Source organism: Astyanax mexicanus, chromosome 11 (assembly GCF_023375975.1).
Source record: "Astyanax mexicanus isolate ESR-SI-001 chromosome 11, AstMex3_surface, whole genome shotgun sequence".
NCBI classification, from domain to species: Eukaryota; Metazoa; Chordata; class Actinopteri; order Characiformes; family Acestrorhamphidae; genus Astyanax; species Astyanax mexicanus.
The window spans coordinates 37,569,059-37,713,237 of NC_064418.1; the positions used below are offsets into that span (position 1 = coordinate 37,569,059).

Genomic DNA, 144,179 nt, shown 5'->3' on the forward strand with positions numbered 1-144,179 from the left:
TCAATAAATGCAGTGGTAATTTGAGTAATTTGTAATTTGACTATTTTATGTTGCTGTAAATATTTTTTGTTTACTGAAATTTGCTCTGTAATCTGAATGTAATCAAAGAAGGGCAAATATATTTTTTACTGACAAAAAAAGCATCGTTGCTACTATTTTTAAGGTAAAAAAAAGAGTTCTTCTTACATGACATCACTTCAATGAACCTTGTTTTGAACTTTACTTTTAAGAGTCAGCATAGAACTCCATCACTCGAATGGTGCTTTCTGTGTTATTAACATATCTATATGTGACAGCTCCTTGGATACATGCTTGTTAAGGGTCATTCACTCCTCACGGACTGCACAGTGATGACCTTTGGATATGCATGGAGAGAATGCGGGTGCGTGTGTGCCCTGTGACCTGAGCGCAGTTATGGTGCAAGTGGTTGCATGTCCTGGTCCAACGATGGTTGAAGCAGACCACTGCGCTCAAGCTGTGCTGCAGGGGGGCTGATCTCCAAGCGCCAAAACCCCTGCAGGCTACAGAAACCCACAGCAGAGATGACACTGTGGAATGCTTGTTTCTGAATCACGTAGAGAAACAAAATCCCCAGTGTCCAAAACCTGCTTTACATACCAGAGACACAGCAGTGGAGTCTAATGATGATGATAGTTTGTGAATCTAAGGACAATTACCGCTGGCCACAGGTCTGTATAAAAACTCTAAGGAAATTAAGTGTATAATTTATTACAATTTTAAATTAGGTCTGGGCAAAATGAGAAAAAACTGAAATGCCTCAAGCAAAGTATTAAAAATATTAAATAAAGTGCAAATATATGGATATTAATGTACAGCTCTGGAAAAAAAGGACTGAAAGCTCTGCATCTTTTTGTTATTTCAGCCATTTCTCATTTTCTATAAATAAATGTTCTAAATGACTATTTTATTTGGAATTTGGGAGAAATGTTGTCTGCAGTTTATAGAATAAAACAACAATGTTCATTTTACTCAAACATAAACCTATAAATAGCAAAATCAGAGAAAATGATTCAGAAACTGAAGTGGTCTCTTAATGTTTTCCAGAGTTGTTTGTATATGAATGAGCCTGCATACAACCATGTTCACATGACCTCTTGACCAATCTTCATTTATCATTTGTAATTAGACAAGTTGTTTTCTAGTTGGCTGCCCAGCTCTTTGCTTCTGTTCAAAATGCAGTTCAGGATGAACCAGAACTTAAAATTTAAGTAATGGCACAGTAATGGTGAACAACCTTTTTAAATTACTGTAAGTAATCTAACATGTAGGCAAATGTGGTTCTTCTTTAGCATTCTATTACCTAGTGATCATACATCACAGAGTGCCATTGATACAAAGGGATATCACTTACAAAGGGCATGTTTTAATTCCCTTAATTATTCATGGGTGTGTTTTGGGTGTAACGTGAAATAAACCAATCAGTGTGTCTGTATCCATCCCCATTTAAGAGGTAGCTGCGCTACCTGTTCATTTCTTTAAGAGCGCATAAACTGACTGCGCGTCACGATGTTCAAATATGGGAAGCAGCTGAAATAAGGGAAGTGTAATGTTATTTTAATCTTTATTCTGTTTATTGTTTATGTGAAAACTGGGTTTGCAACATTGAATATTAAACAAGCAATCCACCATCATCTACACTGGAGGGGGACCCTCATTTACAATACCAATGAGCATTTACAGTTTAAAGGGGATTAAAAATATATATAAAAAAAAAATTGAAATAAAAACTGACATTTACTATAGACAATTAAAATACAGGGGCGGCACGGTGACGCAGTGGGTAGCGGGTTTGATTTTGGGGGGGGGGGGGGGGATATGCTTATATGAATCAAAGCCCACCTTATAGTCTCTTAGAACAACATTTGTGGAATTACCTTTAATCTCAAATAAACCATTTTGTTCTGTACTTCTGTTTTATTAGTTACATCAAAGTAAAAGTCACTTTACAACCTAAACATGTTACTGCACTTTACATTTACTGTTGTTAGAAAAAAAATATGTGTGCATATTTGAAAATTATATTATATGTTTAAAATAATATAATAGATGTTATTATTATTATTATTATTACATTTACGCCACCTTTTTTCGACTAAAAGTACGTCTTATGATGGTGGTCTTTTACGTAAAATAATGAAGCCTTATGTTTCATAGATATTTTTGGCAGATGTTAATATAAACGTTACGTAGCCCAAACCCTCCTAGTCTGTTAGTTTCAAGAGTTTTTACTAAAGTACCAGATATATTCCATCAGTAAATCTAAGGCGCTAAGGGATTTTAACAGGTAAACTCAATAAAGGATTGTTTATTAGCTGAGGAGCTGGATCCGGTGAAAACACACAATTTTAGTGCAGTGAACAGGGATAAGAAACTGTTTTAAACTACCAACATAAAGTTTTGTACTGAAATCTGGCTATCCACTACATCCAGCTTCTAGCTATCTAGGTAAGCTAGCTAAAAGATTTTTCCTTCATTATAATTTACAGTAATCCTGCAATCCTAGTCTACAAGTCACAATGACTATCACAAGCTCACAGAGGGTTTGATCTGTGGGTTTTGATTCGTTTATTTTTAACCAGCTATCAGAAATAATCTCAACACAGTTTACATGGTAAGCTCCGTTAGCTTTCTTTTAGCTTTCAAAACTATAAATCCTCCACAGCCAGGGAGGGCTTCCCCACTCTCCTCCGCGCTCTGCAAAACCAGCGAGCTGATTGGCTGTTTCTATTACGAGCATACCTGTCAAGTTTTAGATTTAAAAATAAGGGATATTTTCCTCTGTCCGCTTAAAGCCGTCCCACCAGCCCAGCGAAGGTTCAGTATCCCTTACATTTTAAGACACATGTAAACCACCTACACACTACAATTAGATTATCAGAATCTGAAATGTTGTGGACATTCCTACATATGTCATTCTTTTAATACAGCCAAATTAAAAACCCTTTTCTAGATATTAAAAAAAAGTTAAGATTTCATGTCTTTTTTGGCATAAATGTACTCTTTTATATGATATATTTTTTATTTATTTAATGGATTTAAAATTGAACAAAGGGTGCGCAAATTCTGCAAAATGACTGTTGGTGACCTAAAAATAGTATCATGAGCTTTTACTAAAAGGACATGGACCAGATATATTCCATCAGTAAAAATTAGTCCTAAGGAGCCTACACAATTAATAACTTTTAATGAATACTTCTTTCTTTTGATCACTCCACCCCTGATCAGTTCAGATAATTTCGGTCCTCTCACAAGCTGTATTTTTTTTTTTTTTTTTTTAAAGGTTTAATCTGTGTGTTTTATTTCGGAGACGAGTATTTTTAAGCAGCTATCAGAAAAATCTCATCACAGTTTCCATGATTAGCCTATACCGTTACCTTTCTTTAAGAAAAATCGCTGAATATCCAGATATGTTTTAACATCAGCTGCTCCGACTAGCTGCTTGAACTCACAGCGACGGGGGGCTTCCCCACACTGACCCTCCTTTGCAAGCTGATTGGCTGTTTCTCCTGAAAGGCGGGACTTTCTCCTTGAACCGGCTCCACGATTGGTTAAGAGACACAGAGCGGTCAGTGCCCTGTCTCCTCAATAATATATATTTTATTATTTTAATAAAATACTAATACAGGAGGACGGCGGGAAAGAGGAGTAAAATACGGTAGTTTCCCGGCCAAAACGGGAGACTTGACAGGTATGATTACGAGGCGGGAATTTCTTCCTGAACCGGCTCCGTGTTTGGCGGCAAGAGATTTCCCATTTACACAGCATTCTGAAAACTCATTAAAAATACAGCTGTGCTGAGAAAAACGATTCGCTCCTGGCGACGCCCCTGTTCTGCCGTATCATTTTGGGGGGGGACAAATCCACCTGTTTCTGATATTGATACATGTCCATGTCCATGTACCTGAACACACGTCATTTCCAGACCACCACGTCCATCAGTGTTAATATATTCCAGAAGTTCATTGCTATTTTAAGGATGCGTGCGCAAGGCGTAAAAATAGACTGTTGACGGGGTATACCATGGCAACGCGCCACTCTACACGCCTTGCGCGGGGTGTACGATAGGGCCCTAAATCTGCTTAGGATATTTTAGATTTGATACTCAAATCTTGGATATACAAGTGTATTATTAATTTCATGTCACGTTGTATCAATTACTTCTGGTAAAATTGGGTAAAATATTTAAATATATATATATATATATATATATATATATAGTTAAATATTTTAGCTGGAGAGTGCTGCAAAATAAACCCATAGAATGCTTAAAGACCCAGCCCAGCACTTGTCATGCATTTCCCTCCATAGTCAAGTACAGACATGAATGCGCTCCACGTTCCAGTGCTCACAAATTACAATGATCCTCACATTGTCTGGGGTTCCAGCTTAAACCATCCCAGAATTTTCTCACATAATTTGTTCAGCAATATTCTTCCTACCATAGCAAAAAGACACAGATTAAAACCACAAAATTCGTATGATTCGTATGAAAAGATAAGGTCATGCTTTACTGACCTCTGTAATACTGTACACCCAGAGACAGACAGTCTGACGTAAACTGTCTGGCTACAGACTGATAAATCAACTATGATAGATGGAGAGGAGTGGCACAAAATGTGTCACAAAAGAAGCTCAGATATCAAATGCTCTTCTTAGCTATTTTGGAACAAAGAGAAAAAAAAGGAAAAAAAACACTTCTGTTTAAACTTTAATATTCAGCTTTTAAAATTTTACATTGAAACACATAATAACAGTCTGGGCCTTCTGAACTGAGTGTAAGGGCAAAGGTGCATACATACATAAGGGCATGGTGAATACAACTCATTCTCAACATTTCTGTGGAACAGATGGTCGCAGAGGTCAGGCGGAGTCGATGGCAATGAAATTTAGAGGCTTTAGACTAAAGGAGTAAAGGGCAAGTGCAAATGTCAAACACGCAACAGAGACAAACCTGCCTCAACTTGATACAACAAACGAAAGTTTGTCTAATACACACTTAAAACAGCACAGAATTCCACATCTCACCCGTGACCCTGCAACACACTGCTGAACTGCTGAACAGTGCTTATAGAATGTACAACCCCAATTCCAAAAAAGATGCAGTGTAAATTTTAAATAAAAACAGATTGCAATGATTTGAACGTATCAGATATAGAGACATTTTATCATTTCATGTATAAATGTAGAACAAAAGAAGGAGGAACAAAAAGCTGGAAACGTTATTACTAATGAATCTTGAACAATCCAGGGCCTATGGTCAGTATAGAATGCTGGTGATCACTGCATTAAAAACCTTTTTAAAGGCATTGCTGCCATCAATTTTAAATTAGTAATAGTAAAAAAACTGTAAAATGTCTCACTTTAACATCTGATGTGTTTCATGTTTTATTGTGAATAAGATCTAGATCTATAAGATTTGCAAATCATTGCATTCTGTTCTTATTTACATTTAACACAACTTTTGGAATTGGGGTTGTCGAAAGAGTAAAAACACAGAACATTAAAGTGCTAATATACACTGTCTGATTAAAACTGACATGTTTTCTAGCTTCTAAAAAAACACCAGATATACACTATATGGCTCCGGGAAAAATCTCATTAGTAAATTCCGCTACTTTAAGGTGCACCCGTTGCTTACACAGGTGTTCAGTTGAGTACAAACAACTTGTATGGTATATGGTATGGAATGGTGTACTATGAAATGATGGAGCTCCATTTAATACTTATGGGATGAGTTGGGGTGACGTTTGTGATTCTGAACTGTTTGTCCAAGACCAATATTTTACTAATCCTCCTTTATCTGAATGCAATTTAACCCTCACAGTAATGTGACTGCAAATGTGATACGTTTTTTGTCAATAAGTGCTCTGAAAAAAACAAAATGCATACTGTAGTACTTGTATGGTTGTAGGAGTAGGAAGTATAGGGTAGGAAAGGTGAAAAAGAAAATTGTCAGCTTTAACAGGGGTACACAGATACAGGGACTGACACAATCCAAAACTTGCTAAAATACGCTGCTTAATGGCTAACGGCTCTATCATTTGTACTTGTTCTTCTCATGTAAATACCGTAATAAACTTAATTTGAATTACATAACTGTTTTAACTCTAACCTAAATTATAACCTAAAATAAAAAATGACAATTCAAATAAATATATTGCCATTAGTATAAAATGTATATGAATGCAAAAAGTAAAACTGTCCAGAAGCGACTGTCCAGTTTAACCATATGGCTCTAAGAAAACAGGTTGTGTTTAGAAGACTTCCTGGCAGGATTGAGTGAGTGTGAGCATCCAGATGTTCCATAAAACCAAACATAAAACAAACAGACAAAATGACCACTGTACAGTACACTGCTTTCTCTGTCATTTCAGCTATCCTGATGACCCTGAAATTACTGAGCTCAACAGCAGTATTTTAACAACTCAATTTCCCCAATGTCAGACAAGTACTATGATCTGCTTTTAAACACGTTCATTAGGTTCTGCTAAACACTGCTCAAATCAGACTGACACTGTATAAGAATTAATGCCTTCCAGAATTAAATAGTTTGCTGTGGAGCAATATTTATTTATTCATAATAACAAATAAATGCTAAATATAGAACCACTGATTAACCATGCTAGGCTACTTGTTACTTCATAAGCATGATGAGTATGATACATGAAAATCCCAATAAAAGACAACTCATTAAATGTCACTTAAAGGTTTTATCAGCAGAAGTTGGATGTTTGATCACTGCATTAGGAATACTGTCTTTATATTGCTGTTATTTAATGAAAAACACGTCCCCATGTTGGTCTGTTTTTAATTTTCTCCATTGTTTGAGCCCTGTAGTTGCTCTGAAGTGTGTGAATAATTCTGGATGGATAGAAATGCTTTAAAATGACTTTGAATAAATTATAATTTTACAGCAACTTGCTTTTAAAAGGAAGAACCTTTTGCAGGTTGCACAATCTTTTTCTTTAGACATTTATGCTTTTCTTTTCTTTTAACTTAGTGTTTTGAAAATCTTCTAGTTTTTCAGTATGCCACTGTATGTGGTCTAGGTGTAGTGGTTGTAAAATATTTATAATTATTCATGATATTTATTATTATTGAGTGGATCAATCGGGGTATATACATTTTTACCATTATGTGTTTTGCTGACATGTTTATTTGTAATTTGTCTGACCTGATGCCAATACTTTTACTTCTACTACTAAGTACAACTGTCTCACAATCAACTGTGTTGCCCTCTAGTGGTTAATAACAGACTGTACTCCTAAATTAAGTCCTGTTACTACAACACTCTTTTTTAATCTCTTTCTTTCAACAATTCATATATTTTAGTAGTTCGATGTAGTTGATTAAAATGTGAGGTTTTGTTTCTGCCATCCTTGACATATAACCAGTGCACATACTACTATTAATATATATATATATATATATATATATATATATATATATATATATATATATATATGATTGACATACTGCCTTTTATTGACTAATTTAAAACTTGGTCTCCAAACAACTGTAGCTGCTGAAGTTATAATGTAGCTGAGGTTAATAGCTTTCATGATTATGATTTATATCATTTTAAAGTAAAAACAAAAAAAACATGTGATAAATAACCTCTTAAGAACATGGGTTAGTTGAATGGGTGGTATGGATTGATGGAGAGCTCAGCTGTGCATGTGTCGAAGTCTGGCATTTAACTCCTTCTCGTTTCTCAGCAAGTCGCTGCTGTGCTTTTTAAATGCCTCAAAGACCTAAAGGAATAACATGACACACATTTACAACATATAACACATAATAATAACACATAAACACACTGACAGAACATATTCAGGTCTGCTCTTTTCTCATTGCCAAATTAAAAGTTTAGGAATTCACAGGTTTTGTTTTCCTCTTGTAAGTTTAATAGACCTTCTCAAGACTGCTATATTTCTCCTCGGCTTGGTCGAGAGCATGCTGGAGTTCTTTCACTCTCAACTCTCCATCCACTGCAGCGGCTTCTCTCTCAAACCTAAAATGACAAGAAGTCATGAGAAGTGATCAGTTATCTCTACACTGTAAACCTGGATAAGTTAAATTTACCTAAAAAAATTGAGGAAACCGGTTGCCTTAAAAAAGTTAAGTAATGGGTAATGAAAACTAGCATAACTTAGAACATCAAGTTATTACAACTAAAGAGGAAGTTGATTTAACTTTTTTATTTTTGTTATACTATAAGATCGAGTTTACTTAACTTTTTTAAGGCAGACAGTTTGCTAAATTTTTTAAGTAAGGTGGAATGAAAACATCAAGTTATTACAACTAAAAGGGAAGTTGATTTATTTCTAAGGTATCCCAGGGGGAATCACACTACACACTGATGGTGAGTGTTAGTCAGACACTGTTGGCCACACCCAGTATGCAAATAGATTGTGACAGAAGCCAATGGAAAGAAGCTGTTAATAGCAACAGACTAAACTCAGTTATTATAAGTTGATTCAACTCAAAGATCTCAGTTTAAATGTATATATGCGCCCACAAATGTTCAACTAACTTAAAATTGTTGAGTATTGTTTAGAAATATCCAATTTTATGTAAAACAGACTTAAATCATTTAAGTTCAAACAACTTCTGGGTTTACAGTGTACAAAGACTTTATCATTTAGACAAAAACACTTCTGGACATAACACTGCACTGAAACACATTTTACTTTTATTTTTTATGATTTAAAAGCTGATTTAATATGCTTTAACAACTGCTCCACTTCCAACAAAACAAACAAAAAAAACATAAGGGGTATACAATGTTCGGTCAATACTTTAAAACCACCTTTCTAATATTATGTAGGCCCTTTTAACGACCAAATCTATTCTGACCATAAAGATCTCTGAAGGTGTCCTGTGCTATCTGGCACCAACACTAACAATAGCAGTAGATCCTCTGTGAGTTAAACCTTGGGTGCCCATGACCCTGTTGCAGGTTTACCAGCTGTCCTTCCTTGAAGTACTTTTAGTAGGTACTGACTACTGCATACCAGGAACACCCCACAAGACCTGCCTGATGTTTCTGAGATGTTCTACGCTGTCGTATAGGCGTCACAGACTCTTAAATTTTGTTCCTGCCAACTGTTCATTTCCTGCCTATTATGTAGATCTCATCTCTCGTTTATGTAATTCAGTTTACATGGTTTTAATATTAAGGTTGGTTGGTGTTTGCTGTATGCGTAAAAGCTATGTTGGTACTGTTGTTTTTAAGATGTGTACCTGCTTTCTGCATCCTGTCTGGCATTTTCGGCCTTTTGCTTCATCTTTTCCAACTCTTGGATTTCCTCCTGCTTATCCTGTAAAAAAAGAAGAGCCACTTTCTCTACTGCAACATTCATGCATGTTATACATATAATATTACACTACGAATCTATAAATCTCACTTTGCCATTACTATAGTTATAAATCAGTTTTTGCCTCAGCTGGCATCAGTTTTTGGAGGTGAATTGTGGTTTCCTAAGCTGCTTTGATATTATATTTTACGGTTTGATGTAGAATCCACCTGTATGATTTTCCCCCTCTGCATGGACAGTTTTAGTAGATCATTCTTCTCCCTCATAAGTGCTTCAAGCTTCTCCTGGTTCTCTGATTCTTTCGTCATGCCTCTTTCATGACTTAGCCTGAGCTTCAGATCCATCTCTATCAGAGAGAAAGATATATAGCAACTGACAGTTCAGATGAAGAAAGTGAGTCTTACATAGCTGACCCAAAGTTCATCATACCTGCGCACATTTCTACTGCATTCTTCAGCTGTTTCTGAGTGTTGTGCAACTCATCTTGTAGCGAGGCTTCTTTAATCTGATGGAGGTTCATCAGCTCCTTTATCTTCATCTGGAATCCTGTTGTTTTATCCCTGTTGAGAAATGAAAAAGATATTTTTTTTCATTTACTTTATATATACTAACTTAATGCTGTCTTTACTTTTGAACTTTTTTAATTTCTTAGTTCCAGATAAATGGAATAAAGCATAAGTTTTCAATTGTGGCTGATTGATGCTTACTGATACTCCTTTTCTAAATGTCTGTGTTGCTCTGCGAGTTCTCTCAGCTCTTGGGTCAGTTTCAGAATGGTCTCCTCTTTCTCCTCTAGCTCTTTACTGAACAGCTTTTCGTTCTCTTCTCTGAGCCTCTGGTTCTCCCTCAGCAGCTCAGCGTTCTGCCGTTTGTACTCGTCTTTGAAGTTGATCAGCTCTCTGTGGTTGGCTGCGAGGTCCATGAACCTCTGCTCCAGCTGTTCAGACCTCTGGTGCTCGTTCTCCAGCTCCGTCTGCACATCAGCTTGCAGCTTCTCCAGTTCTGCGTTGATCCGCTCCAGAGCCTGACATCGAAGTAGCATCTCATCTGCCCGCTGCTTAAGAATACAAATGAGACCGGACTGCTCATCAATTCTGGAACGCAACATTTCATCCTCACTCCTCTCTTCCTGGGAAAGCCCTCTCAGTTTCTCCAGAGCTTGGTGGACGTCATCCATGTCCTTAAAGTAAAAATAACAACAGAAACGGTCATGTTTCATGTAGGTTGTGGAGCAGTTTGAAAGTTCCCCACAAGGGGAAACAAATGTAAGGAAATATGTAGGATATAGTCTTATGACATTGTATTTTAAATTCTAGGCCAAACAGCTAAGTAGACAGTTTAGTAACTGACAAGATATTCAATAAACTGTACTAAGGAACACACAAGTTGAAAGGATATGTCATATATTAATTTTTTTCCAATGAATTATTTTAGCATGATTGTATATGCATGGTTATTCAATGCTTATTAGGCCACAAAATGAGATATTTCACTTTTTTGTATTCAGAGTACATTAGTAAAACCTCTCTCCACCTCTTTTATCTCAATATAAAGATGAGTACAATATCAGATGAGCAATAAATATTTTAATAAGATTTTTTTTATTCCTATTTATTCCTATTCCTATTACAGAGTTGGGCCAATGTAGTGTTAGGAATCTAGCCCAAGATCAAGGACTCTTATTGATGTAGCACAGCATAGTTACCCAGATATGGAATTGAACCCCAGCCTCCCACATTATGTAGTGGTTAGCTCACTGGCAGATAGTAGTGTTATCCACTGTGCCACACCACACACAAATGTATTTTTTTTTCACAAGCTATCTGCGACCCGCCCAGAACATGTCTGCCACCCACTTTCAGTTCCCAACCAACCAGTTGAGAATCGCTGTTCTAATCCATATCATAGCAAGATCTACTCAACTAACGGAGTGACTTCAGAATTAATTTACAATTAATTCATGCTGGTATACACAGTGCTTTACACAGAGTATACACAGCTAACAGAGAACGTTATAAGAACATTTAGCAAGATTTTGAATAGGTTCCACGAAGGTTAGCCCATAACATTACAGAGTAAAGTTTCAAGAACTTGGTTTGCATCAAAATCATTATTAGAATGTTCCTCACATAACGTTCACAGAGACTAATACTAACATTGTGGAAACTTAAAAAATAAAATTCCCAAAACTAAAAATTAAAACATTAACACCAGTGATTTTACCAGAACATAAAAAAAGTATAAAGAATGTTCCAACAACATTGAGAAACCTTGACAGATTGACGTTCTAAGAAATATATATCTGCAATATAATAATATATAATAATTTATCTGCAAATCAAAATTTGTTAACTGGGTATAAACATACCTTTACAATTTTGCTGCTTTATATAATAGATATAGTTACATAGTTACAGTAGTGAATATACAGCTTCAGTTTCTGAATCAGTTTCTCTGATTTTGCTATTTATAGGTATATGTTTGAGTAAAATGAACATTGTTGTTTTATTCTATAAACTACGGACAAAATTTCTCATAAATTCCAAATATTAGATTATTTTGATTATTATTTTGATTATATTCCAGAGGTTTTCAATTTGGTAATATCAAAGAAACTCATAAGTTTTAAGTGATCTCCTATTTCTAAATGATCTGACACCAGAATCGAACTGGCTATAAGGTGAAAATATGAGTATCGTCACACCCCTGGCAGACACCTCTTTGTCACTGCAAGGAAAACAACAAAAAGCCATCTGCTGCGTTTTTAAGCGATTATTGGTGTAACAGTGTGAAAGAAAGATTTAGAATGCTCTGAATGCAGGAATACTGGCGCAGGAAGGTGACAGGGAATTAAATAAAAGTGGAAATGTTCAGATTGGAGCTGTAATCGCTCTGAAAAGAGAAGCTACGCAGGTGATGTTAGACAGCTGAATAAAGCTGCAGCGAGCCTTACAGTAGTTTAGTAGCTGTTATTTTTCAGCATGTCTCTATTCTACCCTGCTCCCGATCTGTTCAGCAGGATTATGGTAAATACAGTCAGAACCGTGTATATATTTATATTCTGATTTATGAATCAGACAGAATGTGTGCAGGTTAAGCCCAGTAACGCCACTGTACCTGTTTAGTGTCTATGATCATCGTCTTGAGGTCTGTGTGATTTCTCTGAGGAGATGTCATGCTTTCGTTTTCCGATTTCCCTGCAGATAAAAGGAGGAAAGCAGCTGAAACGTGGGCTCTTTGTTTAAAAGCACAGATCCATTGTGTTGCTCCCAGTCTCTCTCTCTCTCTCTCTCTCTCTCTCAGTGCTAGTCTGTGCTGAGCTGGAAAGTTTCTCCGGTTGCTATGGGTTACAGAGATTCGCACAGATTTCCGTACTGGCTTGTAAATAACTGTTACGACGGTTTGCCGTAAAATATGGTGGTTTAATCAAATCATTTGTTAAAATATATTATATATAAAATATATAAAAAATACTGATCTGTGTGTAAATGTTGACGTTGCAAATGCTGATCATGTGAAATCAGCCTTTTCTCCACTGGCTGCAGCTCTGCATCAGAACCTTATACCCATAATAAATGCAGACCAGGAACACTAGATGGCGCCATTGCTAAAGTTTGGTTGTTGTTTTTTTCTTTTTAATTGTGGTTATTGTATATTCCATTATGGTACATTTAAAATCCGTAAAATCGCACAAATAATAAAGACCAGAAACATCCAGCACAAACATTTGAAAATACACAAAAAAATGGTGTCATGACAAAATATAGATCAAGGTAGGTAATACTTTAGGTTAAATAAAAAGAACACAGCTAGTGTAAGCTAAGGCACATTTTAAAAAACAGAAAACTTTGGAGTTTTATTTTTCAAGTCAACATTCTTAATAGAGAGACAATTTTGGAGATCGTTCCAGAAAGTATAAGACAAGAAAAAAGAGATCAGAATGAGTAAATTATTCATTATAAATTATACAATTTTTGGGGAAATCACTATGCTCACAGTCCTCATGCTATTAGCATATCGACCATTGAGCAATTTTTCATGTTTTCTGCTAATTGTATGCTAAAAACTAATTCCTGTTACTTTTACTAAGTCCTGTTGCTAACAACATGAAAAGTAACAGGAATGAGTGCTAGTAACAGGAGTGAGTGCCAGTAACAAGAGTAATGAGTAATAACAGGAATGAGTATGGTCCCCTAGTTTATTGATGTATTAATATGAATGTAAGTTAGTGTAATACACTTTTTCCAATTCTGTTTGGTTCGTCATTTATCTATTTGTTTAATAAAATCAAATGATAATAAATTTGAAAATCAATTTCAGGTGTGGGTCTTCTTGATAAGATAAAAATGGCCTTGCATGCATAGTGATTTTTTTTGTCATAAATATCAATTATTTGAACATGGAAAACAACCCTTCTTTCAAATAAACACTTTCTTGAGAGAAAATCAAAGGAATTAGTGGACTTGCTTTTAAACATGCTTTTCAATGTCACATGAGTTTTTGTAACAGGGCTGAGAAAAAGTTAACCATCCTTCAGCTTAGAAACCTTAAAGTTAAAATAAACCGAGGACTCCCTCTAGCGGTTGCAGTAATTTTCTGATATAACGGTGGATGTAGGAAGTGGGTAAGCTCTTAATAAACCAGCTCTGATTCAGCTGCTCTATGAGCGGGAAAATAAACGCACGAGCCACCGGGTGGGTTAGGAACATACCTGTCAAGTCTCCCGTTTTGGCCGGGAAACTACCGTATTTTACTCCTCTTTCCCGCCGTCCTCCTGTATTAGTATTTTCCCGTAAATTTCACGTATTTTATTAAAATAATAAAATATATATTATTGAGGAGACAGGGCACTGACCGCTCTGTGTCTCTTAACCAATCGTGGAGCCGGTTCAAGGAGAAAGTCCCGCCTTTCAGGAGAAACAGCCATTCAGCTTGCAAAGGAGGGTCAGTGTGGGGAAGCCCCCCGTCGCTGTGAGTTCAAGCAGCTAGTCGGAGCAGCTGATGTTAAAACATATCTGGATATTCAGCGATTTTTCTTAAAGAAAGGTAACGGTATAGGCTAATCATGGAAACTGTGATGAGATTTTTCTGATAGCTGCTTAAAAATACTCGTCTCCGAAATAAAACACACAGATTAAACCTTTAAAAAAAAAAAAAATACAGCTTGTGAGAGGACCGAAATTATCTGAACTGATCAGGGGTGGAGTGATCAAAAGAAAGAAGTATTCATTAAAAGTTATTAATTGTGTAGGCCCCTTAGGACTAATTTTTACTGATGGAATATATCTGGTCCATGTCCTTTTAGTAAAAGCTCATGATACTATTTTTAGGTCACCAACAGTCATTTTGCAGAATTTGCGCACCCTTTGTTCAATTTTAAATCCATTAAATAAATAAAAATATATCATATAAAAGAGTGCATTTATGCCAAAAAATACATGAAATCTTAACTTTTTTTTAATATCTAGAAAAGGGTTTTTAATTTGGCTGTATTAAAAGAATGACATATGTAGGAATTTCCACAACATTTCAGATTCTGATAATCTAATTGTAGTGTGTAGGTGGTTTACATGTGTCTTAAAATGTAAGGGATACTGAACCTTCGTTGGGCTGGTGGGACGGCTTTAAGCGGACAGAGGAAAATATCCCTTATTTTTAAATCTAAAACTTGACAGGTATGGTTAGGAATAGTCTTAGCCAGTTAACTGTAACTAACATTCTGACAGAAGCTGTATTTTTTCTCAGTTCGCTGGTTTGTAGTTAATTTAGCTAGTTTGTTTATCACAGTATTTAGCTTACCAGTATAGTTACATACTAATTTTATATTACACTACACCACAACCTGATTGAGGAGGCGTAGGTGTTCCTAATAAAGTGCTTGATGAGTTTATATTAGATTGCTATTTGTAATGCTGTATCATTTGTGGCCTTGTAAATGTAGATGGTCCCACATTGTCAGGTTTAACTGCATTTCCTGTGGTTTGTGTCTTTCTGACTTGTATTCTAGGTTCTTGTAAACTTGTCCCATGAAAGCTAAAGAACTGCTGCACTAACCTGCAGGATATTCAGATGGGAAGTCCTTGTCTGTTTGCACAAAAAAATGGTTATACTTTAAGTCTTATACAGTTGCTATTAGAAATTATAAAACAGAACACACACATTTAAATAAGCAATAAAAAAATATACTGTAAAACAAACAATATTGTGTAATTGTGAAATCCTTAACTCATTTGAAAAAAGCTGTTGTAAGCTGTTTATATTGCTTGCAATTTAGGTGAAGCAAGCATGTGTAAAGCATTTTAATGTAAAATTGCTTAATTTTGCTGAATTAAATACAAGTAACAAAGTAAACGAGTAACAAAAATATGAACACCACACAAGGTTTAACCACTACCTCAAATCAGAAAAATTTGTACAGTATGAAAAATTCTATATATTATTTACATTGTAAATCATTACTGAAGTCATCCAGACTATGACGTAAAAAATAAGGGTTCATGTAGTGAACTTAAAATGCTAAACAAACCAAAGTACTCTGTGAAGCATTTAGGTAGGCTTTTACCTGGGGTGCTGTTAACTTGCGGTTTCTGATAAATTTATTGTCGTGAAATTGTTCAGATTGAATGATCTTCATTTCTTAAAGTAATTTTATTACTTTGAATAGGTCTTGGCATAATATGAAAAGAAAATTGCTCAAATAGGGCTATTCACTGTATACCAACTCTACCTCTTCACAACTTCACAAATGATGCTCACATTAACAGGGCAAGAGAGGACAAGAAATTCAAGTAATTAACTCTCAAAAAGTTCAGCACAGCTGTTAACTGAAAGCCATTCCAGGTGACTATACCTCATAAAGAGAAAATGATACTGTATGTTAACAAATTAATAGAACTTGACTAGATACAATATGAAATATCATAATATTGCTTATTTATTTGCATTTTTTATATTATTTGTTAAACGTATTTAAATGTATGCATTTTAAATACAAATATTAAATGTAAATTAATAAATCTATGTGTAGGTATGGTGAACGAAAGAGAGAGAGAGAGAGAGAGAGAGAGAGAGAGAGAGAGAGAGAGAGAAAGAAAGAGAGAGAGAGAGAGCAGTCATTAGGCAGTGATCTGTGGGTGCCAGCTCAGGATTTGATCCTAGGAGCCGGAGGTGGGGGGAGTGTGAGTGTGTGCCTAAGCTTTTAGTAAACGCCCTTTTCCATGAGGCCGGACACAGAGAGGGTGAGGCGAGCGGTGAGAGCATCTCAGTCCCAGCAGCTCCATCTGGCCGCTACTGCAGGGGCTGCACACCGCACCAACATGCAGCCAGCACTGCTCGGCACGCTCGTGCTTCTGCTAACTTTTTGCACTCTGCGCTGCAACTGCCAAGGTGAGTTTATTTCATTTCATTTAGCTAACTCTCTCCATGTCATTTATATCTACAAGTCTTATACCCTAAATCACCGAGAGACAGTGTTTTAATGTTGTGCTGGAGCCTGAGATAACAATAGATGTTCATGGTAAGGATGCTCTTATCTAAGGAAACTTAATTATGTCTTAATTGCATTAGATTAAGTGGAAGATGACCTCTTATGGCGTAGCCCAGTTAACTGCTAGTTAGCTAGCTAAAAGATCTAACTAAAAATAATAAGCTGAGTGCTTTATCAGTCTGTGTAGATACTGGACTGTTAGCTAGTTAATTAAATACACTCGTCACTAGCTAGCTAACTAATAAGGTTGTCCAGCACGAGACACCGTTAGACAGTTAGATAGTTTAGCTAGCCACTGATACAAAAGTTTGATAATGGAAAAACTATTTTAAGAACTAAGCATCAATGTTTGCTTAAGTAACGTTATTCAATAAATTGCTGTTGGCAACAGTTGTTGGAGGTAACTTACCCCTTACTATTTGTCACTTTTTTCTTACTATTTCTCAAAATACAGGTTTCTTAAGCTTACGTACTCAACAGACAGATGTGTAAAAATCTATTTCTCGATGTTTTAAGGCGTTAAACTAATCCATTCTATAGTCTTTTGACATTATACATAAGAATTGTTCGTTAACCTGCTGCTGGTGCACAAAAGCCTGCCTGCCTGCCTCTCTCTCAGACGGACCCGAAGTTCTCCCGGGCTGCTGTCCAATCAGCCGCACGTGTCGTTTTGCGCACTAGGTAGTGTGGGTTTAGCGACTGTGTGGTGACATAGCTTTCTACACTAGACACCGCAGTGGCTGTCGGACACACAACGCTCAACAGCGCTCAGCGACTGTATGAATCGCTGTGGAAAGTAACGGAGCGCCCCGCTTCGAGCACTACCGCGCACGCCAGAAGTGTGCTACCTAGACCGCAAGCACGCTTATTGGAGCGCGGCCCTCGGCAACTTTTTGCCTAAGCTTTACCGTTGCTAGGCAACCGAGGCGAGCATGTGACTAGCAGACAATCTCTAGACCCAAAGCCAGGAGTACAAAGCTAATTCAAAGCAATTTGAACGCTCTGCTTAGTTTTCAGGGAGACCAAACCGCTTAAAGCCTCTCTCGGACTGTTTATGGATACTCCCCAGCACGACTGGGTGACCCGCAGGTGCCCGAGGTCTGACAACCTTGAAGGTTCCCGTGTCTTCTGGTGTAAAATGTTGCTGGAGCTGGCGAGGCTCTCGGATTGTAATCTGCTTTCTTTTTTGCCAACCCTTAGTATGTAAGCTCCTTACTGTGAATCAAGCCACTAATTACACTGCAGCTGCCGTTCAGGGCGACCATTACTGCCCCGTGGAACTGAGGGACTGGGAAAGGGGGTGCACTGTCGTGACTACCTGATTGAAAACATGTTGTTTCTTTAAAACCCTTATTTTAAGTCCCTTAAAAATTGATGATCAAGTTGTTAACCCTAAAGCAAAGACTATTACTGTATATCTCTTTAATTGATTAACTTTCATGGAGTTCCACACGTGTCTATTTTAAGGCCTATAAATATAGCTGGGTAAGAGGACAAAAAACTCATATAACTTATTAAGTACCCTAAAAGTTAAGGATCACGTTGTTAACCCAAAACCAAAGACTATTACTGTATAGCCCTTTAATTTATCAACATGCTGGGTCTATTTTAAGGCCTATAAAATAAAGCTATGTGATATGACTAAAAAACTCATATTACTTATTAAGTCCCTTAAATTATAAGTCGCAGATCAAGTTTTTAACCCTAAAGCAAAGACTATTACTGTATAGCTCTTTAATTTATCAACATGCTGCGTCTATTTTAAGGCCTATAAAATATAGCTATATGATATGACTAAAAAATCATATTACCTTTATAAGTCCCTTAAATTAAAAGTTGCTGATCAAGTTGTTAACCCTAAAGCAAAGACTATTACTGTATAGATCTTTGCCAGCTTATGTGCAGAGCCACAGGCTTCTATTTTAGAGCCTATGAAATAGGGATGTGTGATATGTATGAAAAAAATCCCTCATATAACTCATTAAGTACTTTAAAGGTTGATGAGCATGTTTTAAATCCTAAAGCAAAGACTATCCATTTAAAGCTCTTTTTCTATCAGGGCCTAAGAAGTAGGGCTTGGGAGATATGACTAAAAAACTCATATCTAGATGTATAAGAGAAATGGCGATATTTTACAACATAAAACATAAAAAACATATGTAAATGTTGTATATGTAACAAGCAAATATTTACATATTAAATTTATGTGCATAAAATTACTGCACTCCCTTGTGATATTTCACTGACTTAGCACACTGCACTGGACTATGTTTTTAGCATTATTGAAGTGAAATAAAGTCATCAATATTTCTCCCTTTGATTGCATTATTAGCATGAAATAATTTGCACAAGTGTCATGTGTCATGTCTCCAGGAACCAAGCAACCACAAATGTATGTTCTTTTTAGGAATATAATCATACACAGATGGTAACCTCCCTTAATCTTCATTTATCTTTCAGAAAATAGTTGCAAGTATTTTGATATTTACAATATACTGCCCAGTCATAATATAAAAGTGATTTATTGTACAGGATTTAGAGGCTTTTAAAGGGTTAAAGAAGTAAAACTATTCTGCTATGCTACCTATTCAAAAATTGTGTACAGCGCTAAGATTATTGTTTTGAAATTGTTACTGCTGGGCATTAAGCTTAATTTTTCTTGGCCCTTGGACGTGTTTATTCTAGTGATCTGTTATAATCTTTCAGAAATACTATTGCAATCATTGTAGTCATGGATGTATTATATGGCTGGTTGGTGGCAGATCTACACAGTACTGTGCAAAAGCCGTTGGCTTGTGTGCCATTACTTTTGCCTATTTTATTTGCATAGTTATTTTTTTTTATTTGCAGTATACTAAAATGTTTTAATTTAATTGAGCTTATTTTCACATACAATGTATTCATAGATGCTCACAATTTTGCGTAATACTGTATAACCAATATTAACAATATTTACTGTAGTAAACATGGACAAATACAAAGCTATCCTCATGGAAGCCCAGTGTTTACTTGTCCATGCAGCTCCTAATTATATAACCTCTAAAATTTTAAAGAAGTTAAATTACACCCCAACATTATTATTCTGTAACTACAGTGACTACAGTTTTAACAACCTGGTTCATTCTTACGGTAAATAAGTGTGCAATCAATGGTTTGAAGCACCGGTGGTTCCTGGGATTGTTAATGTGTTAAATCAATAATTTATTAAAGTAAATCAGGTGAGCTTTTAGATTTTAACACATCCATACACTGGCTAGAGCTCAAAGAGTAGTTAGCTACCAGTCTAAATAACATATCACTCACTTTACTGACAAACAACATGTTTGTTATCATCATATATTATGTTTGTTTATTAAGTTTATTAACCTGCTAAAGTTTTTATATCTGCTTTATTATTATCACTTAGTGCTGACATAATCTCTGGGACTATCTAGGCCTCAACACTTCTACCCCTAGAACATTCTGCTGGCAGTTACGTCCTTGAAAAGCAGTCAAAATGTAGCCCCCACACATACTCTTTTGGATTACGGCTGTCTCATTCATGCCTGGATCTGCAGGGGGTTGCTTCAGGAACAAACCACAATCCATATTGCTCTGTTTGCCTCAAACTTTAAATTTGTGGCTGTGGACGTGGTTGATCTCCTCAGAAATGTAAGCCAGGAATGGGTTCTTTAATCCAGCTTTATTCAGCATGTGTTTGAGAGGAAATTACCAAAAGGAGGAGGACAGGTTACTTTCCCTAATCCACTGAGTCCTGCTTCCGCCAGGTCCCTCAGGGTTTCAGCTTCAGACCTGCTTTTTGCCAGAGGCCAAAGTTCTTGGGAGATGCAGTGCAGTGCAGTGCATGCTTGATCATTGCTATTAATAAGTTATCTGTCACCATTTCAAAATGGATTGTGCATGCTTTCGAGAATAGTTAGGTGCTTAAAGATGCTCTTGTCAGCATAAATAGAGAGGTGGCATGTTATTTAGTGTTGATAATTGACTTTGTTTGTGTTAATGCTTGATAATGCTTAATGATCATGGTCAAGGTTAGTTGAGCATTTGTGGCAAATTTGATGATGAAGGCTTGTTTCTATTAAGTTAGTGTTTATATGTCAAAACAAGTGTTGAATGCGTAAGCTGTTAAACATTGCATGCATTGACCTCTGTTCCTGATTGACCATGATGTGTTGCTTGATTTCCAAGGGCCTCAGAACTTTGCAATGTCTTGATGATGATGCTTTCTGATTATTTGTAAGCCTTTCACAGCACATACACTTGTAAATACTGTTGATACTGTTTAGTTTTTTGTATCAGAATTAAGAATGACTAGACCTTCATACATTTTAGATCTTTCAAATGATTCTAAACATGACGCATGATGTTGCAGAAAGGCAAAGCCAACCAATTGCAAATTACGTCCATGTTTCTAACTCTGGGGAACAAAACCTTCAAATCCCTTGTTCCTTTCCTACACGTGCTCTTAAAACCTCACACATGGAGCAGACCTTTTCCGGTGTAAATCCTTGAGCAACAGTGCTGCTGTATTACAAATGCGAACAGAAGTTAACACACTTGGCACTAATGGTTTCTAATCCTCCTGACTGTAAACAGCACCCTTAGTGGCACCATTAGCAACAACTCCCATGCAGACTGATTTCTACAGAGGTTTCTGTAGTATGTTAGGCCATATTGTTTGTTCGTGGAAAGTTATTGACATTCATTCAAGATGTATTTTTTGTGATAAGATTTGTGTGATAAGTAGATTTTATACATTATTTTTCTTTAAATATGGAAATAAAAAATATATTAAAAAAAATCAATCCAGAAAAAAGTAACAAAACAAAAAAAATCCAACAAACTGAACTGGTCAGTGTGTATTAATAGGCAGCCCTACTCCAGGTTTACATCCTCTCTACTTTCTGCCCATGGCAGACCCCTTCAGTGTACCACTGGCTCTTTTTCTCTGCTTTAAGTGTAGCTGCGAGAGCCAAAGTCAGTTGTTAAGCAATTGACTGCATTCTGCTGCGTCCATTTCCATATGAAACAGGCAGCAGCCCTCTGCTCTGACAGCGAGACTGGCCCTGACACTCTGCGCTGCCAGTCTCCCCCCAACACATTCAGCCAGACTGCCGGGACGCACCAAAACAAGGCAGCATTGATGAAAGAGGCAGAACCTCTCCCATGGCCCCCACAAAGCTAGAATGAGATGTTGTGGGGGATTGTGGCTGGCAAGTGCTGTTTTGAGTTGTTTTTTTTTGGAAAGGAGGTGATAGAAGGATGGAGGAGGATGGGCCAAGAGGGCCTCTGTTAGGCTTTCTTTTTTGCGCAGGAAGCTCTACTGTATTCCTCCATTCTGTTATCCATCTCCATAGGCTCTATTGGCGTGCTGACACTTTCAGTTATAGGGCTGCAGCCCAGCCAGCCGTCCCATTGTGCCATTGTGATTTCACAGTGGGGTCTAAGCCTTTGGGAGGCTTCATTCTAATGAAAATTCCTCCACTACTGCCCTTTGTGGGCTGGTGGTGGGGCGTCCCCCTTATCTTTCCCCTCAGATAGTTTTGGGGATTCTCGCCTGCTGTGGGTTTAAGTTGGCTAATTAGAAAAGACATGGTCTGAAAAAAAGGAAGAGGGGGCTGCAAAAAAAAAAAAACTAAACCAAACAAAACAGCCCGAGCAAAGGCATTATGAGGACAAAAATTCGTTTGCATAATAGATACCACTCTTTACACAATAGCCAATGAGACAATCATCTCTGTGTCTTCTGTTGTTGTTGCCATTCATGCAGCCTTTAGTTCCATTTTTATTCCTAAATTAAGACGTCCAAATCCAGTCTTTCTCACTCCTCAGGAAACGACTAGAGTGTCTGTCAGCGAAGGGTTAATTCTTGTAAGGAAGTAACAGCTCGACACAGGATAGTGCTGTTCAAAATGCCCAATTCACTTTGCCTGTCACCTTTCCCAGAACCGATACTGTCAGGAAACACTGGCTTTATTTTGAAAGCCCCAGCAGATAGGGTTCTCTCTTGGCAAAGGTTGGTTGAAGCTGTTAACCTAATGTATAGCATACAGAGGTTACACATAAGCTTGCTGTTGCTAATGGAGTTCAGCAGAACCTGTTCTTTCAGCTTGAGATTTTGACAGCATTCATGAAAAACTTACACTGTTATACAACCATGAAACAGATTTTGTCCCACACAGCAAACTTACACATGCTGAATTAACCCGTGAAGTGTTAAACTGCAGCACCCTGACAAAAGCAAATGAACAATTACAGTGTTAAAATTTAACATTGGCAGATTTGCTCTGCATATCTTGATGCACCATCTATCACTTCTAGCATCTAGCAACATGAAATGTCTTACAAAAGTCTCTCACTCTGACTTCCGTCTCATGAGGCTCGTATTCCTGACTTGCTGGCAAGACGGTTAAATCCAGTTGTGCGACTTGTGTCGGTGAGTGTGTCCTGCTCACTGCAATACTGTATGTGCCAATTGTCTACCTGCGTGTTACAGACGCTGCCGAAACCTCCGGGATCATGTCCTCCCAACAAAGACTGCCTTTGAGCGAGCGGAGGAGCAATTTTATCATTAGTAAACTGAGCAGGAAAAAGGCTGGCTTCCCAATTGGCTGCTGAAGGAGTTAAATTGGAAGTCCATTTGGCTGGCACGCTTTAAAAGTGCCGGGTTTGGTGTGGCCTTGTTAATGTGAGTCGGGACCTCTAGATATGAGAAGGCCATTGCCATGCTTTTAGTGCAGTAGCCCAGGCACTGACCCTTCAGCCTGCTGCTGTAGGAAGGCAGAAATAAGAAGATAGATCATGTTTGTAAGCGATGGTTCTAGAAAATTCCAAACCTTATGGCAATGCCAGCGAGAACAAATGCTTCTCCTGTTACTTCTTTATATTATGTTATAATTTGTATCAAGGAGACAGTAAACTGTGCCAATTGACTGAGGATAATCTTGCCAGAGATTTTTAGTGATGGTTACTGGAGGCTAAATGACAAATGCTGACCTCACCTGTAGTCTAATTCTGAGTTTTTTTTTTTTTTTTTTTTACAATTTTTTGTGTGTTCAGTGTTTTCATGTTCATGTAAGACCTTTACAAACCTCTTTTAGGCTTAACCATTATAAAGGCATAGGAACAAGACATTAAATGCTTTAAATATTGCAATAAGCCCTGTATGTTGTTTTTTTACATTGTTTTAAATATTCATACTGAATGGAAAAATTGTTTTCCCTTTTTTCTTGTAAAGTGACACCTCAGAGATAAGAAATAGGACAGTTTGCATAACATCAGTGTTTTTACACATCATACAGTGCTAATACATTAATATTTATAGATTGAACAAATTGAGACAACATCAATCTGGATGAGCACCACACAAAAAATTAATGGAACAAAATATCTTTTCAGAACTTTAAATACAGGAAAGTGAATAAAATACAATTATTTTTTATTTAAATGTTCTGTTTTCTAGAGTCCAAAACACATCAAAACACATATCACATCACATCATGAAATATCTCTTTTGGATACCTGTCAGATTTTAACATCTGCCTGATGCAAACCATCTGCTGATACCGAGATGATTCTGATACCATTGTGTATTCCTTTAACTATTAAATTTGTAAATTCATTAATTCAGCATCCTGTTCATCTGTTGTTAGGGAAGGTATAAGTGCTTGTAAGAAATTGTGATTGTGGGAGCGCTTCTTTACGTGTTTTAACCGCTCTATATTTAGAGCTAATTTGTTTGTTTAGTCTGTTTCTTTCTTTTTCTCACAATATCTGTCATTTGTTTGATCAGAGACAGAGAGAGTGTGTTTAAAGGTAGCCAGTGATAAGACACACTCACTCACTCACCCACCAACCCCAGCCTTTTAGCCACCTCCCTCCACCTTGCATCTCCCTCCGGCTTTTGGAATTTGGGTGTAAGGGCTGCGGTACCACCCGGTACCACTATTTATCCCAATTACATTTCTGACAAGGAACAGCATGCACCATTAATCAGAGTGTCAGTGAGAGACAATCAGAATCACACATTCCCTTTTTTTTGCGGCGGCCCTGTCGGAGGGCTCTCTGGCTGAACTGTGCTGCCCCGGTCGATATCTCCCCGAGCACGGCGGGGAAGGTACAGGGGTGGTACCTTATCTCCTGGGATGCCACTCACAGGCAGAGATCAAAAGGAGAGATTGGGAAGAGAGCAGCGAGGGTTGTGTAAGTGTCTGCCGGTCGGCTGGCACGCTCTGCTCCGCTGCCTGTCAATGCTCTTAACTATGTGCTTCATCAATAGCAGCCTTCTCCTCCACGTACACTTAAAGAGCGTTTCTGTGTTTTCATAAGAGGAGCGATGAGTGCTATCCATTTTCTGAATGTATGATAATGGGGAGGGGAAGATGGTTGAGGATCTGCTGACGTGGGTTTGCTTGTGTGCAGGAGCAACTTTCAGATTCTGGATTGTCTTATTTGCTGGTCAGCTTTTGTAAGTGAGTAGCCTATTGCCTGAAGGTAATACCTTGAGACCGATGTAGCTCTGCTTGTGTGCAAACGCACCCTGCAGGGCTCTTTTCAAATTTAACACCAACTCACCATTAGCATTTTGCATCCTAGTGTTTACAGCTGTTGAGCTTTTGTAGACTGTAGTGAAAGTTTCAGCTTATCCTCCTCTGACACAAAGCCTTAAATACTTAAATGTCCCCAGTGGTCCCACTGTTGATTCACATGAGCAGAAACTATCAAACTGAAGTGCTGTTGCTTCTGTCTGCGCAGGTTCAGGGTGTGAGACGGGCCAGTTCCGCTGTGGGACAGGCAGGTGTATCCCAGCAGGTTGGCACTGTGACGGTACTGCAGATTGCACAGATGACTCAGATGAGAGCGGCTGTCGTAAGTAACGCATTCACTCTTTCACACACTCTTTCACAACCCTGCTACCACACACACACTGACTCATCAACAAACACTAATGTAATGAATATGTCCGGGTCTTTGTTAAATCTGATAAGATCTGATAACAGTGCGAAAAGTTTTTTTTTAAATCGACATCTGAATTTTTCAGTACACAAATAGGTTGGTTGGTTTGTGTGAATTTTTAAACTTCAAAATTGCCATGCACTGTAAACAAAATCTAGATCTCATTTTGGTCAACCCCAGCAAATAGTGCATGTTAGTTTGATATCAGAAATACAGTTCTGAAAAAAATCTAGAGAGCACTTCAGTTTCTGAATCAGTCTCTCTACAGATAACATTTTTCCCAAATTCCAAACAAAATATTGTAATTTCAATCATTTATTTGCAGACAAGCAAACAAGTTTTAGAAGATCATAAATCAATATTTGGTGAGGTAACCCTGATTTTTAATTAGTTTTCATACATCTTGGCATTTTCTCCTCCACAAGTTTTACACACTGCTTTTGGATAACCTTATGCCACTCCTGGTGCAAAAATTCAATCAGTTCAGCTTGGTGTGATGGCTTGTGATCATCCATCGTTCATTTGAATATATTCAGAGGTTTTCAATTTGGTAAAATCAAAGAAACTCATAATTTTTAAGTGGTCTCTTATTTTTTCCAGAGCTGTATACATGATTTTAACATTGGACAGATTTTATATATTATCTGAAAATTAGGTTCACATCAAAACTCAACGTTATACAGATGCAGAAGCAAAGTCACATATCTGTCCAAACCGCACACTTGATTGTCATCAAGCTCCAAAACTTTGGTTACTTAAGATTATGCCTAAAACCCAACAACAAAAGTGACTGTCAGGATTGTTAGGATTTAATGTTACACTGGTTTTAAAGATAAAGAAAAGTAATTAAGCAGATATAAATAAAAAAACTGCATGTTCTTATTTTGTATGAATTTGATGTTATGTGATGTCACTATTCTGCATTAGATTAATGTTGGCATTATTCCTTATCCTGATTCTGAATCCTTGCTGGATTGGTCACCCGATGTCTCAACTAACATTTAACCAGATAACAACATCAGTCAACATTAGTGGCTAGCTGTGACAATGCAGGTTGAGTTGATCTAACTCAAATACAATAGTAAATGAGCTGATTAGAACTTCCCCTATCACACGATGAGACTTTTGACAGTGGAGCACTGATCTCTTGCTGGGATTTGAACTCCTAACACTAGATAAGCAGGCAGTTAGAATGTTTTTCCACTCTAGAGCTGAGGAATTACACTACAAAAAACAAAGTTATAAAATCTTTCTTGCTTAGACAAAGAATTGTACATAGTCTTACTGCTTTAGAGTGGTGGATGCAACTTTCTAACTGTCTGCTTGCCAGTAGTTCAAGTGAAAGTTCTATTAACACCACATGGCCACATCTTCAAGAGTATGAGAATAGAATGTATTATTGACCAAATTAAGATATTTTAATATTACCCAACAGCTCAGAAAAGTCATACAAATTATAGTATAATGCCAATCTGATGGGAGTAAGTTTTTCTTTCTAAATTATTATTATGATTAGCTACATAAAACAAGTGCAAAACTAAGGAAACAAACTTTAAACAAACAAAATCTATATAAAAAGTTATTTTGAAGGAGAATCTGTGTGTTTAGTTTAAACCCACTCTAATGAGTAAATTCATTGAACCGGCTCTCTTTGTTCTCTCAGCCCAATCGACCTGCGAGGCGGGTCAGTTCCAGTGTCTGAGTGACGGCGAGTGCATTCCAGAACTCTGGCTGTGCGATGATGAAGAGGACTGTGAAGATGGCTCCGATGAGAGACAGCACTGCCGTACGTCCACTCTCTCTCTCCTGTTCATTCATCTCCCCCCATATCTTGCATATATCGACCCTGTCTTTTTTTTTTTACATCCTTTTATACAACCTGTCAAGTCCAGAATGTTCTCTTGACCGTCTGTAATGTAAAAGCATGTAATTTCCCTCACGTAGTTGAAACCTGATAGGCCCACTGTGTGGGCTGGAGAGTGAGGGTCTAAGATGAGGACCACCCAGCATATATATATTAAAAAACCTCTCTCCTGATCTCTTCCCTGCAGCTGGAAGAACTTGCTCCAGCTCACAGTTCACCTGCACTAATGGGGCCTGCATCCCAGGGGAGTACAGGTGTGACCATCTACCTGACTGCTCGGATGGGGCGGATGAGAGAAACTGCCGTAAGTCAACCATCAGCGTGCGTGCGTGTGTGTGTGTGTGTGTGTGTGTGTGTGTGTGTGTGTGCATTGTTGGGGACGCACCCCGTCCACCCCCACTGCAGGCTCCTGTGGCATTTTAATCAATTTGTTAGATTAAGGGGCTCGTTGACAGACAGAAATGTCCACAATATGCTTCTTGTTGTCAGAAACTGATTGCAGATTCCTTGCTGGATTAGCGTGAAACGATGCTCATCTACTATTCCACCATTGAGCCAAACATCTAGGCCCACACCACTGCATACAATATATTTATACACTCACTCTATTTATTAAATATTCATTTAAATGTTTTTTTCTTTGAAAAAAATATAAATACTCCACCTATTCCCGTATTCTATATGCAGCCATATCATATTACAAAGTAATTATATTTAATTGAATGAATGAGTGATGACTGAGCTCTCTCCCTCACTCCCTCTCCCTCTCTCCCTCTCTCTCTCTCTCTCTCTCTCTCTCTCTCTCTCCCTCCCCTTTCTCTTTCTCTCTCCCTCCCTCAGACTACCCCGAGTGCTCTGAGCTGAGGTGTGCTAACGGGGCATGCTACAACAGGAGCCAGCACTGTGACCAGGTGCTCAACTGCCGAGACGGCTCTGATGAAGCCAACTGCAGTGAGTGTCCATCTCTGGCAGAGAATGCACACCACCCCTACACAGCACAATAGACTGGAGCAGAGTTTTAATTCACTCCTCAGTATAATAATAATAATTTACAAAAGAACTGAATAATCTAATCTAAAGACTCAAAGATGTACATTACTACTGCATTACTACATTACTACTACTTATACATAATGTTACATTAGCATACTTGTTCTCCAAAGTATGTAAAAGGATTTATATAATGTGTAACACTGAAATATATATCATTACTGTCAATAAAAACAACATTGTGTCTCCAAAGTGGAAGCTTTACAGTAGAATAAAAACACTGCCAGTGTAATTGATGACACCAAGTAAAATAAATTTAGATTTTAGTTTATTTAGACAGAGGGGGAGAGGCAGCAGAAAAAGAGGGGGAGAGGAAGCTGATAGATTTACTTTTACAGCTTTCTAGCTGTTTAGATAGATAGATAGATAGATAGATAGATAGATAGATAGATAGATAGATAGATAGATAGATAGATAGATACTTTATTGATCCCAGAGGGGAAATTCTAGGAATATAATTTTTAATATTTAATTATAATCTTTTTTCAACATTATTGAATTATTGCAAATTTTTCCCCTTAATTATCATTATTATTTTTCAGTATAAAAAGTGGACAAACAAGATATTACAGCAGAATTTGATGTATGAAGGAGAGGTTACAAAGTTATAGGTCTAACACACTATAAAAAATTGTTGAATAAATGTATTTATTTTAATACAATTGCTGAGCAAACAAACTTTACACTTATTTCAGAAATCAATACATAGAGGTATGCTAATGTATCTAGAGGGTACAGTACGGTTGTAACATTAGTATCTATCTGCATGTTACAGCAGTACTGTACACAGAAGTTCCGCTAGTTATATACAGCCCTGTGGATTAGCAAAAAAATAAATGCACAAATTTCTCAGGTGACAAAAATCAAAGAGAGCATGCATTTTCCAGTCAAGATAGTAAGTAACTCAGAGTGTGTGTGCTTTTCGTTTTGCTTATTTAGCTCAGCGATGCAGTAGTGGCCAGTTCCAGTGCAGTAATGGGGAATGTGTCCCGCGTGGGTACGTCTGTGACCATGATGATGACTGTGGAGACAGAAGTGATGAACAGAACTGCAGTATGTATATTATTTGACAGTGTTCTGTGGCACTAGTAAACAAACTATGATTTTTTTTTCTAGTAAACAGTATGACATATATCTCCTACTTAACTCTTATAAGCCTGTAGGTGGACAAGTAAGTTAGTGCTGCTCTTTTATGGCTAGTTAAAAAAAAGTTATTTGTTTTTTTTTTATATTTACACTATATGAAGGAAAGCATTGGGATACTTGGTCATTTGTTGTTCTTCTGAAATCAAAGGTTTTTTATCTTTTTATCTTTTGTTGGAGTAAATGTGTCTCTTTTCTCCAGCTATAGTTTTTTTTTCTAAATTTTAGTTCACTGCAATAAAAAAAATGCTTCCAAATGTTTGGATTAAAGTGTTTTTTAGGGATATATATATATATCGATAATGTTGGAATTCTGAGCTGATGACGGTATTGTTATACAATGTAACAGGTTAAATTATTGTAGGCCTCTTTATTTTCTATGCTCAAGCTCTTACACAAAGCTGTCTCACTCCCCAGCTTATCCTACATGTAGAGGGACATACTTCACCTGTCCCAGTGGTCGCTGTATACACCAGGTCTGGTTGTGTGACGGAGAAGATGACTGTGGAGACAATGCTGATGAGAGAGGCTGTGGTGAGTTTTATTATTTTATTACGCATTTTTACTTGTTGAGATGATTATAAAAGATGAGCTGTTAGTTGCTATCTATTATATTAAGGACACAAACATACATTTTGACTGTGTGAGAAATCCTATTATGTTAACCTGCAGCCCCTCAGCTGTGCAGCGGGCTGTCTGTTGTGCACAGCGAGGGCTCTCACCAACCATTCATCTCCACTCTGTGGCTGCTGATCATTCAGGCCCTCCAAAGCTCTTTAGAATTTCTCCAGGTTGCTTTGAAGCACTTGTTCTTTGAGAGGCTGTGGCTGGAGCACCCACAGCTCCCATGTGACCCTCTCAGAGTGGTTCCTTCCCATGATTTAAAACGACACGGTTTTGCCAGACAATAAGGCCATGCCAGATAAGGCTGCTGTCCTTCTCGTAAACCTCATACATTGTTTCTGTTGTTATCTGCCAAAGGGTGCTGTCATCAGCTCAGCTTCTGCTCAGCTTGTCCTTCTGCTTCTCCTTAGTGTATTTACTGGAATGTGACAAATGAACATGTAAAAGAGACCACAGAATCTGGAGGGGGACATGTCTCACATACCTCTGTGTTTTCAATGTTTTTAATTGTTTCTTGGTGTTTCATTTTAGCATGAGTCACTTTTGGAATGAAAGTCATGATATGATATTTATATTTATATATCTGTAGATAATGTCCAGCGCGAGTGTTTCCCGGGTGAATGGCCGTGTCCCTCATCGGGTGTTTGCATCCCCATGGAGCATCTCTGTGATGGGACGCCTCACTGTCCTGATGGGGAAGACGAGAACAACTCGACTGCTGGACGCAACTGCAGTTCGTATTTGTTCACAGCTTGTAGACATTTTACCTTCTGCAGTAGTTTTCAATGTTTTTGGTCTCTTATTTAAAGAATGTAGTAGTATATTATCATTATATGGTGTTATATTATTTACTGAATTCCATGCTATACCTTTATTTGGCCTTATTGGCAGGCCCACACAACAGTTCCTCATACGTATAACTATTTAATTCCTTACATATTGTATCAATAATATTTATATATTGTGTTAAAGTATTTACTGAATAATTAACTGGGATTAATATATAATAGCACTTAACATTCAGAACTATGTACACGACAGTATTGACATATTGACTTATTTTGCAATTCTCTATATTTAAAAAAAACACAATATATAGTAAACTGAAAAATTGAAAAGTAAATGAAAAACATGAGAAGTAAACTTTTCCTTTACTCAGATTGTATGCATATAATATTATCACGGTTTTCCTCAAATTAAAAAAATAATAATGAATAAATAAATTACTGTGTCTTGATACATATCGTATCACCAGGGTCTTACCAATACAATGCCCAGCAGAAAAATAAGCTTACTGTTAAATCTGAGAGGAATCCGTCATGTTCATTTTCCTTGTAAAAGAAAAGTGCATTTAAGTATATTTTTAAAAGTATACTTAACATGGATAAGTACATACATTTAACATTAAAATACATTCTTAAATCCATACTAAATTCACTATTTTGGCACAACTTATGGCTTAAGTATGTCGTGCTTTTTTCATATAACTTCTGCAAACTAATTGGATTTAAGTATGTGTTTTTTAAACAGAATTTTTAATACACTTGAAGCATATTGTAAATGTGCTACTTTGCATATTTGTTGAATATATTGTGTACACATTAATGCTACTGGAAAACAAAACTACACTTAAGTGCACTTTATTGAATTTAGTATTGAATGCCAATATATATATTTTCTATCAACACAACATATAATTTAAAGCACATTGTTTAAAAATACATTTTATGGAAATACAGAGAAAGCATATTTTATGTTTTTTTTTTATGAAGTATATTAAATAGAAAATGTACTTTTAGTATCCTGTAAGTAATTTGAACATACTGTTAATACTCTTAAGTACACTTCCTTTTCACAAGAGTTGTTATTGAGCTGAATTTAAGTGTCACTTTTCAGGTATCTGGCGCTGTGCGTCTTTGAGCTGTGAGCATCGTTGTCAGATGTCTCCTGAAGGCGGAACCTGCTCATGTCCGTCTGGCTACGTGGTCAGCAGCAACAACAGCCGCTCGTGTATTGGTAAGACCACATTGCTGAATATCACAATTAGCTGAAATGAGGAAAATTGTAATACTTCCATCATTAATGTACTGCAGATGGTCTTGCAACTTGTGTCTGATAGAAAGCTGGTTTGTTTAATTTCTTCTCAGTTAAAAAAAAATATTCCATCAGTTGTGAATCTTGATGTTAACTGTCTTTTTCATGCTGTTTGATGGTGCAGACTATGATGAATGCCAGTTGTGGGGTGTGTGTGATCAGCTCTGTGAGGATCGGATAGGTACTCATCGATGCAGCTGTCAGGAGGGATACGTGTTGGAGCAGCACAGATACTGCAGAGCCAATACATCCTGTGAGTTTATCTGAAATACATATATGACTTAGAAAGTGATGGGAAGAAACAGCATGTATTTGGTGGCTTAGAAACGGTAGATATGCTTATAAAATGTTATTATTTTTACTTTTTACCAGTCATATGTGAAATATATGCATATTTTGTAGTGTTTATATTCCTATTCCTATTGAACAGTTATTAAAAATCATTAGAGAAGTATTATTCTTCTAAAACAAGATTTGTATACATGTTTGGTAGGACATATGTAGGGTTATGAAGACAGTCTGGGTTTACTGATATAGTGACCACCCATCCCCCTATATAAAAAAATGTTTGTTGTGTTTTTATGTTTAAATGATTTTTTTAAATGGCTTAGTTTGCTCATATTTATTTAGTTCACAACGGTTTATATACTGGAACAGCCTTGTGCCATGACTCAAAACTGTTTTGGACCCAAATTTGGCAACACATTTAGCTCAATCTTACTTATGTTAACAGATCTCATAAACATTCATTTGTTAAGCTTTTTCAAGCTCCCCGTGATTCTCTGTGAAAGAGTCTCAGTTTGATTTATATGCCATAATTTATTTCGTATCTCAAATGTCTTCGACCCAGCAATTACTTTGCTTTGGCACATGCTCTGAAATTTAGATCTAGCTTCATTTTCCATTCATTTTCAAAATAGTCTCTGTAAGATTTAATTGGATTTGACGGATTGGTCCTAAATTTTTAGAACCAACAGATCAGTTCTAAAATTTCCCCTGTTTGAGGACATTCTCTTAACTCCATTTACGCAAGAGCACGGCTGTTTGCCATGTTAATAGTTCTGAGAAATGGAATGTTAATTTCTTATATTACTTAATCATTCATCATTAAGAATTATATTACACAACATCCAGTAGCAATTCATGTTTGTATGGTTGAACGCCAAATACATACAATATATACCAAATACATACAATATATATAATATCGAATTAAAAGTATTAATTTCAAATAGTAAAGATTTTAAGTCATTTTTGACCCCAGAGTCATTTTTCTATCTGTAATTATGTGTTAAAAATAGAGATAACATAAAATTGTCTCCATGCAGCTGGAGTGGCGTCGTTGCTCTTCTCAAATGGAAGAGACTTGCTGATCGGAAATATCCATGGCCAAAACTCCCGCATCCTGGTTCACTCTGAGAACAGGGGCGTGGCGGTGGGAGTGGACTTCCACTACCAGTTACAGAGGGTCTTCTGGACTGACACAATTCAAAACAAGGTAATTAATGCAATACTTGTAATATTTTAATCACTCTTAAACCCATTTAATCATCTATTGTAGATTTTTTCTAATTGCCTTGGAAACAATTAGCAACACTTTAGCAACCACCTATAATACCTTAGCATTTACCTAGCAACACCTTTGCAACTAAGTTGTTAGCAACTGTCTAGCTACACATTAGCAACCATAACATATGTGATAGCAGCCACCTTAGCAACCACGTAGCAACACCTTAGCAACCACTTTAGATATGAGAGCAACCGCATAGCAACCAATTATCAACACCCTAGCAACCACTAGGAACACATTTTTGGACTTTAGCATTTAACCAAACATTTTTGGACTCTAGAATTAAACTAAAGTAATAAAGTACTAAATTAAACTAGAACTAAAGTTTTAGGATTTTAGCTTTTAGCCAAAGTTTTTTGCGCAGTGCTATATCAAGCAAAACTATCAGTATTCCACCGTTTTAACCAATCAACTCTCCACACATTAGCGCACTTTATCAAGCCCACTTAAAGTCCGTTCGCAAACTTTCCCTTTCTAGTTATCCCTGATCTTTCCTGGGCATGCACTAATGTTCCCGCCTCTCCACACGTGCACATGCTCTCTCTCACACACACACACACACACACACACACAAAACACAAACACCCACACACACTGAGGCAGTCAGATCCTGCTCTGCTCTCACCTTCACACAGCCTGGCTCCAGTGTTTGGCTGAACTCCCATGCAAGACCAGTCCATCAAAATGTGTCTGTGCCAGTGTGACTTCTGCCTCTCCTTACGCCTCCCTGCTGGAACAAAGCCCTTTTAGAAAAAGCACCCCAGTAACACTCCCTCCCCGAGGATCAACAGGCCCGATGTTGGTCGACGAGCTCAAGTTGTGAAGGAAGTTGGCCACCTGACAGCGGAAAGGGAATTCTTTGACTGATGCCTGTAGATACTGCTAATACTGTAATGATGGGAGAGCTGCCTGGCTCCTGTATGGCTAGGGTCCCGGTGGCTGGATCTGATCTGAGGCGGAGTCCGCGTTTTCCTAATCTCTGCGAAGTTTCTGATATGCTGGAAAATGCAGGCATATTTCTGTGCAATTTTATGTAACCCGAGAGCGTCCAAAGTGACCGGGCAGTATTTGTTTTCTCTGCGTCCAGCCTTTTTTATGCATTCCTTGCCCAACTCAAAGGGCTTTGTTTGAGCTCTTGGCTGCTCTCTGGTTTTAACCCCAGCCATGGAGCTGAAAAGCTGGGACATACCAAGAGCTCGGGGTCTGCGATTAGTACCCCAACTCAGTGGAATGCCAGCAGCCTCCAAGCGGGGGGTCTGTGAGCGAGCCAAAAAGCAGCAGACTTCTTCCACAGCTTATGTTTCCATTAAACGAGTCAGCTGAGAATCCTACTCGCTAGGACGTCTGGGTTCGGTTTCCAAAGAGCAAGGCCTGCAAAGAGCAGTGGTGCCTTAGCTTCTGTTACAATGCCAAGTGGTCCACCCTGAGAAACTGGTGCCGTCTTGAAATCAGTAGGGCAGTGGTTTCACAGTACTGTTCCCGTGGCACCACTTAAATGCTACTGGACAGATAAGCTAGCTGGATGATACACGTGGAACAGGAAACCCAGCACAACCATACATGAATTTTAAACGAGAGGATATCCTGTACATCTTATCATAGACGTTGGTTGAAATGATACATATTTTCTTTCTCGCTGAATGTATATTAAGATTAAGATACACTTCACCCTGGAGACATAAGAATCGAATGGCTAATCTGCTTTTAACAAGGAATCATTCTGTTTGTTGGCCAGGTGTTTTCGGTAGACATGGATGGGTCGCATTTACAGGTGATCCTCAACGTATCAGTGGACTATCCTGAGAACCTGGCTGTGGACTGGGTGAACAATAAACTTTATGTGGTGGAGGCCAGTGTCAACCGAATTGACATGGTGGACTTTGATGGGAACAATCGTGTCACGCTCATCGCAGAGAACTTGGGAAACCCAAGAGGGCTGGCCCTAGACCCAACAGTTGGGTGAGTAATAAAAAAACAACAACAATAAATACCACAGCCTGAGTACACTGTTTAAAAATAAAGATATGAAGATGTTGCAAAGGAAATAGAAGAGCCTTGGCAGACCTTTTATAGCAGGGGTGTCCAAACTACGGCCCGCGGGCCATTTGTAGGTATTTTAGAAATAGAATGAAAGTTGGCCTGCTGTTAAGCAGGTTTTTATAATGTGAGATTCAAAGTTGGACACTAGGTGTCAGAAACGGGCCAAAGAGTCTGAAAGCGGAGAGAGTGCGCATTTCTAGTGCAAAAAAACGGGCCAAAGAGTCTGAAAGCGGAGAGAGTGCGCATTCCTAGTGCAAAAAATGGGCCAAAGAGTCTAAAAGTGGAAAGAGTGCACAGTTCTTGCACAGAAAAATGGGCCAAAGAGTCTAAAAGCGGAGAGAGTGCGCATTTTTTGCGCAAATAAAACGGGCCAAAGAGTCTAAAAGGGGCGAGAGTGCTCAGTTGTACCGCAGAAAAACGGCAAAAGAGTCTAAAAGTTGCCGTGATTAAGGAGTTTAATATTAAGTGACATCATGAAATGAAACATCAATTTGAAAAATCTTAGTTTACACAACACTGTCAAAGATAAAGATAGTAAGTCATGTAAAATGGTGTGTAAATAAAATTAATCAGGAAAATGTATTAGTTAAAGTGGTATATTTCATTATTTGTTTTATTACAGAGTGTGGCCCGTGACTTCAAATATATTTCTCCTTCTGGCCCCCAACAAAAAAAGTTTGGACACCCCTGTTCTATAGTGTCAGGCAGGTGGCTGTGTGAGTGTGCCAATGGAGAGGCGACAGCACCAACATTTCAGTTTACTACAATCTCCTATATCTGATAACCCCTTTATCTAGAGCCTTTATATAAAGGGAAACAAGAATTACAAAAAGCTAATCTAAACAAGTGAGTTTCCATCCTAGACTAGGCTACAGTTGAAGAACTTTATAAGAGAAGGCTCTTTTCCCTGTTGAATAATTCTGAAATCTTTGTAGGGCTTTATTTGTCAGTAGAAGAATTGTAAAGGTTCTCCAAACAAAAATGGTTCTTTTTGAAAAATACTCTATTATAGCACTACTTAAAGGAGAACTCCAGAATGAAATGGACATGGGGTCTAGTGAAACATGATAACAAGTACAATAAGTGGAATAGCCCACCTCCTTTTGCCCTCAGCATTCTGAAATACAGTGCTTTAAGACAACAGGCTCCCAACAGGCTTACAATGTTAGCAATAGGGGCATAATTTTACCCCTTAAAGAAATGTCTATTTTTATGCCATTAACAAGCTCAAAGTAGCTCCACACTTACTTGGTAGAATTCTGAGGGCTCTTTAGGGACATTTAAAACGAGGCACTGAGAATTTGAAAGTGCACAGGTAGTTTATTAAAAAAGACTGTTTATAAAGCAGTACCTTCAGGTAGTTCTCTGGGTGCCGCCATCATGAAATTAAGTCACGGTACGTTGACTGATGAGCACAAACGAATAAGTAGGAAAAAATGATTCTGTGGAAATGCATGAATTTCAGCTGTTACCAAAAGTATCTCTATAATATTCAAAGAATCGTTTGTGCTTGTCAGTCAACTTATTGCCAATTTCACACTAGATTTCTCCTTTAAAGAAACTTGTAGCAGCTTAAATTTTAAGAGGGTGATGTTATTCTGATGCTTTTTTTTGTATCATGTGTACTGGTAGTCTTTAAAGCCCCACATTGTGATGAAACCCAGGACAGTAGGAATCAGAATGTAAAAAAAAAGTATAATAAAACAGCATTCAGTCTTCCCTTTATCTTCACGGTTCTTTCTACTTATTTCAGGCTAGAATCTCCAACATTCTAATCTTGTAAAAGAAACCACAAACCAGGTCTGAGATCAGCTTATAAGGGCATCTCTATTGGCACCTCTTCTGTCGCCCTCTTTTTTCCTAAAGCAGGACAAAGTAATTAAATTTGGACAGCCATATACTATACTACTGTACAGGATTAGCAGGAAGTAATAAGAAAAGAGGAGATGCATTGAAACCCAATATGGAATCAGAGGTAGACAGATCTTGCTATATTAGGAAGTGACAATTAATGTACACAACTTCAGTGCTTTTGATGAAAGTCCTCAGGTGTTCATTTTAAAAGCACTTTTTTACGTAGGGTTTATTAGTAAAGTGACTCCTCTAAAAATGAAAGGTAAAATAAAGCTAGTGTCTATTAACTTGGACCAGTTCTATGAGAATGAGAATGAATGAGATTGAATGAGGAAAGATATATCCATGCCCGATGCCCGAAGCTCTGGCCAGACTGTGTCTATTTGTACTGTAATGTAATTGAATAATTTAGACTGAACTAGTTTTCTCTACATTATTTTTTTAATATATTTTGGTTTAGGTATCTTTTCTTCTCCGACTGGGACACGCTAAATGGGGAGCCTGGTCTGGAGAGGGCCTACATGGATGGAACCAACCGTTACGGTATTATTAGGTCCAAACTGGGCTGGCCTGCTGGGATTACTCTTGACATCGACGCCAAGAGGGTGTACTGGGTGGACAGTCGCTATGATTATATAGAAACCGCCACATATGATGGTCTACACAGGTATGAAAACAAATTTTCATACATCTTTTTCTGGCTTTTAATTAATAATAATCACTGGTTTGGTGTGTCAGCTGTTGTTTGTGGATCCACTGTATGTCCAAATGTTTGTAAAAATCTGCTTCATTCAACATTTTGTCTAAAGTTAAGACTGTTATTTGGGAATATTTCCTCATTTTGCTGCTCTGATAACCTCTGCTGTTCTGGGAACCTTGTTCTAATACTGCTTTGAATTAATTTATTTAGTCACAAAAGTTTTAACAAGTCTAGTTGCTGATGTTTAGAGATTATGAATGTATTATAAGCACCACACAGGCTCAAAAGCACAAGTTTTTTTTATATTCAATGGTGCAATGTCACTCAAGTTCTTCTGCTCTACTGTATATGTCATACATGGCCTTTTGAATGTCGGAATCCAACTGGAACACCACCATAGGTTGGATTTTTTTCTACATGGAACCAACCCTAAGCTTAGAATCCAAGATGGCTGCTCCGTACATCTGCAAAAGAAAAAATCAGTAGTATTATACAGTTTATTTTTATTTGTGTTTTATTAAATCATTTGAACACACAGTACTGTGCAACTTCTATCTGTAGACATGTTTTCATGGTGTTTGGATGTGCAAAACACTGTATATTGCCATGTTATCAACTCATATTGGGACAAAGCTATGAATGATATCCTGGGACATAAAAAAGGGACGAATTTTGAGGTAAATGGAACATAGCTTTAGACTCAAGGGACCCTATTTTACACCCTACTTAAGGCACATCACGATGCTCATTGCTATCTTACAGTGACAGAGCATGCAAATATATTCATGCCAATGGGCATGGTGGTCTAAAAGTGTGTGAAGGTGTGTTCAGGAAAATTCCTGCTGTATTGCTATCTTGGCAATGAAAAAAACAGGTGCGCCACTGACTGAAAACAACAGCTATAAATAAAAATAAGAAAAAATGGTTGATTGACTTGATTGACAAATAAAAATACATACATACATTTTAATTGTTTATTATGTATTAATATGGACATATAGTAAATGTGTTGTTGAATCTTCTTTAACAAATGTTTATATCTTTTCTAAAGCAAGATCAACAGCACATAATAAATCATAATAGTTGGCACGCTCAGTGACCTGCTACTGACTGCTTAATAACTCAGGCTATTGTCTAATTCCTTTAAAGGAAAACAGTTGTGCATGGGGGCTCAGTGATCCCTCACCCCTTTGGCATCAGTTTGTTTGAGCACTCTGTGTACTACACTGACTGGACCAAGATGGCCGTCATGAAAGCCAACAAGTTCAGTGACAGCAGCCCGCAAGTGCTCTATTCAACAAGTCAGACTCCTCATGGTGTGGCTGTAGTTCATGCCTTCAGGCAGCCCTATGGTAAGCCAATTAGTATTGTCTCTCTCAGATCTAATTAGCATGCACTGTATTCAATAAAAGCAGGAATAGACATATGAATAACATGTATGATGTGTTTTTTTTGTTTGTCAGAGATTTAAATATGAATATATATTCGTACTGTGTGCTGTAATTGTTGATTTGAGAAGTATGTGTTATTAATCAGCTATAGATATGTGACAGAATCTGTTAGTGTTAATGTGTGTGGTCCTTGTTGTGTGTTTGTTTGACAGTAAGTAATCCATGCGGGATGGACAAAGGAGGCTGTGAGCAAATCTGTGTATTAAGCCATAGGACTGATAATGGTGGGCTGGGATATCGCTGCAGATGTCGCATGGGTTATGATCTACACCCTGATGGCAAAAGATGTGTGGGTAAGACAGTAAACAAGTTTCAGCTACCTTTTTTCCTGTTTTCAACTGGATTTATCTAGAAAACTGGTTTTCAAGAATAATAAATATAGTGGCTTGAAAAAGTATTTGCCCTCTTCAGTTTTTTTTGTTGCTTTTTTTGCTTTTTTGTAATACTGAAATTTTACTATCAGAAGATTATGACAAAATTCCCCCACTGAGATGTGAAAGACTTGTCATTGTCAGTTATTGATAAAGCTTGAAAGCAGTTGTTGCCGTCAAGGGTGGCACAACCAAATTTGTAGGTTTAGGGGGCTTGATTGGTTTGGATATTTTTTTTTCACTTTTTTTAAATTATCATTTAAAAAGTGTTTTTATATTTACTCAGGTTATATTTGTCTGATATTAAAGTTTGTTTAATAATCTGAAAAATGAAAGTATGACAAAAATGCAAAAGCAAAAGAAATATGTAAGGGTGCAAATACTTTTTCACACAAGTGTATATATATATATATATATATATATATATATATATATATATATATATATATATATATGCATTAAATCATTGACATGTGTCCTGTCTTATAGCTGTGAGGCAGTTCCTGCTCTTCTCCAGTCAGCTGGCAGTGAGAGGAATCCCCTTTAACCTCTCCTCTCAGGAGGACATTATTCTACCTGTCACTGGCACCCCCTCATACTTTGTTGGAGTGGACTTCAGTGCAGAGGACAATTCTATCTTTTTCTCAGACACGGCCAAGGACATTATTTACAAACAGAAAGTGGATGGAACAGGTGAGAGAGCAACCACCCTGTTTTGAGAATTTAACAATTGATGAATATTAGCAAGAAAATGAAATATTCTGCCAACTATTATATTTACATTAGAAGAATCAAAAACGTGAATTCGGCCTGTTTTTTCCTTGAGTAGGAGTTGCTTTTAGGCTTTTATACTGTTTTGAAACAGTTTTGTTTTTTTAGAATTGGCCCTTGTGCCAATTCCATTTTCTTGCTTTACTTACTGTTGCTTTTGAACAGTTTTTGATGTTCATATTTTGTCACTTCCATATTGCCGTATTCCAAACACTCATTATTCAACTAGGGCAAGATTAAGCTAGTTTAACATAGGGCCCCTTTAGCCATGGCTAATTTTAGCCCTGATCACATATAATAAGAGGTATTAGTTGTTTTTGCATGTATTTCCAGTATCATTTTGCTTATGTGAACAGAGCTGTGGCATGTGATCATGTAGAGCTAATACACGGCTTAGGTGGGGGTCCACTGTGTCTCGTTCATTGTGGGGGAGGTGAAAGTGAAGCCAAGCAAAACAGATCATTTCCTCTTCAAGTAAAACATAGCTTATTGTGCAATGTGGCGTTTTGAGGGATGACTCGTTTTAGAAGTTACTTGCTGAATTTTGCTCTTAAATACACTGCATATGCTAATTATCTAAGATTTTGCTCTCTTGACACCTGTTGTGTATTAATTTACGGCTTCGATCCTGACAGAAAGGGAGATACTTGCAGCCAATCGGGTGGAAGGTGTTGAGGACTTGGCTTATGACTGGATATCAAAGAACCTTTACTGGACAGACCCCCGCTACAGGAGTATATCAGTCATGAAGGTGGCAGACAAGTCCAGGAGAGCCATTGTACGCAATCTGAACAACCCTAGATCTATAGTTGTGCATCCAGTGGTGGGGTGAGTAAAAATTTTTTGCAGTACGATTAGTGAATTGTCTTTCTGACATAATTATTTAACACTCTTGTTATAATCTAATTTATTTGCACTCTTTATCTTGGTTCAGCTCGACCCAGAAAATTTATATAATTAACATGTTAGCAAAATTTATGAATCAGGGTTTTATGTTTATATGTTGATTAGTGGTTTTCACATACTATTTGTATTGTTAGGTTTGGATTTTTTTTAAGATTATAAAATGATATAAATGTCATAGCGGTTTTATACAGTCAAAACTGACCTAAAAATATATTACCATGCTAATTGTAAGTTTGCTTTGTTGTTCTCATCAAATTAGGAAAAATCATTAGACAGAATTTGAAGCACACAACTAATATCAATCATTTTTTAGAGGTGTTAATCATTGAATTGGTCAAATTGACCCCAAAGGTAATAGGAGGGTAAATAGAAACTCCAAACCTTCATTTTACCTAACAAGCACCTTCGTGAATGTCCGTGAGCAAAGAAAGGTTGTGATCTTGGGTGGGAAATCACAGCCATGTTCAAATGTCAAAAGAAAACACAATTCAGTGAGCAGGTTTGAGCCAGGAACAAGGCCCAGGGGGCCTCACTTTCACCTCGGCTCTCTGTTTCCCTAAGACCCTGAAAAAGCGTTAGCAATCTGGGCACTTGTATCCAGTCACACCTACCATAATGCAGGAGGTGCCCACCCATTCATAGATTGTTCCTACTTTGAACCCAGAGCAGATAAAGGGACTCTTTATGCACTGCTAGTGGGACATTTCCAATAGCTTCAAAGTCATAAGGCCTCCAGGCCCAAGAGGCTAGATTAGTGCTGCATGAAGGCTGGTATTGTAGTGCCTGTTAAGAACTTGGCTTAAGAAAGAAAACCCAGCAGAGTTCTTGGATAAACTGTCGATACCTCTTAGTTTATAAACAAAAACCTGGACAAGTTTGAAAAGCATCCCTGCAGACAGATTATTGCTGGGGGTGGGCAACAGAGTGAAGAAATGAAAAAGCAGTGAAGTCGGATTTTGACTCTGTCTCTGTGTATGTTCATGTTTGTATGTATGTGTGTGTCTTTTTCTCAGTTTCATTTTCTGGACTGACTGGTACCGTCCAGCAAAGATTATGCGCTCTTGGTGCGATGGTTCCCATGCTCAGTCGATTGTAAACACCACTCTTGGCTGGCCGAATGGCCTCGCTATTGACTGGAGGTGAGCCGAACATCCCAACACCTCTTAAGACTGAAATACAGAATTCCACTTCATCTTTTAGACATCCAATACCAATAATATCAAATCTAAATATGTTGCTGGATAATTAAAAACTGCCAACTGCTATCTGGTTTTAATTTTTGTCATATGACCTACAGGACATGTATATTTTCATCTCAAAATCGTTCACTTGCCTTGTCTTTTCCCCAGTTCCATGCGCCTGTATTGGGTGGATGCCTTCTTTGATAAGATTGAACACAGTACATTTGATGGCCAGAACAGACTGTCATTGGACCGAATCACACAAATTTCCCATCCGTTTGGTCTTACTATTTTTGGTGGTGAGTTTTTTCTTACCAAAATAAAATGACTCACATTCAAATATTCTAAGTCTGTTCAAGTTATCATTCTTATTTAAAGAATAGAGCTGCCTTGTTTGGGTTGGGTTTGCTATCTCAGTTTGAGACAGGTAAAGAATTTTGGGTCAGAGATCATAGACTGCTATTCTGTAAGGAATATGTCTGTGTGTGTGTGTGTGTGTGTGTGTGTGTCACAGGTTATGCATATTTCACTGACTGGCGTCTTGGAGGAATCGTCCGCGTTCGGAAAACGGACGGTGGAGAGATGGTGGTTATTCGACGAGGGATTAGCCATATTATGCATGTCAAATCTTTCAACGCTGAGTTGCAGATTGGTGAGGAGTGCTTTCTTCTCTTCTCTTCGCTTTTGTTACCCCCTTTTTCCTCCTATTTCTTTCTGGCTCTCTCTTTTTCTCTCTTTTGTATTAGCCAATGAATTTTATGTGGAACAGTTTATACAATGCAAAGCTCGGTGCAACCAAGTATCTTTTAAACATTTTTTCCATAAGTGTCCTGCCTTTTTGGACTTACTTTTGGATGATTACTTTATGCTATATTTCACCTGTAAAGTAGCAGATTGATATATTATATAATAGAAAGTTATTAACCCATACCTCTATATCCTGTATTTCACTCCTGTATGTCTGTTTTTACTCCAATAGGTTCAAACTTCTGTAACAGGCCATCAAACCCCAATGGGGACTGCAGTCACTTCTGTTTCCCTGCACCGTACTCTCAGCGTGTGTGCGGCTGCCCGTACGGAATGAAATTGGCTCCGAATCAGCAGACATGCCTCGAGGATCCATCCAATGAGCCCCCAACTTTGCAGTGCGGCTCCAACTCTTTCTCCTGCTCTAATGGAAAATGCGTTCCTCAGAGCTACCGATGTGATGGTGTGGATGATTGCCATGACAACAGTGATGAAGCCAGTTGTGGAGCTAACAGTAATATGTTTACACTTAATATTTTCATGTTTTTTTTTTTTATAAAATAAGCTCTGTATAGAATTTATTTAACATTATTTTGTCCAGTGTACTCATAGTCTTTCAATTCATTAATGTCTGCAACTAGAGCATTTGGCAAAGCAAATATATAAATCATCTTTATTTTTTGATGTGTTATTATTTGCAGTATGCACACACATTCAGAACCAAATTAGGCTTCATCAGTGCAGAATGGCCTGCTATGCATTTGTTAATTCAACATTGAAAGAGTCTCCTTAATGTTAATGGCCCAATCCCATTTCATTCCTTACCCCTACCCCTCTGTTTTGCTCGTGCACGCCAAGGGGTAGGGGAGTCCTGATTCTTGTTAGGCTGGAGGGGTAGGTTAGGGGAAAGAGATAGGGCTTGTTAGCCCTTTAAACAGAGATTTTCCAGAGGCTCACTTCAAACTAAGGGGTATGAGAACCACTGGTAAGAAACCCACAAATGTAAATATTTTCCTTGTTAAAAGTGATGATCAGCATGATATTACCAGAATTTAATGTGAAGTTTCAGTGTTTTGTGGCCAAATTGTTCATTAACAAGCATAAAAAGGATTGCTAGTAGTTTGTCTCAGTAGCTAGCTAGCTAGCTAACTTTACCGTTCCACCTTAAATGGTGAAGCATTTGTCAAGGGCTGCAGCATTTAAGGCGGAACGGGAAAATAAAATAAAATAAAAGCTAATAAAAGCTAATTTCAGCTTTTTCAGGAATTAAGGAATGGACAATAATAATACATTTCTCCACCATCTCCCCCCCCCCCCTTTCTGAAGACATACAATAAAGCCCTAAACATAGCAGCTAGCTAGGCTACTGAACTTTAGCACTCCTGATGACGTATTGAGTGCTTGAAGGGTTGTCCCAATTCTTAGGGGGAGGATTTTACCCCTTTCCCATGTAACTCTGTTCCAAGGGGTAGGGGTACATGGTCGGACCAAGGGGTGAAATAGGATTGGGCCAATATTAATCATTTTGTGGATTTGTTTGTGACACAAGTAAAATATATATATATATATATATATATATATATATATATTTAGTGTCTTGCAGATTAGCATCACAGAGAAATCATATTTTAAGGGAGTAGATTAGACTTTTTTGAGTCTATTATAGCATTATTAAGTTTTGCTTATCTTGTTCCTGAGCTAACAGTGTCTCTCTCTACACTCATTGCCCTCATTGCACTCATTCAGACAGCACCTGCTCCTCTACTGCCTTCACCTGTGCCAATCAGCGCTGTGTGCCCAGAAACTGGCGCTGTGATGGCCACAATGACTGTTTTGATGGCAGTGATGAGAGAGAATGTCCTACTCAGACCCCGGGCACTTGCCAGGCTGACCAGTTCAGCTGCGCCAACCACCGCTGCATCCCGCGCACCTGGCTCTGTGACACTGATAACGACTGCGGCGACGGCTCTGATGAAACCAATTGTGGTAAGAAGCTTATGAGAGTCTCCTACAATCTGCATGTCTGATATTTATATTGGTGTCTTTCTTCCTAATCCTTGTATTTCTGTTTTAAAGATTCCATAGGGACCTGCCATCCAGGTCAGTTCCAGTGCCCTGATCACCGCTGTATTGACCCAGCCTATGTGTGTGATGGAGACAGAGACTGTGTGGACGGGGCAGATGAACAAGACTGCAGTAAGTGCCATTATGTTTCCTGCTGAAATATAAATTAATATGTTATTACTGACATTGAAGTTATCATAGCCAGTCATTTAGAATGAAAGTTTTTTTTTTAGTCAATGTTACTTACAATAGTACAGTACAAAAGAATGCCAGAAATTGCTGTAATGTTGTTATAAAGGATTAATAAGATAATGGTATGTCTTAAAACTGTGTTTAAATACATATTTATTTTATTTACAAAAAAATATAAAGCTCTGGAAAAAAATTAAGAGACCACTTCAGTTTCTGAATCAGTTTCTCTGATTTTGCTATTTATAGGTATATGTTTGAGTAAAATGAACATTGTTGTTTTATTCTATAAACTACAGACAACATTTCTCCCAAATTTCAAATACAAATATTGTCATTTAAGAGCATTTATTTGCAAAAAAATAGAAATGGTTGAAATAACAAAAAAAGTGCAGAACAGGTTAACATTCATAAAGTTTTAAAAGTTCAGAAATTAATACTTGGTGGAATAACTCATGTTATTGTTTTCATGCATCTTGGCATGTTCTCCTCCACCAGTCTTACACACTGCTTTTGGATAACTTTTTGCCACTCCTGGTGCAAAAATTCAAGCTGTTCGGCTTGGTTTGGTGACTTGTGATCATCCATCTTCCTCTTGATTATATTCTAGGGATTTTCAATTTGGGAAAATCAAAGAAACTCATCATTTTTAAGTGGTCTCTTTTTTTCAGAGCTGTATATATATTTTTTCATGATGTAGGTTATTAAAAAAAAAGTTTATAGTCCATCACTAGAATAATAGTGTTATTAAGTTTGAATTATATATTTTATCTTACCTTACTTTCTTTTCAAATTTACTGTTATGGTGTAGTTTACAACTGCACTGGCTATGAGTTCAAGTGTGCCAATGGACACCAGTGCATCAACTCCTTCTACCGCTGTGATGGAGTTTTTGACTGCAACGATCGTTCAGATGAGACTGGCTGCCGTAAGTGTGACTTTTTTCAGTTGATTTTTTAAGTTCAAAAATCCTGACATATAACATGAATATAGTTTAAAATAATATCTGCTACTACTTAACTTGCAGCCACTAGGCCTCCAGGCATGTGCCACCATGAGAGTGAGTTCCAGTGCCAGTCGGATGGCAGCTGTATACCTGCAGCGTGGGAGTGTGACGGCCACCCTGACTGTGAGGATGGTTCGGATGAGCACCATGCCTGCCCCCCGCGTACCTGCCCCACCTCGCTCTTCCGCTGCGACAATGGCAACTGTGTGTTCCGCAGTTGGCTGTGTGATGGTGACAATGACTGTCGGGACGGTAGTGATGAACGAGACTGTCCCACTCCGCCGTTCCGCTGCCCCAGCTGGCAGTGGCAGTGTCCCGGTCACAGTGTGTGCGTCAATCTCAGCAGAGTGTGTGATAATACACCAGACTGCCCAAACGGAGCGGATGAGTCGCCACTCTGCAGTAAGTCAATGCTCTTCTGTTCTCTGAGCTCTAAGGAGAGATTGTGCCAGGCGTGCAGTAAGACCTGTTTACCCAATCCTAAAGGAATTAAAATCAAGGAATTAGTAAGAGGTTAAAGTAAAACAATAGAAAAAATATTGTTAAAGGGGTCAAAGAATCAATTTATTGAGTATTTTAACTTGGCTTCTTTCATTACTTTATAATCACAGCATTGTTTGCGATTAGCTGTCTGAAAATGTTGCAGTCATGTTAGCTATTAGCCTAGCACCTATACACCCATCTATTCACGTGTCTGGATTTGGAATTTTCATGTGATGCTTTTCTCTCAAACGTGTTGTTAGCAGTTAGCTGAGTCAGACCAGTTTGTTTTTAGAGAGTGAATAATGGAGTATAAATGACAGAATCCAGTCATCTAGCATTAGCTTTTAGCCTAGCATGAATATCTCCTTTTTCCCCAGCTGTTGCTTTGTCTTATGCTGAGTTTGAGCTCCTCTTCTGTGGATACTGGCTTAAAAAAGCTACTGTCACAATGCCTGCTTCAGCAACCTGTAGTCCCATAACTAGCACTATACGGTGGTGATGAAGGTGATGAGCTGCCAGCGTTGCGTTGTGTTGCAGCATTCTAAAACACCTTTACCTGATTATGTTGTGTTGAGTTTTTTGATATTTTATTTAAGAAAATTATAAAATGTAAAAAAGTTTTTTCATCATGTTCTTTCATTGTGCATTGTATTTTGTGAATTTCTATGATGTTTTTCTTCTCTTAATTAATGAAGTAATGAATTGTTAAAATTTCATGGAAGCGTAATGGATATGGATTATGAATTAAGACAAATAATATGTGAGATTGTATGTTTCAAATCATGCATGAGTGTCTCTGATCTAGTGATTAATTGTAAAGTGATCTATGATTTCCCTTTTCCATGTTCCCCTCACTGCTCTCAGATGAGCCTTTACCAGGTAGGCCAAATCCTCAATCATCCTCAAAACCTCTGCATGTAGCACTGATTTACCCCAATGTCTATCTGACCGTGCTCACTAACCTGTCCAATTATAGAGAGAGTGTCATTAAACTTGGAATATTGAAATATGTAGTGCAGTGTTTATTATGTAGTTTTAAGTACTTTTTTGAAGTAATATTGTGATAAAAATAATAGTATTTAAATCTTTAGTACTGCAGTTACTGCAGGATAGACTCATGCTGTAGTCAATGCTTTGATGCAACAAAAAAAAACATGTTGGTTAACAGCTTTTTCATTCTTTCTTCTTTAGACCAGGAGAGCTGTTCAGACAGCAATGCAGGCTGTACTCATGGCTGTATCCAGGGTCCTTTTGGGGCTCAATGCACTTGTCCCATTGGTTATCAGCTAAGCAATGACACAAAGACATGTGAAGATATAAACGAGTGTGATCCGCATGGCCTGTGCAGTCAGCACTGTTTCAATGAGAGAGGCTCCTTCCGTTGCCACTGCCAGGATGGATACACACTCGAGACGGATGGACGTACCTGCAAAGCTTCAGGTGTGTACTTGTGTGTTTATGTACGTGTTTGGTACAAAAATGTCCTGATCTTATAGGGAAAACCGAAACATCTAGTCCTTTCCTGGGTTCGCTCATTTACTTGTCATAGAATCTCCACAAGATAGATATGCTGGTAGTTTTGTGATGATGGGCAGAGTGGAGCCATGCATGATGTGAGAGAAGCTGCCGTTCTTCTTCTCTCTGCCCTCTGATCGGATTACTGCAGATAAGGCAAATAACATATATGTCAATCACAAACGCATGGGGTAATTAGGCCTTAATAAACAGACAAAGGCTTGTTTATGACCTGCGCCACTGACATGGACCCATCTATCACAGAGATATCCTGCTGAAAAATGTTGTCATTTGATATGCCTGACTTTTTTTTCTGAACATTATTCCACCACAGTGCTCCTTTTTGTGCTTCTGTTGGGCCGTCCACAGACTGCGCTCATTGTCTTTTGTAGTTTAGAGCTATCGGGCAAACTATTGGACATGCTGAAAAGATGGAGTTGTAGCTCTTGTAACAGAGAAATGTTTCTTTTCACAATCTGACAGGATCTCGAGAAGCAGTTCTGCTGGTGGCCAGTCGTAATCAGATCATATCTGATGACATCGCCGCGCAGCCAAATGTGGTGCGCTCCCTTGTGCGTGATGGCAGGAACATTGTGGCGGTGGATTTTGACTCAGTGGCGGACCGCGTGTACTGGTCTGATACAACCCAGGACAGAATATGGAGTGCGCATAAGAATGGCAGTGACCGGACTGTGGTAATGGCACAGTAGGGCTTCAGTGAATGCTTTAATACATGATACATAAACAACTGATGTTGCTTTCTGAACTACAGGGGTTTGGACAGTGAAACTGAAACACCTGTCATTTTAGTGTGGGAGGTTTTAATGGCTAAATTGGAGCAGCCTGGTGGCCAATCTTCATTAATTGCACATTGCAGCAGTAAGAGCAGAGTGTGAAGGTTCAACTAGCAGGGTAAGAGCAAAGTTTTGCTCAAAATATTGCAATGCACACAACATTATGGGTGACATACCAGAGTTCAAAAGAGGACAAATTGTTGGTGCACGTATTGCTGGCGCATGTGTGACCAAGACAGCATGTCTTTGTGATGTATCAATGGCCACGGTATCCAGGGTAATGTCAGCATACCACATTACCACCAAGAAGGACAAACCACATCCAACAGGATTAACTGTGGATGCTGTAAGAGGAAGCTGTCTGAAAGGGATGTTCGTGTGCTAACCCGGATCGTATCCAAAAAACATAAAACCACGGCTGCCCAAATCACACCAGAATTCAATGTGCACCTTAACTCTCCTGTTTCCACCAGAACTGTCCGTCGGGACAATAAATTATTGTGGTCTGAAACCAGGTGTTTCAGTTTCATTGTCCAACCCCTGTAGTAGAAGCTGAGTATATAACTCATAACCTTTCCTTACTTGGTTGCAGATTTTTGACAGTGGTGTGACAGTCACTGAGAGTCTTGCAGTTGACTGGGTAGGTAGAAACCTGTACTGGACAGACTATGTTCTGGAAACCGTAGAGGTGGCCAAACTGGACGGTTCCCATAGAACAGTACTGGTTAGTCAGAATGTCTCCAATCCCAGAGGCCTTGTGCTGGATCCCAGAAACGGGTAAGTTCAAAGATATATGAACACACTGATCACTATACAACTGTTAGCTATTCTTTCGGTTCATGTGATAAGAATGAGTGAAACTATTTTGCAGTTTTGTGTGGGTTTCAGTGTTCACCTTATGTTTTGGACGGACTGGGGAAGAAACCCGCGCATTGAGAAAGCCAGCATGGATGGCAAGCAAAGAACCACTATCATCAGCAGCAAGCTGTACTGGCCCAACGGCCTGACGATAGACTATCCCAACAGCCTGCTCTACTTTGCTGATGCATACCTGGATTTCATAGACTACTGTGATTACAATGGAAACAATCGCAAACAGGTTCTGGCCAGCGATTTGGTGAGACAATTGTTTTTATTTATTAATGAATGTATATTCGATTCTGCTCTTAAAACATGGAAATAAAATTTGCCTCTTGTCTCTCAATAAAAAGGTACTACAACACCCCCACGCAATTACCATTTTTGAGGATTTTGTGTATTGGACCGACAGATATGTCAGTCGGGTGATCCGGGCCAACAAGTGGCACGGAGAGAACCAGACGGTGATGCTGTACAACCTGCCCCAGCCCATGGGCTTGGTGGCAATGCATCCGGCCAGACAACCAACAGGTACAAATGGAGAAGCCATAGGTTAACTGGAGAGATCAGATTTAAAGTTGATGAAGCTTTAATACCATAAGTAATAAGTACTTTTAATGCAAATATGCATTAAAAGCTAGTATAGGTTTGATTAGATCTTATGCTTTTATAAGTTTACAGTTGAATAACATAAAAAAAAAAATCAGTGGTCATCTCAGAATTGAGATTGTAATCAATATATTTTACTTGTCTTCTTATTGTGTGTTTCCTTGCCGTGCAGGTGATAACCTGTGTGCTGGGAGCCCCTGCACCCACATCTGCCTGCTCTCTGCAGTCGGCCCCAGGTTTTACTCATGTGCCTGTCCCTCGGGGTGGACACTGGCCGCAGATCAGCTTACCTGTACTAGAGGTATAACGCGCAAACCCTGATGAAATTACCTATCAGTTTTCTCTGAAATACCATTTTCTTTGCATTTTAGCCTTTCTTGGTTATATTTTTGCAGATTCTCATTTTCTGACATTATTGGAATCTACCTGTAAATTAAGCTGTGTCGTTTGAATTAACGTACAAAAATTGTTTCTTCAAAAAAAGAAATTCTTGTTATTGTATGTAATGTATTGTATTTATGTAATACATGTGTAAATATGCATGTGTAAAATAATGATTTGGTGTTTTACAAAAATAAGCACTCTCATTAGATTGTTTTAAAAAAGGTGTGCTTAGGTGCCTAAAACATTTGCACAGAATTGTTCCCATATAAATGCATTATAAAGCTCATGTGTTTTTACATTATTACAGGAAGGACATTCCAAAAACCTCATGAATATGAGTTTAATCTCTATTATTTGTTCTATACATTCTTTTTCTACATGTCTTTTTGAATGTTGCCATGTCTTTCCCTTTGGCCTCCCTCCAGTTAATCTCCTTCTTACTGACTGAATGAAGTTGTCCTCAGTGACACTGGATATGTGCTGCAGTTCAGGAGAAGACCTTGTCAACAGCATCCCATTTTAGAGTTCTTCCATAAGCTCTCCCTTTCTGAGGCCAAATATTTACGATTGTAAATGCTCTCAGCTCAGCTTATGCTTTGGGCTGTGCGTAGAGAAGATAGCTTTAATCTGAAATCCAGTGGGTCCTCTTTAAGGCAGACGTCCAAAAACTCTCAGATTTCAGCTTTTACCCTCAGTGTCAAGCATATTTTACCTTAAGAGAAGAATGCTTACCCCAGAAGGAGAGTGAGTGAGTGCCTACTGAGGCTAATCTCTGATGACACAGCAGAGCAAGCTATCCTCTGAGAAATTTCATCGGTTCCTGTAAAAAAAAGATTGGTCTTATGAAAAGATGGATTTTAGCAACCTGAAGTTAGTTGTTAGCTGTTATTTAAGCAGCATACAAAAAATTGTGGGAACAACTGGAATATTTTATGAACAGATTAATCATTCTTATTCTTATTACATTGCAATTAATATGTTGCTATAAAATGTGGAAAGGCCAATCAGTATTGCCATCTTAGAGACTTTTTTTTTTAACTACTAGCGAAAAATCTAGCGAGTTTTTGTGGTGTTATTGGAGACTTTTGGCGACTCTGAGATGAACACACGTGCTCTTCAGTTACTGCCCTCAGCGAGCAGCAGGTGCTGCCGTGAGCCCCTCCCACAACACTCACAGTGCAGTCTCTCACAGTCAGAGCCGAACCTCACCGCTCTTTGTCCACACTGTAAATCAACTGCGCATGCACATATAAATATGTCTTCAGAGCGACACGAAAAAAAAATCAATACATTTAACTAACATAGTCTCAATCAGTCACTCACCTCATTCACCACACAGCCTGTAACTCACCTCGTCCACAGTGTCTGCCTCTTTGTAAAAAGCTAAACATCTAGCTAGCTGGCTCATCATTGAACAATTTGTCTATAATAGGTTCGATACTAAAAACAAAAAACGTAGAAAAATTGTTCCGGCTAATGGCTACTGTTATAATAACATTTAACAACACGTCAAAAAGCTGATTTATGTAATTTACGCATGAATAAAGTCATTTTGAGTGACTGCCTATTTAAAAAGCAACAGAAGTTGTTTATTTGTTTGAGTTCATTTGTAACCCCGGGGGTTAGGGGCGTGACCACTGTGACCCGGAAGGAGGAAGCACACAGATAACACAGACACAGGGAGTAAATGAACTCAAAACATACCTTTGTTGACTTCAAAAAGGCCCTCCACCACACCCAAAAACAACTCAACCCAAAATCAACATAACTCGCCCAATGGGGCTCTAGAGTTTGAAGATAACTTTTAAAGTGTTAAATATGAGTCGGTGCAGCCTCAGCCCTCAGCTCCCCAGTAAAAGTCTCTCGAGTGAGGGCTGAGGCTCAGTTTATATGCCTGTACCAGCTGGCTGTTTAATCAGTCCTGATGCAGACCAGCTGAGACAGGCAGGGCTGAGCGTTGCTACGTGGGGCGGACCCCCGGTTCCCCCGCCTCCTCACACCACAAGTGTTTTTTACTTACTTTTTTCTCTCCCACAACGTTTATCCTTTACAGCTTCAAAAACATTTAATCTGCAAATTAGGCAATGACGTCATTTAGCGACTTCTAGCGACTTCTAGCGACTTCTAGCTACTTTCCTTACTGAGGAGTTGGCAGCACTAAAGCCAATGTATAACAAAGTTGTTTAAATGTTTTACAGTGGATGATCCCTTCCTGGTGGTTGTGAGAGACAGCATCATTTATGGCATTTCCCTCAACCCAGAGGATACAACCAACGATGCCATGGTACCTGTTGCTGGGCTCCAAAACGGATACGATGTGGACTTTGATGATGCCGAGCAAATGATTTACTGGGTTGAACATCCTGTAAGCATGAGCAATTTTGACGTCTTTTTTCTGAATTTGTTTTTATGGTTCATAGACGTTCCTTAATTACTGAATTACTGACTTGCTTTCCATAGAAAAACACAAAAAAATGAAGTATGATTAGTTGATTAGTCTGTTTTCTTTACAGGGTGAAATTCACAGGGTGAGATCAGATGGCACTAACAGAACTGAGTTCGCTCCAGCAGCTATTCTAGGCTCTCCAGTGGGATTGGCTCTTGATTGGATGTCTCAAAACCTGTATTACACCAACCCTTCCACACAGTCTATTGAGGTAAGATTGCCCTTGCTTCTAACACAATTATATATAAGTATATATCACAATATATAATTACCTAGTTTAGTTTTTTTTTTTAGTTAAAAACTAGTAAGTAAGTAAGCGGTACACGGAAAATCAAATCTTTTTTTTTTTTTTTTTTTTTTACAATGTAGGTATTGAGACTGAAAGGTGAAGTGCAGTACAGGAAGACTCTCCTCACTAACAATGGTACCCCAACTGGTGCAGGCTCCCCTGTTGGCATCGCAGTGGACCCAGCACGTGGGTAAGCCCCAGTTTAGCAGTGACCTGATCCCCACATTCACTGAGCTCTTATCAGCCTGACATGCAGTCCACCCAGCTTACACAGTCCTACAGGACATCAAGTTCGGTACATCAGGATAAATAATGCTTCAGTTTAGTACTATCCCAATTTAACCCCCTGTGTTTACTGTCCTCAATGTAAACTGTGTTCCCTGTTTTTAATATAGTTTGTTGTCATCAGTAAAACCTAAAAGAACAAATAATTGAGACTCTAGGTGGGTAAATAAAAAGATAAAAAGACATTAAAATAAGAGTTAAAGACATTAAATGCAGAAACATTTGTAAATGTCCATTGTTATCCTTAGTAGTAAATTAATAGTGGTATCTGACCAGAAGTTACAGCTTTGAAAAATAAATAAGAGATCACTTAAAAAAAATGATTAGTTTCTGATTTTACCAAATTGAAAACCTCTGGAATATAATAAAAAGGAAGATAGATGATCACAAGAGCCATCAAACCAAACTGAACTGCTTGAATTTTTGCACCTGGAGTGGCAAAAAGTTTCCCAAAAGCAGTGTGTAAGACCGGTGGAGCAGAACATGCCAAGATGCATGAAAACTGTGATTAATAACCAGAGTTATTACACATAATATTGATTTCTGAACTCTTAACATTTTATGAATATGAACTTTTTTGTTTTCTTTGCATTATTTGAGGTCTGAAAGCTCTGCATATATGAGAATATTTTTATTTGGAATTTGGGAGGAATGTTGTTCGTAGTTTATAGAATAAAACAACAATGTTCATTTTACTCAAACATATACCTATAAATAGCAAAATCAGAGAAACTGATTCAAAAACTGTGGTCTCTTCATTTTTTTCCAGAGGTGTATATATACGTGTATGTGTATAATTACTGATTGAATAATTTGTCAGCTACCATTTAGTTCATACATTATTATGTGCTGTGTTATAGGAAGATGTACTGGACAGATCAGGGGACAGAAAGTGGCGTTCCAGCAAAGGTGGCAAGTGCAGACATGGATGGGTCTAACTCAGTTGTCCTCTACACCAACAACCTGGATCACGTGGAGTTTATTACCATCGATATTAAAGAGAACAAACTGTACTGGGCTGTCACTGGATCTGGAGTGGTCAGTTTTATTTTTCCTGTTGTTTCTTTTTTTTTTGTTTTACTTTTATTTATTCTGTATATCTAATGTAAAATGCTTCTATTCCTGTTTAAACCTCCTTATAGATTGAGAGAGGAGATCCAAACGGTTCCAACCGCATCACTGTGGTCGCTGGCTTGTCCCACCCGTGGGGTATAGCTGTGCACGGAGACTTCCTTTACTTTACCGATCGAGACTTTGAGGTGATAGAACGTGTGGATAAAGCCACAGGAGCCAACAAAGTGGTGCTGAGGGACAACGTAGCAGGTCTCAGAGTACTCAAGGTGCACTACAGAGAGAGTAAGTACAAGTTATTAGATCTGTTATGAGTTTGTAATCTTTGTTATCTGTGGCATTCTTTGGGCCCCTGTGCTCCCAGTCCGGCCCTTGATTCTTATCATGACAGCCTTATGGCCTTTGTTGGCAGTCATCTTATCTTATCTGAAGCAGCCGCAAGGCAATAACCAGGGAAGAATGGCTTTAAATGAAGGATTGCTTTACCAATTTGTTCCTGTCTGCCTCAGAAAGATGCTAAATTTTGTGCAGGGTAGAATTAGTGTTCTTTCGTAAAACTTTAGGATTTACCTCAGTTGGAGTATTAAAGGTCTCATTTTATTGTTTTTTCATAAATTTTAAAATGTCTAGTTGTGGTCTTTAGTATGAATGAAGTCCATGTGAGCTGTTTTTTGTAAAAAAAAAAAAAAAAAAAAGTTCTTAGGTGTTTTCATTTATCCCTGTTTTAGTTCACTGAATTAGTGGTCTCTGAAGAAAGACAGGATTTCAGCTCTTGCTCATTAATATTCATACATGCAAACATATCGCCTCTGATTGGCTAACAGGACAGCAGCAGAGAATGCTACCTGCCTTCCCCCACCCAGTCAATTTGAATTACAACTGGATTACAAACATTTAATTTAGCTAAACTTACTCTACTAAACTCTTACCTTAGACTTGGTGATCCGGTGCTTATGCAGTTTCACCACATCAAAACCCCATAACACAGCTCTATATCACAAAATATCACAGCTCTTTATCACAAAATCTGATGCAAACCAGTGTAACCAGTGTTCTGTCAAGTTGTGCTGCCTTGTCAAACCATGCTCCCATAGAGTATATTTAAGGTCTCTGTAAAAAAATATAAAATCAACCGGAGATCCGGTTTAAACCTATAGTTACTAACACAAGATAGCTAATGTTAACTAGCTGCTGTAAACAGAGCTGTAAGCTCTTTAGCTGACGAGACAGTGTCTGCTCTGCTGCAGCCCGGATTCAGCTCTGTCTGTGGGCGGTCCTGAGGCAAGGTGGGCGAGGCCATTAACGCACCAGTTGATATAGATACGATGCTTTTTCTGAACATTTTCTTTAACTAGCTACTTCAGACAGTGGAGGTTGTGAAAGAGTTTCATGTGCAGCATCATATACAATATATATACAAACCTATTGTATTTTAGAAAGAACAAGAAAAATTGGATTTTAGCGGAAGGAGACCTTTAAGAAATAGTTTGATTCAATAGATTAAACTGGAGCTATACTGTATAAATCTATATATTTTTTCTCTTTCTCTGTTTTTCTCTCTTTAGCCTCAGCTGGGTCCTCTAATGGCTGTAGCAATAATGTGGGCACATGTGAGCAGCTGTGTCTTCCTCGTCCTGGAGGTTTGTTCTCCTGTGCTTGTGCTACTGGCTTCAAACTCAAACCTGATAACAGAACCTGTGCTCCATACCAGTCCTACGTGGTCATCTCTATGCTGACAGCCATCAAGGGATTCAGTCTGGAGGGAGCTGATCATTCTGAGGCCATGGTGCCTGTGGCAGGGAGAGGTAGCAATGACAATTAATATATTATAATTAATAAACGTAACAGAGCTTATGAAGTGTATTGATTAACCTACATTTTTATTTTTTATCAGTGTTGATTTGTGTTATCTTGAGTTACACTTTGGGATGTGCAAGATACAAGTTAATGCACTGCCCTTTGATTTACAACAAATATTTTATAGTTTGTAGAGATACAGCTCTGGAAAAAAATAGGAGACCACTTAAAAATGATAAGTTTCTTTGATTTTACAGAATTAAAAGCAAAAGCAGTGTGTAAGATTGGTGGGGGAGGACATGCCAAGATTTACGAAAACTATGATAAAATACAGGGTTATTCCACCAAATATTGATTTCTGGACTCTTAAATCTTTATGAATATGAACTTGTTTTCTTTGCATTGTTTGAGGTCTGAAAGCTCTCCGTCTTTTTTTGTTATTTCAGCCATTTCTCATTTTCTGCAAATAAATGCTCTAACAATCAGAGAAACTGATTCAGAAACTAAAACTATTTTTTTCCAGAGCTGTATTTAGTAACACTTTGATAACTTTTACATACTTTATTAAGCCTAGTTTATAGCCACAATCAGTTGGTAAATTTAGCCAGTCAGTAATCTATGTTTATCTGCTTTACAGGTCGTAATGTGCTACATGTTGATGTACACATGGACTCTGGCTTCCTGTACTGGTGTGACTTCAGCAGCACAATAGCCTCTCAGAACGGAATCCGTCGGATCAAGCCAGACGGATCTGGGTTCCGCAGCATCGTTTCTTCTGGGATCGGGCGTAATGGAATCCGAGGGATTGCTGTGGATTGGGCAGCAGGTGTGATGCTGTTTTAATTTCTGTGCTTTGATAGCAGAAACATGCAAATATATAATATATACTGTCCATTAACAGCATGTAACAATCCAAATCTAAAGTCTGTTAAAGTTAGATGACTTTTTGTTAGAATGCTTGTATCATTACCTAGCCTCTTGATTGGTTATCATTGCATCTTGTGGGTGTAGCTAAAGAATATAGTATGTATGATATAGTGTCATCTGATTTGTTCATTGGCATGGGGAAAATAAACAAGTGGAAAATAAATAAAAATAAGGAAAGTATCAGGAGCAGGCGATGTGATACTTTAAACGGCATCAACATAGTTCAAGAACTGCTTTTTTAAAGATAATATATTGATGATTGGTGCTTATCTTCATTAGATGCATCAGAATTTAAACAATTTTAAATAATTTGTTGATTTCAGGGAACCTCTACTTCACAAATGCCTTCTTGACCGAGACCTACATTGAAGTGATTCGAATTAACACCACGTATCGCAGGGTCCTCCTTAAGACCCAGGTGGACATGCCACGTCACATTGTGGTAGACCCCAAAAACAGATACCTCTTCTGGGCTGACTACGGGCAAAACCCCAAGATTGAGCGCTCTTTTCTGGATGGTAGCAACCGGACTGTACTGGTCTCTTCAGGAATCATCACACCTCGAGGACTTGCTCTGGACCACAGGAACGGGTACATCTACTGGGTGGATGATTCACTGGACATGATCGCCCGCGTTCGGCCTGAGGGCGGCGAGACGGAGATTGTGCGGTTTGGGAGCCGGTACCCGACCCCATATGGCATCACTGTGTTTGAGAATAACATCATCTGGGTGGATAGGAACTTGAAGAAAGTATTCCAGGCCAGTAAAGAACCTGGAGGTTCAGACCAACCAACAGTGATCCGAGATAACGTGAACATGCTGCGAGACGTTACCATCTTTGACCAGAGAATGCAGCCCAGATCAGCACAGGAGCTCAATAACAACCCTTGCATGGAGTCTAACGGAGGCTGCGCTCATTTATGCTTTGCTCTGCCAGGCACTCAAACCAGGAAGTGTGCCTGTTCCTTTGGGAACCTGGCAGTGGATGGCATGAGCTGTGTAGTGTCCCGGGATGATTACCTCATATACACCACAGAGAGTACAGTTCGTTCTCTAAGGCTGGACCCGGAGGACCACTCATTGCCCTTTTCTGTGGTCAATGTGGCCCGCACCTCTGTTGCTCTGGACTATGACAAGCTGGACAACAGGATCTATTTCACTCAGAGCTCTGGAGCGGGACAGAGTAAAATAAGCTACATTAGCCTGTCATCTCCCACATCATCTGCTACTGTTGTCGCTTCAGGTACTAAATGGCATTTCATTATTTTAATGTACATTTGTTGTGTTTCTGTGGTGCATTCTTAGTAAAACCTTTTTGATTTTATATTGTTCAGAAAAATTATATTGTAGAGTCTAGCAAAATGGGAACTATTAGGGCTATCAGATCATCTGAAGTATAATAGGAACTATTAGGGCTATCAGATCATCTAAAGTTAATCAACATTTTTTGTAATTGTTGTTTTTGATAGTCATTGAAAAAAGAGATAATTGTTTTTTGGATAAATGATATGTAGTCAATGGTTGTAATGCTCTGACTGTGGACCGATCAGTAATTTGGCATCCTGCTGAAAGTACTGAAAATTTGGGTTTAAACACACATTGAGCCTTATCTTACACCCTGTGCAAGGCATGTTTTGATGCTCATTCCTATCTTAAACCCCATGAACTATTTTTATGCCTTGAGCCCGCGCCACTAAAATAACATCGGAGTTTAGGAATGTATCTACACTGATGGGCATGGTGTGGTGGTCTAGGGGTGAGGTGTGTTTAGGTACATTTCTGTCATGTTGCTATTTTGGCAGAGGAAAAAACAGTTGCGCCACTGACTGAAATGAACCGAGACAACAGTCAGTCGTCAGAGTCTATTCGTATCTCAGCTACACAGGTGCTTCCAGTGCAAGATTACCTTTGCTCATTAAACACACACACAACGTCACGCTGCTGCGTGCAGATCCTACTTTTACATCAACAATAAACAGAATAAAGAATAAAATAACATTTTAATGAGCTGCTGGCATACCTTCACAGCGTGAACGTGCTGGCCAGTATCCTCTGCTGGGATGAGCAAGGGTCCTGCGCTGTTAAGATATCAGCGTGGCAACGTCAGAGTGCACCTGGCTCTTAGAGGGAATAAAAAGTGAAACACTGATTGGTTTATTTCACATTACACCCAAAACACACCTATGATTAATTATTGATGCCTTTTGAATGTTTCAAGACACTCAAGGCATATTCTTTGCACCCTCACAATACTATAAAGACATACAAACACAACCTAAATCTAGCTGTGTGGTTCGCAATTGTGGTTCGCTGGGCAAACTAAGAAAACTATGTCTAAACTAGGTAATTGCATTAATGGTGTTACAAAACTGGGTGTTTGTTTCTTGTAAATGTGATTAATGTGGCAATTACCAGTCAGAAATCCTTAAGAATCCATTTCATAGCTGTTTTATTGGATTAACTGTGAGTGATTGGAATTATGTGAACATATACACAATGTACAGCTTCATACATCATCATTCATTATAGTTCATTTTATGTGCCTCTTTTATGCATGCTCACATTGTATTAACTGTAGTGTATTTTTTGTTTTCATGTTGTAGATTTGGGTGCCCCGGACGGTATTGCGTATGACTGGATCAATAAAAGGATTTATTACAGTGACTATATTAATCAGACCATCAGCTCCATGGCTGTGGATGGGTCTCAGAGGACTCTTATAGCACATGTACCTAGACCACGAGCCATCATGCTGGACCCATGCAGTGGGTAAGTTTCCCCTCATTTTACTGTTCTGCATGTTGGATAGTGTCCAAGTCTTTATGGTTAAATGTGTGGTTTTAGTAAACAGTGTCTTATGAGTCACTCTGATTGATTCAGGTACATGTACTGGACTGATTGGAGCACCAGTGCTAAGATTGAGCGCGCAACTCTGGGTGGAAATTTCCGGACCGAGATTGTTAACACCAGTCTAGTCTGGCCAAATGGCCTCACCTTGGACTATGATGAACAGAGACTCTACTGGGCAGATGCTAGCCTGTAAGATATATATTTTTTTAATATATTTTTTAATCTCTGAATTAATACACACCATTTGAGACATGCATGCTGTTTAAAAAACTGAAATAATCAGTGTTGTTAGAGATATCATGCTATAAAGTTGTTTGATTTTTTGTAATCAGACAGAAGATTGAACGTTGTTCTCTAACGGGGGCTAATCGTGAGGTCATTGTGAGTACAGCCATCTACCCATTTGCAATGACTGTGTATGGACAGCACATCTTTTGGACAGACTGGAACACGCGCAGCATCTATAGAGCAAACAAGCACGATGGCTCGGACCAGCGGGTCATGCTCCAGAACCTTCCGTCTCGGCCGATGGACATCCACGTTGTGTCCAACAGTAAACAGCAGCAATGCGAGAGCCCCTGTCAACAGTTCAATGGAGGCTGTAGTCATATCTGCACACCAGGTTCCCCACAATTTTTCCATTTCCAAAATTATTTAAATTGTATAGTCAGTAATCACATTTTTGATTAATATTGATAATTTGCAGTGAACAAAATAGTTTTACATTTTTAATACTTTTCTATCATGTTTTATACATTTATAGAATAATGTGTGTGGGAACTGCTAACAAACGTTTAGATGTGCAACTATGGGATAACCTGTATTAATGTATTAATCTTTCTCAAAAAATCAAATTTTTAGTTCGGAATAAACTAAATGATAATGAGTATTGTAGTCGAATGTATTTGCTTCTTAAGCAAATAAATCAAGAGTTTACTAATCCTTGTAACATGATGCTTACCTCCTCTCTTTTAGGTCCCCAAGGTGCAGAGTGTCAGTGTCCCTCTGAGGGTCGCTGGTACCTGGCTGACAACAAATACTGCATCCCTGACAATGGAACCCGCTGCCAGCCCGGCCAGTTCACCTGTATGAATGGGCACTGCATCCGTGCACAGTGGAAGTGTGACAATGACGATGACTGTGGAGATGGCAGTGATGAGCTGGAGAGAGTGTGTGGTAAGCTGCGTTATGGATGAAACACACGCTTTTTAAAAAGGATAATCCTTAAATGACTTAAATCCTATTAGTTTTATTCAGTATTGTTTAGTCATTTTGGCTGCTGTTGATCCTTAGCATTCCAAGAGCTTCCATTCTGGGGTAGATCATAAATATTCATTTTTAAAATACAGAATGATTACATCAAAAATAATTATTTGATCCCCTGCTGATATTGTAAGTTTACTATGGCGTCACATCAATGTCAAAAGTTGAGGGCACAAAAATACCAGGTGAAAAAATTTAACCAGCGTGTTTTAACATTTTGCATGTGGAAATTAACTTCTTGTGAGCGCAAATGTGAAGCTCGCGAGCAAAAAAGGGGAATTTTATGCGCGCTGAACAGAATATCTCTCTCGAGCTTCCTTTTTTGACAGTTTGGGGGCGGGGTCAGGGTTGCCTTCCTCAGCGAATTCTATTGGCTGATATCTCCAGGGTTCGTGACGGTCCGCCTACCCCCACGAGCCGGAGGGGGCGGAGAAAAAAAGATGACAGGAGAGTTTGCTAGCTGGCTATGCTAACATCCAAACAGCCCGCTCTCCGGCGCTGTTAGCCCGGGTATAGTGCCTGGAATGACCGGCTCTCTCATTCAGCGCCTGGCGCGACCGACTTTCCAGCGCTGTCTGTCCGGGTTTAGTGCCCGGAGCGACCGGCTCTCTTGTTTACCATCTGGAGAGATCGGCGCTGAACAAGATAGCCGGTCACTCCGAACACTAAACCCGGGCAGACAGTGCTGGAGGGTCCGTCGCGCCAGGCGCTGAATGAGAGAGCCGGTCATTCCAGACACGTTACCTGGGCTAACAGCGCCAGAGAGCGGGTTGTTTGGATGTTAGCATAGCCAGCTAACTAACTCTCCTCTCGTCCTTTTTTCTCCGCCATCCTCCTGTCGTGAAGGTAGGCGATCCGTTACAAACTCTGGCGATATCTGGCGACCCTGACCCTCCCCCGAACTGTTAAAACCACCCCTTTCAAAACTCGAGCGCAGAAGCGTGGCTGGAGCAAAAACAAAAGCCGCAGGAAATTCGCACAGCGCGCGAGGAGAACTGTGAATTTGAGAGGAAATTAAAAACCAGAGAGGAGAAAAATAAAACTCGAGAGCGATATTTTGTTTAGCGCGCACACAATCCCCTTCTTTTGCACGTGAGCTTCACATTTGCGCTTGCAAGAAGTTAATGTACACACGCAAAATGTTAAAACACACTGGTTAATTTTTTCACCTGGTATTTTTGCGCCCCCCCGACTTTTGACATTGATGTGACGCCATAGCTTACCCCCTAACAAAGTCACAGAGAGTTTCTAAGTTGTATGGCAGTTTTTTTTTTTACAGATTGTAAAGGGTTTGAGGTTGTCGCTTGTCAACAAAGTATATATAGATTTTCTAATAATTTAGGTCAAGAGACTGGACTTAAGCCACTCCTTTGTTGCCTTGGCTGTGTGTTTTGAGTTATTGTCATGCTGAAAGACCCACAACCAATCCTTAGCTTTGTGGCTGAGGCGAGATTCACTACTTTCTCAAAGAGACAGGATTAATTTGTGTGCTTAATGGACACATAGCTGGTCTGTGGGGGTCAGAATTCTGTTGGCAAGGGATCAAATACTTATTTCACCTAAGCAAATACAAAATAGCTGATAGCTTTTATTGGATGTTTTCTCCAATAAACCTACCATAAAAATGATACACTGTTCATGTTTTTTAAGGGGGTAAACTTACAAAATCAGCAAGGGTGAAAAATCTGTTAGATTTAAGTAAAGATTTATCTCACTCTTTCTGTGAAACTTCATTTTACTTTTCCAATATGACTGTGTTCATCTGTTATATGACATATTTAACTAAAATTGCTGATTCAAACAATTATCTAGCTTATCTAGCTTACATGTAACTCTGCTTGCAGTGATCAAATTCATTTTTGTTGTTTCATGTAGTGTCTGGTCTGCTACAGTGATTCATTTAGCTTCAAATCTACATGCTTTACACCTGCCTTTAGACTTGCTTTTTTCTGCCTTTCTTTTTAATCAACATGCTGCCGCTTTCTGTTTTTTTATTTCTGCTATCCAATCTTTCTCTCCAGGATCCAAGAATGATTTCGCTTTTGGTGTGTATGATTATCTTTTCTCTAATCGTCTAATCGTAGATGTAGACTAGTCTTTAATAAATAGTCCTTCACTGCAGATTACTAACAATTAAGAAAATGCACTGCTCTTTTGCATGCAGTCCCACAAGTGGCGGCGTTTATTTCCTTATCAGGTAATGTCAGGTCTTTGAAAACCCATCACATTTTCTCTGATAGCAGTTTTGAGTTGAACAAGTTTCTTTTTGAAAGGATAGATAGATCTGTAGTAGTGAATAGAGTAAACTGGAGAAAAAAAACTAAACTAGAAACACTAAACAAAAAGGGTTCTTTGACTCCGAAACCATGTTGAGGCTCTGTAGAAGAAGCAGTCGAGTGATTCCTCAGCTATTTTTAAGAATTTCTCTTCATTTTCGTATCTTAAAGGAATTGGGCAAAGTAGCATAATTAGAAAAATATATGGTGTCTTTTTAATACTTGACTGCAAATCCAGAGTCCAGAGTTTCTGGAAGCGCTTCAGAGCTTCAGTAAGCTGTCCAATTTTTTTCAGCCTGTGAAAATAAAGGGATTATTATGATATTATCATATATGATATTATCATATTATGATAATGATAATGTTATTGTTCAATGTAGAACTATTGCCTTTACTAACAAGAACCCTTTTTTAAGAGTGTAGAATTCTACGTAGAAAATACTGAGCTTACTGGCACTGGTGCAACAGTGTGCAGATTCTATATTTTTCAATGTTTTTTTTGCTCTAAGCCACTTTAAGCCATTTATATTTATATTTATACTTGATCTGTTTCTTGTTATCTCATTAAAAATCCATTTCATTGGTCTGCTTGGCAGCGTTTCACACGTGTGAACCCACGGTGTTCACCTGTGGAAACGGCAGGTGTGTGCCATACCACTACCGCTGTGATCACTATAACGACTGTGGGGATAATAGTGATGAGGAAGGCTGTGTGTTCCGGCCGTGCGACCCGGACACGGAGTTCACCTGCAACAACGGCCGCTGCATTGCGCGCGAGTACGTGTGCAACGGCTTCAATAACTGTTACGACAATGGAACTTCGGATGAACAGAACTGCCGTATGTTTGATCTACTGTTGGAATATTATTTATAGTTATCACTGTTCATTATGGCTATACACGAGTCAGCCATAACATTAACACCTTTAAAACCTAGAGTCACATTTGTCAGTGATATCTCAGAATATACCTTCAGGGATCTTATGGAGGTGGTTCTAACGTTATGGCTGACCAGTGTACAGAGTGTTTTAAATAGGAAAAAAATGCCTATTAAATAGTCTCTTCCAGACAATAACAACAATATTCATACACAAAATATTTCTAAAGATTCTTCACAGTTTTTTTTTTATCTTGTCCTCTTGCTGTGTAGCTGAGAGGACGTGCCAACCAGAACACACCAAATGCCAGTCCACCAATATCTGCATCCCACGCTCTTACCTGTGTGATGGAGATAACGATTGTGGAGACATGAGTGATGAGAGCCCCACCCACTGCGGTAAGTTGCACAGTCTTAAGGTCTAGATCAACTGGATATTCACCCCAGTCCTGGTATTTGATTGTGGAAAATGGAATGTGTAGTTTTTAATGTCCATACACTCGGCAAGAGGTTTTGTGATCGATTGGCCAATTTCCAGGACACAGATTAAGACTTATCTGGGACTGAATTGCTCTTTCAGGTGTAATCCTTTATTAAATTTCCTTTTTAGTCCAGGATTACATTTAATCTGTGTCTAGGAAACTCCCTGATAAGTTTAAGGTCAGCTGGAACAAATCTGGGCTGAGTGAATTCATGTCAAATTGAGGGTGAACTGCTTTTTAGGCTTGCTTTGTGAATGAGTTTAATTAGTTTTTGACTTTGCTACACTCAATAGCTCAGTTAATCCATGCTTTGAAAAGCTTACTCCATGCTAAAACCTGCAGACTGATCTTTAACTCACTTGAAAAAAACAGTGCTTTAAGTTTACGTGATTCAAATGTCTTTGAACTTTCTTTGAAAAAGCAACATTGAATATCTTTACCATCCACATTTGATTGAATATAGACATCCCAAGTTGCAAAGGTTGGAGGTACCCCTGGACCTGGACCTGGAACACCCCCCACCCCCCAAATTCCCTGCCAAAAAAAAAAAAAAACTTGTGCACCAAAGGATATCAAAGCATAATAAAACTTTACGTTTTGTGTATTAAATATTTATATATATTATTTTAGTCACATTAACTTACATCAACATGCCTTTTGAAATTATTTAGTCTCTTGCCCACACTGAAAACTGATTGGCTGACTCAAAGACTCTTTGCACAGAACAGGCCAATCAGAACCCTCTCTTTTTTGGGGAGCTCCTTTCTCTTTGTCTCCTTCACGCACGCAATTAGGGGAAAAAAAATATGTTTACACTTGGGCCACTTGTTCTAAATTCTCATAGATTTTATCTGATTTGCGGGCATCAGGGAACTGTTATTTATATGCGGTAGACTTACGTGACTTCCGGGAGACTTGGGAAGTCTGTGAATATGTGACATTATTCTGAAAATGATCTGGTCCAGGTTAACAGTCTCACCATCTCAGAACTTATAGGTTAACTGTCCATTGTAAACCATTGTTGAGGGAAGCAAACTAAACTAAAAGCCTCAATTGACTCAATTTACGTCTCTCTCCTCAGCTTCGTCTACATGTTCCCAGAATGAATTCCGTTGCACGAGTGGGCGCTGTATTCCTGCACACTGGTACTGTGATGAGGGCACTGACTGTGCAGATGGTTCAGATGAACCCTCCACCTGCAGTGAGTTAAATACAAAAAACTTTCATCACCATTTAGAAATCAAAGATCCTGAATACTTCCTGGGCACCTAGTATGTCCTTTATGTCTCATCTTTATCAGATGCAATAATCTGCTATATAATCTCTATAAACCTTTTTTTTTGTTAACAAAAAACTTAAACACAGAAGGTTTAATTATCTGATATTCAGTAAGTGATGTTTAATTACACGCCCCAGTGATTTCTCGGGTTCTGTGTTGCGTAGAAGAAAGGCTTTACAGGAAGCTGCTCTGAGTAGACTTACCAGAACTAAGCGGTGTTAGTCATCACTGTTATAATGCAATCAAAAGTGCGATTGTAATCTGACTATGTAGTGGATTAACTATATGAGAGCTGTGTTAAGAGAACAATATTGGGAGAAGATATATTTCACTTCAAGTAAGTGTAATGATTAAATATAATAAAGTACATTTTATTTGTTTTGATCGTCGCTGTCCGATAAAAAACAAGTATCTTAATTTTTGTTGATTTTTAGTTTACTACGTAATTTGAACAGACAATATGTACCTTACACTGTTCCAAAAATTCTTGATAAATGGAGCAATTGAAATACTTCAAAATTACCTAAAATAAACTCTTTTTACATTGACTTAAATTGAGAGTTTAGATGTTTTTTTTTCTGTCCCCTGTAAAGTTGCTTGTTTTTCATTGGACAGCAATGATATGCATATTCAGGAGCAGTGTTTCCATGCTGTTTTAGCACTGATGCTGCAGCAGTATCAGTCAAGTTTTGAGACAGTGTGTGTGTGTGTGTGTGTGCGTGTGTGCATGCATGTGTGTGCAAGGCCTGTGGTCAGTCCAGCCTCCTATTGTCTGGCACATTCTTCCCCAGTGGCACTGGCTAGCCTCCCGTCACACACACCCCTCCTCCTTTGTTCACCGATAATTATAGTGGCCCTCATTGGCTTTTGTTGAAGCAGAACACTAGAGATAGGAATGCAGCACCATAATGCTTTTTTTTCTCACTGATTGCCAATATATATATATATATATGATGTGCATGTTGTCAGGATGTGAATGAAGTCTTCACTTCAGTAACTTCAGTTCAAAAAAGTTGGACATGGCCCTGTTTCAAGCTCCAGTCCTCTTTATTGAGGCATGTGTTGTTGTGATGTTTGTGAACCCTGCAGCCACCATGGTGAGGACCTGTAACTCGGACCAGTTTCGCTGTGATGATGGCAGGTGCATTGCGTCCTCCTGGATTTGCGATGGAGACAACGACTGTGGGGATATGAGTGATGAGGACCAGAGGCACAACTGCGGTGAGTGTTTGTCCCTGTCTCCTTCCATTACTCCCTTTTTCCCTTCTCTTTCACGTTATATCTCTTCTCATCTTTAAGTTTCCTCTTTTTCTCTCAGATCTTCTCTTCTCCTCCTGTATATGAGTCTAGCAGCTCAGTAACAGTGTGCAGTAGTGCCTCTCTGGCTCGTGGCGGTGGTCCGGAGCTTTAGTGTAAGGATGTTGCATTCCTGATTTCTCCTGCCTCACTCGCTGCTTTGTGGTAGTATTTCCTGGCTGAGACTCTCTGAATCACCGCTGCCATGTGGTCTCTGTGCACTGCATTTGCTCTAAACAGAGCCAAAAGAGCCTTAAGCGAAAGTTCACTCCGTTGGGACCTGGCCAATTTGATTCACTTGAACCCAAAGGGAAGCTTTAAAATGCTGAAATGTGTAAACAAGTGGAGAAAAGGAATGTTGGGAAACATCGAGCTCAAAACAGTTATTTGCTCATTGTAATGCATTATCAAGTTCTAAAAAGTTACATTATTATCTTACTTTTGAACAGTGTATTCATAGTGAAAACTACACAGCAAATTCTGATTTTTGGAATATCAACTCATTTTAAGTGTATATGCATGACCATTTAATACACTCTATGACAGAGTTAAATGAACTCTTTTCTGGGAGTTGGGCTTCTTTACAGTGTTAACAAATAATTAAACTAATATTATTTAAAAAAACATAGTAATATTTTAAAACTCTGGAACATTTAGGAGTAAAGCATCACTACTGATTGCAATAACAATTTCATATTCAACAAGTATATACCAGTGTTTAATCCTGCATTGCAGTTTTCAGTGCATTGCCAACAATGATTTCCCCTCAACTTGTAGTCTAAGCTGGAGAATGAATTTTCAAACTCCAGAAATTTGCTGTGTAGGAATTTAGATTCATATCATGGCATGGTTATTTCACAAGCTCTTCATTTGTTCTAATACCCAGCTAACCGGACTTGCTCTTCACTGGAGTTCACCTGTGTGAATAATCAGCCCCCGCAGCGGAAGTGTATCCCCCGAGACTGGGTGTGTGATGGAGATGCAGACTGCTCTGATGCGTATGATGAACACCAGAACTGCACCCGCAGATCCTGCTCGGCCAACGAGTTCACCTGTAGCAATGGACTCTGCATCCGCAGCTCCTACAGGTCAGACATGTTGTATTCTGAGGGAGGCTGTTTTTCAGCTTTATAGCTAGAACCTTCTATCCTGTTTAACAGAATAAGATGTAACATACAAAAAAACAATACAAATTTACAGTTCTGGAAAAAAAATTAAGAGTCCACTTCAGTTTCTAAATCAGTTAATCTTGTTTTGCTATTTATAGGTATAAGTAAAATTTAAAGTTTAAGTAAAATTAACAATGTTGTGTTATTATATAAACTACATATAAACATTTTTCCAAAAATTCCAAATAAAAATAGTAATTTAGAGCATTTATTTGCATAAAATGGAAAATGGCTGAAAGTAAAGTTTTAACTCTTAAAGTTTTAAGCGTTAAGAAATCAATATTTGGTGGAATAACCCTGGTATTTAATCTCAATATTTTAATGCATCTTGGCATGTTCTCCTCCACCAGTCTTACACACTGCTTTTTAATACCTTTATGGCACTCCTGGTAAAAAAAAAATCAAGCAGTTCCGCTTGGTTTGATGACTTGTGGTCATCCATCTTCCTCTTAATTATATTGCAGAGGATTTCAATTTGGTAAAATCAAAGAAACTCATAATTTTAGGTGGTCTCTTATTATTTTCCAGAGCTGTATATTTGTTATGGTAAATCTATTTTTAAATGCAATAATGTACACTATATGGATAAAAGTATTGTGACAACTACTTATTATTAGCTCTTCCAAAATCAAGAGTATCAAGTTTAAGCTTGTGTCAAACAACAATTTCTTCTGTTGGAAAACTTGTTGGGAACGCTTCTCAAGAATTTCCAATGACTGTTTATATCTGTGTAGCATTTATAATAGAAATACATTAAATTATTGCATTGATTTAGGACCAGTAAGAAACAGTATGGTGTCTCTTTTGTTAGGTGTGACCGGCGTAACGACTGTGGAGACAGCAGTGATGAGCAGGGCTGCACCTATCAGTCGTGTCAGCAGCACCAGTTCACTTGTCAGAATGGCCGCTGTATCTCGAGTGACTTTGTGTGTGATGGAGATAATGACTGCGGTGATGAGTCGGACGAACTGGACCACCTATGCCGGACCCCGGCCCCTACCTGCCCTCCTGGCAACTATAGGTGTGAGAATGGAAACTGTGTGCCAGCCAGCCAGGTCTGTGACCACAGCGATGACTGCAATGACAACAGTGATGAGAAAGGCTGCGGTGAGGACACATTACTCAACACAGTTTTACACTAAAATGGAGTTTGAGTGAAAATAAATGTAGTAGCAAATTCAACATTTAACATTATTATTATTATTATTATTATTATGTTTTGGAGTAGCTCTGCCTGCACATATTTTTCACTTCTTTAATCTCTGTGGAAAATGAAAACACCTGATCCACAGAATCAACAAATTCCTGAACTAAAGTTTATGTGTTATCTGAGACCTGCTATTGAAGCTAATATTTAGTTTGGCTAATTGTTAGTTCAGCTTATACACAATTGAGATAATTCCTAAATTATAATAAATATGGTAGCTGATACTTGCTGTTGAAGGCAATGTTTTAATTGACTAATATACATTGAGCTTTTTCCTAAATTATGATAAATATGAAACCTTTTACCTACTATTGCATACCGGTAAATGTTATTTAGTTCAGCTGTTGTTCAACAATATTTAACTGAGCTCATTTCTGAATGACATGAATGAATTAGATGTTTCTAGCTGTTAAAGCTAATATTCAGTTCAGCTAAACTTAATTTAAAAAGTCCTGGATAAAAATAAAATGGTTGGCTGATTAACCAATTAAATTGATTAGCTATTAAAACTATGTATCGATTATTACTCAACTCAAGCTAATATTTAACACGCTAACATAGTCTTATATAATCGTGATATTACGAGTATTGCCAAGTCCAATAGGCACACATGCAACATATTGTACATCATATATTTTTTTGCAAATAAATGTACACATGAATGAAAATTCGAATGAATGAATGTGCGGAATTATTCATTTGGTCGTTGCAGATAATGCATTGATACAGTGACACCTTCTTTCCTTCCTTTAGAGGATACTCAGTTGCTCACTGACAGGCCTGCTGTTTTTAAACTTGGCTTCTGTTGGATTAATGTGATTGTCTTTTTGTTCACTGTCTTCAGGAATTAATGAATGTACAGACCCCTCCATGCACCACTGTGACCACGAGTGCACAGACACGCCGACCAGCTTCATCTGCACCTGTCGCCCCGGATACCGCCTTATGTCAGACAACAGGACATGTGATGACGTGAACGAGTGCAGGGACACTCCTAGTGTCTGCAGTCAGATCTGTGAGAACACGGCGGGCTCGTATGTGTGTAAATGCTCTCCAGGATTCCTGCGGGAGCCAGATGGCCACAGTTGCCGACAGAACAGCAACATCAGCCCCTACCTGATCTTCAGCAACCGCTACTACCTGCGTAACCTGTCCACAGACGGCGAGGCCTACTCACTCATTCTGCAGGGGCTGACCAGCGTGGTAGCTCTGGACTTCGACCGCGTAGACAAGAGGCTGTATTGGATCGATGTGAGCCGCCGGGTGGTGGAGAGGATGTTCTTTAATGGAACAGGCAGGGAGGTTGTGGTGAACGGGATCCTGCATGGTGAAGGCCTGGCTGTGGACTGGGTGGGCCGGAAGCTATACTGGGTGGACAGCTTTCTGGACTGCATGAAAGTGTCTGAGTTGGATGGACGCTTTGTGAGGAAACTGGCTGATCACTGTGTGGATGCTAACAACTCCTACTGCTTTCAGAATCCAAGAGCCATAGTGGTGCATCCGAAGTTTGGGTAAGTTGCTTGTATTTCCTCTATAATATCTTTAGCCCTATCTGTTTAAGTTATAGTTTCTCAGAGGGACATCTGTGAAAAATATTTAACTCTTTTACAATAAAACTCTTGCATCCGGACTGCAATTGAAAAAACAGGAGGACCAGTGAGTTTTTTGGCTCTCTCGGTCACATGACATTGCGTTTAAATTTCCATACACAGGGAATCCAGCAGCTGGAGATAATCCAAGAGGCAGAAACGATAAACAGTTCAGGTCAAACTAGAGTCGCTTTGTAATGAGGTAGAACCAACAATACTAGGAACAGGTGTGTGCGTGGGGTGCTCTTTTATACAGCAGGTAACCAGCATTCAGGACTTCCTCAAGGAAGCAGGTGATGTGTCACATAATCGGGTGTGTGTGTGATGTCAGCGGGTGGTGTGTTCTGGGTAGTGTAGTTGTTAGACTGAAAACCTCCGTTAGAGCTGAATGTGGGAGAAACAGGAGCACTTTCAGCACCAGACGAGACATTTTATATTAAAAGTGAGGTGACGAAACTCCAGACGGGATTAAAATGACTGGAGGACCAGCGAAAAAGTTCAGCGAAAAACAATAGATAATAGCCTGAAATTTTCTTAGATGATGCCTGAGAAAAATGCATACATGGTCTTCCCAGATGGGAATAAAATCACAGAGGACCTCATAAAAGGGAAAATTACCCGCAGGACCTCCTGAGAAGCTAATCCTGTCTGGATAGGGCTTTTGGAAGAGTTTTAGCTCAAAACTGGATATTTTTGAACTGAAAGATGAAAGCTGTACAGGAATGTTAGCTGAGGTAACTTAGGTCTTATCTTAACTGAGGTCTTATCGTTTGTTTGTAACTTAAATCTGTTCTCTCAGTATGGCATGGCTTTAAGTATATGTAATATGTATGTAAAAAAAAATCATAAATGTTATTGTTATTAAATGACCTTTCAAAATCAACTCTGAAGCAGCAATAATGCTTGCAGTATTTCTCTAAATATTGTCATTTGGTTTTCATAATAATGCTGTGTTCTTTTTTTTTCAGATATGTTTACTGGACCGACTGGGGAGATCGAGCTTTCATAGGTCGTGTTGGGATGGATGGTGGCAACAAATCTGCCATCATCACCACCAAGATTGAGTGGCCCAATGGCCTGACTATAGACTACACCAATGACATGCTCTACTGGTCTGATGCACACTTAAACTACATTGAGTAAGAAAAAGATTGAACTAATTTGCAAGATATGTTGACTTTCTGCATTTAACACTACTTTGTTGTTAATCCTATTAAGAAAACGGTTTTACTATATAACCCATGTACAGTTTTATGATGCACTATATGGACAAAAGTATTGGGATGAAATCAGGGGCCTGTCCAGGAAATACTTTTTATTAGTTTTTGAAGCATTGTTTAGAGGATTTATGTCGCATTTCAATACTGGGGGTTTACATCCCTATAGTCCTTTTCTGACACTGGGCATTTCCAATAGGTTTTCAAGAGGTTCACATTTGTCTGAAAAATATAGTCCTATTAAAATGACAATACTAGACAAGCTCTCTATCTTTTTTCGAATGGGTGTAACTTTGTGTACCTTAATTCATTTATAATGGGTGTCAACAAAGATTTTATATTGTATTGTATTGTATATTCGCTGCTGTTAAATCTCCTGAGGATGTTGTGGGCTTAATTAACTAGGTGAAGACCTAGTGAGGGGTTTGGCCCTATTTGTAATCCCACTTGTCAGGTGTAGGATTGTGTTATCTTGTTCTGTATTATAAAACTTTTAATACAGCTTTATATATTTATCAGTTCAGTAGACATAAATTTAATATTTAGTGACTTACTAATTTTACATTATTTTCCAGGTGCCTAAGCACAAATGGCTTTGTAAGGACCAGTGATATTGTCAGTTAATGGTTGGAAAACGTTGGTTCCTAGGGCAGTATTTCAGAAAGTTTATTTTCTGTCCACAGGTACTCTGACTTAGACGGCCTTCACCGCCACACTGTGTATGACGGTGTGCTCCCTCACCCATTTGCATTAACTGTGTTTGAGGACAGTGTGTATTGGACGGACTGGAACACCCGCACAGTGGAGAAAGGCAATAAGTACGATGGCTCCGGGCGCCAAGCTCTTGTCAACACCACCCACAGACCCTTCGACATCCACGTGTGTCACCCCTACCGCCAGCCCATAGGTAAACCCAGGACAGAGGAACTCAAGCGGGCTACAATCACAAGCTCCCCTGTGTTCTCACATCCTCTCCGAGCTATTATACCTATTATCTTTGATCATTATCTCTTCCTTTAAACTTCTACTTAAACCGTTTTAGAGTGCCTGCCAATATTTACACAGACAGAGACAATGCAGCGAGTGTTTTCTCTTCTCCCCCTCTTCAGCAAGAGAGGAAAGACAATACCTTTTATCAATACTGTATTTTGCCAAGACAGATAGCTTCAAGTCTTTAGATATGCTCTTCTTTTTAAGAGGGGATGTATCTCTGTTGTAGGAGACAGACAAAACCCTGTATCTCTGCACTTTTATAAATACTGATGCCAAAAGGGCTCTTTGGAACAATGCCATAGGAAACATTTTGGTACCCTGAAGAGCCTTCAATTCAGAAAAAAACTAACCATTCACATAATATAAGTGTTATACGCTTAGTCATTTTAATTATTAGGGCACCATCAGTGGTTCTTTAAAGGTATTGCTGATCATTGTTTTTTTTCTGCAGTAAGATGATGATGTAGCATTAGTAGTGTAATAGCTTATATCTTTCTCTGCCTTTAGTAACCAATCCCTGTGCACTGAACAATGGTGGATGTTCACACCTGTGTCTGCTGAAAGCTGGAGGTCAGGGCTACACCTGTGAATGCCCTGATCACTTCCTGACCGTGCAGATACTGGGTGTGGCCCGCTGTCTGCCCATGTGCTCCAGCACACAGTACAGATGTGCAGATAATGAACGGTGAGGACTTCAAATCACTTCTTTTATCTTGACTATAGTTTCCTCTGTACAAATCAAGCTTGTGTGATCAGTATATTCCAAAATAAACTACCATTATGTTTTATATACAGCTCTGGAAAAAAATTAAGAAACCTTCAGTTTCTGAATCAGTTTCTTTTGATTTGGTTGTATTCTATAAACTACAGAAAACATTTTTACTAATATCCAAATAAAAATGTTGTCATTTAGAGCATCTAATTGCATAATATGAAAAAAGGCTGAAAAAACAGAGCTTTCAGACCTTAAATAATGCAAAGAAAACAAGTTCATATTCTTTAAGTTTTAAGAGTTCAGAAATCAATATTTGTTGGAATAACCCTGTTTTTTAATCACAGTTTTATGAGCCTTGGCATATTCTCCTTCACCAGTCTTACACGCTGCTTTTGGATAACATTATGCCACTACTGTTGCAAAAATTCAAGCAGTTCAGCTTCTTTCTCTTGATTATATTCCAGAGGTTTTCAATTTGGTACAATTGAGAATTAAGAAACTCATCATTTTAAGTGGTTTCTTATTTTTTTCCAGAGCTGTATTACATTGTTTGAATTGTATTTTTATGAAATCAATATTTTTGGTGCTCCTTTTACTAAGTGACTAAGTGGTGCCTGTTTTGTCCATGCTCTTGTGCAGCTGTATCCCCATCTGGTGGAAGTGTGATGGTCAGCATGATTGCAGAGATGGTTCTGATGAGCCCTCAACATGCCCTCTACGCCACTGCAGACTGGGCCAGTTCCAGTGTAATGATGGGAACTGCACCAGCCCACATTTCCTATGTAACTCTAACCAGGACTGCCCTGATGGGTCTGACGAGGACACTGTGCTGTGTGGTATGGACATTTGAAGTGCTTTTGTCTTAGTAATGTGTTGTTCACTGCACACATAGGTCCATATAGTTTCTCACTCAGCTAAATCTGGCTTTTTACTCCCTCAGCCACGCACCAGTGTGAGGCACATCAGTGGCAGTGCAATAATAAGCGCTGTATCCCAGAAGCCTGGCAGTGTGACGGGGAGAATGACTGTGGAGACAACTCAGACGAGGACCCCTCACACTGTTCCAGCAGGACCTGCCGCCCCGGCCAGTTTAAATGCAGTAATGGCCGCTGCATCCCACAGAGCTGGAAATGTGATGTGGATGATGACTGCGGAGACAACTCTGATGAACCCATTGACGAATGCAGTGAGTGAAACATCATTTTGAATTGTGTTTTAGTTGGTAATTCAGTCAAATATAATAATATCTTGTACAACACTGTGAATAAGGAACCCTTGTTGCGACTTATCTTCCTTACTTTTATTCTGTAGCTACATACCTTATTTAGTAGGTATAGAGCAAAAAGCTAAATAATTCATATGAGTACTGTACATAAGTATACCTTATAGCAGGAGTCTGCAATTAAGTTTGTCTGTGGGCCAGATATTTTCCAAGCCATTAGGTGGTGGGCCACAAAAAAAAAATGTGTTTAGGAAAATTAAGTATAATGGGAGGGAGGGCTACAGACTAGTAGCTCTCCCGCCCAGAGGGTTGTTGAACCCAACTGCAGAACTGTTGATTTAAAGCAAGTAAACCCAAGAAAAAAGGGAAAAATAAATAAAAAAAAACACACCGCTCCTCTCGCGGGATCGTACCTGTTTCATCAGGGTCTCGGGTCCATACACTAACGCCTATTGCCGACCCCTGCCATATAGTAATAACTGAATAATAAGTCCAGAGCTTGAAGCTTCATTCATGCAGCAGTGTGAAAGAAAAATTGGAAACATTCATTTTTTAAACAACAAAAATTACATTTGAAACAAAGCAAAGAAATTACATTTGAAAGAGATTTCAGTTTATTATCAGTGTATGATATATGAGCTGCTCTATATTGCTGATTGATTGTGTGGTTTGTTTTTTAGTGGGTCCAGCATATCGATGTGACAACCACACAGAGTTTGACTGCGTTACCAACTACCGCTGTGTTCCTCTATGGGCTCTGTGCAATGGACACAACGACTGTAGGGATAACAGTGATGAGCAGAACTGTGGTGAGTGGAACAGCAGCCAGCAACCACACAGGACAAGATTTGTATAAAAACTTAATAGTAGCATAAAACTCACTCATAAACTCACAAGCGCATTGATGGTATTAACTTTTTCTCCTATTTTTTTATTACCAAATTAATGTTTAATAGTATCACTCTATGATCAAAATAGAGATGGTACAATATTCATACAACTATAAAACCACAGCAGCACACATTATTTTTGTGCGCATTAATTAAAGTTAGCTTATTGCACATTTAAAGACTTTATACAAATAAAATAAAAATAAATCAATGTTTATTTGTTCAATACATAGTGGTAAAAATGCCAATTAGCAGTGGAATTTTCTGATAAGTGACCAGTCACAGGAAACAATAGGATATGATATGAAAATGAATATATACAAAATATAAAGAGAAAACAACTGATATAATATACTAATATATAGATACAGCTCCTGAAAAAATAAGAGGCCAGTTTAAAACTATGACTTTCTTTGATTTTACCAAATTAAAAACCTCTAGAATATAATCAAGAGAAAGATGGATGATCACAAGCCATCAAGCCATCATTTTTTGGAATTTGGAAGAAATGTTGTCTGTAGTTATAGAATATAGAATAAAACAACAATGTTCATTTTACTCAAACATATACCTATAGATAGCAAAAGTCAGAGAAACTTATTCAGAAACTGAAGTGGTCTCTTATTTTTTTCCACAGCTGTATATCACAATGTGTTATGTAGAAATATGTGGTTAGGTACAAAGTGCAGGTGCAAAATGTGCAATTTCACCAACCAAAAACGTGCTTCCTTGGTCTGTGAGGGTTGAAGAATAAGGGAAACCACCTACACACACACACAAAAACCCAATTAGTTCTGGTTGATTTGAGGCATTTTACTCAGTGGTCACTTCATGGAGCCTTTTATTGTCCTTTCCTGTGGGTGTGATTCTCCGAGAGATAGGTCTGCTCTCTGAACACAGCTGGGTGGTGTAAAACAGTGTAGATGGTTTATTCATAACTTGGTGTTCTATTGCAGAGATCAGACTAATAGAAATACATGGCTAAACTAAGGAAAACTGAAATTTTATGTAACGCAACAGTTGACCCAGATTATTCAAGCAATTTGTTGTGTTAGTGTTGATGAAATGATGAGAAGCTATTCATCCCATCACACTCAAGGAGTACATTAGTAGGAGAGAGGACCAGGCCAACTCTGATGAACGGGCCCTCTGTGACCCCTCTCCTTAACCCCTTTGCTAGCCTCTGACTACAGCACAGATTTATGGGCTGTGTGTTTGTGTGTTTCTATGGGTATATGCTGATGTCTGTGTCAGGCACCAGTGTAGAGCACTGTGGGCAGGTCTGTAGGATGGTGTAATTAGTATATAGATGAGTTGGTTGTTAAAATACAATGTTTGTATGCTGATGTAGTTGAATTCAAATGCTTATTATTTATATGTGTGTGCATTTATGCAAGCTGTCAGCACAGTCAGATCTCTGCATTTTGTGGTCTGAGCCTCACTCACACACACATGCACGCACACACAGACAGTCCTCCCATGTCTTATCAGCTCCCCCCACTCCATTAGTGCCATCCTGCACAGAGAGGAGAGATCTCCCTAATCTGAGTGTAAGAATGTGCCGCGTGGGGCAGGTGGGGCACCTCTAAGACTCAGGGTGTATTTGTCTGTGTGATAAAGTCCAGTTTTTTCATTGTATGTGAGCGTCTGATACAATATTGCATACCTGTACTTCTCTTCTCCTCTCCTCTTCTTTTCTATTCTCTTCTCTTCCCTCACTTTCCTCACTTCTCTCCACTTTTAGCTTCTTCTCTCTTCTTTTCTCATGTCTTTTCTTTCTCTTTTGCTATTTCTCTTCTCATTTTTTCATTAAGCTGTTTCGTTTCCTCTCCACTGCAGCATGTCTGCTATGACTCACTGTTCAGAGTCTGTGTGTGTGGGGGGGTGTATGTGCACTCCTGTTACCACTTTCATCCTAACTGCAATTAAATCTCCCTTCAGAACCCACTGCTACAGTTATCATCATGTCTTTATTAAACAGCATCCCACTAGGCACTAAAGAATGTCTCCTTTATCAGCCCTGTCTGCAGACTCAAAATGTAAAATCTGTTCTGAACAACAGAAATGAGAGATATGACTCATTTAACATCATTATTAATTGAATGCACTTAATTACATTAAGTTTTACAATATAAAAAAAGTTGTGCTTCAATTTGCAGTGCTGTGGAACAGTTTTAGACACCTGTATTTAAAAGGTAATTTGTCAGGGCAATAATTGCGTGTATGCTTGTACTTAATGCTAATATTAGAATTAATGCAAAAACATTATACAGAAGCCCAGTATTATTTTGTTGTTGATGTTCAGTACCGTAGTTTTTGCACTATAAGCGGTACAGGATTTTAGGGCACACTATTAATGAATGTCTATTTTCTGGTCTATTTTTTTTTATACATAAGGTGCACCAGATTATAAGGCACATTATGCGACACTAGTAAGGAACAGGTGTGTCGCCCTGTTTTTCTTCTAATTCAGCAGGTCTCGCCGCTGGGGGTGGTGGGGAGGTAACTAAAAGCTAAGCTATGAAAACAAAACTGTAATTCTTAAAAAGAAGATTTTCTTTTAAAGCCAAACGAGCACTGGATGTTAATCAACACAGATTTATCTTCTAAAAACAATTTATTTGGCTGTGTTTATTGTGAGTAAAGTGCTTCTGTTTATTTACAGTAAGCTTAGATTTCCTAGATTAAACACCATTAGCGAATAACCGCAAGCGCTATTAAATGTCGCCTGAGGAACACAGAGTGTTCCGATAAGCCAGGGCGATATTAGCTAGTGGTTCGTATCTTGTTTTAACACTGTAAACATGCAGGCTACAGTCCGATATACTCACCTCTGAAAAGCGAAAAAGCTACTGCTTAGGCTGGTTAGAAGCTAATGCTGATGCTGCTCTAGCAGTGCTAGACGGAGCTAGCAGCAGGCTACCGGCCGGTAATACTCACCTCTGAACGATGAAAGAGCTAGCACTTAGTGGCTAATGCTAATGCTCCTGCAGTCTCGGTGCTGGAGAACTAAACTGAAACTCCTGTATAAACACTGTACTTTAGCTGAGTGGCTTTACTGCTCTTTACAACCTGACTGGTAAAATTCATACATAAGGCGCACTGACGTTTTTTGGGAAAATGAAAGGATTTTAAATTCGCCTTATAGTGCAAAAGTGCAGCTAATAGATGCTTTTTTTTTAAAGTGGCATAAAATGTGGTGAATTTAGCCAAATCTATGCAGTGGCGCAAGGGCATCTAGGAGAAATGTGAAACTAAACCTCTGTTCTTCTAACAAGCTAAAAACAAAAGCATGCAATCTACTTAACTGAACTTCTGTACTTCTGTATTCATCATTATTTATATTAATTTTATTCTGCATTGTATTTTGCAAGCAATGACACTGACTAAGTGTCTACTTGCTTATTTATTTTCTTTGTAGATTGGTTGAAAATTACCATTAAAAACAATGTATTCTTAGTTAACCAATCTGGTTAGATAAAGTTAAGTAATGAATAACGAGGGAATGTGTGTGTGTGAGTGAGGGTTGTGTTAAACGTGACCTCTGTGTTGTGTTTAAAGAGGAGTTAACCTGTGACCCCGCTGGAGATTTCCGCTGTGATAACCACCAGTGTATCCCCCTGCGCTGGAAATGTGACGGAGACAACGACTGTGGGGACGGGTCAGATGAACGGAACTGCAGTGAGTACCTCACACAGCCTGTAGGTGCCTCCAGAACCTAAGTACAGGAGAGCACTGCTCACTCATTTCACCTGTCCATGACCCCAAATTAATCCATGTATAGCAAATGTTTTACCGTTAGACAAGCTTAACTGAATCTTATCGAAAATGTCTGCCAATTTATGAAAAGTTGAGGTAATTTAAAATAAATTTTTGTCAACATAACATTTCCAAAGTTTTTTGTATGCCTGTGAAAGGTCACACTAGTTAGTATAGATTTCTTTCCTCAAATAATCTTGCAACTATATGGGTGCTAGAAACTACTTGAAAAATGATGTACAATGTGATTTTGGAACAGAATATAAAAAACATTGATTTTTCTTTTTGTTTAAAATTTTTACTGTATGAAGTGGTTCAGCAGATTAAGGCGATGCCACTATGATCGGGAGATCGCCGGTTCGAATCCCGTTTATGTAGCTTGCCATCAGATGCCAGAGACCTGAGAGAGCTGGGTAGATGGCGCTCTCTCCCCACATCACTCCAAAAATAATTTTTGGATTTAGTTGTTCATCTTTCTGGATAGCGTTGCTGTCTTTTCAGCGTACGTTCAGTCAACTATGCAGTTGGCTAGATAGATTGTAGCCGGTTAATTGAGTTAGTATTCAGCTTAGCAGCTAATCAGAACGGAAAAAAATTGAACAGACGATGTAAAGAGAGTAACTAGCAACTCACTAACTAACAACAATAACTAGGATACTGGTTCTCTCAGTTATAAAACACATTTTAGACAGTGTGGAAAAGGAGGACACACTGTCTAAAATGTGTTTTATAACTGAGAGAACCAGTATCCTAGTGTCCACATAGGAGACCAAGAGAGTGGTAGAGAGAGATGTAGAATGAGAGAATGTAGAAGGTTTCTGCCTGCATCTGTCAAAGCTGAAGCAGGGTGTGAACTGGCCCTGTGATGAGGTTCTGGGAGTGGGGTGAAAGCATGATGGGTGCCTGCGCTAAATCACTGAATAGTAGACTGAAAGAAGCACTGATTTTTTCAGCACATGTCTCCCCCCCACATAGGAGCTGCTGTATTGCACAAATTCACTCCCCCTAATGAATTCATCTATGAACTCACCTCCAAAAAATGGCTTTCAGAACCAAGGGGCTCCTTGCAACTGTAGTGAGCTGTGAAAAACAACCTTTGGCTCATCAGATAACCTGCTAATCCTGTAACCAAGGAAAGCACAACTTATTTGTGTCTCTTATCAGTGTCAGGGTTTTGTAAGTGTATGGCTTTGGCTCTGGGTGGTGTTTATCAGTTTGTGTAAAACAGCTAAATTATTGTCCATTTCTACCTTTAATTTTACAGGGATTTACAGAGTTATGATCTGTAGTTCATTAAAATAATAAAATGATAAAAATAAGACATTCTAAATAATATAGATTATAATAGGTTTTGAGTTTACATGAAAGAGAAAGAAAGAAAGACATTCCAAATTATTGGTGAACATAGACTGACCAGAAAGAGAAGAAAGACATACCGTAATAAGACATTTCGAATTATTAGCAACCATGGACTGAAATTAGAACATTAGGAATTATTAGCAAACATGAACTGACCATAAAAAGAATGAGAATTTAGACCCCAGTCCCAAGTTATTAGTCAATATGTGCTCACCACTATTCTGAATTATTCATGCACATGGACTGAATATTGGACAACATTGGACAAACATGAGCTAAGGAGACAGAAAGAGAAATAAGACATATAAATTATTGACGAACATAGGCTGACCGTACACTTCACCAAAACAGTTACACTCCATCGGCTACTAATGAGCAGCTTTCACTTCACTTCAAGCTACACTGAGAATGAAAAGGATGCCTGTCGCAGTATTTGCATGTGTGTGTGTGTGGTGTGTGTGCGTGATTGACACTCTCTTGTGTGTCCCCAGGCCCTCGAGCATGCACAGAAAGCGAGTATCGCTGTGACAACCTGCACTGCATTCCTGACCGCTGGGTGTGTGACCATGACAACGACTGTGAGGATAACTCGGATGAAAGGGACTGTGGTGAGCAGAGCCTCTTTGTCTGAGCTCCAGTGTGTCCAGTGGGGGGCACAGCCACCTCCTTCTCAAGACGCTCCGCTGTTCCACTGATTTAGAACCGTCCTTTGTCTGGTTTTGAATGGTCCTACATGCCGTAAAATTCATTGCTGAATTATTACTGATTTATGGATCATGTTGCTCCAATGCTTGAACACCTATGAATGCTGGTATTACAACTGAATGCATTGTGTGATGCAACAAGTGTTGCTAATGCATTAACCATGAGAGAGTCACCAAGGGACAGTTTGAAGTAGACACATTTTAATCTAAACGGTTAAATATTTATTTTGAACTGTGGTAAAGTAGATTTTTTTTAAACCTATATATCTGGGTAATAAACACATTTTTAAAAAAGTTAATAAAGTTTAGAAGTTTAGAATAAATCCAAACCTGCAAAAACAGGCATTTGTTTATAATCATTTAAATTATTAAAAGTTTGGTTATCCAAACAATCATTTATCAAATTAATTCAATTTTGCACCTTGTGCAGTTTAAAATTTACTTTAATTATAATTAAATTGAATATGTTTTTGTTGCAGTATTAAAGATTATAAGAATGTATATTTTAATATTATTAGATGTATTACATATATATTGATATATTAAATGGTGGTGTTCACTTGGTGCTGTTTGAAATGTACTTTTACCTTAGGTTAATTTGGTATTTAATTTAATATTTAAGGCTATAATATTACAATGTTGAAATATGATTTTACAGTTAAATACAGTTATATACAACTAAAACTTAAAAAACTTTTAAAATCTTTTTTTTTTTTTTTTTCAAATGTTCCCAGTGGACCCCTAAAGCAGAGTTTGTCTCCAAATTGAGTCACAAAAAGTTTATAGATTATCTTGTAGGAGTCTTCAAGAATCAGTTTGAGAGAAACTGGTTTAAAACACTTTTTGTTCCTGGTGAAAAACCTTTTAACCACGAGACTCTTGACTCTAGCTAATATTGAGTCTCTGTACTCTGCACATCATCAGTTCTCGCCAAGGTGAAAGCTAAGTGCTCATCAGCACTGCTTGTAAACTTCCTGGCAGAAAAACCTGCGGCCAACCTTCCTTCCTAATGAGAACTCTGTATTACATCCTCTTGGACACGGTGCAAATGGCAGACTGTAGAGAATAGTATACTGTACTGTTATTTATCCTCTGTGTATGGGCTGGATGCCGGCTGATGGTGTGGAGTGTAATGCTTCTTTGTGGAACTACGTTGCAGAGTTACGGACCTGCCATCCAGGATATTTCCAGTGTGACAGTGGACACTGTGTTGCTGAGCGCTTCAAGTGTGACGGCAATGCGGACTGCTTGGACTTTACAGATGAAATGTCATGCCGTGAGTTTTTCTCCTGTATCCTCTTTGCCCAATTCCAAACAGCTTCCACTGGAGTGTACCTGTAATTAAGGTGTAAAAAGGCCATAAAAAAATTAACTACATAAATGGCTTAGTGGCTCGTTTCATATAAGTGCTGACCTTATGACCAGGAGGTTACAAGCCCAATTTCCTGCAGTGCTAAAATTATAGGAGATTTTGACCTTGTTCTCTCTGGGTGGGGAGGAAGGTGCCTCCCTTTCCTGTGACGATGTTCTGTACGAGATAAAAGAATATCCTTCTTTAAAGGCGTTTTTTAAAAACACTTTCTTGTGAAAATATTGCCCTTACTAATGATTTCTTTTGGCAAGGAAGTAACATTATAGTATTGTTTTCTGTCTTCTACTTTTCTCCATCAGTTTCAGTGCATAAACTAACATTGTCTGTGTTCTTTGCAGCAACCCGGTACCCCAACGGCACATACTGTCCTCCCTTCCTCTTTGAGTGTAAGAACCATGTGTGTGTCCAGCAGCACTGGAGGTGTGATGGAGACGATGACTGTGGAGATGGATCAGATGAGGAGCTGCATCTCTGCTGTAAGAGCATATTCAAGCATTTTACAGCAGGATAGCATTAACAAGGCCTTAAGCAAACACCTGTATATGAGCACAGTTATCAATAATTAACTATTGTGGCTAATTGGGTTTGCGACAATATTCATTTATTCTGTACTTGAAAATCATGATATTTTGTTTTGCAATCATTTATTGATTCTCAAAAACAAGATTTTTAATTAATAATTTATTTAATACACTGCTTGTCCCATCAGTGGATATCTCCTGTGAACCTCCATTCCGGTTCCGCTGTGACAACAACCGCTGTATCTACAGCCATGAGCTCTGCAACTCAGTGAACGACTGTGGGGACGGAACAGATGAAAAGGAGGAACACTGTGAGTGAAAGCCAAAGCAATACAGTCACTTTACAGGCCACACAGCACCAAAGGCATTACACACAAAAACACACTAACACACAGACACACACACTAGTCGATAAGGATAATGAGACTGTTTTAAAAAATAGTTAAATTTTGGTAAAACAGTAACAATATTCAGCTCTGGAAAAAAAAGGGACCATTTAATAATGATGTTTTTCCTTTTTACCAATTTTACCAATTTTTACCAATTTTTACCATCAAATCAGTCTGAACTGCTTGAATTTTTGCACCAGGAGTGGCATTAAGTTATCCAAAAGCAATGTGTAAGACTGGTGGAGGAGAACATGCCAAGATGCATGAAAACTGTGATTAAAAACCAGGGTTATTCCACCAAATATTGATTTCCGAACTTAAAACTTTATGAATATGAACTTGTTTCCTTTGTATTATTTGAGCTATACAGTTGTCTTATAATCAAATAACATAAAAAGAAAGGTTATAATGAAGACCTTTCTCAGGTCAGATGAAGCATTTTATTCCCGTAAAAGTCCTACTTACTGTATCATTCATATTTATGGACTGTTAGCACTTCATAAATTTGCCTCCTCTAACATGCTCAGATTGTAAAGCAGCTGCACATTAGAGATCTATTTGGTGAGTCCTGGATTTTCTCTTCTGCATTCAGGTGTGACCCCGACTCACGGGCCTTGCTCTCCTGACGAGTATAAGTGTGGGAACGGCCAGTGCATTCCTCTGCAGTACGCCTGTGATGATTACGATGACTGTGGAGACCAGACTGATGAATTGGGATGCAGTACGTAAACATTAACCCACTCACTCTATAAATACAGCATTATTATACAGACTCTGACCAGTTATATTGCGTTTATTTCATCAAGCAAGCATCTTAGTAAAGATTTTTACATTTTTTTTTACATTAAATATATGCATGTGTGTCTCTGTTGTCTGTGTTAGATAATGGCGGTGATCGGTCCTGCAGTGAGAATCTATGTGAACATAACTGTACTGGGCTGACTGGTGGAGGCTTTATCTGCTCCTGCAGGCCGGGCTATAAACCCAGTGATGAGAACAGGAACTCCTGTGAGGGTGAGTGAAGCAGGCCCGCTTTCCTCATGAAAGAACAACAGCACTTTAATAACATACAGTAGAACAAAGATTAACCTGCTTACACATTAAAGCATGAAAGGGAGTGCAAAACTGCAAATGCATAAAAAACAGTTCTATTAATAGTGTGTGAGAGTTTATATGGTGGCAGACATTGACAGTAACATTGAATAAGGTGTTTTTGTTTTGTTTTTTATGTGAGAACAGATATGTAAAACTGTACAGATATAATGTGAAAAGTGAATAGAGATCTGCACAACAACAATATATTATCAGGATAAAGTTTGTTACAGTGCATATTGTGTAGGTTAGTTAGTTAGTAAACACAGACCACCTATGTTTCACTACAAAGAGATAATAATTAGTTATACTTAACTTGATGCAGCGCAGACAGTTTAAATTGAAAATACTAGTGTTAAAGCTGCATTTTCTGATACCTGGTAGAATATTTTTGCCCCTTATTTTTGCCTCTCATGGACATGCTTTACACATGCATTTCTGGATAAGCTGAGAGATCAAGAACTGGCACTAAAAGTAATATTACATCATCATTTAAATCTAACCAATATATTGCATTTTGTCTAGAGTTTAAAATAATCTAATACATATCGCTTATTGAAAAATGGCTGTTAGGATTGTGATTTTGCCTTATCGCCCACCCCTGTTTACAGTGTTGATATTGGAAGAATTCAAATATCCTATTAAAAAGTGCTGACCAGGTGGTACCAAGTTCCTGTGGGTTTAATCTGAGGCATGTGTGTCTTTCTCTCTTTAGATGTGAACGAGTGTGATGTCTATGGCACTTGTCCGCAGTTGTGCAGGAACACTAAGGGCAGTTATGAGTGTTCCTGTGCTGAGGGTTTCCGCTCTGTTGGTCTGCAGCAGGGAATGGAGTGTGCTGCTGATGGTAAGAGATGGCATTGGCAAGAGCTCCCTCACTTATCAGCACTCAACAATAATCTTCCCTATCTTTGTCTTCTGAGCAGCTCTCTCTCTTTCTCGATCTCCCTGTCACCATATCTGAATTTGGGACAAAGTTGATATCATTAAACATTAATATAATAAAAAAACAGCTCAAAATAAAATTAAGAAGAACATTGTAAAATTGGAACTTTGGCAATTTTCTACTTATCAGTTGCTTTTGCACAGACTTGCAATATATTATTATTTGTTATGAAAAATGAAGAAAGAATGTAAAATAAAAATGTCAAATGTTCAAACTTTAGGCTTTTTTTTTAGACCTTTCTTTTGGTTTTCTCTTAACAGTTTCTAAGGGTTGTTGATCTTTTACAATATTTTGCCTTCCTCTCACTATGTCTCACTACGTGTCCTGGCTCTTCTTTGTCTCAGGCAATCCTCCAGTGCTGCTTTTGCCCGATAATGTTCGTATCCGTCGCTACAATCTGTCATCTGAGCAGTACTTGGACTATGTGGATGACGCAGAGCACATTCAGGCTTTGGATTATCTCTGGGACCCAGAGAACCAAGGACTAAGTAAGATCATCCCCATGTTTAATCTGGTTAATCTTCTACAAAAAAAAACAAAAAAACATTTTGATTATCATTTGAAACACTCATATTTTACATATATTATTTGAGTGTGAGAGTCAGAGTGGAGCTAATGACTAAATTCTGTTCTGTTTCTAGGTATTGTGTACTGGACAGTTTTGGGTCGAGGTGCTCAGTTTGGCTCAATAAAAAGAGCATATATGACCACTTTTGACGACCATGGCAGTAACCCAGTGAAAGAAGTAGATCTGAATCTCAGATACATCTCCAGCCCTGACGGCATTGCTGTGGACTGGGTCGGCCGGTATGTACTTTTTTATTTTATTTTCTGATTCACTATTACATTACTGTGTTTAGTTGTTTTAATGTGTAAGATTCTAAATTTGATATATTATGTTTTTAATTTTTTTTTTATTATTTTATGTTTTTAGACATATTTACTGGACAGACGCAGGCACCAATCGTATTGAAGTGGCCAAGCTGGATGGGCGGTACAGAAAGTGGCTGATCCATTCAGATCTCGATCAGCCTGCTGCAATTGTTGTCAGCCCAGCTAATGGGTAAAGAACTTTAATTCATTTCTGTGGTTAATGTAGAACACGGGTATTTAAATCCAGTCCTGGAGTGCCAGGGTGGTCGGCAAGGATTGGGGATTTTCCTGTGGGAACACACCCAATACAACCAGTAACTAACAGTGCGTTTGAGTAGAGGATTGTGAAAGTCTGCTTCATAATATGTTTCTAATGTTTGTTTTTCTGTTTTTCTATTTTTCAGTATGATGTACTGGACTGACTGGGGCAGAAGCCCTAAGATTGAGGCAGCATGGATGGATGGGCAACACAGACAGGTGCTGCTAGATGAAGATCTGGGCTGGCCCACAGGACTGGCTCTTGATTATCTTAATGAAAACAGAATTTACTGGTGTGACTCCAAAGAGAACATTATTGAGTCAATGAAGGCGGATGGAACCGACAGGAAGATCATCATGTCAGGAGGTTTGGCACCTTTAAAAAGTCCTTTAAATATAATAGGGACTTTTAATAGTTAGTGTTACATATAGGATGTTATGCATTTGTTTCCTGTGTTTGAGATATGATTGTATGTCCAAAAGAATAATTTATAATGTGAATGATGTTGGTTTCTTGACAGATATTGGGAACCCCTACAGTCTGGATTTGTTTGAGGGCCATGTCTACTGGACAACAAAGGCCAAGGGTGAGGTGTGGAAGACTAACAAGTTCGGTAAAGGGGATAAAGTGAAGGTGCTGACCATAAACCCCTGGCTGACGCAAGTTCGCATTTATCAGGAGCACAGACACAACCACTCAGGTGAGGAGCACTCACTTATTTTGTATAAAGTAAGTTCTGTTTAATCCTGTCTAACTGAACTAATAGAAATATTGCATAGGTGCTTGTATAATGTTATGGATTTTATTAGGGTTTATACTGTAGTCTGCAGTAAGACAGGGATGTAGGAGAATACTAAAAATCAAAGTTTAGTCCACACCATGTTTTAAAACTTGCAGTTAGTTGTGAGCTTGTAACAGCAGGAAATTACACATTACAAATCCCCAAATTCTTTATTCATTCTTTATTCTTTCATTAATAAGCAGTAGAGCAAGTAGAGCTTAGGTTCTCTGCCCGAACCCGACCCAACCTGAGATTTTTTCATCACTTTCATCAGGCCGGGTTGGGTCGGGCTCAAGAAAATAGTCTGTGACGTATCTGTTTTTAAATTATCTATTTATTTTATATAAAGCTATGGCGTGATCATTACAATATAGCTAAGTAACAAATCAAACTTTGTTAAAAAAAAAGGTAGAATGTTATAATCACGCAGCTCTGGGCACACGCACACATGAGCTCCTCCACTAGTCCGCATTTGATTTGCTTAAATAATAGGTCTATGCTTCTTCAGTGTTGCAATGTTAATTAACATCATTCTGAACAGATTTAGCTCATTAAAACAGCCAGAAAAAAAGTGTTTTAAAAAGCTCAGTTTTAACACTGTACTTACTAAAAAAATGCTGTGTTTAAATCGGCTTGGGCTCATAATGCTCGGCCAGAACGTGCACAGGCTCAGACTGTGTCAGGTTGTTTTTTTTGGGCCCGATCTAAGCTCTAATAAGTAGACATGATAGATATAAACTATTTCTGAACTGTGTTGTGAGCTACAGACATTCCTTCTTAGCCCAATAAGGATTAAAGGTTGTTTTTAAATAGTCAAGGGTCACATAAAGCACTCTTAATATAATTTAAAATTATATTAATAACACAGTGTGGCTGTATAACTGAGCCATGGTGAGTGTATTCTACTATCTACTACCCGTACTAATGTGGTTTATCCTATTTTATTTGATTTTATTTGATTTACAATAATTATTAAGCAGCTTTCAGCTTTGTCTAAGTTCAGTAGTCACTCTAACTCTGTCCTGTTTTGTGTTTTAGTAATAAACCCCTGCAAAGATGTATGCAGTCACTTGTGTCTGCTGCGACCTGGTGGATACACCTGTGCATGTCCACAAGGTTCCACACTGCTCAGCTTCAACCAGAATGAGTGTGATGCAGGTAAGAACACTCAGACGTTGCTACTTTCCTGGCTAGCTGGTTTGGTTCCTCACTTCATACTCCTATCATGGTATATTCCGGCAGTCAAAAATAATTGCTCAGGTGCACAAAAGTCATATGCTGATTTTCAGCAGCTATTTGGTGAATATTAAAAATTAATGATCACTTTTTTCTCTGGAGGAGATTCACTAAAAATGATTTGATATGCAAACAAGACAAAATGATAGTTTGCTAGTATTTCCCACACCCTTGACTGAAATGGAAAGGGGAGTGGGGAACAGAAAGAAAAAAGGGGGAAATGGAGAGGAGGTGGAAGTTGTTCGACTCGCAGGTAGAAAGGAAGTGATGGTTTATATAGATGGGCGAGTGGGAGGAGCAAAGGACGTGGATCAATCTCCCAAATTTACGTTATACAGCTCTGGAAAAAATTAAAAGAGCACTTCAGTTTCTGAGTCAGTTTCTCTGATTTTGCTCTTTATAGGTATATGTTTAAGTAAAACGAACATTGTTGTTTTATTCTATATTCTGCGGACAGAATTCTTTCTCCAAATAAAATATTGTAATTTAAAGCATTTATTTGCAGAAAATGAGAAATAGCTGAAATAACAAAAAAGAGTTCAGAAATCATTATTTGGTGAAATATCCCTGTTTTTTAATCATAGTTTTCATGTATCTTGGCATGTTCTCCTCCACCAGTCTTACACACTGCTTTTAGATAACTTTATGCCACTCCTGGTGCAAAAATTCAAGCAGTTCAGCTTGGTTTGATGGCTTGTAATTATCCATCAATTAGATTTTTAAGTGGTCTATTATTTTTTCCAGAGCTGTATTTTCCACTATTACTCCCTTTAAAGAAGTTAAACATTTTACTTTATTTTATGGGCTTGTATTGGGAAATGCGTTGAGAGAAAAATACACCACTTTTGACTGCCAGTGTATTTGCATGCATGATGGCTGTTGTTGCTGGTTGTGCCGAACTGTTACTGTGATTATGCTTTATTTGCTTTATATACGCTATGTTGTGTTTTATTTGATCGTGTCGTTTTGTGGCAGTGGTGTATGTCTGTAATATGAACGTCTGTGCATTGATTTTGAAATTAAGTGTTGTGGCTGCAGTGCATCTGTAACATTCTGCATGGCTCTTGCTCTTTGCAGCCATAGAGACAGAGGTAGCCATGCCACTTGCATGCAGATGCATGAATGGTGGAACGTGCTACACCGACGAAGGGGGCCTTCCCAAATGCAAGTGAGTCTAAAAAGAGGACTCGTCTCATTTTCAGCTTTAGTAAACACTACCTTTATAGGTGAAGGATTAAAAAATGATAGATACAAAGGGCAAACATCTAACAGTGTTGTTCTTTATTAAGCCTAAACAATCTTCTCCTACCTAGGTGTCCATATGGCTATTCAGGAAGCTTCTGCGAAATGGGAAAGTCTAGAGGAGCCCCTGCTGGAACCGGTAACAATAGCACTTATATGTCAATAAAAGACTAGCCAATGCAATGTCACTTTATCCTCAATTTGGTGACATCCATAAAACATTTGATTAGCCAGTCATTAACTGCTGCCTTGTTTCTTATTTATACCTCTGTCTATTGATTAGAGTTGCATGATAGATAGATACTTTATTTATCCCGAAGGAAATTTAGGAACATATAGGTTATAGGTATATATATGATATAGGTTTTAAATGCATGATACAGGCATTAAACAATTAAAGTAGTTTGTTTGTTTGATGTGAAATTAAGCAAAATTTTAACTAACTTCAATATGTTTTGTGTTTAGCAGTGGCTGTGCTGTTGGCAGTGATTATTATTCTGCTCACTGGTGCTCTAGCTGTTGGTCTTTTCCTCAACTACAAACGCACTGGCTCAGTGATTCCATCCATGCCCAAATTACCCAGGTAAACTGTCCAACTCATTCACCAGCACCTGAACTTGGCTTTTTACTTCTGATCAAAGGAGATAATAGGAATTGCCAAACTAGTTCACAGACCGAAACTCAGAACACATGTTCCCGAAAAATAAGAGACATTTATTGACAGAACGCTAGATATAAAAATGATGTCAATTACTCTTTCCTTTTCAGCCTGAGCAGTCTGGTCAAGTCAGGTGATACAGGAAATGGAGTGTCTTTCCGCTCGGGTGACAATGTCACCATGGACATGGACCCTCAGACTCTCGGAGTGTCCTTCATCGACAGAGCCATGCAGCTGGTAAACATTAACTGCACTCAGTGACAAATGCTTCAGTTAATAAATACATTATCAGTACATTCAGAAAATCAGAATGAAATGTAAAACCTCTGGTTTATCTATTAAACCCATTTTGAACATCACAAGTGCATCAATTATTAACCTGGTTCATGAGGTACATTTAGATCAGGGGTGTCCAAACTTTTTTTGTTGGGGGCCAGAAGGAGAAATATATTTGAAGTCACGGGCCACACTCTGTAATAAAACAAATAATGAAATATACCACTTTAAATAATACTTTTTTCCTGATTATTTCATTTACACAGCATTTTACTTGACTTACTATATTTATCTTTGGCACTCTCTCCGCTTTTAGACTCTTTGGTCTGTTTTTCTGCGCTAGAAATGCGCACTCTCTCCGCTTTTAGACTCTTTGGTCCGTTTTTCTGCGCTAGAAATGCGCACTCTCTCCGCTTTTAGACTCTTTGGCCCGTTTTTCTGCGCTAGAAATGCGCACTCTCTCCGCTTTTAGACTCTTTGGTCTGTTTTTCTGCGCTAGAAATGCGCACTCTCTCCGCTTTTAGACTCTTTGGTCTGTTTGTCTGCACTAGAAATGCGCACTCTCTCCGCTTTTAGACTCTTTGGTCTGTTTTTCTGCGCTAGAAATGCGCACTCTCTCCGCTTTTAGACTCTTTGGCCCGATTTTCTGCGCTAAAAATGCGAACCCTCTCCGCTTTTAGAACTCTTTTGCCCCGTTTTTCTGCGCTAGAAATGACTTTTTTTTAGACTCGTTGACTCGTTTCTGACACCCAGCGTTCAAACTTTGAATCTCATATTATAAAAACCTGCTTAACAGCGGGCCAACTTTCATTCTATTCCTAAAATACCTTGCGGGCCGCTCCAACAAAGGAAACGGGCCACAAATGGCCCGCGGGCCGTAGTTTGGACATCCCGGATTTAGATCTTAGATTTAGTCTTTAAGCAGCACAGCTGAAAATGTGCTTAATCTAATTTTCATGTTTTTAGTACATGCAGAGAAGATGAAGTGTAGATAAAGCTAATTCTACAGACTGTATGAAGTTAAAGCCATAGTAACATCATTTAAAACTGCCCATTGTGCTTTTTATTATTTTTTAATCTACTGAAAGTTGAGTTTTTTCCTTCTGATTTATTTATTTATTTATTTGTAGTTGGATGGGTTCTGATGACATTTCTTTCAGGGGGAAATATTTCCTGTTCAGAATGTTGTGTATTCCAGGACTAGGCTTAATCCCTAATAAGGAAACCGGTGTTAGTCAGTCCAGGACTCATAGATTGTAGATTTAATGTGTGAATTTTTCCTGATTTCAAATTCATCCTTGTTTTTAGGATGAGAACTTTGCAGAAGCTGGTCAGCAGCCCGTCACTTTTGAGAATCCTCTTTACTCAACTGCAACAGGAGCATCTGGTGATCCTGCAGTCATACATGCTTCACAGGTAAACCAGGACACTACTAACGGCTGTTCAACCATGCATGTTTAGTTTACCAGTGTGCCGGTATTTAACATTGGCCAATCCCCAGTCACATCTGTACGAAATGCATCATAGAAGTCATCACCACCATCTGGGTAAAATTGTCTGTGTGAAATACCTGTGAAATACACTGACTGTCATGTCAGTGTAATGTACTGGCTCCCGATCATTAATTGTGGTTCTGCTGTTTAACAGGTTACTGTGAACGTCAGTGGTGATCAGATAGAAAACAACTTTGCCAACCCCATGTACCACGCGCAGCAGCAGGCAGTGGAGGTGAAAAGTATTCCAATAGGCCCAAAGACCACACCAGTGAGTACAGATCTAAAGTAGCTTAATATTTCAAAGCTATTTTTAGCCTTATTCATATGATTCTTCTTTGTTTTAGGAGTCCAAATGGAGTTTTTTCAAAAGAAAACTAAAACCAAGCACAACATTTGAAAACCCAACATACTCAGAGGTAACACATATTTCATTAAAAAAACACATACGGGCTCTCACCTCAACCAAACGTGTTCTCTGCTGCTTGATAGATTAGACCAGGGGTGTCCAAACTACAGCCCGCGGGCCATTTGCGGCCCGTTTTCTTTTTTGGAGCGGCCCGCAAGGTATTTTAGAAATAGAATGAAAGTTGGTCCGCTGTTAAGCAGGTTTTTATAATGTGAGATTCAAAGTTTGAACACTAGGTGTCAGAAACTCAACACCAAACACTTAGTCTTCAGATAAACTGCTTCACACCAAATCTGAAATAAAGTTCCATGGAATTTACTCATAACTAACTAAGAACTATGTTTTTGCTGTTGTGGTTTCAGATGGAGGATAAGCAGACTGTTAAAAGTGCAGAGGACAGTTCATCCAGCCAGCCATCTCCCTTTGTACCGCCTCCCAAGTCCACAAAGCGGGAGAAACCCAGCATGTACTCCCCAACAGAGGACACCTTCCGAGACACAGCCAACCTAGTCAAAGAGGACAGTGACATATAAGTGTGTTCCGTTTGTCTCTCTAACTTTTATTCACACACAAGGGGAAAAACACAAAGATAAACTATCCCTTTTTGCACAGAATCTATTTTTATATGCAGCCTGTGTACAAAAAAGAAATTTAAGATTATTTTGAAAAGAGACTAGATGTTTGTATAACCCAAAAAAGAGACTATTAAAAAAAAACAAAAAAAAACTCTATTAAGACTTATGCCTTCTGCTGTTTCTAATGCCAATTCATGTTTTATGATTTTTTTACTGTGATGTACTATATGTATATCTTTGCACTGATGCTGCTGATGGTGAATGTTATGAATATGCTGTATATTTGTAAATTTTAAAGATTTTTTTTTTGGTAATTTCCTCTGGTAATAGATTATTCTTTTTTTGTTCTTAGAGATACGGTACTTAAAACATGTGAGAGACAACATGGTGAAATATGAGAAAAACACACTAAGGTGTAACTTCTTGATGCCATGCCGTGCTACTTCTTTGTGCTTAAATTTAAATCAAGAATTGCCACTGGAATTAATCATGTGCATCTCATCTTGCATATTTATATACCTCATCTGTGGACTGACCAAGGCAATAACAGAGCAGATTACTGTTTGGTCTACTGTTCACAATCAGTTCCTCAGCAGTACATTTCCTTCATATTAAATATATGTCAATATTATAGAATGTTATCATTTGTTCAGTTTATGAACTGCGAAAGACTACTGTTACCTGTATTAAGCTGCTTGCCTTATTTGCAGGTATGCTTTTAGAATAAAGCAAAATGATTGACACAGTTTCAAGAAAAATTCCAAGAAAAATCACATCTGTGGGGCCTCATAATCATAATCAAACCAGTGTTGCATTTTTCGATTGATCATTTTGTTATAGTAGATGAATGCTGAAATGTGAGGGTAGCATTCCTGTAGCATTTGGACTGGAATCCTGTCATTTAAGAGAAAGGGACTGATAGCAAAACAGTCTGATTTAGTACAAAAAACTCCTATTTGCCCAAAACACAGGGCAGAAATACAGATGTCAGATATTTTAATGAAAGTAGTGACACCACATAAAAATGGCCTATATTTAGAATTTTCATTGATACTTGAAATATTTTTATTATTATTTTTATTTGTGAATTGAAGTCAGCTGTATGATATATCTCCCTCCTGTTGTTGAGCTGAGACATTTCACTGGACTGGGTGTAGATGCAGTACAGGTAAAGTATCTATTCATATTTACTGTTGGTTCAGCCCTATTATTTTCACTGCAGGTTAACTTAATGAAGTACACAATGAGTAAAATCTATGTTCTTGAATGATTTTGTATGTTAATGAAAAACGAAAAATGACCACAATGTATTGAGAAAAAGGAAATGGAAAATAAATTGACAAAAGCTGCTGACAACAAAAATCAAAGAAATGTCTTGTTTTATAATTGTTTTGTACAAAAATGGTCTTTTGTCTAATATATTCTTTACTTTATACCACTATAGATTCTGATTAAATAGGATTTTTTATTTAATAGAAACAGCAAGACAATAAACAGTTATTTTACATTAGTTTTCTGTTCACATTAAATATATGACCACCACACAATCAATATCCATTACTGATTAAACAATCTAGGTGTCGATCTTAATCCCTCATTTTTTATTTTCATTATGATTTGTAATGGCGGTTTTCTGCAGTGCCTACTGCTCTACACGTATTAACATTTGCCCTTTTCCCAACATAGTATAGCAATAAAAGCTTATTACCAGCTCCTGCCTGAGTTAAAGTGGACGTGTTAGAGCAGAAAATACTAAATTGTGCATGACTACTTTTAATTTTTTAATAATCAATTTATTTTTTATAAAGTTTCAATATATTATTATTGCAGTAAGAGACATGCACTAAAATGCCAGATGTCATTGGATAGCATTATGTAAATGCATCCTAAAGTGTTACCTCGTGGGTGGGCTTGGGAACAACCTCATCTGTTTAAGCTGTAAGGTAATATTTTGTGAGTCAGGATGAACACCGGCCAGTGTGTTTTTATGGCAAGGCAATGTGAATTGATATTTGGAGTGAGTGAGTGTCAGATTATGTGATATTTCATTTCTTTTGTTAAGAGGGAATTTAACATACTGTAGTCATGTGCAGTGTCATGTGTACAGGGAATAAAACATAGAAGACAATCTACAGTGAACAGCACAGCTGGTGGATATGATAACTGCTAGAATAAGTGGCTTGCACAGACATTTTGAGGGGCAAGTGCTCAGTGGGGAAAAAGGGCACTTTTAAGCGCACTTTTAATTTTACTGCCCCCCCAAGCAAATCAGTCCAGAACCGGGGCTGTATGTGGTCGTCCTCATGTTATCTATCATTGATTTGGGCTAGAGAGGCTAGTTTATCTGGTGACCAGTCGGCTAAGATGCTTAGTAGTTTGGTGCTGTACGAGACATTTTACTGCACAACAAAATGATTTCACGTTGGGTTTAGAGGGCAAACGGTAGGATTTTACTTGATGTGTATGTTACCTGGCTGGTGGGACACGGAGGAGAAGAAGCCTATCTGTTGGGGGGGGGGGATGGGGGGGGTCACGTGACAGAGGAAGAGAGAGGTCGGGCTGATTTCAGGGCATTCTGTTTTCACTCGTTTTTAATCGCTCAGATTTTCAAAAGATCATTTCAAGCCAGCCTCAGTAAAATCTTAATAATAATAATAATATTTTTTTTTTAAACCCGAAGTTTCAAAAGGGCACTTTGGTTGATAAAGGGCAGAGTTGGTGGTGCTTTAGCGCCACCTGATGTCTATGTCTGCACGCCTCTGGCTAGAATGGTCCGTGTGACAGACGAGCATCTCTGTCAGAAATAACACACATCTAATGAGGGAAATACATATTTATAGCTTACAGATAAGTGCAGTGTTTTTCAGCTTCCATTGAATATTGCAAATATCATATGACATAATACTAGTTCCTTCCTCAGGACAGTGGTCACGTCAGTATAGTTTTCACATTTCCACAAGCAAGATTTCCAATACATTCTGCAGCTGAAACAATACGTATTAAAACTGTTCACTCAGCTCTTAGTAAGTGTAGGTAGGAGTGCAGAGACAACGAGGTCAGCTATACATGAAGGCATATAAGAGAGAGGTATCCAGAAGAGCTTGGCATCCCAGCCTGCTCCATAGCGTGTTCGTGGGTACTCTGCTGAGAGAGCGTGCTGCACACAGGAAGTCACTTTGGAAAGATCTTCACTGCACAAAATGTTCATGGAGAAGGCCTGGGCCTTCAAATCTAAGAAAGGTACAAAGTCAACAATGAATCAAACAATCAGTACAGGGTCAGTGTAAGAGTTTGAGATTAAATTCCAAAAATAGAAAACAGAGAAAGTCTCTGGACCAGAGAGTGTGTGTTTGTGTGTGTATTTGCACATCTTTGTCAGCAAGTAGCGAAATACATTCATTAAAAGGGGTGTCCACAAATATTTGCATATTCAGCTCTGGAAAAAATTAAGAGACCACTTCAGTTTCTAAATCAGTTTCTCTGATTTCGCTATTTATATGTAAATGTTTGAGTAAAATTAATATTTTATTTTAATTCTATAAATTACAGACAACATTTCTCCCAAATTCCAAATAAAAATATTGAAATGGCTGAAATGACAAAAAAGATGCAGAGCTTCTCTCCTCAAATAATGCAAATAAAACAAGTTCATATTCATACAATTTTTAAGAGTTCAGAAACCAATATTTTTTGGAACAACCCTGGTTTTAAATCATAGTTTTCATGCATCTTGGCATGTTCTCCTCCACCAGTCTTACACACTGCTTTTGGATAACTTTATGCCTTTACTCCTGGTGCAAAAATTCAAGCAGCTTGGTTTGATGGCTGGAATATAATCAAGAGGAGGATGGATGCTCAGAGGTTTTCAATTTGGTAAAATTATAAACATTCTTACAGTTTATACAAGTTTTGGTTGGATGAAACATAAATGTTTAAAATTGGATTTGGATCAGAACAGAATCCATTCTAACTACTTACAGTTTTGCAGGTACGAGTCTCCATAAGATCTTCTCACATCTGCCGGAAGGCCATCCCACCGATTCTTCAGATCAGACTCAATATGATTCAGGTCTGTTACTCGCGTTTTAAAGAATCCAGGCTCTATAATGCTTACTTTCATACTAAAATGCTCCATGTCTCTCCTGGATGCAAAAAGACATGAAAGAAAATGCAAAAAAGATGTAAAAACATATTTATAGGACATTTGTAAGGGATAACAATTTGCATTACTTGTATTTAGCTTAATCCCAGCCTGGGAACCAACCCTACAGGGCAGATTCCCAAACAGAGATTGAGCCTAGTCTTGAACTACACACATTTTAATTTTGAAAAAGTGCCCCATATATATATAGGCATTTCAGTCTAAATGTTACAAAACCCAAGACTACTTTAGAAAAGACCAGCTGTTTATCTGCACACAATACCTCAGTCCATCTGAAAATGCCTCCACACACCACTTGGACAGACAGTATCCTCCACCAGTCAAAGACAGTCTGCCCAGTATACTGGCCATATTCACAACCCTGCCTTTAGCCTTCTTCAGTAAGGGTAGGCACTGCAGGGTCAGATTTATCAGCCCGATAAGATTAACATCCATAACCTTCTGAAAGTCCTCCAGCTGCATCCAGTCGTTGGGGCCAATTGGGACGGACCGCCCAGCATTATTCACCAAACCCCACAGACCTACAATCAATAAAAGCATGATTTCCAGTTATTCACAAAAGAGCTTGTGTAGGAGTGTTGAGTTATACACAGACATTTCAAAAGTCATGGAACAGGAACTAGTATCATGTCCCATGAGTTTAGCCATGTGCCACAAGCAAAAATTGCTGCACCGGCCTTTGGGATGTGTGTGGTGGTGCCTACTGCATTGAATAAGTGGATTCAATGTTTGACAGTCGATTGATTGTTTGCATGGACAGTTTAACCAGATGTCACCAGCCTTGATCATTAACGCCCACTGTCCTGTCTACTCTAGGTGGTTACACCTTTTATCATGTATTACCTTTACAGGTGGGGCGCTGTGGATTGAATAATGTAAAACTCCAATAATTGACCATGCTTTACCAAGAGCATGTGTAGAATTGACTTATAGAGTTGTGCATCCCTTAAATCAACATTTTATGATAAATTCACATGGACTGCTATTCCATGACTTTTTGTTTGCCAACATGTAAAATGTAGTTCATTAATTGTGGTTCGGCAGTGGCAGTGTCCAGCACAGTTTGGTAATTTCCCTATTTAGATGCACCCACTAAATCAGGCATATAGCACAAATAATCAGCTGTTCAAAAAAATGACCAAACTGTGCTGAACAACAGCCCTCCTAGACCAGAATTAAAGAACATTTTTACAATGTGTGGCAAGAAAATAAACATTTAATTTGAAATCTTTACTGGCAGGTTTACTAAAATCATTTTTGCACAGCAACACTTTCCAAACATACCATAAAGAACCCCCTAGCAGCTCTACCAGGAGGTTACAATGGTAGTACTTAAAGCATCACAGGACTAATAAAATATGAAATACTCTAAAGGCCTGGCACGAAGAATCAACCTATCTGGAGATTTAACTAGGCTTATATGTAAACCATCTGAAGCGTTATTTAGGCCTTTAAGGCTATGGTACTCAAACAGGCCTACAAAGCTTCAGGCTGAATAATGCTGATTTATAGGACTGCTGTGAGAGAGTTTGTAAGAGTCCTAACTTTTATGAATGCAAGTGGAATGATATTTCTTTTTTGTGGCCTATTTGAGCGTTGGTGTCATTAATCAAAAGCCAATTTAACCTGCTGTCTGTCTAAACCAGAAGTTGTAAACATTTCCCCAATGGGCCAGTTTTGGTCAGTTTTTTTTTTTAAACAAGCACGAGCACCTGACTCCACTCGTTTAATTAGTCATTCAGTCTTCACACAACTGATCACACATGCTTCTGCGTGGCGGGCAGGACAGATATATGGTCTATTTCTAAAACATGGATTAAGTGTATTCTTGGCCTAAGATGTAGTGGTAATAGCTAATAAACACTGACAATATTTAAAAATTTGGGTTTAGTCTGATTAATGTCCTTTGATATCATGTTAATACAGTTTTGTGTATTTTAAATTAGATTTATCTCATAAAAATGTAGTATGTAATGAAGTTGGTCAACTAGCCAGTATATCATTGAGGCCCTGTACACACGAATCCAGATATATTTAAAAACGGAGGTTTTTGTCGGAGGTTGAACAGGGATTTCTCTAGACATTGGAAACTTTTCTCGCCACTCTTCAGCAACAGTTACTTCATTTTTATTTAATTGTCTCACCAGGTGCTTGTTGGTCCAGAATCTCCCTTCATGGTAAGGTTTGATCCTCCGGACAGGAGGCTCGGGAAAAAAAAACATGCAGCGCATTTTAATGCCTCTGCTGTGTTCGGTAATGTGAGAGTTACGTTAAATTAAGCCGTGAACATGTTAATAATTTACCAATCACAGAGAGAACAGAACCAATCAAGCCTGTTTCAGGCTTTACGGTCACTGGTTTCAAAGCCAGCTAACTAAAGAACCATTGAGTCTAAAACACTAAAAAAGGCTTAATCGGAGTTTTCTTTCCACTGAAACCTATTATAAGGACACATCTTTGCGTGGCTTAACGTGCTAAAAGTTGCAAACACCTCTCATTTATTTCACCGTATAATAAACTTAACTAAACCGAACTTAAACCTAAATACGATAACAAATCACTGTGCTGTAACCCACATTACTAACCCGCTGTAAAATCCAGAGAAGCTGGTGGTGAGTAAACAGGCTGATAAGGAGCTCCAGTAACAGTAAATTATGTATTTCGAGTTTGCTGGTGTAGCTGGTTCCGACAGTATATGGGGTGCACCAGTATAATTAAAGCTCATACTACGGTGGCCGAGAAAGCCCAGCGCAGTGCAAATTGAAAAGCGCTGCAAAAGCACAAAACACATCCATCAAAATTACAACACAGGCGCAGCAAATAGAAAAACGCGCTGCAAAAAGAAAAACGCGCTGCAAATAGAAAAACGCGCTGCAAATAGAAAAACGCGCTGCAAATAGAACCACAACACAACGGAAGTGAGTCACAACACAACGGAATTTTCCCGGGGGACCTTAAAAGATGCTGTACCAGCTGTATACAAAGGACAATAAGTGGCAAACAAGCTTCTGAAAAGTAAGTTATGTTTATTACCTGTGATTACCACGGTTGTGTGCATATTATTAAAAGTTCTGCTTCACAAAACGCCTTGTTTGCCACTTATTGTCCTTTGTACACATAGTGAAGTCCGAGACGTTACTGAAGACGCAGCTTAGCTGGTACAGTATCTTTTAAGGTCCCCCGGGAAAATTCCGTTGTGTTGTGACTCACTTCCGTTGTGTTGTGGTTCTATTTGCAGCGCGTTTTTCTAGTTGCAGCGCGTTTTTCTATTTGCTGCGCCTGTGTTGTAATTTTGATGGATGTGTTTTGTGCTTTTGCAGCGCTTTTCAATTTGCACTGCGTTGGGCTTTCTCGGCCACCGTATCATACCGATAGAGTAGCATATAGAACAGCTGAACACGCCACTATCACTCGTCTCAGCTACAGGGGTAAAACCTAGGTCTGCTAGAGCGTTTAGAGCTGGTTCTGCAGTAACACTGTCCTGTTTTGGTGATTTCCTGCTGTAATACTCTCAGCTGTAAACGTACGGCCGGAGTTCGCTGGTGTTGCGCCGAAAATAGTCCCCTCCTGATCGCTAAGCTAATGTTAAACAAAATACTCAGTTTTGTGTGGTAAAACTAAGCTTCCTGAATACGCTGACGTCACACAGCGAGTCTGCGCATGTCCGCTTTTTGTTTAGCATTAGCTTAGATATCAGGAGGGGTATTTAAAAATCTCCGCCCTGGAAGCCTTTTTTTTTCGAAAAGCTCCGTTTTCAGTGCCCGAAAACGCTTTGTGTGGACGGAAGGCCAAAACGGAGACAAAAATGATTTTTTTTTTAAATATCCGGATTCGTGTGGACGGTGCCTGAGGGTTTAACTGTTGATACTTTTGTACAGAAAGATACAATTATATCTCAATTCAATATTAGTTAAAAGTATTTACAATATTAGCCATGAGACTTTAGTAATATTGAATAATGAATAATGACATTACCATTGAACAGTGTTTATTACTGTTGACCTTTCACTGTGTTTTGACTTTTTCTTATTATGTTTGCTTAGTGCTTGCTTAATGACCTACATGGCTAATCACCATTTAAAATATTGGTTTAGACTCGGATAAAAGTCCAGATAACATACAGATATTAAAGTTAATTTCTTTACATTATTTCTCTAAGATGGGGTAAAATTCAAGGCATCTAAACAGGCATATGGAGCTTCTTTTTTTTCTGCTTCAGAGTGAAAAATGCAGATTTATGGGGTTGGTGAGAGGGGCTGCGGTCGTCAAATCGCCCATATCTCCACTTTATCTCTGGAAGTGCTTGACTCGTGCTGGCACCCTCGCCCCCCAGGCCCCATCACCTCTCTCCCCGACCTCCCGGCGGACCTCCTCCACCACGCCGGCCACACTGTCTCTGTCTGTCACATCCAGCAGCACTGTCTTCAGGCCTGGGGAGGCCAATGATCTCAGGCTGGAGGCTCCGGCCTCAGTCAGACAGGCCGCGATCACCCGAAAACCCTGCTGGTCCAGCTGCCGAGCTGCCAGGTTCCCAAACCCAGTGTCACACCCTGTGATCAGCACATGCTTCTGATGGACATCATTGACCTTCAGAGAGTCCCTCACATACCAAACGATGACCCCCAGTACCAGGACCACCAGCACAGACCAACAGACCAGATCTGAGATCACCTGAAACACAGACCTGCTGAGTTAGTTATAACATTACCTACATAGGTTATATAATGGTTATGGAGATTACAGCTATCCTCACACACCTGATCATCATCGAGCTTGAATTGGAAATAAAGCAGACCAGTTCTAATTTATTTGACGTCTTCTGCTGGACACTGCACGCAGGCAACTTGATTTTTTATGAGTTGTTCAGCAGGTCAGAGATGACCAGGATGTCCCCCTTGTTTACTTAATTTTTGGACCCCCGATGAAACAATTACCCTTTCCCCTGCAACATGCTGCATGTACAGCAGTTTGAATGGGATTTATAGGGAATAGGATCACTGTATTTTAGCTTTTTAGAGACATACAGCAAAACTAAAAGCACTCATATCTACACCAGGGCCTCTTTTAATCATGAAGCAAATTGGGAGATGGTTGGAAAAAAGTCAGAAATTCTTCAATTTCTCCATCTTCTTCAAATTCAAGTCATCTTAACAGAACCATTGTTAGTTTTGCTCCATGTCCTTCCAAATTCCACAAAAATTCCAGTCCATTAAATATATGGGTTTTTATATAGTGGATTGTTACCATGACTAAGACAGATATGGTTTTAGGGAGGTTTGATGTGCACGTAACACAGTGATATTTAACTTAAAATAATGTTTTTTTTATGTTTTCATCATATTCTGATTCTCGTACTTATCGCCTCCAAACTTGTAAGGCTCAGCCGCTCTGTGGATTAGTTTATGCCTGCCAAATTCGGGGTCTCTAGGCCTTTGTCTTCCCTACTGGGACCAAAATTTGTTATTTTAGTAGGTCTCAAAGACTTGTAGGGCTACATCTCCCTAAGCTTTGATCCTAGGTTCACCCTCTTATGAGGCCTTATACATCCTGAACACCTGTCCAACACCTCCAAGTTTCATTTGCCTGCGACCTAAACCCAGGGTTACCACACATGAGGCCTACCAAAACTCTCTAAGCCTAATTTCTAAGGTTCTAAGGCCCCGTTTCTCCTTGATTTTTTATTCTAGGGTCACCAAACCTGGATATGTTGTACATGCTGTGAGCCTATCCAACATATACAAGTTTTGTGCCCCTGTAACCTTTGACCCCCCAGGATAACCACACCTCTACCTGTAATTTCTGCCTTTTCAGAACTGAAGTGCTGTATTTGCACAAGCAAAATAAAGTAAAATAAAGTCAAAGCACATACAGTTTTTACAAACAATTACCAAAAACGTATTTTTACAACATAAAACAATGTTGAATAGGAGCACTTTAAATTAATTTTCAAAATATTGAAGGGAAAAAAAAACATTTACAACATGTTTAAATATATTTTTTACATTTTAAGTGAATGTCTCCAGAGAAAAGCTTACTTTCAAGTAGAGAAGATAATCTGTTAGCACCAGCTGGTGGCCAATGTGTGCAAGTTTATGAGACTTGTGTTTGTGTGGGTTCTAAAATTTGAATGCAGGTAAAGGCAACTGCTTTTTGTGTTCTTAGATAAATTGTAGGAAAAGTATTTGTAGTTTAAGCACAAGCAATGATTTTTTTTTGTCTTAATAAAGACTTGCTCATTCCAACAAGAAGAATTATTATTTAATTATTTTATTTATTTGTTTTGTATTTTTTGGTTATAATTTAGAAAAAGGTATCGAAAAAAGTATCGTTTGGGAATCGCTACCGAACTCAAAATATCATGTGCCGGTATAATTAAAAAAAAATTTCTTATATCTAGCCCCACTTATAATGTGCAGTATAGTCGCAGTACAAAATAAAACTTTGAAATAAAATAGTTCTGTGCTTAAAGTTTACTGCTTAAAAAATAAAGTACAAATTTATAAAGAATATTGTGCGTCAGTATAGTCTCAATAACTATTGGAAAATTGGCACACTAATAGTGGTATACTTACTACATAAAATATACTTGAGAAATATACTTGAACTTTCCTGAATTTACTTAAGAAAAAAAAAGTAGTCTACTATTTTTATAGTAGTATTTTCTTTTTTTAGAGTTTAGGCTTATCTGTAACCCAGGACCATTTAGATCCATATAGCTTTTAGAGCATGTAAGGCGATTAAGGAATGTAATTTCATTCAAATACAGGGATGCCGAAATTCTGCATAGTAGATTAACATCCAGTGTTAAATGTGTCAGACCTGTAAAGCAACATTAACAACGTTGACACGTTGCAACGCTTGGCACCAGGGTGCTAAACATGCATTTAGCAACCCACCAGATGGCATTCAACCACACAAGGTCTTTCTGCTGTAAATAGCCTAGATAATGATTTATAGATATAGTAGTTTACTGTGCCTGTTCTCCCATAAAGAACATGCAGTAAAGTCTGTAACAACAAAAACAGTACCTACAGCATTAGATCAGATTGATCTCTTTACTTTATCAAACATTTAACACCACATTACATGAGAACACAGTAAAGATATGTAACAAGTAAAGAAAGGGAACTCACCATAATTACTATAATACTTTTCAATGTGAAGTTGATCTTCTTCTTCAGTCGGGCAGCAGTGGAATGAGCTATACAGGCTGTCTGTTTTCATTCCTTGTGAGATCCCAATCTCTTCCTACGTGAGGGCACAAGTTACAGGAGCTGCACTACTAGAGTTTACTGAAGTGTCAAAGGTCTCTCAGTCACACGTAAACCCATCCCCAGTGATTGTGTAATAAACCCAAAGGACCCAGTTATTTCTATAGCTTTCATTCAGTGTCTTTCACTACTTCTGTACTGCTTACTTACACTAACAGTTGCTGCACAGGGGCTACGCATGTGATTGTAACAGGCTAAACTGATTTTATGTGAGGAGACCTGCCAGCTCTTACATACTCTAATGTGGTGTGTCATACCCTAAATAGATAACAAAGCACTGCATGTATGCCAAAGTACAGTAACAATGGATGCCTTAAAGTGCCTGTCTATGAGTTATGCAATGAGCCTAATTTATGTCATATTTTTTTGATTCAGCTTCTGGATGTGATATTATTACAGTAATTGTGGTAACAGAAAAAATATGACTGTGCCATGTGCTTGCTATTTAGGGAGATTAAATGTTTTTTCCTACCAAAGAATAAAAAAAAAAAAACACTGGACACAAACAGAAAAAAAATCTACTTTTGAAGCTGTCCTTCTGCTAAAATCCAGCAAAGTACAATTGAGATAGGTAGGTGTATGTTTAAAACAGCCCTGTTTACACTAGTTAAAAGTATAAATCCACTCTGGGTTTTGTTCCAACTCCCTGGGTGGCTCTGCTACGGCTCAGCCAACAAAACCTTCTGGACCTGGACTTCCCACCTCTTTGTGTTTACATAGGATCTCCGGTGGATTACGCATTTTACAAAGACTCTAAGACTAGGTCAGTGGCTGACATAGGACACTGTTATTAGCGTAAAATGTCTTTATTTTGAAATGTTTTAAACTGTTGTCCGTCTTGCTGGTGTCGCAGTGCTGTTAGCCAATCAGAGGCGATACGTTTGCATGTATGAATATTTATAAACAAGAGCCGAAATCCTATTGTCCCCCCCCCCACACTCCTCCAAGGGACTAAAGAGCTGTTATAACGGATCACCGGAGCCCTTTTTTTACAACAACCAGCTCACATGGCATCCATTCATACTAGAGACCACAACTAGACATTTTAAAATGAATGAAAAAAATGTTAGAATGAGACCTTTAAAATTAACAAACATTTTTTTTTATTTAGATACAGAGGTTTCATGAACCATTACTTTACCAATCATCATCAATGCTATTATCAAAAAAATATCTAATAAAATTAGAATTATATAATTAAATCCTATGATAAGGAGCACAGAACATGATGTTAACATGATTAATTAATTAATTAACTAACTAACTAACAATTAATTAACATGATGTCTCATCTTCAGTCATAGAGTGGTTACTGTAGTCCAACAATAACGCACTTTATAAACTGGCAACCTTAGGTTTCACAACATTCTTTGACAGCAGAGCATCAGCGATGCAGGTTGGCATGTAGGACAAAGGCAGCCAGAAGAATTTCGCGTCCCAGCCTGGTGAGTAGCGTGTACGGGGGTGGACGGCAGAAACGGCATGCTCCATACAACTCACCACCTTCATCAGATCTCCATCCAGCATCTTCACGAACTTCTCTTTCATCATAACTTTCACTAAAAGAGGTGAAGAGTGTTGTTTGAGTGCCTGTGGTGTTTGGCTAAATCATAGTCATGAATATACACAATAATTTTATTTATAATTTTTTTTTCCCCATTTTCTCCCCAATTTACAAGGCCAATTACTCAACCCACTCATTAGGACTCAAGGTGGGTAAAGGCCCGCACATGCCTCCTCCGATATATGTGAAGTCAGCCACCACCTCTTTTCGAACTGCTGTTGTTGCATCATTGCAGAGTAGCATCACAGCACACTCAGAGGAAAGCACAGCGACTTAGTTCCGATACATCAGCTCACAGATGCATTGTGCTAAATGACATAACCCTTTGGAGTGATGTGGGGAGAGAGCACCATCTACCCACCCAGAGAGAGCAATGCCAATTGTGCTCTCTCAGGGCTCTGGTAGCCGATGGCAAGCTACATGAACAGAACTCGAACCGGCGATCTCCTGATCATATTTATCACATTTATATCATACCTCTACCTGAGATATTAAAAAATACAGGAATTTTTTAAATTTGTAATAGCAGTCAATGACCGAGAATGTCATGATACTAATAATAATGCACTCCATATATCCCCATATATCCAGGATTAAAGTAAAATGAATGATACTGGTAGATATATAATGGAAAATGAGAACAGTGTGAATTTTTCATTTGCTAAAAACAGTAAAAAAAAAAATAGTACCCTGATGTGATAATTAGGGGTGGGTGATATGGCACGATATTTTTAGGGTATAATATTGTTCACGATATTCAAAAATGTTGGCGAAATTATCACGTACGATATGATATAGAACGCCCCTAATTATAATTATTTGTGACCATTTGCAATCTGCAATCATGTAATGACTTGTAAACACTATAGATACATAGTTTCCCTTAATAATGCAGATTTTTAAATGGATGACCAACACAAACTGTGCAGCAACAGATTGAGAGCTTCTGTGCCTGAATTTACATCTACAAATTTGACCAACTTATAAGTAGGAGTGTCTAACAGACTGTACAGTGGGTGGACACAGTGTTTAAAAGCTCCAGCAGCACTGCTGTCTGTGTCTGATCCACTTCAATCACCACTGCAACACATACTAAAACACCACCACTGTGTCAGTGTCACTGAAGTGTTGAGAATGGCCCAGCACCCAAATAATACCTGCTCTGTGATGGACCTCCTGGGCCATGATCATTAAAGTACAGGATGAAGGAAAGATAATAAAGGGGACTACAGTCGGTAACTACAGAACTACAAAGTGCCCCTATATGCCCGGTCCACAGCAAATGATAATACGGACAAAGGATTTCTATATATGGGTCACAGAAGTGGTCCTGGACTTACCTCGATCCATGTAGTCACTTCCATAGTCGTTCTTGACGTCTTGTGGCAATCTTTCCCATAATTTCTGAATACTGTTCTCAAGGAGTTTAGTGTCAGTCACACTCGTTTTGAAGAATCCAGGCTCGATACACAGTACCTTAACTCCAAAGTGCACCATGTTCATCCTGTAAACATCAGCATGATTATTATTCAAAGGTATTTTCTAATAAACATTGTTTAACCACAGAATAAATTGTTGAGTCTGAAAACTATTGAAATTCGTACATGCTAAAACAGGTCCATACATTGCTCAACAGTTTAGGACTGACATACAGCTCTGGAAAAAAATAAGAGACCTCTTCAGTTTCTGAATCAGTTTCTCTGATTTTGCTCTTTATATATATATATATATATATATTTGAGTAAAATGAACATTGCAGAGCTTTTAGACCTCAAATATTGCAAAGAAAAAAAGTTAATATTTATGAAGTTTTAAGAGTTCCGAAATCAATATTTGGTGGAATAACCCTGGGTTTTAATCAGAGTTTTCATGCATCTTGGCATGTTCTCCTCCACCAGTCTTACACACTGCTTTTGTGATACTCCTGATGCAAAAAAAATGCTTGGTTTGATGGCTGTGATCATACATCTTTCTCTATATTATATTCCAGAGGTTTTCAATTTGGTAAAATCAAAGTAACTCATCATTTTTAAATGGTGACTTTTTTTTCCACAGCTGTATTTATTTAATTTGCTGTTCAATCAAAACCAGTAAACAGAGGGTTTTAAATAAAGCCTGATACTAAACCATTTTAAATTTAATCAAAGATCCTTATTTAAATGACTTTCCATTTTAGCTATTCTTTTAAACTCACGTTAGCACTTTAGTTTACTTAACTATCCTAATTCACCTTTTTTTATATAATTTACTGTTTTTTAACCATTATTTTATTTTCTACAGCATTTACATTTTAAATTTTTGTGTCTTGTCCTCATAAATGTAAGGCAATGAAAAATGAAGACTCTGGGATGAGCTACAATAATAAACCTGCCTTGCCATGCCCTGCCTCAGGAGGAATCCCACATAGTGCATTCCATTATATATCAGAGTTTCAAAACACTGTGCTATTACGTGTGTTCTCTTGAACTTTCAAGAGATTCCAAAGCAAGCATGGCTTTCAATTGGCATTCCAGTAGTTAAGATGCTAAGAATAAGCTCCTAAGGATATTACACTCTGAGTAATCAGTTTATGAAGTATATCTAGGTACAAATACTGTTTACAAATACATACTTACAACACAGATTACAATGCCTATGGGCTACGAATGGCTCACTAGAATAGCTGAACACAGTCTTCCAGACTTTTCTCTGTTGTAGCAGCAAAGTGGAGGAACATGCTTCTACTAAGTGTTGCTTGCTGACTTCAAACGTCAACTAAAATCCCATATATTCTTAGAGTCCCTAAATTAATACTTTTGTTCTAGGTAACTAGGTATTCTGAGTGTTTTTAGCCTGTACAACCTGGCTAATGATATTTTCAATGTAAACAACAAAGCACTTTTTTGTCTCTCTAGATAATGGCGTCTGCTAAAGGCCTTAAACTTAATGTAAATGTAACCAAGTAATATCTGTAAGTGGTACACAGTAATCGTAAAACTACAAACTACACATACATAACACATAAATGATAGATTGGTCAATGAGCACAATGTAAATGTGTTATACCACAAAGGTTCTTAACATTTTCTATGTCATGGCCCAACTTTTAACAACCAGAAGACATAACAGCCAACAAAAATGTAACTGTTCCTGCAAAATTCTATTTTTCAATTGCAGTCACTGAAAACGCAATTCTGGCCTCACAGCTACATTTCCACAAACTAAAAATGTTAAATTTGCTCTTATATTTTTCACAGACATCCCCCTGAAAAACTAATCCCGTCCAGATAGGGCTTAAGACCATACTTTTAATATTTTAAAATATATTTTAAAATATTTTAAAGACTACTACTACAGAAACAGAAACATACCCATTTGTCTTAGTTTTATACAGTAGCTTACCAGGGATAAGTGCAGAATATTTATTGTTTTTTTTATTAGGACATTTATCATTAAAAAAATAATGTGGATATTATTGTCGATGATACAATATGGCACACCTGGGATTCACTCAGACTGTCAAACTTACCTTAGACTGTCATTGAATGCCTCCACTCCATATTTTGAGACACAATATGGTCCTCCAAATGGACTGACCCGTCCAAACACACTGGCAACATTGACCACACGGCCCTTGGCTTTTTTAATGAGGGGTAGCACACTGAGAGTCACAGCGATGACTCCATTTAGATTAACATTGATCATGTGCATGAAGTCATCAATTACCAACCAGTCGTTGGGGGCAGATGGAACGGAGACGCCAGCGTTGTTTACCACAGCCCACAGACCTGAAGATCACAAGCATAAACACACACAAACACATCATGTATTCCAATCTAATAATTACCACACAGGGTATACATACATATAGTGCTAAGCAATATGAATTTATTTTTTAAGGCTGTTATTGTTATTGTAAATTTCTGTATTTCTCACAGTATAGGGCGCACTTAAAATCCTTTAATTTCCCCTAAAATCGTCAGTGTGCCTTATAATCTGGGGCACCTTATGTATGAATTTTACCAGTCAGGTTGTAAAGAGCTGAAGTACCTCATTATACAGAAGTTTCAGTTTAGTTTTCCAGCACTGAGACTCGAGCAGAATTAGCATTAGCCACTAACCGCTCTAAGCGCTAGCATTTTCACCATTCACAGGTGAGTATTATTGGCCTGTAGCCTGCTGCTAACCCCGGCTAGCACTGTTGGAGCAGCATTAGCCACTGACTGCAGTTTCAGGAGAGAAATCTGAGTAGATTAACATTCAGCTTTATTTTGTTTGTTTGTTTTTTTACAGTTTTGTTTACTTAGCTTAACTTAACTTAAGCTAAGTTAACTTAACCCCGACCACCACCCACCGGTGAGATCTGCTGAATTAGAAGGGAAACATGGCGACACCCCTGTTCCTTACTAGTGTTGCATACTGCTTCTTATAATCCGGTGTGCTTTATATATAAAAATAGACCAGAAAATAGATGTCCATCGATGGTGCGCCCTATAATTCTGTGTGCCGTATAGTGCAGAAAAAAATGCTATATGCATCTCTGAGTATTGTGCATTACTGGTAATAGTGGCAGATTATTAAACTCAATTATACAGATATTACAGAAATAATTACACTTTCTATAATCAAATGTGTGGAGTGTCCCTTCCAGAGAGATTTTTTTCTTTGAAATATGAAAAATGCACATCAATGGATAATCGGTTGATGTATGGTTGATTTACATTCATTGATGCACATGATGAAATAAGACTGTACTGCAGTAAGCTCTGTTGTGTGGCAGTTTTGACATGGCCTAGTTTTACACACTTGTGAAGGCTCCGCATCACTCTGTCACAAGATGTAGTAATATTACATGCCCAGAGGAAAGAAAAAAAAAAAGGAAGAAAAAAAATCTGTAGGTATAACAAAGAGCACGCTTCACTTACAGGCAACACAGATGTGCCATAATCACATTAAAGACAAAATGCAAAAACAAATGCAAAAAAAGTTTAAGGTCTAATATCTTACCTCTCTCTCCCACCAGCTTCCTAATGATCTCTGTAGCTTTTCTGATGCTGTCATTATTAGTAACGTCTAACGGGACAGTAGAGAGTCTAGTGGAGCAGGCCTTCTTCAGCTCATCCTCTCCTTTCTCTGTATAGCAGCCGGCAATCACAGAGAAGCCCAGAGAGTCCAGGTGTCGGGCCAGGAGGTTCCCGAATCCACTGTCGCAGCCGGTGATGTAAACATATTTCTCTGATTTGTTTGGCACTCGTTTCAGCTCTCTAAACCACCGGTAGATGTACAATAAGACCACCAGAGCCAAGATATACAGAAACATTTCCACAGGATCTGCAGGAGGAAAAGATACAATTTCTGAAATATACTGTATGTATCTAAAATGGTAATTAACAGTGAAATGGAGATAATGTAAAAAAAAATCTGCGTTCAGACAAGAGCGCTTAACTAGTACTGATCAAATTTCTATCAAATTCAGGGATTATAAGATAAATAACACAAAGATAGCATGGATAATAAGATACATAAGTGAGCAAATAGGTAATCAAACAAATAAATGAGTGTTTAGGTAAGATAGCGTGTGGTAACCATGGTTATTTGCTTATACGGGCACTACAGGACAGTTGTAAACAGGACAGTAGAAGTCTAGTTAATGGTTAACCAGCTCACCAGTTCAGCTTCCAGAGATCTAAGAACTTGTGTGTTATTTAGTGTGTAGTAGGTCACACACACAAACCCAAACAGACACACACACACACACACACACAAAAAACAAACACACAGACACAAACAGACAAACAAACACACTCTGTAAAAATGTTTTACATGTGTAAAAAAAAAACTACAGAAAATTAAATAAAAAGGTAATAAAAACTACAGTAAAAATAAAAGCCCAGTAAGAGGTGTACATATAAGTAAGTAAGAAGTGAATGTTGTCATATATTATGTATTTATTGTATATAAACTGTTTTTACATGGTAGTCTGCAATATGGTGACTAGTGAGCATTACAGGCCCTATCATGAAGACATATTTGAATAGTTGTGAATACATGTTAAAATTAGTATTTCAAATAGTGCAAAAGTTTAGTTCTTTGAAATGAATTTATTAGATAATTAAAGCGGCAGTCCGTATTATTTTGTTTTTAAACTGAAAGCAGAAGGGACAAAATATTGTGTATAATGGTACCATAAGACAGTAAAACATAAAACCTTTCTACACCGAATTAAATCACACATAAACCTAAACCACTGTTAAATCAGAAAGCCTCTCAACTGACTCCTTCCCTGATTATCCTCCACTGTTTACACAGGGCACTGTATTTAATTACAGTACCCATTAAATTGACTGTATGTGCTTGTCTGCTCCACTCTAAATACACAGTGGACAAGCCAAGCTTGCAATGAATGGGACCAATAGTAATATAGATTTTTAAAGGTAAACAAGGATAAAATAGTTTTATATTATTACAAATCCACTCTTAAACAGCATAAAGTGAAGTTCTAGTATCAACACTTTGATACTAGAACTTATTAACTAGAACATATTAAATATCCATAAATATCAGTACGGAAGAATAAAAACTGGCGCCACCTAATGAGATGACTGATAGTGTACAAGCTCTGCTGGTACCACAGGGTAGGTCTAGTCTGTGGACAACCTTTGTACTCTTTTATACTGCAACAATGACCTGCACATTTTGTAAATATAAAAATGTACAGTAAAATCTGCAAAAAAAAAAAACTGCCTCAGCCTGTCTCAGTAATTATCCATGTATTGTACAATATATAGACATGACCTTAATCACTATTGCTGGCCTCAGTACTGGCTATTCTTTGCCCATTAACATGAACTTTTGTGGAATGTATTCGTAGATGTTTATGTACAAATATGACGGCACGGGCATATTCCAATTTGGCCAGGATTCATGGGGCTGGAATTGTGAAAGAGTGATTCAGGGAGCATGAGATCATCATTTTCACACATGGATTAAGAGTTCACCAAAGAGTCCAGACCTTAACCCCATTGAGAATCTCTGGGATGTGCTGGAGAAGGCCTTGTGCAGCGGTCAGACTCTAACATCATCAATGCTGCAAGATCTTGGTGAAAAATGTATGCAACACTGGATTTAAATAAATTTTGTGACATTGAAGATTGAGGTTACTGAAACAATGCCACAGCGAACGCGTGCCACAATCAAAACTACAAAACTGAAGGCGGTCCAAAGAAATATAAGAGTGTGACCTTTTTTTTTTTTTTAGCCAGGCAGTGTAACTAAATAGCTGCACCCAGAGGAATTCACTAAGTAACACTAGCTAGGTTTCCCTCAGCTAACCTGTCACACCTGGAGCTGAGTCAGATGTATGAGAAGATAACATGTGCAGGTGTAGTTGCCTGCTGCCCATCCCTGCAGCTGAACTGTTACAGGCATGCTGTGGTTCACCCTTCACCTGGAGAGGGTGCTGATATGTTTCACCTATGGAGTAGCTTCCTACCTGTCCAGGTAACCCGTCTTGTCCAGGATACAGTCTGTACGTACAGCAAACAGACAAGATACCAGGCTTCAATAAATCACATACAGACATACAAACTGTGGCAAATCCAGGTCCAGAAAGTAAATATCCACCCCAGGATTTTGTTCCAGCTGGGCTTAGTAGTTCCTCAGCTGCAGAAGAGCCACCCAGGCAGCGTGAACAAAACCCTGGAGAGGATTTCTACTTTCTGGAGCCTGGCTTTGGCACCGCTGATCACGGAATGAGATAAAACTTCAAACTCTGAGCCAGTGAACTCCTACAGCACTGATCACAGCTAATTAATCAGGTTTACCAGCATATTTAAGCACGTAAACAGTGTCTTACTACAGTAAAGCAGAGGTTGTAGTCCTGTTATATCCCTGTAGACAGTAAAGTACTGCTGGTATAAATCCAGGTGTGTGCTTACCTCTCTGTCGGTCGCTGAATGAGTGTCTGTAGGCTTGTTTTTCGCTCGTTCACTCCAGGAAAGGAGGAGCAGGGATTCCGGAGTTCAATACAGAAAGATGTAGTTACTATGTGCCACCACTAGAGTCCGCTGTTGGACAGGAGACCACAGTAGGCTTATTGATGGAGTTTGCTTAAATCGTAAATGGTGCAACAGGTTACATTTTAAAAAGAGCTTCCTAGTACCAAGAACGTGAAGAATAAAGAACATTTTTGACATGATACCCTAAAAACACCTCACAAGAACAAATGGCCTATTATATATACTATAACAATAACATCCACCTTTCAGGTTATAGTAAGTCCAAAGCCTGGGACTTACAAGATCATCAAATAAGTTTTGGTTCTTAATTTAATATGTACAGTATTTTAAACACAGCTAGCACTTTAAAGGCATTATATTTAAAGTTATTTTATTTTGCACTACTTTGTCTTATTGTGCAGTGTTATTTTTGATACAAACAACTTTAATAAATACACATTTTGCAAGAATCCCAGCTGGCACACAACCGACCTTCAACGTTGAAATGTGGTTTAAATAAATATGACTAGAGCAAGGGTGTCCAAACTACGGCCCGCGGGCCATTTGCGGCCCGTTTCCTTTTTTGGAGCGGCCCGCGAGGTATTTCAGAAATAGAATGAAAGTTGGCCCGCTGTTAAACAGGTTTTTATAATGTGAGATTCAAAGTTTGAACGCTAGCTGTCAGAAACGGGCCAAAGAGTCTAAAAGCGGAGAGAGTGCGCATTTCTAACAGGGCAAAGAGTCTGAAAGTTGCTGTAATTAAGAAGTTTAATATTAAGAGTCATCATGAAATGAAACATCAATTTGAAAAATCTTAGTTTACACAACACTGTCAAAGATAAAGATAGTAAGTCAAGTAAAATGGTGTGTAAATGATAGTAATCAGGAAAAAAGTATTATTTAAAGTGGTATATTTCATTATTTGTTTTATTACAGAGTGTGGCCCGTGACTTCAAATATATTTCTCCTTCTGGCCCCCAACAAAAAAAGTTTGGACACCCCTGGACTACAGTAATGTCTGTTGTTGTTTCAACGTTAAAACAACGTTGAATCAACGTTTAATGTTCAATGGTTGTGCTAACATTGACATTGTAACGTTGAATCAACATAATGTCCTCAACCTTCTGCTTTTTGAATCAACATTTTACATTTCATCACCATATCATTTCTAAAAACGGTTGGACGGAGGAAAGAAAAGTGTTTTACTTCTATGTGCAGTAACTTCTTTTTTAATTTAACATCACGTTCTATTTGTTTTACTGTTTTAGTGTTTTTGAGATGAGATGTTCAGCAATCAGATTAGTAGTGGTGGGTAACTTTTGTTATACTCAGCTTTACTACAGTGATGTAAGTTTATTGTTTATTTTATTAATATATTTTCAAATTTTCAAACTATGGTTTATAAAAGGTTGAACGTATGATGTTGAAACAACGTTGCTATATCAACGTTGATTCGCTTTTCAAAATCAACATTGATTCAACGTTGATTTACCCATAACATCTACGTTGATCACCGTTAATTCAACGTTTATTTAACGTTGAAATGCAAGCTGGGATGATGTTCTTTATCGCATTAATTCTATCTAAAACAAAGGCAAATATGTAATTTGCAGTGAAACTGTAATTCTTTAAAAAATGGGAAAAGAAGCTTATAGGCAGAGTTGAACACAAAATGTATTCTATTAAAAAATATCAAGACCTAACAGTGTGACAGAAAAATAGACTTTTAATGGGGACAAAAGCTGTGAGTCTCTGATTAATCACAGTATTTATATAAACATTATTTGTAACTTAATATGTAACATGTATTGTATGTAAACTCCACCAGAAGCATGATGAGAAATAATCTCAGAAAGAATCTAGTTTCAGACTTAGTGATCCCCAGTCTTTGCAAAATCTTAGCCTGAGACCTCTCTGTGACTAAAAAGTCCGTGACGAGTCTTTAGATGTGAGAGGATGTCAGACTTTAGTCTGTTTACAGAGTTTTTTTTAATTCGTTTTTGGACAGCATTATTTCTATTTCCGTTCCACCTTAAATGCGTACTGCAGTTACATGCGGCCGCCTGTAGATGGCGGATTTTAACTGTGAAAAGCCGCATTTTAGCACAATGCTGTAAAAACCGCTCTGAATAAAAAGGAAAAACACAGAAAATCCAAGTTTAATTTAGACTTGAATAGAGTAGATAAAATAAGATAATATAAGATAATGAAACATAGTTTGTTACATTATTAAATATAAACTTAAGACCCAATACATCAGGCTGTTAAAATCCTGAAAACGAATAAAAAATCACTGTAGATCAGGGGTGTCCAAACTAACTACTTTAAATAATACTTTTTTCCTGATTATTTCATTTACACACCATTTTACTTGACTTACTATCTTTATCTTTGACAGTGCTGTGTAAACTAAGATTTTTCAAATTGATGTTTAATTTCATGATGTCTCTTAATATTAAACTCCTTAATTACGGCAACTTTTAGACTCTTTGGCCCGTTTTTCTGCGCTAGAAATGCGCACTCTCTCCGCTTTTAGACTCTTTTACCCCGTTTTTCTGCGCTAAAAATGCGCACCCTCTCCGCTTTTAGACTCTTTGGCCCGTTTCTGACACCTACCGGCCCATTTGCGGCCCGTGTCCTTTTTTGGAGCGGCCCGCGAGGTATTTTAGAAATAGAATGAAAGTTCGCTGTTAAGCAGGTTTTTATAATGTGAGATTCAAAGTTTGAATGCTAGGTGTCAGAAACGGGCCAAAGACTCTAAAAGCGGAGAGGGTGCGCATTTCTAGCGCAGAAAAACAGGGTAAAAGAGTCTAAAAGCAGAGAGAGTGTGCATTTCTAGGGCAGAAAAATAGGCCAAAGAGTCTAAAAGTTGCCGTAATTAACTAATAATTGATATATAATTAATAACTAATAATTAATATTAAGAGACATCATGAAATTAAACATCAATTTGAAAAATCTTAGTTTACACAACACTGTCAAAGATAAAGGTAAGTCAAGTAAAATGGTGTGTAAACGAAAATAATCAGTAAAATGTATTATTTAAAGTGGTATATTTCATTATTTGTTTTATTACAGAGTGTGGCCCGTGACTTCAAATATATTTCTTCTTCTGGCCCCCAACAAAAAAAGTTTGGACACCCCTGCTGTAGATGTTTTCCAAAATCACCCTGTGAACATAGCATGTAATATGTAGCTCTGTATAGACATGTACTAAAAAATTATAATCACATGCCACTTTGGGTCTAATTCTCAGGCCATTAGGGTCTTATTCTCAGGTTATTATTTCACCAATTTAAGTTCTCTAAAAAAAACTGAATGGCATACTTAAGAAACAGTATATCAGACAGTCAACACATACAACACATATTACTGTGGATTTTTTTATGATGACCCTGTCAACAAAGCATGTTATATCATTTAATTAACAGTCAATTATATTACATATACAACGGTCTGAAAAAAATCAACAAGTTTCGTTTTAAATTTCATCTTTTTAATTTGAAAGAGCAGCTCAAAACAGGTGTAAACATTGTGTTTTGTTAGTAGGTTTACTTATTATAACTTTATCACTCTTATTAGTGATGAGTGAAATTAGACAAAATTGACTGAAAGCTAACCATTTTTAAAGGCATGATACTTTTCTGGTTTTCTAGCCGAGCATGAAAAGCATTAGTCCCTGTTCTCTCTACTCTTTGCCCCCTCCCTTTATATATAAAATGTTTCAAATTATACAAAACACTCAGCCACATTACTAAACTTTCAAACATTTTCTTTAAGGAGGTTTTGTGAAATAGCAAAATAGTTAAATTAGTTAAAACAATTAGTTTATATGCCATTAGTGAATTATGACCTTCATTTTGTTCTTGATTTGATATCAAATAATAATTCTTACATCTATAACTGGGTTTAATGTTTAGTGATTAAATGAAACTTTTATGCTGAATGGGTAATTATAACAATATGTATTGAATTGTATTTTACACAAACATTACCACACCACACCACACCCTGTACTGTTCCGATATCGTAGCTTCCTGTACCTTCTGATGGACTAATGGCCTTGAGGGCATTCAACCCGTTTAGCTTCAAATTCAATCAAGAACCAATAAATACAGACTAATTTAGGACTGATTGATTTAGATTTGGTATCTTGTCTCTCTAAGGAAAACACATAAAATACATTAAGGAAAGGAAAACACAAGGAAAATACATTAAAAACACTCAGACTCTATGATTTTCTATTTTGTATTCCACAATAATTTTGTCACAGATTAATCTAAAAGGATAGTAAAGTTAGAAATCTATGTGGATTGACCTGAATTAGTCAAGTTACGATTATGAATAAATATATTGTTAGGCACCAGAAAATGACAATCGAGATGTTTGTCGAGACAATCGAGATTAAAAAAGAGAGCAGGATTCTTACAGCTACTCGCCAAACCTATGATGAAAGTTTTATGACTAGAAATCTTAATCAGCTTTTCAGATTGTACTTGAGGTATCAGTCTATGAGCTGATTAATAACTGATAATGCAGAAGGTTTAAGTTCATGTTAAGAAGTTATTCACCGAGCGAGCATTGACCTGACAAAAAAAGTCTCCCATTGTCTGATTTAGACCTGAGAAAGAAGTAACAACATAGATTTTAATCTTTAATCAGCTTTTCCAGTGCATTTCTAACATTTCAGAGCAAGGTGCTCACGGTGAAAAATTCCTCAGCACATCGCAGTGAGACAAATTTTTCTGTGTCAATAACCTGTTCTTCCCTTTCTCATCTGAGGAAAGGTGAGTTTAGGCACTGATGCAGTTTTTTAATGGAGGTTTTTATTATTAAGCACAAACAAAAAAAATCAAAACCTACATAGCTGTGTGAAAAAGTGTTTGCCCCCTAAACCTAATAACTGGTTGGGCCGCCTTTAGCAGCAACAACTGCAATCAAGCATTTGCAGTAACTTAAATGAGTCTTTCACATCAATGTGAAGGAATTTTGGCCCACTCTTCTGTACAGAACTGTTGTAATTTTGCCAAATTGTATGGTTTCCAAGCATGAATCTCCTTTATCAGGTCATGGCACTGCAGCTCAATAGGATTCAGGTCACTTGCTGGTGTGTTTTGAATCATTATCCTGCTGCAGAACCCAAGTTCATTTCAGCTTGAGGTCACAAACAGATGGCCGAACATTCTCCTTTAGGACGTTTTGGTAGACAGTGGAATTCATGGGTCCATTTTTTACAGCAAGTCTTCCAAGTCTTAAAGCAGCAGAACAACCCCAGACCATCGCACTACCACCACCATATTTTTAATTAATGTTCTTTTTACTCAGCAGTGTTTTTTATCTTGGCACTCTGCCGTGCAGGCCAGTCTCTTTCTTATGCTAACCTTAACTGAGGCAAGTGAGGCCTGCAGTTCTTATGATGTTTGTGACCTCTTGGATGAGTCGTTGATGTGCTCTTGGCGGAATTTTGGTCTGCTGGCCACTTTTTTTCTCATTTGTTCCTGAATTTCCTTGGCATGGCCTCCTTTGCTTTGTCAGGAAGGTCCTTTTTAAGTGATTTCTTGATTGAGAACAGGGTCGGCAGTAATCGGGCCTGGCTGTGGCCAGAGAAAATGAACTTAGGTGTGATTAACCACAGTTAATAATTAGGTTTGTCCCTTAATAATAAAAACATTCATTTAAAAAACTGCCTTTTGTGATTAATTGTGTTGTCTTTGACTAATATTTAAATTTGTTTAATGATCTGAAACATTTAAGAGTGACAAACATTCAACAAAATTCACACCACTGTAATATGCAAATTAAAACACTGAACAGATTAATGTAAAAATAAAACATAGTATATACTCAAAGTAATAATAAGTATAATCACATGTTTAGTATTTAGGATTAAATAGTGTTTTTATTAGTATCAATTGATTTGATCTAAAATCTATTTAATATCATTATTTAAGGTGTCTGGTGTATTCACAAAAAATATACGTCTTAGCTGATAGGCCGTGGTGAGTTCTGGCTGTTGGTGCTGTTATTTATAGATTATTAGATAACAAGAAATGTTAAAGCTTACATCCATAAATTGGTTAAATATGTACCACACAAAAGCAAAATGTGAAATGTTCATGTTGAATATATAATAATACTATTATTGTGTTGTATTATTTTTCACACAAACATTGTGATGGTGTGTCAGTTCACATCACACCACACCCTGTACTGTCCTGATATCTCGTCTTCCTGTACCTTTTGGAAGACTAATGGCCTTGAGGGCATTGAACCCATTAAATATTGGCCATATTGAAAGCTGATAAATACAGACTGATTAGAAATATTATATGATTATCAGGCTTATGTTTTTGTCTCAAATTAGAAAAAAAAAACTAAATAGACCATCATTATTTAAAACCAAACATCCAAACCAAAGTTGCCGGTTAAACTTATGTGTCTGAGGGGTAAACCAAAGACATTTTTTGTTACAAATATCAAAAACTCACTGCAGAAACACAATGTTTCTGTCCCTTTTTTTGGTAATCAGTCAAAATCTGCTGGAATTAGCCTGAGACACACTAATACCAACCTTTGAAAATGTCCCAAAGATAAATGCCTATGCTTTTTTGCCCTACATATATATATATATATATATATATATATATATATATATATATATATATATATATATATATTTATTTATTTATTTATTTATTTTTTATAATATGTTAAAAATACATCACCATGATTAGACCAACACAGGACCACCACTGACCTGCTTTTATTTAATTGGTAAATCATTTTCAACATATTACTTAGTTCGTTAGTGATTTTACACCTACACTTTTATATTGACATATTTTAACCTATTGAAAGTAGTGCAGGCAGGTTAATAAAAATACAGTAATTTAGTTAACTAATTACTGTATCAATTTAATTTGATTTAATTTAAAGTGTTATAAATTACATAAAAACATAGTTTGCATATTGTGTATTTGGCACATAAACATAAACAAATACACATTATTTTTCAGTAAAAAAAAAGACATATTGAACAAAAAAATATATATATTTTTTTACTATATTACCAATTTTAAAAGGTTCTTTACACATATTTTTCTATAGCATTGCTTAAATCATGTGTAGCACCTTTTAGAGTGTTTGAGAGTGGGAAAGGTGTACCAAGAATCAATTCTATAATTTGTCTGTAAGTGTAAACAATGTCAAAGTCATATCAATGTAATTGCTGTGCCAAAACCAAAATAATATAAACACTGGTTTATGGCAGTTTACAGCATGAATGGGAATGAATTACATACAATTAAGGCTACACTCGGACTACATGCACCTTCCACATGGTAAGCATACCTGGGGTAATTGACATTGGGTGTGGGTAGTATGTGTTCTAGCATAGTTAAACAGCACCATGTTTAACCTAAGAGAGCTGATTCTACCTCTGAACCTCTGAAGACCTTGGCCCTGTCAGGCGCTTGATAGAAGTAATGTCTTATCAGTCTAATAGTGGGGCAGACGTCCACGGAGGCGTGTTCTGGACACTGACAGCATAAATTTCACACTCTCCAGCAGTGACCTTACTCTGCACAGCCCTCGCTGGAAAAGACTCCGGAGGATACAAAGAAACTGGTGAGTTTTATTCTGCATTCGTTTTTCATACTTGAGTCCAGAAGTATCTCCATGTTCATTATAATGAGAAAAATGTACAAAAACATTCACAAAAACAAACAGTATTGTTTTTTGCATTGTATTTTGCCCAATATGCAAAAAGAAAGTCTGGTGTGTTACCACAGAAGACAACCCGATATAGGCCTTAAACCCATATACACAGTGAGCATTGTAATGTGGCCAGTAATATGTAGAAATTTAAAATGTTAAAAATTTTCCAACAACACCTTTATCTGTTTGACACATTGTGTAACGAAGTGTAAGACACACTTAACATTTTAGCTGCTTATAATTAATTATTTCTGTGGAGTGTTTTATGTTGTCATTACTCTTTATTACTTTATTTATAACTTTATTACTCTGTTAGTTATGTTTTATGAAGTATGACTAATGTTTAAGTATCTGGCAGAACTTAAGAAATAAGAAATCAATAGAAAAGAGATGCAGTTTACAATTCCAACAACCGTTCAGTGACAATTCTGATTGCATAATAAGCATGACTTGCATAGTTAGTGCAAAAAGCTCTTTGGCTCAATCAGAATCTCTTTTTGTTTTGATGCTAAAAAAAAGATTTAGCAAAAACAAAAGCCATTTAATTCATAAATTATTTTATAAAACCTGAAGTTAGTGCTGCACTGTAAAAATATTAAATAATATTTAAAAAAAATTGTGATAACTTACTTTTTTAATTGATCTTACCTCATCAAATTAAGTTTTGTCATTTCACCCAAGGTTTATGAGTTGTCTTCTTGTCTACTTTGGTTTTAGTTAGTTTAGCCCTTTTGTTATGTTAAGGTTCAAATTGACCCGTTTTATAGTTTCTAGGAAAGATCTAGAACAAAAGTTAAAAGTATTTTTTTTCAGTATAAAACTTCTAATGCTTGCCTTAATTAGTGTAATCAATATAAAATTAACATATATGTATATGTATATGTGTTTACTATTATAATATAAAAAGTTTGAACATGTTTTTTTTAATGAAAAACAAGTGAATTATCCTAATTAGACCACTAAATATTGAATATAGAATGTACAAGAATTAGTTAGTAATGAAATATTCACACTGCTTGCTAGGATATTTTGGGTTTCAGACATCTTTTAGATAGTTAAACATGCACTGGAACACCATTGCTGTTCCTGTGCAAGGTGAACTTGAAACTTATTATAAAGTTACATAAAAATATTTTTATATAACTGTTTAGATTTAGGTGTACATTTGCTCTCTGAGATTAAATAAACTTAATGATAATTAAGTTTAGCTGTTTGCCTCTAGCATCTGGACAGTGAATGACCTATAAACACTTTTAAAACACACAGAAAAAAGAAACTACTGATGTTTAGGAACCTGTACCTGTTACTGGGTCAGCTGGGCTGGTTCTATAATACACAGTCAGTTTGTGTGCGATGCAAACTCTTGGAGTTCACACCTTTCCCATTGGCTCCTGCCACCATTTATTTGCACAGTGGATGTATCTTCCTTTCCCCATTACTCAGCTGGGTGTAGTACCCCAGGATACCCTCTATTGTGTATTCTGCTGTATTTTATGGAACTGTAAACTGCTCCACCACTTGTGGAGTGTTGATGGCTTTAGAGCAAGTTATTATTTGCTGTATGTATAGGCCCAATCCCATTTTACCCCTTGGCCCTATCCTTTACCCCTACCCCTCTGTTTTGCACGCCGACGGGTAGGGAGGTCTCGATTTTTGTTAGGCTGGAGGGGTAGGTGAGGGGAAGGGATAGGGCTTGTTAGCCCTTCATGCAGAGATTTTTCAGATGAACACTTCAAACAAAGGGGTATGTTTTATGACCAAACAAGAATAAAAAAATCACTAGTAGTTTGTCTAGTAGCTAGCTAGAAAACTTTCCCATTCCACCTTAAATGGTGCAACAGACAACAGGGGCTGCAGCATTTAAGTTTTTTTCTTGAACCAAATGTTTGTTTTTTATTATGGCATTGCCAAAAAACTATTTGCAGCACCCTTATTCATATAAATTTGGGTGCAAAATCTAATTTCTGATGTTCATTGCAGTAAGATTCCTGACCAGAAAAAAATTACTAAGCTTGAAGGAAGCTCAGCTGACCATGGATCTCAAAAGTATAAAAGCAATTGAAGGTGAAGAAGGTAAGCCAATCAGCTTTTTTTGCTGGAATGTAAAACAAAATATTCATTAAAATATGTTCTTCATGAATAAGAAGTACATCTAAATCTTTTTTTTTCTTTTTTACTATGTTTAATACCACAGGCACTGAAAAAAGGTAAGAAGTGATTTTTACTAGAGAATTGGATATACTCACAGTGATCAATGCATTTTATTGCATTAATGAGAAAAGAATGATATTAATGATATATTTTACTTCATAATTTCAGGAAAAAGGGTGACAAGAATAAAGAGAAGGTTTTGGGAGTTGGATTTTTTCAGCTGTTCCGATTCGCTACATGTACAGATATTGTGATGATGGTAGTGGGGGGGTTGTGTGCTCTCGTTCACGGGGCTGCCTCACCTCTCATGCTGCTGGTCTACGGCATGATGACCAACATCTTTGTAGCCTATGAGCTGGAGGTTCAGGAACTGGCTGATCCCAATAAAACCTGCATTAATAACACTGTGACATGGACTAACGGCTCTGTAGTGGAGCTGGAGGGTAACACTGTTTACTGTGGGTGAGTACTGGTACTGTAAATCTGAATGCATTTTAAATTTAATGCATTTAAATTAGTGGTGTTAATTGATTAAAAAAAATAATTAATCACATTTAATTTTGCTAATGTGTATTTAAATGTGAACAAATTAATCTGTGTTAGAAACACTTACATGCTGTATTATTGGTGCCAGTCAAGCTAAACAGCAAAGTGACTCTGTGATTCTATCATGAATAAAATCATGATTACATTTATTTAAATGCTGGTACTTAACTGTGTTTTATCTTATGGTAGTTTTGATGCTTTTTAAAGTAGAATATTGTAATGTGTAATTTTTATAGAGAAAATAAACTCTTGTGTAGCTCCATATTCCACACTCAACAGCTTAAAAAGAGGAAATGTGCCATCAACTGTGTGTGTGTGTGTGCATGCATGACCATGCGAGTGTGAACGAGAGAAAACAAACTTCAGTATAAATAAAAGTAAATCTACCTTCTAAACTCAACAATTAGTGTTTCTGTGTCATATCGCTATATGAAGCTAAAATAAAGATAATGTGTTACTAGGCTTTGTAAATTGTGTCACGTGATTAATTTGCGTAAAAAATGTTTCATATTAAAGTTTCCAGATTAACTGCATGTGTTCATGTATTAACAGAGCAAATGCAACATTTAAATTATGTTATTTTTGTTTGAATCACAGAATGAATGTTAATAACAGGGTTTAATATATATGTAATGTAATGGTTCAGATTTTGATTCTGTTCTCTTACGCAGTGTGGATATCGAAGCACAGATGACTATGTTTGCTTATTATTACATCGGAATTGGACTGGGAGTGTTAATCCTTAGCTACTTTCAGGTGCAGTGAAAAACCTTCTGCTTTATCTAATGTTTTGTTTTTAGCTACAATAGTTACCTGCTCAATTTCTGTAAGTTACGAGCAATTATAAATAATTAATATTCATATTAATATTTCAGATTGCCTTATGGGTGTCTGCAGCTGCAAGACAGACACAAAGAATCCGAAAAACATACTTCAGGAAGATCATGTGCATGGAAATCGGCTGGTTCGACTGCACGTCTGTTGGCGAGCTGAACACAAAAATATCAGAGTAAATTTAGCTTTCTGTTTTTTTTTTTAATTAAGTACAACAGCAATATATGTTGTTATAAAATAGAATACATTATCAATGTTTTAAATTGGTGACAAAATGTTTTTTGCACAGTAATATATAAAAGAGCATTCTATGTTGACCAAGAAAGCTGCCTAGCATTGACAAAAAATAATTCAGCATATTTATTATTGTATAAAATAGGAAATTGTCAATATGGAAAATTGTATCTATGTAATTGTGTCTTTTCTTCTTTGTGTAAATAGTGATATCAACAAGATCAACAATGCAATTGCTGACCAGGTCACCATCTTTATTGAGAGGATCTCAACGTTCATTTTTGGTTTTATGGTGGGCTTTGTTGGAGGGTGGAAACTGACACTGGTGATAATTGCAGTGAGCCCTCTGATTGGACTGGCTGCAGGACTAATGGCTATGGTCAGTACCAATTCACCATTTAACAGAACACAACATTCTCAATTGTAAAGTAGTGAACAAATCCTCTACGTGAAACAAACCTAAATGTAAAAAAAAAATCTGCATATCTCAACATATTTGATGTGTCTTTATTTTGGCACACACCACATTTCTTTGTTACAATGTGTAGAATTAGGGTTGAGTTGAGTCAGTTTGGAATATGGAGGATTGAAGGCCCTCTCTGGTGAGAATGGGTAATTGCACCGAACATGCGGAAGAGTCATTTTAAACGGCGAGTGTGATGCGGTCTTCTTTCAGAGCGGATGAATCCGATTCCAGGTTAAGTTCAGCCAGAGAGAGAGAGATCTTAGTCAGAGGGAAAAGTCTTCAGAGGATGCAAGACAGTTGCTATAGACCATAGACTGTGTATAGCTGGACAGAGCATTGCGGAACATGGCGGAAGATTTTGGCTTCATTTTCACTGAATGAATGGGAACGGAGACACGGCGTCCATCTTTTTTTACAGTCTCTGCTATAGACGGTTCTCAGTTTTGTCAGTGTAAATACTGTATATTAGTTTGAAATATTTTAATTCAGATACATACTGTGATTTTTATTTAAGAGTAAAAGTGTTTGTAATGCAGGTTAGTGTAAATAAATTGCAGTGTGAAATAATATTCCATGTTGTAAAGCCTATTTTATACATTTTAACGCAATTAAATATTGTCACAGTGTTAGATAGAAAACTAAATATAGCGAAGTGCAGTTTGAAGGCTTTCTTTGATAAGCAATCATGTGAGAATAATAAACAGTTGCCTTCACTACAAATACACGGTTAGTTAGACCAGAGACTTGGACGCCGTATCGCAGTTCCCATTCATTCAATGAAAATGAAGCCAAAATCTTCCTCCATGTTGGCGATTCTGAAACCCGAGTCTGCGCAGTAGAGACCAGAGGAGGGAGAATGACTGTGGCGCAGCCCACTCATTTAAATAACCCCGCCCCTGTCACAGACTGCAGAGCGGGGCGGAGCGGAGCTGACGGTCTGTTATTGGTCCCGCCCATAACCAGCCCTTTTACAATAACCACACCTTTTTTTAATAGAGCTGAATAACGTTTTAAAAACTGAATTCTGTGGGGATATAAAAATTTGACCATATAAGCAGAGGTTACACTAGCTGTTGCATTTAAATAATGGAGGTAGAATTACAGTATATTAGAAAAAAACGTGATTGAAAGTTGTCTGTTTTGCCATTGAAACCTATGGGAAAGGGTGGGGTTACACAGCTTTCTGAAACCGAACAGCAGGGGGCGCCCGACCTGTGGCGGCTTCACTGTTGAGAGAGGATGCTCTCAATTGCTATATACAGTCTATGAGTTAGACTGTAGCTATTTATGTTGTTTGCAATAATCATATTACTCAGACTTATAGGAAGCTCTGTTGCCACTAGGGGGCGAGTTACACTTATTGTGTATGTGTGTGTGAGAGGGAAAGAGAGTGTATACAGTGAGTCTACCGTTCAAACTCCAGTGTAATATTAATCCCGGTTTTAGCACGAACTCTTCTTTGTTTTTATATTATGAGTGAATGAGCTACTGAGGTCTGAGTTTCCCCTACTAAATTCTTCTTTTCTCCACCAGCTGCTCACATTCAGTAACGGTACCTTCACACTACAGTGACGCTGTAATCAGCTTCTCCTCGTTTCTTCCTCTGTAGTTCAGCCTGTGGTTCATTTTCAATGCGTACATTTGGGTATCACTAATTTGAAAGATTGCTTTAAAGATTGCTTTAATGGATGGTGTGTGTGTGTGTTTTGTGTGTGTTTGCAGGCGGTGGCGAGGCTGACGGTGCGTGAGCTGCAGGCTTATGCTAAAGCTGGAGCCATAGCTGATGAAGTTCTCTCATCCATCAGAACAGTAGCAGCATTTGGAGGAGAGGATAAGGAGACAGAGAGGTAGTGAATAATTCAATCACTGTATTGAAGAACGTTACAGTAAAACCATGGTAGTCTGTAATTCTCCATATATTTTAAAAACATTGAGTAAAATGCAAAAATATGACAGTGTGATGTGTATAAAAGTGTTTTTTAAATCTCCAGATATGATAAAAACCTTGAAGAGGCTCAAACCTGGGGGGTGAAGAAAGGGACAATCATTGGTATATTTCAGGGATACCTGTGGTGCATCATATTCCTCTGCTATGCTCTAGCCTTCTGGTATGGCTCTAAGCTTGTCATTGACACCAAGGAGCTCACACCTGGAACCCTCATCCAGGTATGAACTCTTAAATATTTTATGCATTATAGGATTTAAAATGTTTCACATTTAATTTACCCATTCAATTCAATTATGAATTAAGATTGAGTTAAATAAATATTATAAAAAAAAAATCTATTTAATTATGTACTTAAACAGAAGAACATTATTAAAAAACACTACAGCAGAGCTTCCTTTTGCTCTTAAATCAGTTTCAATTTCTCATTATCTACTAATCAAGATTAGCTAAAAAAATAGCAACACTTTCTTCAGCCAGAACTGTTAAAACATGGCAGGTTGGTCCTTCCAAATTGATCCTCATCAAAAGTTAGAGAAAGACTCAAACCAGTTAATCCAAAACCAACAAAGACAGCACACTAAAAATCATTGAGATCACATTTTTGAATTCATGGTTAACTACCTGAATCTGCTAGCATGTATCCACTTGATCTTATGCATTCTTGCCACATTATTGGCTAATTAGATTATTAAATAAAGGAACATATGTTAAAGAATAGATTTTTAGAAGACCCTCCCATTATATTAATTTGTCATATTGACGTGGTGCATATTTAATTATTCAAAATACGTCTAAAACCCCCAAAAATTATAACAAGAAGTGTAAATATATTTCAGTAATATTACTATTGGTACTGTAATTACTCTATTAATGTTTAAGTGCAATGGTGTTCCTTACCTCTAACTGGTGATGGTTCAATTAGTATAAATCACTCGTTCTTCTTTTAAAAAATAATACATGTTCAAACTTTTGAAATGTTTCACTACTTTATTACATTTGAAAGACCAACATATAAAACACAATGGTTTTACATAACATTGAAACATAACATTGCAATTTCGTATTAGTTTTAGTTTTTGCAGGGGATGGTTCCAAATATGTGAGATGAACAGTTTTTATAGTATATGTTGATTACACTAATTAAAGCAAGCAGAAGAATTTCATACGAAAAATTTACTTTTGACTAGTTTTTAACTAGACACTTTACTTTTAACTAGATCTTCAAACTTTAAAATGGGTCAATCTGACCCGTATCATAACAAGTGGGTTAAATCTGTCTAGGCTGACCCAAATGAACACTGTATAACACTTAAATATGAATGTATTTATTAGGTGTTCTTTGGAGTGCTCATTGGAGCCATGAACCTCGGCCAAGCTTCTCCATGTCTAGAAGCCTTTGCTTCAGGTCGAGCTGCAGCTAAGAGCATCTTCGACACAATCGACAGAGTAAGCTTGGCACTCACACAGTACATCACATAAATCAATGAACCCTTGAGTTTTCAGATAACAAAGAATGATTCAACACTGTCAACTTTCATGTTTACACAGATACCAAAAATCGATTGCTTCTCAGAGGAAGGGCACAAGTTAGAGAAAGTCAAAGGTGACATTGAATTCCATAGCATTGAGTTCAACTACCCCTCCAGACCTGATGTGAAGGTATGTCGCGCCTGTTTAGTTGTTTTTTGTTCTGTTCTGTTTTACTCTTTACAAATATTCAACCTTTATTTGACCTTTAACTTTTCTTGTAGATTTTAGACAATTTAAACTTGGAGGTTAAAGCAGGAGAGACAACCGCGTTTGTTGGACCCAGCGGATCTGGCAAAAGTACAGCAGTGCAACTCATTCAGAGATTTTATGACCCCAGTCAAGGAATGGTAATCCAAACCAACCTTACGTTAAAAGCATTTCAATTTACTACAGTAGATGTGACATTTAATTAAAGGCAAAATAAATGATGATGGGCTGAGCTTTCTCTATTCATAGGTCACCCTGGATGGTCACGACATCAGAAGCCTGAATATTCAGTGGCTGCGTTCACTGATTGGCATTGTAGAGCAGGAACCTGTCCTTTTTGCCACCAGTATCTCAGAGAACATCCGCTATGGCCGACCAGGAGTCACCATGGAGGAGATCATACAGGCTTCCAAAGAGGCCAATGCCTACAACTTTATCATGGACCTTCCACAGGTAAATAACCAGTGCCTTATCATACAGATTGAGATCTAAATTAGTAGTGGGTCATCTTATCTGCAGAGAGATGGTGTGGTGTGATCTGATATATGACACAAAAGCAATGTTTTACAAGTCAAGAATCTCTTAATGAACTTTTGAAAGGTTTGTTGGCATACTGTTCTATTGGGGATTCTATTTTGTGCTTTTCACTTTCAAATGCTCCACACATTTTTAAATAAATGAGTATGATATACTCTGGCAGCAGGGTCAGAATTATTTCAAGTACATCAATAACTTGTTAAAATAAAATATGTTACAATAAAATCTTTCTTTACATGTTGAATATTTATATTTACATAATTTTACAGTTTATTTAAAACTAAAAACTTCTGTAAGTATACATGCTACTGTACTAATCACTATAAAAAATTTAGTACTAAGAGCTTCTTATAAAGATCTGTGTTCAATCATAGAACTTTCTAACAACAAAACAAGCAGTTCTTATATGGGGCCAATAAAACATATTTAATCCATATTAAAATGATTCCAAAACCTTAGTCTCAGCATAGTGTTCATCATCATGATGATTACTTAAACTACCCAAAAACACCCTGCCAACCTTACCAAAATATCTCTTAGAACATTAAATAACACAGCACGTCAAAGCAAGCAATAATTGTCCTTTATTTCTAACTTAATATAAATGTCAAACAAACCCCTAAGCTTCATATGAGCACTTCATTCACAATGCATTAAAATTATGAAATGTTACAGTGCTGTATTCCCCAACTGTGTCGTAAAATCACAACACATTTAAAAAAACATTATCTATTCTTGTCATTTTAAGATTAATTCAATTCATTGCAAAACACTGTAACATATGCTGGGAAATGCTTTGAAAAAGCAGGTTTTTACAGTGTAGTGTGGGCACCCATTAACCAGTCAGTACTGATAATAGACAGAAATTTAGATTTTGTTGTAAGTTTTAAACTGTTTTTGTGATTTTTTTTTTTAACTAAGCCATCCTACAGCTTTTTTGACTGAGAGAACTGAGATACGCATTCTCTGTTAAACTGCATTTGTGCAGTTGTGATTCCTGCTGAAACAGAATTGAAATACAACAAAAATATATATTTCTTACCTGACTTATTGCTCGGCACAGAAATTCGATACACTGGTTGGGGAAGGTGGAGGCCAGATGAGTGGAGGACAAAAGCAGAGAATTGCAATTGCTCGAGCACTGGTCAGAAACCCCAAAATCCTGCTACTGGACATGGCCACATCGGCCCTGGACAATGAGAGCGAGGCCGTGGTGCAGGAGGCTCTTGACAAGGTAAGATCAACCAGCTTTACCTTGTTTAATCACAGATTAAATTCAGCATCCATTACTGAGCACTGCTTTTTTAAAACGGTCGCTTACTGGCTTTGCGCAATTAGCGCTAGACAAGTAGCACATCTACAGTTTCTGCGATACTAGTTTGTGTTGCAAATTCTGGGGTAAACTTTGGTTTATAAAGATATTATATTTCCAACTTACATGTTTTATTTTTCTCTCTCAGGCTCGCGTAGGCAGAACCACCATTACTATTGCCCATCGCCTGTCTACGATTCGTAATGCTGATGTGATTGTGGGTTTTGAGCATGGATGTGCTGTGGAGAGGGGCTCACACAGCGAGCTGCTGGAGAGGAAAGGAGTCTACTTCACTCTTGTTACTCTCCAGAACCAAGGAAGTGAATCATCCAACAACAAAACAAACAACAGTATGTAATGCTCACAATAACTGGTTTTGTTTGGACGACTTATTGCCCAAAAAAGAATTGTGATAAATGATATTATTCTAGTAAAATCATGACATGATAGCATAAAAAAAGCAATTGCACCCTTTTTAAGCGTGAATTAACTTATTGCGAACAAAAACAGAATGATTGCGATCATGCCCATATATTTTATGATAAGTTGATAATAGTAAGTATACAGTGGGTATATTTAAAAAAATTAAGTTTGATATTGGAAACATTGATATAGTCAAAATTACATCAGGAATGACTAAATCCTTCCCTGAAAGGCTGGTGTTTTGAAAATCTGTGCTACCATGTCCAACAGCATGCTTTTATAGAGAGGCAGTAACTCATACTGTATAAAATCATACAGCAAGAAACAGCACATTAGTCTTTAAGTAGGATTTCATAGACTATATTAACTTATCAGAATGTGTTTTCTGCATTAAACTCTAGGTAATTGTTATAGAATGAATTAACTCATCAGTAAATACTATATAGAAAATAGCCAGCCTTTTATATTATATACATGAAAAAACAATGAACACAGAAGAGTTATTACCATAAACACAATAAAATGTAATAAAATTTAAGTTGTAGTTTGATAACTAAGACAAACACGCAATACTGGTGGTAAAATTAAGTGATAAGATTGCAGGTAGCGTGAAATTATGGGTGTGGCGCTGAACACCAGGATACTGACGTAAGAGTGATGTGTGCATGTGCAGTAGTATCTCTCTGTGGGACCCTTCAGTCAGTAGAACACAGTTTTCTGGCACAGATTTGTGATTTTCTGCTGTAACACTCCCTCAGTCCATCTGTTAATTAGTAATTAGCAGGTTTACTAGGTGTGTTACTTCTGTGCCCTCACAAACTGTGCTGATCATCAGCTCTGAAGAAACTGTGTATGGCAGATGAAAATAATGCAGATGAAACTAATGCAGTCTGATAGAAAATAAAAGATTAAGATTTAAATATGTAACAATTCAACATAGCAACAAAAAATAGCATGGACAGAATGTTAGATTGTGGCATATTACATAATACCTTGAGGATAGAGTGTTAAGTTGGAGCTAGCATTTAGCATTACACACGTTAAACACTCTAATAGAACAAATATTTACTAAACTAAATACTTTAAAAAGGCACATGTTCAACAAATTCTCATTTTTACTGTATTGAGATACTGCCAAATTATATTGACCTAATACCGAGTTTGATCTTGTCATGTTAATGCACCTGCATCAGACACAGGCATCCCTGAAGATGATGGATTCAAGAATCGTAGTTTTAGCAGGGGAAGCTACAAGTCTAGTTTAAGGTAAAAACCCTACAAAAAAACACATTCATTCTTAAGAATTTCAAGTGGAAATAGAGATGTTTTGTGCTTGAGTGAATTATATTCAGTTATTAAAACAAGCTATATGTTTGACAGGAAATCTTTGAGAATGAGGTCTCAGTCTCAAATATCAAACAGCTTTACTGAAGCCATTTCTGGAGAACGGATATTTGATTCTGACAGTTTTAAACTGGACACGACTGAGGAAAATAAGGTAATATTTTTCTCTGGAAGCAACCGTTTTGCTTAATGTCCTGTAAAAAAACAAAAACTTTATACACATTTTACCTTGTATGGGTCTAGATTTATGAGGGATTTTACTATGTGGTTAATGGTGCCAAACAATGCATTTACTGAGTATTTTACATTGTTCTGTGATGTATAAACAGTAATTACGAGACTCTGATTGGGGTAAAAATGCTAAGATGCACCTGTTACAATAAATTTTCTATTTAATCAGTTAATTATGTTCTTTCATTTACATTGCATTACATTTTCATTTAATTTCTTTATATTTGGTATTCAGATATATGATGATCCAGTGACTGAATCAGCACCAGTGGCTCGAATTTTGAAGTACAACCAGCCAGAATGGCCATATATGGTCCTGGGTTCTTTAGGAGCAGCCGTAAATGGTTCCGTCAACCCCATCTATGCCCTCCTATTCAGCCAGATTTTAGGGGTGAGAAACTTTTTAAAGTTTGCGATCCATACATCCATACATAGAATTGTTGAAATTAACCCCTTGATGCAAATATAATCCTGTATTTTTTTTGTGTAGACATTTGCTCTCAGAGACCTGGAGGAGCAGAGAGATCAGATAAATGGGGTTTGCATTCTGTTTGTCATTGTGGGATGTATGAGCTTCTTCTCACAGTTCTTACAGGTAAGATTGTCCAATGGTTGTAAAATGGTGTCACATTTATTGAGTGTTATTGTTTTTACAGCAGGTTTCTTGGCACAGTTAAGAGAGCAGCTTACTTTGGGCATGTCTGTTATCATTGTGTGTCAAGTAAAATTGTGAAATGCTTGATTAGATTAGATTTGTTTAGATTAGATACAACTTTAATGTCACCGAGCAAGTAAAGTAAAAAAAAATGCTGTTAGAGGTGCAAAGTAATGAACACTTTAAGGAGTGCAAAATTTATGTGCAAATGAACACAAGATACAATGTATAGTTAGTAAGCACACAAGTCCAATGAGTTTCTTAGTCCTTTGTGTGCCCAAATAGCATGAAGAATCAGCTCAAGCTCGGCTGATGAATGGCAACATCGGCTGAGACTCAACATTGGCTATGTGGAATTGGGCAAAAGTTGGTTTATATGTGGTAATAGGTCAATTCTCATATTCTACCTGGCAACTGGGGTGTTGGCAGAAGCGGCATGAGCCAAATGGCATATTATACTTGGCAACCGGGATGTTGGCACAAACCAGGGCACAAGCAGTATTAATTGTTCTCAATGTTATACTTGACAACAGCACTTAGGCTGGATATGAGCCAAGCAGGGCCAGACTGATGCACTCAGGTTTGGCGTGGAGATTTGGGGTATTGGAGAAAATGGCCTGAGTGATTTTTGCTATCTGGGTGTTTAGTGAGAGGTTGTTATTGGTTGTTAGTCTCATATATGACAGATGAAACACTGATATCTCATGGAACATTTACATATTACAGGGTTATGCTTTTGCTAAATCTGGAGAGCGACTGACTCGCAGGTTGAGAAAAGTTGGCTTCCAGGCCATGCTTCAGCAGGAGGTTGGATGGTTTGATGATCCTACAAACAGTCCTGGAGCTCTTACCACTAGACTGGCTACTGATGCATCCATGGTGCAAGGGGTAAGTAGGCCTGTCTACATGTGTTTTTTACTGCATACCACTGCCGCAATTTATTTGGTAGATTGGTTTAATTCCCACTCAGGCAGCCACAACATGCTTCATTTGCTTTCCTTTGTAAAAATATGAAAATGTAAATAATAAGATATATGTTTAAAAATATAAGCCTAAAGTATTTAATACAGTTTTTTGTTCGTTTGTGTTTACATCAGGCTACCGGCTCTCAGATCGGCATGATCGTTAACTCACTGACCAACATTGGAGCCTCATTTATCATTGCGTACACTTTCAGCTGGAAGCTGAGTCTGGTGGTGACCGGCTTCCTCCCCCTGATTGGCCTCTCTGGGGTCTTTCAGGCTAAAATGTTGACTGGGTTTGCTAATGAGGACAAGAAGGCATTAGAGGCAGCAGGACAGGTATAGCTATAACAATTATTTTAGAATATAAAGAAAATAAAGCCTACCTAAAAATAATAAAAAAAATGTTTAGCTGAAAGGGGTTTCTGATGTGTTTCTACAGGTGTCCAGTGAAGCTATGGCCAATATCAGGACTGTTGCAGGATTGGCTAAGGAGAAGCAGTTTGTGGATCTCTATGAGCAGCAGCTGGAGGCTCCCTACAGAGCAGCCAAGAAGAAGGCTAACATCTATGCCATCTGCTTTGCCTTCGCCCAGTGTGTTATCTTCATGGCATACGCAGCGTCTTTTAGATATGGTGGCTATCTGGTTAATTATGAGGGACTTCACTATGTGGTGGTTTTCAGGTAAGATCTGAATAGTGTGTGTGGTGAAATATGTACAGTATATGTATAAGTGTATGTTTGTTAAATGAACTACTGTGAATTGTAAATTACAGTTAGGTCTTTTGATTAATTCTATGTGGACTAATCCTCTAGAGTAATCGCTGCCATTGTAACCAGTGGAACAGCCCTCGGAAAAGCTTCATCTTTCACACCAGACTACGCCAAAGCCAAAATAGCTGCTGCTCAGTTCTTCAAACTGCTGGACAGAGTCCCCAGAATTAACATTAATCAAAAAGATGGAAAAAGATGGGTAAGAATACTATTATGGTTTAAATAATAACCGGTATTTGTATCCATTACTGATATAAAAATAGTTGTGCTTTTCATTCATTTTAACATTTGAATTTACTTTTTATTAAGAGAGATAATCTGGCCGTGGAAATATTTGACTGAATATGGTCTTTCTTCTCACAGGATCATTTTAAAGGTCGTGTTGAGTTTAAGAACTGCACGTTCACATACCCAAGCCGGCCAAGTATCCAGGTGCTGAGGGGACTAGAGGTGGCAGTGAGTCCTGGCCAGACCCTTGCGTTTGTGGGCAGTAGTGGATGTGGCAAGAGTACAAGTGTTCAGCTCCTGGAGAGATTCTATGACCCAGACCAAGGCCAAGTGGTGAGAAACCATTAGTTTATTGCTCCAGCAAAAAAGACTAGATTGTGCATGATTAGAACAATCATGTGAAGAATGTTATTAAATCATTTTTCAATGTTTTTAAAAATATATAAAGATTAATAGCTGTTGTATGTTAATTCTGTTTAAATCTTATTATATACTTGCTTTAACCTCCAGTTAATAGATGGCCACCCATCCCATGATGTTAATGTACCATTCCTGAGGTCTCAGATTGGAATTGTGTCTCAAGAGCCTGTGCTGTTTGACTGCACTATAGCAGAAAACATTCAGTATGGGGATAACTCACGACTCATCAGCATGGATGAGATTGTAGATGCTTCAAAGAAGGCTTACCTGCATGAGTTTGTGATGTCTCTTCCTGATGTAAGTACAATGTTTAACTTTATTTAGAACCCAATAGTGTTTACAATCGAAACACCAACAATCACATTATCTGTGCATTCAGGCATACAAACACAGACATGCATGCATACATAGATAACATGGAAACTTCACCCAAATAAGTTCCCTGAATCCAAGATTCCAGAGCTAAGAGATGAATATGCTAATTAATAAGCCATTGTGCAGACCATATTCATAGTGGAACAGCTTAGGCTCCAAATTAAACTTGATCTCGTAATGGTTAATAATTTCTGTTTGCCAAATGTTAATAAATGTGAATCAACCTGCTGGCTAAGTATCCTCTTGATTACTTAAAAACTTAGAGTATACTGTCCTATATATATATTGTCCTATATGTCGATATGCCTATTTGTCTATACTAATACTAAGCAAACCCACAACTTATTGCCTATTTTCTGAATGATTTGTAGAAATATGAAACTCAAGTTGGAGCTCAGGGTTCTCAGCTCTCTAGAGGGCAGAAGCAGCGTATAGCCATCGCCCGTGCCATCATCAGAAACCCCAAAATCCTACTGCTGGATGAGGCCACCTCGGCCCTGGACACAGAAAGCGAGAAGGTACATGTTTGCATTTTGTTTTATGTAATACACTAAAATGCCAAAAGTCAACAAAAACAAGGTACAGAAACAATTTTCATGTTTTAGTATCATGTATCTTATACACATGATACTGTGGATCGAGGAATATGAACTGCCTGCACAACTTGTAAATGGAATATTGAATCCATCTGTCACCTACTATCAGTTCTTACTTTGATAATTCACGTTGTCCTGCCACGAGTATGCTGGCCAGTTTTCAGCATCACTCACAAGATAACACCTCATAACATAGACAGGTATGACTGTTCTCAAGAAATCCTCTGAAGTACGACTTTTTTCATTCTGATCTGATCAATTTACATGACTTGTAGCATGGCAGTGTTTAGCCTAATATAAATATACTGTATTTCTCTATGACTAGAGCTTGTCTGTGATATTGATGTAGTAAAAATAGCATATTTATTGCAGTTTAATTTGCAATTTTAAAATCTAGTCCCAGATCTCCTCAAATTGTATTTCTTTATTCATTTAACTTTTTGTTAAATCTGTAAACTTGTTTTCTTTTCACTTTTCCACATGTGCAGACAGTTCAGGCAGCACTGGATGAAGCTCGGCGAGGTCGCACCTGCATTGTCATTGCTCACAGACTCTCCACCATTCAAACAGCAGACATTATCGCGGTGATGTCACAGGGCGTGGTCATAGAGAAAGGAACTCATGAAGAGCTGATGGCTAAGAAAGCGGCATACTATAAGCTGGTCACTACTGGTGCACCTATTAGTTAGAAACAGTGGTGTACATTAACAGTGATAAAAAAAAACTACGAAGAGGTACTGTTTTAAGTATTTTTGCTGTTATTTATAGAAAAGTGTACTTGGGTATTAAGGTGATAAAAATAAAATATACAATTTTTAATCAGTTCAGAAATCATATGTTATGGACTGTGGTTAAACAGATTGAAGGAACAGAAGTGAAGTACGAATAGAAGGGGGGAAAATAGAGAGATAGCTGAAGGATTATGAGTAAGAAATTGATACTTGCACACACTTCTCTTTTTATAGACATAATTATTATTAATAGTTCACAATGCATGTCTATATAATAAATAATCAATTTTTTTATAATAATCAAAAATGTTCCTCTTTTGCAAATGTGCCTTCTGTAGATGACGTTATATATATATATTTTTTTCTACTATCATTAAAGCCACAGAACCATTTGTGTGAACTATATAAACAATTTATGCTTAAAGTTCAGTACAAATGTACTGCAAAACAAATTAACAAGTAATCTGGGTATATAACATGTAACTGCCGCATATATTTAAATGCTCTCTGCAAGATAAACAGGAAGTTGCCAGATAACTTAAATATTTTAATACATTTTACTGGTGGATATTTAACCTAGAGCTAGTGAAACTTATTCTATAATATATATAATATATATTATTCTATAATATACTATGTTTCCTAAAGGGGTAGACGACATTTTCACTTTTGTGTTCTTTATTGTGTTGTTACAGTGTTATTCTCTTCTATTTCACACATATTTAATTTAAATACATTTTCTGTATGGTGTTTTTTTATATTGTTTATTGGATTGTGTTTATTGTTTGTTGAATTGTGAGTTTTAGTTGTGTACGATTGATTTGAAGAAAATTAAACTGTTATTTTAGACAAAATATGCTGTATTTTCTGAGATGATATTTATCTCACTTCTGCATGTATTATACCCCATTTTCTGTCCTGTATGTTTGTGTATATGATGAACACCTTGAGTTTTTTTTAACCTTTCCTGCTCTTATTAAATGATTCAACCAAGAAACGTTGAATTCAAATGTTATGTTATTTTAATTGTGAATACACTACTTGTTTAACATATTTTTTTTACTTATTCATAAAGAGAATAGCAGTGTGGATTTGTTGCAAATGGTAACAATAACATCATTATTAACAGTAGAGGGAGCCAGCCTATTATATGATTTACAAAGCCATGACGCTAATTTCCTCCTATTCTGATGGTAGACATTTGGCAGATTAGACAACTGAATTGATAAGTAGGTATGTTCAGGAGTACGTGCTCTCAATTACTTGCTCAATTAATTTATTTTAAAAGTATTACATAGAATTTAACAATAGGCTATTGTACAGATGGTCTTTTACATTACATTACATTTCATTTGGCAGACGCTTTTTGTCCAAAGCGACTTACAATAATGAAGTACAAAAGTAATAGGAATTAAGATAACCCATTTTTAGATAGGGCTTAAAGGAGGTCGAAGGGAAATAAAGGGATAGAGAAGTGAAGGAGGGGAGGAAGGAAATGGGGTTAGAAGTAGTTAGTGTGTTAGAGGTGTTAGGAGAGTAAGTGCTCTTTGAAGAGCTCTGTCTTCAGGAGTCTCTTAAAGATAGCGAGAGATTCTCTTAAAGGGAGAGGTCTTAAAGGGGACATGAAACACTTTAAGTATTTAGTATAATTCACAAGATGTATTTTCACTCTAACAAATTTTATAAGTTTAACAGTTGTCAGTGAAGCGGAATTAAAATTATAAGCAATCTAAATGTCATTTTTTTAAGTAAGGGCAGCGCCATCTTGTCCCAGCACTGAAAGTGACGTCACAAGGTTGGTTCTCGAACGCCTCACTACTATAATCTATGAGAATACCGTAATTTAGCTCCTCAATAGATAATAAAATCCAAACTAAAACTCGATGCAGATTGTGGGGGGGCACTTTTGTATTGTCCCTGTGTGTAGTAATACTGGGAGTAGTGAAATTTAATAGGGTGAGGAATGAGAAATATTTACTTTCACTTTCATACCTTCAGCGGGGCTCGCGCTGAAGCGTGAGAATCCTCCGGTTAGCTGCAATGCTAGGGGTTAGTGGCGAGCACTTTCTAGACCAGGACTATGTGAAGGAGAGGGGTTTGAGTCAGGAGCATTAGCGCCGGATAAATAAGCTGCAGTCCGAGGCTTTTTTCCTCCGTTTTTTATTTTTCCTCTGATCAGCTGAGATGTACAGACCGTCCGACTGAGGGTAAGGTTACTATGAGAGCGGCAGCTGTGAGCCGCACGGAACCAGCCAAACAACACGCTCACCCAGCAGAGCAGCGAGAGGTACCGGTACCGAAAGTCTAGATAAAATGTTAGCTACTTAGCTAGCTATCTTACTATAGCTAGCCAATGCTAGCTAACTAGCTAACACTAACTAGATGAAGCTAAGTACCCAGTAAGCCTTCTAACTTCTAAACGGAACGGTTTATCAACCAAACAGCGCCTTGGTGTTTCAATATCCACTTAAATCAAGTTCGTTTCATTCAGTCTTTATAGACTCTGGACTTTACATGTTAAATAGCTAAATGTATATAAACTAGCTAGTTAACGGGATGGCAGTACCTGCTGTGGTCGCGCTGCAGGGTTCTGCACGGCTCCATGTAGAGAGAGAATAAACACTCCCAAAACCCCTTGCTCTCAGAAAAGCATCTGAAAAGTTCTGCTCAGGTTTCTGCAGGAAAGATCTCTGAGTAAATGCTCCATGTTAGCCTAGTTCAGCTTCATCTTCATCCATAATCTCCACAAACAATAAGCTCTTTTCCTCTAGCTATATGCCTGGGACCTTAAACCAACCAACCTCGTGACGTCACCAGCGCTGCACGGGCAACATGGCGGCGCCCTAGCTCAAACG

General features: G+C 37.8%; 5 protein-coding genes across 11 annotated transcripts; 2 read left to right on the top strand and 3 right to left on the bottom strand.

Moving 5' to 3' along the window:
- Window positions 1-4,716: 4,716 nt before the first annotated feature.
- On the bottom strand, window positions 4,717-17,633 carry zgc:172182 (coiled-coil domain-containing protein 89). 2 transcript variants are annotated; one of them, XM_022680212.2, is made up of 8 exons: window positions 17,400-17,633; window positions 12,456-12,535; window positions 10,046-10,518; window positions 9,768-9,898; window positions 9,548-9,684; window positions 9,265-9,341; window positions 7,933-8,032; window positions 4,717-7,775 (listed from the first exon to the last, which is right to left on the bottom strand). In XM_022680212.2, the coding sequence occupies exons 2-8, from the start codon at window positions 12,513-12,515 to the stop codon at window positions 7,689-7,691; spliced, it is 1,065 nt and encodes a 354-aa protein (XP_022535933.2). In that variant the 5' UTR covers window positions 12,516-12,535; window positions 17,400-17,633; the 3' UTR covers window positions 4,717-7,688. The 2 variants fall into 2 exon arrangements, with proteins under 2 accessions (XP_022535933.2, XP_049340611.1); XM_049484654.1 differs by lacking the exon at window positions 17,400-17,633 and having other exon boundaries at window positions 12,456-12,709.
- lrp2a (low density lipoprotein receptor-related protein 2a) lies at window positions 16,541-97,517 on the top strand. Of its 4 annotated transcripts, none has more exons than XM_049484649.1 (80): window positions 16,541-16,724; window positions 25,579-25,692; window positions 27,443-27,565; window positions 27,831-27,947; window positions 28,484-28,594; window positions 29,633-29,746; window positions 30,254-30,370; window positions 31,050-31,193; window positions 32,357-32,476; window positions 32,679-32,807; window positions 33,883-34,052; window positions 35,860-36,083; window positions 38,479-38,685; window positions 39,868-40,070; window positions 40,322-40,462; window positions 41,030-41,233; window positions 41,947-42,139; window positions 43,231-43,356; window positions 43,567-43,697; window positions 43,913-44,050; window positions 44,378-44,659; window positions 45,892-46,131; window positions 46,222-46,341; window positions 47,210-47,326; window positions 47,426-47,806; window positions 49,079-49,327; window positions 49,886-50,097; window positions 50,789-50,973; window positions 51,085-51,313; window positions 51,408-51,585; window positions 51,836-51,964; window positions 54,246-54,412; window positions 54,561-54,704; window positions 54,863-54,972; window positions 55,928-56,105; window positions 56,210-56,423; window positions 57,704-57,943; window positions 58,573-58,761; window positions 59,186-60,106; window positions 61,467-61,632; window positions 61,744-61,902; window positions 62,046-62,335; window positions 62,689-62,889; window positions 64,998-65,021; window positions 65,141-65,173; window positions 65,849-66,091; window positions 66,402-66,527; window positions 67,692-67,811; window positions 68,979-69,110; window positions 70,072-70,273; window positions 71,166-71,461; window positions 72,406-73,072; window positions 74,119-74,289; window positions 75,051-75,274; window positions 75,868-76,045; window positions 76,715-76,911; window positions 77,016-77,261; window positions 77,978-78,106; window positions 81,749-81,868; window positions 83,797-83,913; window positions 85,169-85,285; window positions 85,720-85,857; window positions 86,091-86,213; window positions 86,884-87,012; window positions 87,174-87,305; window positions 88,099-88,230; window positions 88,674-88,817; window positions 88,971-89,136; window positions 89,264-89,392; window positions 89,607-89,827; window positions 89,982-90,161; window positions 91,281-91,400; window positions 92,556-92,646; window positions 92,792-92,859; window positions 93,186-93,303; window positions 93,489-93,615; window positions 94,963-95,070; window positions 95,302-95,418; window positions 95,495-95,566; window positions 95,919-97,517. In XM_049484649.1, exons 1-80 carry the CDS (start codon window positions 16,556-16,558, stop codon window positions 96,087-96,089), a joined length of 14,124 nt encoding a protein of 4,707 aa, XP_049340606.1. In that variant the 5' UTR covers window positions 16,541-16,555; the 3' UTR covers window positions 96,090-97,517. The 4 variants fall into 4 exon arrangements, with proteins under 4 accessions (XP_049340606.1, XP_049340607.1, XP_049340609.1 ...); XM_049484650.1 differs by having other exon boundaries at window positions 93,189-93,303; XM_049484652.1 differs by lacking the exon at window positions 65,141-65,173.
- Window positions 97,518-98,949: 1,432 nt separating this feature from the next.
- Window positions 98,950-107,609, bottom strand: rdh1 (retinol dehydrogenase 1). The gene is made up of 5 exons (XM_022680210.2): window positions 107,427-107,609; window positions 104,637-104,964; window positions 100,556-100,814; window positions 100,110-100,273; window positions 98,950-99,362 (listed from the first exon to the last, which is right to left on the bottom strand). The coding sequence occupies exons 1-5, from the start codon at window positions 107,427-107,429 to the stop codon at window positions 99,145-99,147; spliced, it is 972 nt and encodes a 323-aa protein (XP_022535931.1). The 5' UTR covers window positions 107,430-107,609; the 3' UTR covers window positions 98,950-99,144.
- Window positions 107,610-108,643: 1,034 nt separating this feature from the next.
- dhrs9 (dehydrogenase/reductase (SDR family) member 9) lies at window positions 108,644-117,145 on the bottom strand. 3 transcript variants are annotated; one of them, XM_022680207.2, is made up of 6 exons: window positions 117,045-117,135; window positions 116,600-116,633; window positions 114,115-114,438; window positions 112,637-112,895; window positions 110,469-110,632; window positions 108,644-109,123 (listed from the first exon to the last, which is right to left on the bottom strand). In XM_022680207.2, the coding sequence occupies exons 3-6, from the start codon at window positions 114,425-114,427 to the stop codon at window positions 108,900-108,902; spliced, it is 960 nt and encodes a 319-aa protein (XP_022535928.1). In that variant the 5' UTR covers window positions 114,428-114,438; window positions 116,600-116,633; window positions 117,045-117,135; the 3' UTR covers window positions 108,644-108,899. The 3 variants fall into 3 exon arrangements, with proteins under 3 accessions (XP_022535928.1, XP_022535929.1, XP_049341142.1); XM_022680208.2 differs by lacking the exon at window positions 116,600-116,633 and having other exon boundaries at window positions 117,045-117,145; XM_049485185.1 differs by lacking the exons at window positions 116,600-116,633; window positions 117,045-117,135 and adding an exon at window positions 116,440-116,565.
- A 7,283-nt stretch (window positions 117,146-124,428) lies between these two features.
- Window positions 124,429-142,314, top strand: abcb11a (ATP-binding cassette, sub-family B (MDR/TAP), member 11a). The gene is made up of 28 exons (XM_022680206.2): window positions 124,429-124,444; window positions 124,674-124,730; window positions 126,801-126,893; window positions 127,015-127,027; window positions 127,140-127,433; window positions 128,189-128,273; window positions 128,393-128,526; window positions 128,793-128,964; window positions 130,774-130,898; window positions 131,043-131,217; window positions 132,332-132,445; window positions 132,548-132,658; window positions 132,751-132,876; window positions 132,986-133,189; window positions 134,337-134,507; window positions 134,734-134,935; window positions 136,202-136,274; window positions 136,389-136,506; window positions 136,819-136,974; window positions 137,074-137,178; window positions 137,965-138,126; window positions 138,336-138,539; window positions 138,643-138,884; window positions 139,017-139,173; window positions 139,338-139,535; window positions 139,713-139,919; window positions 140,369-140,515; window positions 141,082-142,314. Exons 1-28 carry the CDS (start codon window positions 124,429-124,431, stop codon window positions 141,280-141,282), a joined length of 4,062 nt encoding a protein of 1,353 aa, XP_022535927.2. The 3' UTR covers window positions 141,283-142,314.
- The last annotated feature ends 1,865 nt before the right edge of the window (window positions 142,315-144,179 follow it).

Coding starts and splice junctions, on each gene's coding strand:
- abcb11a (XM_022680206.2), top strand. Junction 133,190..134,336: donor TTATCATGGACCTTCCACAG/GTAAATAACCAG, acceptor TGCTCGGCACAG/AAATTCGATACACTGGTTGG. Junction 138,885..139,016: donor CACTATGTGGTGGTTTTCAG/GTAAGATCTGAA, acceptor CTAATCCTCTAG/AGTAATCGCTGCCATTGTAA.
- dhrs9 (XM_049485185.1), bottom strand. CDS start 116,509: ATGGGCAGCAGGCAACTACACCTGCACATGTTATCTTCTCATACATCT. Junction 112,896..114,114: donor GAAGCTGGTGGGAGAGAGAG/GTAAGATATTAG, acceptor TGTGATCTTCAG/GTCTGTGGGCTGTGGTAAAC. Junction 109,124..110,468: donor AAGTGACTACATGGATCGAG/GTAAGTCCAGGA, acceptor CACCTCTTTTAG/TGAAAGTTATGATGAAAGAG.
- lrp2a (XM_049484649.1), top strand. CDS start 16,556: ATGAGGCCGGACACAGAGAGGGTGAGGCGAGCGGTGAGAGCATCTCAG. Junction 66,092..66,401: donor TTCGGATGAACAGAACTGCC/GTATGTTTGATC, acceptor CTTGCTGTGTAG/CTGAGAGGACGTGCCAACCA. Junction 93,616..94,962: donor TCGACAGAGCCATGCAGCTG/GTAAACATTAAC, acceptor CCTTGTTTTTAG/GATGAGAACTTTGCAGAAGC.
- rdh1 (XM_022680210.2), bottom strand. Junction 100,815..104,636: donor CCGGGAGGTCGGGGAGAGAG/GTGATGGGGCCT, acceptor TATTGATTGTAG/GTCTGTGGGGTTTGGTGAAT. Junction 99,363..100,109: donor AGACTCGTACCTGCAAAACT/GTAAGTAGTTAG, acceptor TACCTTTCTTAG/ATTTGAAGGCCCAGGCCTTC.
- zgc:172182 (XM_022680212.2), bottom strand. CDS start 12,515: ATGACATCTCCTCAGAGAAATCACACAGACCTCAAGACGATGATCATA. Junction 10,519..12,455: donor TGATCATAGACACTAAACAG/GTACAGTGGCGT, acceptor TTTTACTTTAAG/GACATGGATGACGTCCACCA. Junction 9,685..9,767: donor TGCAGTAGAAATGTGCGCAG/GTATGATGAACT, acceptor TCTCTCTGATAG/AGATGGATCTGAAGCTCAGG.